Source organism: Lytechinus pictus, chromosome 5 (assembly GCF_037042905.1).
Source record: "Lytechinus pictus isolate F3 Inbred chromosome 5, Lp3.0, whole genome shotgun sequence".
NCBI classification, from domain to species: Eukaryota; Metazoa; Echinodermata; class Echinoidea; order Temnopleuroida; family Toxopneustidae; genus Lytechinus; species Lytechinus pictus.
This window is the reverse complement of record NC_087249.1, coordinates 40,133,428-40,277,606: the sequence shown is the minus strand read 5'-3', so window position 1 is coordinate 40,277,606 and position 144,179 is coordinate 40,133,428. Positions and strand designations below refer to the sequence as shown.

General features: G+C 37.2%; 6 protein-coding genes across 7 annotated transcripts; 2 read left to right on the top strand and 4 right to left on the bottom strand.

Moving 5' to 3' along the window:
• Positions 1-10,135: 10,135 nt before the first annotated feature.
• On the bottom strand, positions 10,136-18,486 carry LOC129261996 (PDZ domain-containing protein 11-like). The gene is made up of 6 exons (XM_064100387.1): positions 18,397-18,486; positions 16,269-16,408; positions 15,409-15,552; positions 14,841-14,939; positions 14,194-14,254; positions 10,136-13,063 (listed from the first exon to the last, which is right to left on the bottom strand). The coding sequence occupies exons 2-6, from the start codon at positions 16,374-16,376 to the stop codon at positions 13,008-13,010; spliced, it is 468 nt and encodes a 155-aa protein (XP_063956457.1). The 5' UTR covers positions 16,377-16,408; positions 18,397-18,486; the 3' UTR covers positions 10,136-13,007.
• Positions 18,487-28,501: 10,015 nt separating this feature from the next.
• On the bottom strand, positions 28,502-40,158 carry LOC129262907 (uncharacterized). Its single transcript, XM_064100385.1, has 3 exons — positions 33,711-40,158; positions 32,170-32,352; positions 28,502-31,093 (listed from the first exon to the last, which is right to left on the bottom strand). The coding sequence occupies exon 1, from the start codon at positions 37,968-37,970 to the stop codon at positions 36,258-36,260; it is 1,713 nt and encodes a 570-aa protein (XP_063956455.1). The 5' UTR covers positions 37,971-40,158; the 3' UTR covers positions 28,502-31,093; positions 32,170-32,352; positions 33,711-36,257.
• A 16,058-nt stretch (positions 40,159-56,216) lies between these two features.
• LOC129261997 (small ribosomal subunit protein eS1-like) lies at positions 56,217-64,789 on the top strand. The gene is made up of 6 exons (XM_054900023.2): positions 56,217-56,401; positions 58,401-58,504; positions 59,595-59,782; positions 62,538-62,746; positions 63,276-63,385; positions 64,471-64,789. Exons 1-6 carry the CDS (start codon positions 56,340-56,342, stop codon positions 64,593-64,595), a joined length of 798 nt encoding a protein of 265 aa, XP_054755998.1. The 5' UTR covers positions 56,217-56,339; the 3' UTR covers positions 64,596-64,789.
• Positions 64,790-69,330: 4,541 nt separating this feature from the next.
• Positions 69,331-99,116, bottom strand: LOC129261998 (kinesin-2b-like). 2 transcript variants are annotated; one of them, XR_010293765.1, is made up of 21 exons: positions 99,000-99,116; positions 93,879-94,034; positions 93,415-93,462; positions 92,758-92,904; positions 87,538-87,609; positions 86,402-86,481; positions 85,579-85,698; positions 84,521-84,612; positions 83,555-83,585; positions 82,848-82,947; positions 82,098-82,235; positions 81,404-81,520; positions 80,606-80,710; positions 79,660-79,752; positions 78,872-78,968; positions 76,521-76,663; positions 75,307-75,468; positions 73,790-73,999; positions 73,167-73,317; positions 71,279-72,341; positions 69,331-70,973 (listed from the first exon to the last, which is right to left on the bottom strand). XR_010293765.1 is itself a non-coding variant. In XM_054900024.2 (20 exons), the coding sequence occupies exons 1-20, from the start codon at positions 99,000-99,002 to the stop codon at positions 72,259-72,261; spliced, it is 2,148 nt and encodes a 715-aa protein (XP_054755999.1). In that variant the 5' UTR covers positions 99,003-99,116; the 3' UTR covers positions 70,334-72,258. The 2 variants fall into 2 exon arrangements, 1 of the variants encoding a protein (XP_054755999.1); XM_054900024.2 differs by having other exon boundaries at positions 70,334-72,341.
• On the top strand, positions 99,095-113,043 carry LOC129261999 (histone PARylation factor 1-like). The gene is made up of 7 exons (XM_064100384.1): positions 99,095-99,653; positions 100,850-101,006; positions 102,069-102,206; positions 103,386-103,572; positions 104,758-104,856; positions 105,746-105,984; positions 107,682-113,043. The coding sequence occupies exons 1-7, from the start codon at positions 99,528-99,530 to the stop codon at positions 107,981-107,983; spliced, it is 1,248 nt and encodes a 415-aa protein (XP_063956454.1). The 5' UTR covers positions 99,095-99,527; the 3' UTR covers positions 107,984-113,043.
• Positions 113,044-113,185: 142 nt separating this feature from the next.
• Positions 113,186-126,860, bottom strand: LOC129261424 (sushi, von Willebrand factor type A, EGF and pentraxin domain-containing protein 1-like). Its single transcript, XM_054899490.2, has 11 exons — positions 126,733-126,860; positions 124,705-124,827; positions 123,470-123,553; positions 122,206-122,316; positions 121,215-121,406; positions 120,118-120,342; positions 118,261-118,397; positions 117,369-117,471; positions 116,323-116,607; positions 114,724-114,897; positions 113,186-114,084 (listed from the first exon to the last, which is right to left on the bottom strand). The coding sequence occupies exons 1-11, from the start codon at positions 126,839-126,841 to the stop codon at positions 114,044-114,046; spliced, it is 1,584 nt and encodes a 527-aa protein (XP_054755465.2). The 5' UTR covers positions 126,842-126,860; the 3' UTR covers positions 113,186-114,043.
• Between the last annotated feature and the right edge of the window lie 17,319 nt (positions 126,861-144,179).

Below are 144,179 nucleotides of genomic sequence, written 5' to 3'. Positions count from 1 at the left end.
GATTTATCCTTCCCAGATATTTAAAAATGTTTTGAGAGTCAAATGAGCTGGTACATTGAACCTCCTTCGTTAGAGACTTATGTCACAACTTGCTGTCCATAGTCAAACCACAGCTTTAGACCACAGAGTTTGAATCAAACGTGACTTCAGAATACAGGCTTGAGAGGGTGTCGCAAGAAAATATTTGCAATCAATTGCAAATAGCAGTAGCAAAATCACAAGTATAGCAAATCAATAAGACTTGCGATTGATTTTTAAGACCTTGAATTTACCAGCCATTCGGTGGTTTCACCATACGGTGCGCCATCTATCGGTTGCAGCGGACAGGCCAATTTCTAACTTCAGGGTTGACATGCGCTCAGCAGGCGAAGGCAGCGCACAGTGCTAGTGTACTGTACGTGACTGTGATGCTTAAAAAATGAAGACCATAATAAGATGAAAGCGGAAGAAGAATTCAACTGAAAACAGTCTAAATTTCGCAAAGAAATATGCAGAAAATGTCTCTCCAGTCACCTCCTGGACCCTGGTAAACAGCATAATTTCATGCAGGCCGGCCGAGCCGTGTCGGCCAGCACAGCATAATCGCATGCATGCACTAGCGCGTGCAGTAGATCTCGACTTTTACCCATGAGGCATTGCGAATTTTTGCCTGTCCGCTGCAACCTATAGATGGCGCACCGTATTGTGAATCCACCGAATCGATTGCAAGTTTCCTGCAGCGTCTGATTGAATCTAAAGTCATATTTAGGACTCTTCCTTCTCAACGAAAAAGCACATTACAAAATAACAGCAGAGTTGGCTTGTCTTGATTAACTCCAGGGGGGTGTGTTTCACTATTTCTAAGTGTTACTTAGACCACTTTCATACTGACAGCCGAAGTGGAGTTACTCCGGAGCGAAGTCCAGAAGGAGTTACTCCACTTAAATGGGCAGTATGAAAAGTCTAGGATTATTTCAATTTGAGAAGAGGGTTACAAACGGATTTAGTTCGCACGGGAAGTGCAGGAACGCCTATCTCGCGCGTCACTTAATTCATTTCCGCATGGGGGAACTGGCTTGGAAACCACTGAAACGACTGTGAATACACCGCTGCGGAGCTTGCCAGTTTGAAAGGCGGTGTCATGTCGGTCCGCAGTACAAGCGTATCAACTCAATCCGGAGTAACTCCACTTCGCCTTCAGTATGAAAACATGCTTGAGTCATGCGTAAAGGTCTAGTCCACCCCCACAGAAAGTTGATTTGAATAAAAAGAGAAAAAAATCGGATGAAAAATAAAAAAGTTATGACATTCTTAAATTTCGCTTAATTTCTCAAGACAGTTATATGCACATCCGGGTTGGTATGCAAATGAGGTGACTGATGACATCGTCCACTCACTATTTCTTTTGTATTTTATGAAATGAAATGTGAAATATTATAATTTTCTCGTCACTGTCATGTAAAAGGAGATTTATTCCTCCCTAAATATTTGGAATTACCATTGTTTTAACATTTTGTGGTTCAGACAATTTTGTTCTTATTGTCAAATTTGCAAAAATTGAAATATTGCATAATTCAAACAATTGAAAAAAAAATAATGTGAGTGAGGGACATCATGAACTATCTAATTTGCATGTCACTGAGTGGCACATATGACTATTTTGTGAAAAATAAGCAAAACTTCAAAATGTCATTATTTTACATCCAATTTTGATGAAATTTTCAGCGTAATGCTTGTTGAATTTTTCTATATAGATTTAAATCAACATTTTTTTAGGGTGGACTTTACCTTTAAACACCAATGTGCACGTAGGTAGTGCGCGTCCCATGCGCTTGATGCGGTGATGCTGTGTATAGTGCAGACAAATGTAAAGTGCCACTCTAAGTCCCATTAAATCTCTGTAAAACACACCCCCCCCCCCTGAATAATATACATGTAGATTCAAAACATACTTGTCTAGCTAATGGGTTCTAGCATTTGTGCACCAGCTTCCCGAGAGAGGAGATATCAAGTTATACATATCTCGAAGAAATGTAACAATGGTGAATATGAAAGAAAAATCAAGTATTTCGTGTGTGAAAAAGATGCACAATTTTATTGCTTGTCATTAACTGTAATATATGTTAATTGCATTAATACTGTTTTTTCAGGAGGGGTTAAAATACATGTATAACTGTCTGAATTGTACATGAATCTGTATTATAAACAAAAGAAGATGATAGATTTTATGTATATGATGTTTGTGTATTCAGAGTCAGTGCTATATAGAGTGAGGAATCAAATTCTTTGTAGAACTTTAAAATTTGAGGACCTAATAATTAAACTGAGTGTTGTGTACTGTTTTGATTTTATTATTATTTTTTGTAGATGAAAAATGTGATGGACTTGTATTTCAAATTGAGGTCTTCCGACCATGTGTTGTTGCATAAAGCCAGTCAAGCTCGGCCGCTGTGTGCCGCTACTTCTACATGTTTGTGTCAGTAAAATGCTTGTTTTGAAGATACCATAGCCCTTCTTTAGGAAATCCTGTCGCACATGTACCATGAAGGTTAAGACTATATTACTGTCGATTCATCAGACTGTTTTGGAAGCTTTCAGTCAGCCTACAAATCTTGGACTGCTATTTTTTCCGGTCTGGCCTCAATTTCTAATAAAAAAAGAGAACTTTGAAAAATCGTTCAAGGCGAGACTCAACCTGCGTCAAAGATCTTGACTGCAGTAAACTCACAGTAGCGCATCGTCTTACCCCCACACCAGTCAAGCTGGTTGGAAATTACGCTATATTCTGTTACCATGAATATTCATGAGGCGTAGTCTGACTAAATAAAACCTATTTGGTACCGAGTCTGCCGAATCGACTCCAATATAGTCTTAACCTGCCGTGAAGGACTGGACAAGGGAGACATGAAAACTCTATTATATTCCTCTTCATTTTTCTCTCTCTTTTAATCCAGAATATTCTCTATTAGTCACACCATTTTATCTCCCCATCCTTGGTTGCATTATTATGCACAGAAATGGGTCAGTGTCACTATTGTGCTATTTTTCAATAGCTCTGATATTTTGAAATAACGTTTTAAAAAAGATATCTTTTCCAGAGAAAATGTGATTTATCCAGGAATTCTATATTAAATTTGATATAGTATTGAGTAAAAGAGAAGGGTTTTAGATTACTTATTTTGCAGAAAAGATTGCAATTCTCTTCAGAAATTCTTTAATATTACCAAGAGTCAAACTTCATTTAAGGTATTAAAATCCATGCCTGTGGTATCCAAATCTTTGTCGTTAAAGATGCTGGTTGTGAAAGCCTTTTTTTTTTGCCAAGTTTGGCTCAATCTAAGTGTTGTACCCCCTTTCCCCTTCCCATACAGGTGCTTGATTTCCATTTTCAGAAAAGGGCGATTTACTACCTCTCGTCTAAATAACCTTGATGCTCGGTGATTGTGGAAATGATCGGTCGTTCACTGAAGTGCAAAGAGAGCACAAGCAAGCTTTATGAGGGGACCAATGGCTTGATATTCTCTCCGAGGGACCTTTTATGGGCATTTCATACATCATATTTATTACGTCAAATGCAAGGGACGGAGGGTACTAGGAACTTCAAAGTTGCGGCTAGGAGCCAACCTTGTCTTTAAAGTCTTTGGGTGCATTTGGGAGTTCAAGCCCCGGCCGTGTTAGAGATAGAGAGATAGAGCAACTTTTATCTCGCACTGCTCGGTGGCTGCTGGGTGCACGATCAATTGGGCAAAATGAATTTTCTGAGGATTTCTCTTTTTTACTTCTTTTTTTAACAAATAATAATAATTGTTCTGGGGTAGAATGAAGCTTTCAATATATGTTTGAAGGTACTTTATGCTGATGATAAAGAGAAAGGTGCTTGGGTTATGGGGTTTGAAAAACCTTTTTGAATCGGGCAATTTTGTGCGATCCGTGACACGGTATTGCAAAATATCTTGTAGCTTAGAATAGATACATGATGTAACCTCCATCTTTTTGTGTCACATAATTGAAGTTGGACGAAAATTCTCCAAGGGTTAGATCCCCTCGTCATAAACGTAATGCATATTGAAGCTGGCAAAATGCACATATCAATATCGAAATAAAATATTTCATAACATTTCCCCAACCTCACATCCTCGATCATAAAACATTTGTACAGGATTCATCCACGCTCCCCTCCCTTGGCCTTGTTGTGGAGCCAGTTTTATTTCAAACTTGTGATTATAGTGTCTGTCCCATCTTAGTAACTACCATGGTAACAGGGTTCAAAATCAGGGTTTTCACGGTAGTTACCATAATAGGACAGCTACAATCGTCAAAAGTTTATGAAACCGGGCCCCACTGTGTTTATTCTCGCTTGTGAAGTGCAGGCGCTTGCGTTTCCTGGTTTCAACACGTGATAGGGCACAATGCTATGTTTGTCTCTTTTTTTTAGTCACGTTGTACATGTATCGTGTTTATGAAGATTACATGTGCTGATAAATTCCATGTTCATCAATTGGAATGAGAAAAAATATATATATTATACATACATAAATGCAGGATTAATGGTTCTTGCAGGAAACTGTGCTGTGTTGTTATAGGATATATACTCGTACTGATGTGTGATAATTGCTCCACTGAAGACATGTTTGGTCCGTTGAAAGCCGAAGGGCATTAGATTTGTTAACATGGAGTTAATCCATGATTTACCACTTGGTCTAATCCCGATTGGGCTAATCTTAATTGGTCTAATCCCACTTGTTCTAATCCTGATTGGTCTAATCCCACTTTGCCTAATCCCACTTGGTTGAATCCCATTTGTGTCTAATCCCACTTGGTTGAATCCTATTTGTTTTAATCCCACCTAGTTAATCCAATTTTGTCTAATCCCACTTGGTTTAATCGATTGTAAAAATGAAGTTTACGATCAATTTCAAATTTTCGTAATGGGGCCCAGTGGGCATTATACCAAGTGGCTATCAACAAGTTCATTACCTTCTGGCTTCAATTAAAGGGATGCTCCAGGCTGAAAATATTTATCTAAATAAGTAGAGTAAAATTCACAGAACAAAATGCTGAAAATTTCATCAAAATCGGATGACAAATAGCGAAGTTACTGAATTTTAAAGTTAAGCAATATTTTGTGAAAACGGTGATATGCACATCGTCATGAATACTGGTAGGTGGGCTGATGATGTCACCTCCCCACCTTCCCTTTTCTTATGTTATTACATGAAATCTTAATTGTTTCATCATTTCATACATGTGTGAATGATATGTCTCCCTTATAATAAAATAAGTTGCTGCAATGAATAGGCCTATCTAATGCACTTAATCAGTTTTCAATCCAATGTTTTAAGATTTTGTAGGAAAAAATTTGAATAAACCTAATATGTAATAAGATACAAAAGAACAAGTGGGGATATGACATCAATTTGCTCATTGAATATTCATGAAGACAAGTCTTGAACTATTTCACCGGAATAATGCAAAACTTTAAATAAAATGTCATAACTTTGTTATTCCTTGTCCGATTTGCATCAAATTTTCAGTGTTTTATTTAGTGTCTGATTTTTCTTTCTGTTCAAATCATATTATTCTCAGCCTGGATTATCCCTTCAATTGTGAATCCCTTCAGTTGTTCATGTCTTTAGCTAAACTGATGTTTCTAGAGAGTACTGCATTTGAATATTTTTGAAGAAAAAAAACCCATTATGAATTGAAGATGACTTGTGTGTACCTGATCACTATGTAAATAAAAATCGAAACCCACCTTGGTTTGCCTCCAGTGCTTTGTATTATGGTTGATGATTTATTGGTTGTTGTTGTTATTTTGAATAGGCAAACTTGTCAGTTTTGACTATTGTTGCCTTGTTAATTTGCTTTCCTTGTTGTTTCCAAGACAGAATAATTTCTTTGTTGAATCTATATCAGTTAGAAAAAGTAAAGGAAAGAGAGGAAAGACAAGTTCTTAGGAAATCGTGCAAGACCACCTCTCTTCATGCCCTGCATAGCATGTTATCTTGAAAAGCCCGCTCAAGATGCATTTCGAGGGCGTCTCAGGAGTACAAAAAATTGTATTCCCTATGTCTCTCAAACAAGCAGGGGGCGCTCTATCCGGTACCTCGTAGAACCTCTATTGGAATTCCGCAAGCGAATTTATGTAAAATCAGATCAATATCAACATTAAAAAAGACAACTATTTATAGTAGAGTAAATACTGACATTCAAGGGCCATATGATAAAGTGAAAGTGGCAAGAAAGGTACACACATTGACTAATAAGGTGAAAACATTGATTACATCATAAACAATTACCCCCCAAAATATGAATGTACACCTTGATCAGAAAAGTGTTATGGTCACTAAGTATAATGATTTGCTACAATTTAGTTCTCTTTAATCTTGATTACACCCTGTTGTAATGGATTATTATTGGCTGTTTGGATTGGATTCTTATTGGGTGTTTATAAGGGGCGGTCTTGTATCGTTCTTTGATCTGTGATCTAATTTGCATGACTTTATGGTTGATTAGATTATGAAGGGCCAGCATTGAACGTCTGATTTATGGTTGCACATAACATGAAGGCAAAAGATATTCATTTAAAGGGGAATCCAACCCAAATAAAAACTTGTTTTTATGAGAAAAAGAAAAATCAGACAAGTTGATAGGTGAAAGTTTGAACAGTATTGGACAAACAACAAGAAAGTTATGAATTTTTAAAAGTTGTAGATATTGGTAATCACTATACTCATGGCGACTTCAAATTGGCCGCATATGGGATGTCATAGTGATGTAAGGCAAGGACTACTCTTCCATGTGCTCCAATACATATTATGGCTAAAATGTCATTTTTCTCAAAAGTTTTATTTCAAATTATATTTTTCTTTCATGAGGACATTAAGCAAAATACTACCTGGGTTATATTTAGATTACTGCCCCAGGGGAATGGGTACTTAGGAGAAAACCACAAATCCCTGATAATAAAGTACATGGCCTATGGAAAAGTTGTCCTTGCCCCTTGTCATAATTTACTTACCCAGTTGCCAATTTGAAATCTACATAATATTAGTGATCTCAATTTTAAAGCCGCTATAACTTTCTTATTGCTTGTCCGATTTCTTTCAAACTTTCACCATCCTGTTTAATTTATTTTTCTCCTTCCCAACACAATATTTTATGGCAAAGGTTGGATTCCCCTTTAAGCCAAGTTAGCCAACCACATTCTCATATTGTGTATTTGACACGTAATCTAGGTGCCACGAGCCTAATTACAACAGGAAGTCAAAATATATTCATTCGACCCAACCCATTCCAATTTTTTTTATATTTGATATAGCTGATCGACAAAAGTGTATGAATATGATTGGCCATCTAACACTGATTCTAGGGAGGGTAACTCTTCCTTTACCCAAATTGGGAATAAATACCGCTTAACTTTCGAACTTTGCTGTTTCAAGTGATGAATCTGATCCTGTCAGATGTCTTCAAAATAATGATTTATTTTTACAATGAGCTAGTCTTGGTACCCTTTTCTGGTCAGATATTGAATGTCAGATATATATATCCTATCCACTGGTAGTAAACATTCGACCCTCTAATATCAAAGTGCCACTTTAACACGCAAGTCTATGGGAAATGTTTAACACTTGTGAAACCTTATTGGATGGTTGTAAGGGTATCTGATCTAATGGGATCAGGGGCTACTTTATTGAGCTTTTTGAGCTGTACTTGATTTTATACATGACTTTATGATTGATTGGAGTATGAAGTGCCAACCTAGAAATTATTTAACTTGTTGAGTGGTTGTAATGGGATCAGGGGCTATTTTATTAAGCTGTTCTTGAATATGCATGACTTTATGATTGATTAGTGTATGAAGTGCCAGCACTGTAAAGCCCAAATTATTTTTTCTTAAAGAGATGGTCCAGGCTAGAGATATTTATATCTCAATAAATTGAGTAAAATCACAAAGCAAAATGCTGAAAATTTGATCAAATCGGATAACAAATAACGAAGTTATTGAATTTTAAAGATTTGCATTATTCCGGTGAAACAGATCTAGGCATGTCTTTATTAATATTCATTAGGTGGGCTGATGATGTCATATCTCCACTTGTTCTTTGTATTTTATTACATGAAATGAGGTTTATTCAAAAAAATTATACTAAGAACTAAAACAATTGGATTGACAACTGATTTAAGTGCATTAGTTATTTACTGTATTTCATCATAATGGAGACATCATTTACACATACATGAAAAATGAAACATTTATGATTTCATGTAGTAACATAAGAAAAAGGAAAGTGGGGATACGACATCATCAGCCCACCTTATGATATTCATGACGATGTGCATATAACTGTTTTCACAAAATATTGATGACATTTAAAATTCAATAACTTCGTTATTTGTTATTCGATTTTGATGAAATTTTCAGCATTTTGCTCTGTGAATTTTACTCTATTTAGATATAGATATTTTTAGCCTGGACCATCCATCCCTTTAATATACTACCAAACTTGACCAAACAATGTACTTTTTGGTAAAGTGTCCATGATGTGAATGATACTGGAGTATCCTAACATTTCCAACTGAGAACATTGAATCTTTCTCAACCATTGAAATTCAAATTTATAATGGCTTCCTTTCTAGTACCCAGTCTTGGTTGTTTATCTTTCTTTAAAGTGACCCTGTGTGCACTAAGACCCCATTCTCATTACGCTTTCTAAAACTAGTTTACTGGAAACCGGTTCAGGAAACCAGTTTGAAAGATCGCTTTGCTAGTGTTCACATTTGATCACCCGAAAGTGGTTTTCAAAATTACTTCACGTAAAGTGATCTTGTTGCTATGGGAACTCTCAGTGGGGCAACACGTTTCGAGCGACATTCAAAACCGCAGCGTAGGTATTCTACACACAGTGTGTGGAGTAGTGCGCTCAAAATGTGAGATCGCTTCTTGAAGAACGGTTGTGTCCTCACGCAAAAACGAGGCAAAGCGATCTTGAAAACTACATCGCGAGGTGGTTTTGTGAACTGGTTTGGAAGATTGCTTCCAAGATCGCTTCGATCGTTCTCATCACACGTTAAACTAGTTTTCAGGAAGGTAGTGAGAACAGTGTCTTACTTTACAAAATTAATAATTGGATATTGGGAAGCTAAAGAAGAAAAAAAACTGAAAATTTTTGGCCATTCTATGCTTGAGAAGGGGTTTTATATTTTTTGAAATGTGTATTTCATTTTTATCAGATGGCCAATAAAAATGAATTCATCTGTTAAAAGATATATTAAATCCTGTTTTAGGGTAATTAAAATAAAATTCAAAGTGCCATCAGTCAGCATCAGCATATTTCATCTTCTCTCAATGCAAATGAAATAGACATCTGGCTAGCCATAAGCCCAATTCAAGTTGTTGGAAAAGTTACGCATTTCATTACAAACAGATTTATACCCCCCCCCCCCCCCCCCCGTTGAAAAAAGATGATGTTCAAGGCGAGAGTGAGAGAGAATGAAATGGAGGGAGTAGAATATGAGAGAGAGAATATAAAATGGAATAGAGGGAGGACAACTAATGTTTTAATGATATTCAGTATGTTTTTTCATAATCAAAAGTAACAAAATATGTTTTTTGTTAAATTTGATTAGCATGCTTCATATGTGTAATTTATCAATTTTTGTACCAAAATATGTTTTTTGCCTTCAAAATATGATTTTAATTATGGATCAGTATATGTGTTTTGGGGTCAACAGAGGTTGGCAGCTCTGTTCATTCCCGACATAAAAATAGGATTTATATAGTAATAGTCAGACGAAACCTCACAAATATTCATAAACTCAAATCATAAAGCTATAAAGCAATTGAAAGTCAAGCAACCCTTCAGAGTGGCTTAATGGGATTATCATTGCACTTACAGTTGCAAGGTTGCAGGTTCAAATCCCAATATAGGCAAGAACTTAATATGAACTATTTATCCTTTTTAAAATAAAAATTGAGGCAAGACTTTGAACTAAATTAATTCAAAGACTCCAAAGCGGCTTATTTGTGGTACAGAAAGATAGAAGTGCCAAAAAGTCGTAGGAAAAAAGGGAGAAGCCTTTTTGACCAAAAACAAACATATCATTTTTGAGAGTCATGAAAGTAGATTCCAGAGAACAAACTCAACAAATAGTATGATTTTTGAATAAATACGAATACATGTACATGCACGTATGCAATTTTATTACTAAATTGGACAGAATACATATTTCCTTGGCTGCAAGTTACATATTGTTCATTTCATTGTTGCACAGTTCAATTTGTATAATATAGTTTTTTAGCTTGAGAATATTGATTGAATTCTCAGAAGTAAAACATGCTGAATAGATCAAGAAAAAGTGGACAGAGTAAACAAAATCTTTTAATCTGCTGATTTCAGCTCTAATGATTGGTTTTCAACATTTTAAATCAGGAAAAACATAGAATTAAAGAAAAATATGAAAATACAGAAGTTCAAAATCCTCTGTGACATGAAAATATATAACTCTGAATAAAAAGGGAACTAGAGTGTATGAGCTTCACAGACAATTATTTCCAAAATACATTCCTAACGAATGAACATATTTAACAATAAATTTCCAATCTATGCATGCACCTTCCAGCTATGAGCACCTTGGAACAAACAATTCTTATCCTCTCTTTTTACAATCGACAGAGCTTGGTTTTTTATAACCAATTTGTACGAATTGAGTGTTGCTATGTCAAGCAATCACTTAGGGTTTCAGATTTTGTTTGAATAAGCTTTATCTGAATATACTCATCAAATTGAATACCGCTACAAATGGGCATATTTAATCCGAGAATTAAGAAAGTGGCCATCTCGGACACCTATTAATATGATAATTTACCAATTGGTCTACACCCAATTTGTCTACTTTCCATTTGGTCTAACTGCCATATAGCCCATTCACTATCTTGTCTAATTTCCAGTTAGGCTATACCCACTTGGACCAATATCCATTTGATCCAACAACACACAGTCTGTATGGTAAGATGAACTTTTTCATGAATCAAATGTTCATTTGACAAAGGGTGCAGCAATCAGTCGACAAAGTGGAAGTTAGATCAGATGAGGGCATTAGACTAAATGAGAATTATATTAAAATGGGTATAAGCCCAAGTATAGTGTAGACCAAATGGCAATTAGACCAAATTGAGTGTAGACTAAATGGGTTCAGCCCCTGTGGTATTAGATTTCCTCAGAAGTAGACCAATTGAATATGATGAAAAACATGGGGATAGAGCGAGAAATATGGATTGTCTTTCTCAAGTGTGTTAGCTTTTGGATGCTTTAGTTACCACAAGTGCTTCATAACTCTTCATAATTGGAAATCACATAAATGAATTGCATACTTCATACTATATAACCTTCGTTCTGAATAATTCATACATATGTGCTGTAAAAAATGTACATACAATTGAAATTAAAATAAGTAGAATTCAATAATTTACACATAAAAAGGACAATACAAAAATATATGAAACATTTACCAAAGCAATGTATTTTTTACATACTCATAAAAATGTTAGGCAGAGGGTATCTCTTTATCATATTACTATAAATAATTCTATTTTAGCAGATATTATTTCATGTCTAAATCAAATGCAAATTTGTTTCTAAACCAAAATTCATAATTATTTTTACTATCACTGATTAAAATCAATTAATTTCATGTGTTTATGATCAGAATACTTCCAACAATCCTCAATAAAAAAATATTTCAAAAATATATCAAAATTTAATAACACCATACAATAAATGAAAAATAATTTTTTATATAATAATTTTTTTAATTGTAAATTTGATAAGGCCACTAGACCTAATATCAAATTGGACCTGTATTTCTTCATTCTGATTTCAGGCTTAAGTTACATGTATGTATAAATAATCAACGTAATCAGTGAACTTTATACAGAATTTTTAAAAAAAGTCAATAATGCAACGGCACAAGTGCTGAGTTCCCGCATGATCACACAGTCGACGGCCCAGGCCCCGAGGGGGTTGTAGTCACCCCGGCCAGCGAGATTGTCACTTATTCTGCATAAATGTGCCATGTTCGAAGTTGATCAATCACATATTTTTTGAGTTAGTTACCACAGAACAGACAAATACGTGAAAACAAATGACCAGTCAACCTAAATACATATTGCCTACTTCAAGCTCCTAGGGTAGGCAGACACAAAGAGATACTCCTGAAAACTATCATTATCGGAGTTATTGTGACAAATATTGGCCATCAATAGGGGGAAGTATGTTAGTAATTATCTAAAGTTGACATACAAAAGCAGTAAACACAGCACCCTGACAGAATTCAAAATATCTATTTATAGAATGGGTCTCCAACAATAACTCTGTCCCAAATATAATGAAGAGATACTTAATCTATAGTACTGTATATAAATAGAAAATTTTGACAGTCTGAACACTAATTCATCTATATATTTGAACAATGGTCATGCCCCCCAAAAAAAAGATAATAAAATAGTAAAATCAAATGAAATAGATAGATAAATAAACAAATGAATAAATAGATGAATAAATATTGATAAATAAATTAATTAAAAAATAATAAAATATAAACAAATAAAATGCAAAAACTAAATAAATAGAATAAAAATGAAAAATGAATAAATAAGTATTAAAAAAAAAAAAAAAAAATGAAATAAATCAAAGAAAATAATGCACTTCAAAATCAATATTGCAGTGATTACATTGTTTGACCATAAACAATCTAGCTGTCATTTATTTACAACCATTCACCTTTTTAGTCCTCAAATGTGAAAAAAATAACTCCCATTAACCTGCTTTTAACTTGTGCCAAAACAAACTTATATCGAATATACGGACTCTGTATAGCAAGTAGACAGTGTCACCTCTACATAAACTATAAAAAAATGCAATGAACACTGAGACAATATCTAAAAGTAATTTCAGTGGTGATAGTCATAAATGGTTTTGTTGTGAGTCACGTTCAACTCGATAAAGTATAAGGCAAGGTGTCGTATATCAATGTTCCTCAATAGGTGGGGCTTCCCCCGTTTTCTCATAAGTCTTGTAATATCCTGAAGATGAAATGAAAAATGAAAAGAAAAAGACACACAAAAGATTTTAAAAAAGATATTAAGGAGGAGGTGATACTAATTGTTTAAAAATTCATTCATTTATTTTAATTCATGGACCCTGAAGCCTATTTTTGAAAGTCCTATTTGAAAGTACATATCACAATTCCAATTCATTACTAGATTATATGAATCTGTATGCCCCCAAACAGTTATGACGTAGAGGATATAACATACAATTTGTGTTCCTCAATAAATTTTATGATTTTACGTGAAATTTATTTTGATCATTTTTGTCATTTTATACAAAACCAAATCTCAATCATGGAATGCTCTTAAAATGTAATATGTATTGTGTCTGTGGTGACATGGCAATTGCTCCAAGCTTTATTTCGTCTAAGATTATAGATATAGGGTTAGGGTTGCAATAGGATTTTGTTAGGTTTAGGATAGGGTATAATGTTAAATCCAGGGTTGAAGTTGGCGATTCCTTTAGTGTGTGGAATTTACAGCAGAGCAAATGCCATGGGACCTTGTCTGTAGGCTTCTGATACTTAATCACTAAATTTGTAGTGCTGAAAGGGTCATTTTTTATTTAACAAGATTAATATCAGCAGAGATGGCACTAGATAACTAATAATCAAATATCAAATTTTTACAAAGAATAATGGTTGGAAAAAAAGATTGATAGCTACTACAAGTTTATAAGTTTGGAAAACTCAACGAAACTTCTAATAAAAATCAATAGTAATATTAACCATAGCTGAATTTGTATAGTATTTTTCCATTTAATACAAAGGCTAAAGCACATATTAATAATAATAATAATATGCAACATTTATATAGCTCTTAATACAATTTTTTAAAGCACTGCATACCATGAACCTATATTTTGCATAGCTACTCTTATCAGGTTCAAGCGCATACAAGGAATTTCTTCCTACCGGGTACCCATTTACTACACCCGGGTGAAGATTGACAAATGTAGATAAACGCATTGCCAAAGGACGCGAGTGTTATATTGGGACTCAAACCCCAGACCTCGTGGTTCAAAGTCTGGCGACATAACCACAGAGCCACAACACCTCTACATCATTATCATGATGACCACTTTGATATATACATCTACTCACCATAAGGACAATATTTCAGTCTTGCCTCTACTTCATCAAGATTCTTCAAGACCTTGATTGCCTATGAATTAAATAATAGTCAAATAATTCATTTTACTTTCATTTCTTGATTTCAATAATATTCAAAGGTACAAAGTATACAATAAAAAACAAAGTAATAGTGGTTGGGGGCCTTGCAGAAGCATGAGCCTTGTAGGTAAAGGCTCCCTCAAAACAAACAGGAATGAATTGATAAATGGCAATGAGTGACAGGGTTTCTGAATAATCAATATTGAGTCCCCTATATCATCTGATAAGTTGTAATTTGTTCCTCTAAACCTTTATTTGCGGCACCAACTGTAGAGAAATAGAAAATTGAAGCATCTCACATTATCTGATCACCAAGTTGGAATTTCTTGAGAAAGACATAAAATATGGCTAAAGGCATTTAAAAGGCCCAATAATGCAAACTGCAACATAAAAAAAATGTTTTTTTCTGATACTAGTACGTTATTATGTTCTTGTTAGTGCCATTTTATTTTCATAGGTAAATTTAGTAAAATTGTGCATGGCCTAGCAGGCAGGACATGGTAGGCATGCACTGTATTTTGGATATTCAGAGGCCGTGAACTAGTTCTTAGTTCAAGCTTTGCAGAGTATTGACCCACCTCATCATATGTTACATTAGAGAAGTCGATGCCGTTGATACTAAGAATGAGATCTCCTGGCTTCATACCAACTCTGTAAGCCACTGAATCTGGGATCACCTAAAAAACATAGAATAAGAACAGAGAAAATGAATCAAAGATGGACGACCTCAACAATTCGGGATCATTTTGAAAACTGTATTAGAAAGTATAATTTCATTTGATATTATGAACCTCACCCCCCCCCCCAAACAAAAAACAAACAAACTGGTATTCAAGTAATAAAGGCTTCTTGAACATTTTGATGCTGATATCACCAGACTGAAAGACGTTCTCCGATGAGCAAAGACATTTAGAGGGCAGCACTATATCATAGAGAACTAATCACAGGAAAATTAATTGGTTCTTGTTTATTAATATTCTACATTCTCCACCATCTTCATCCCCCCCCCCCCTCCCCCCATTTACGAAAATAGCATTTGTAAGGTCTTGGTTTATTATTTATAAACCTAATGAACCACCAAAAATAAAAACTGGGGGGAAAATCATGGATCCTACAAATTAAATTGATAGAAAGAACATAACATACCCCAGATATGTATATCCTGCACCCATAGTCGGCTCCGCCTCGTATACTGAACCCCAACTGTTCGTTGGACTTTGATCTTCGGAATTTAACAGAACGAAGGAGAAACTTGGAGAGGTTGTTGTCGTAGTCTGGGTGCCCAACCCTCTGCACAAAAATAATACACATCACATCATCAAGGCCATTAGGAAGCATTGAGGCCACCGCACACCTTACGATTGGTCTGCGACCCAATTTGGCAATAAAATTTAATAAAATTTGACCTAATATTGAGACATGCAACATCAGACTGTGTAAAGTTCTTAATTGTTGTACAAATACTTGTGTTAAATCTGGGCAGGTTGTACAAATACTAATTAGGCTGTGTTAAAATTGGGCAGGTTGACTGCCTTCAGGAGACTCTCCTGAAGACAGTCAACCTGCCCGAAACGTCGAGTCTACTCTCCTGCTCTTGCTACTACTCTATTTGCCGACTCAAGCCAGCCTTCTCTCACCTACTCAAGCCTGTCTAGTACTCATTGCTGTCTACTCCTTCGGATTTACAGTCCAAGGACTACACTAATTTAGAAAAGAATACTCTACTTTCAATCCTCGACTTTCTCGCCTTTCCAATTCACCTCCATTTCTATCCACTTTCTTATCTAGGTCCCACCAGGACCTTTACACATGGTGTACCGTAAAATTCTTCCGCGATTGCTCATACCACCAAGCAAAACTTCAAACATCATCAAACTTGTTATAACAAATTTGCAAATAACAGTTCAAAGCTACTGAAATCATTCAGTTTGATTGCATGATGGAAACTGTGCATTTGTTATTATAACAATTTTTCATGAAACCAGACCCTGATCATGATGCCTTACTTCTTTTGGAGGAATCCAGGGAGGGGGTCTCTGGTACCTTGGAGGGAGGTTGGATTGATTGTAAGACGCCTCGTTGTGGGGATTCGCAGGGAACGTTTCATAGCTCATCCTGGAAATATATGTCCAGCTGATTGTGACTCCTAAACAGGATAAAAGAGAAACACTTTGGTTTTAATATCACGAGGTAAGTCTTTTGGTAGAAATCATGCTGAGTGGATACTTGCTTCTAATCCTCTTTCAGCACGCTTTAGAACAAATGAGGGCTGTGAAAGACACTGAGCAAAATTCCTCCTACAAGACACTGCTTAAAAATAACTGAAATTCTTCTGTTTTGAGTTTTAAGACATTAACTTTATTTATTTTTTTATTTTTTTCCGGGGGGGGGGGGTTCTCCTACTACACAGATGGCTAGCCATCTCACAAATAGCCGAGACGACTCTGTGATATCTTAATAAATATGACAATAACATTATCATATTTACAAAAATATCATCACAGAGTCCTCTTGGCTATCTCACACACAGTGTGAAGGACATATGAACCTAGGCTCAATGTATTATTCCTTCAAAACTTATGGTTAAGGTTCTTATTGTGTTATAAAATTGTATCAAGGTGGTGTTGAATACCAGATTCTGATTGCTTATAAATCTTCAACCTGTCTTAAACCTATATTTTTTATGAAAAATCATCAATTTTGAGACTGATAGTGATAGAAGCATGAAAAAGGAGTGAAATAGTTGCTGATCACGGGAGTACTTCTTATATGTAGGTTCCTGGTGAGTTCATTTTTTTGGCATCATTTTTCATGACATGAAGTGTACAAGTAGTGAATCAATAGTCCTATTCCTGATGGTTCGTGAAGTGTAGAGTTTATAGTGTAGGGAAGTGCAGGAGAGGCACTGGTCAGAAAATTGGGATCGTCCCAGTTTACAGGGACTGTCTCAGTTTTAAAAGGTTTCTCCACACAAGAAATCTTAGGAAAGTTCATTCTCCTGTCAAGTGCCGACACCAATCAAGTGCGCTAGTCAATGTAAACATATCAGGTTTCATAACAAGATTATTGGAAGACGGCAAGTCGTGAAATATAGACGGTAACTGGGGGGATTTGAGGTCACTGAATCTATTTTTAGCTCTCTCAATCCCAGTAATTGCCGTCTATATACCGCAGTGGTAAGTGAAAAAAAAAAACTGTCCCCATCCATAGGCATAAACAAGGATAATCTCAATTTAAGACATGATTTGTCTTGGTTTATGAGGATATCCTCGTTTTCTGGGACAATCCCAATTTTTGGACCAGCGCCTCTACTGAATTTAAGTGGAGCATACATCTATTGAGCTGAAGTATTTGTTTCAGAGCAAAATTGTCATGCAAAAATATTTGTTTGAACTTTGATGAAACCTGGTTGGTTTCCAAAATATATGGTAAGTTCTAACTCATGACTTAACGACCAAAAACTTTATACACCTGTATACCCAGTTGTTGTGTGTCCGGACGATCAATTTTAGAAAGTCATTTGGAAAAAATTACAAGCGAAGTTTCATCAATTTTTAGTACAAAATGTTAGGAAATATTATAGAGAACAAAATAGAAGGCTTCAAAAATATAAAGTGTCTGGACACCCGACCCCCCCCCCCCCCCATCCTAAATGAGATATTCATTTAAAAAAGTCAAAATGGTGGAAAAATATCAAATTTCAGACATTTCAAGTGACGGCCTCAAATAATAATCATCATCATAAAGTGAATGGGTGCAAAGACATGCCATGCCAAAATGCATGCACTCATCTCGAACTTTGAAATCAATCAATATTCAATTTCAAATTCAAAATGGGCCCAATTCCATTCCAGTTCAACAAAGACCAAACTAAGATTAGAAAGAGACACATCAACTAACTCAACTCAGAGGAGACTCTACTTTCTGCAATGATGATCATGTGGCTTCTATAATAAGTTCTTTTGATTATATTTGTGGTTAAATTATGATATAGCACCCTAATTCTCGGTTTCCCTTTTGCTTTGCCTTAGTTTGGCTTAGGCGTGACACCAATTATAGTTTGTGGGACCGAAACAAAAAACGGTTATGCCTGTATTTATACCCATACTACAGTACGGCCACCCAAACTTACACATAAACGATGCAATGCCTCAATCATAAAAATACCGATGATTTCTTCTCTAACGTGAACGATGGTGTCCTTCTTGTTTTTAATAAAGTCTCATTAGAAACCATGGGCCCGTTTCTCAACACCTGGACAAGTTAGTCATATCTTTATCCACCAACCACGGAGTTAGTTCCAATCTTACTAAACCCGTTTCACGAAGGGCTTCCTAACTAGAATCCCTTGATATCGATACTATCGGTAGAAAGAGCAGACGAGACGTAGCCTTAGTCACAAAATAGCATAACTTTTGAAAAGCAAAAATGTGATAAAACTGCAATTATTGTGATTAATTTGGAAATACATCTAATAAAAATAATAGCAGAGGCAAAATATGAACCATGCATACTTAAACCATGAAGACTTGAGCATCTAATTGCTGAGAAAATCAAATTATGAATATATCATTTCATGACTAAAAAATCACATGGGGACAATGAGATGGGTATCCCCGGGATAGTAAATTTTGATAGTTTACGAAAGTAAACCACAATTGTTATCTTTGTAAAATAATGATAATTATACGTTTATTTATGGTTCCAAACATCATCAAAATATAGTTTAAATTAATTATTTTTTATTTTTTTACATACCGAAACACACGATTTGACAAATTCTTTGCATAAATTAGAGATAGAATTTATCAAAAATGTTGATAAGTGTTTGAAAACGACGAATACGAGTCCAGTTATGGATGACCTGCCGTGGTAGAATCTTTATCGATTCAATTACTTTACTATTTCAAAATGAGTGGTTTTGTTGCGTTTTACCAACAGTTTTGATAGTTTCTGTGCATAACAATTATTATTGAATGATCTATCACACCTGTTTTGCAATGTAATTTCAACTTCTATGAATGATTACGTAAGATTACAATTTTCAAATTTCGAGGCAATTTTGCATGTCATAGTCTACCCACGTGATGTCACTACGTCATTAAGAAAGAAGTTATGACAGGTTCGGAGGTGTCATAAATATTTAGTGAGGTTGTTGTACCCGATCTTGGTAAAGAGGGCTTCGTGAAACGGTTAGCGGACAAGTAGCTCACTATCTCCGATTTAGTCAAGAAGTTAGACTTATGACGGTGTTGAGAAACGGGCCCCATGCAAAGTCAGCTCAGCTCAGTAAGGTCTCAATTCAACAAACTTGGCAAAATATAAAAGGCTTTCACAAACACTGATACCGGTACACGCAATTCTTAAGCACACACAAGTTCTATGAGGCGATCACGATTCTGTGATTTAGTAACTTGAATTGCACAGGAGATAAATCCCCGGGGGAGCGTTTCATGAAAGGTCCCACTTTATCCGACAGTTACCAAAGTAACAGTGCTTCTTAGCCAATCAGAATCAAGGAAAGATGTCAGATCTGACAACTTGTCGGACGGAAATGTTGATGAAACACTCCCCAGGACTTGTGAGAGGGCGTACAGTGTGCAGTCGTGAATTCCCAGTAAGACTCATCGTCCGAATATATTTTTTTCGTAACACTAACAGGTACGCTGCCCAATTCTCGCTCACCCTCACAAGCGCGATGCGCACGCTGCTTATTATGATTGTCATTTTAAATTCGTCCCAAATTCCTTATTGTTTAGTATACTCGCATAATTAAGCACCCAAGAGGAGACCATTACAAGAAAAAACAAAGTGTGGAAAAATAAAATCAATCCCTTAATAAACCATCGTGAAATACTGCTTTAAATGTAGGGTAACCCGATAACTGTTTGAACTTCGATCAACTGTACCGCAACTGCACCAAATTACGTTTTTTTTTCAATCACTTTAAAAACTCCTAAAAACAGTGAAAAATATTATATTCTTATATGATGAATGAAAATGTGAGAGTCGTAGGTGCGGGAGGTCCTGATATGTCGTCACGACAAATTTTTTTAGAATGAATATTTGTTGTGTGAATGAATTAGCGAGGGCATACCTTGAGATAGCAGCCTGCCCTAACTCCGCTCACCCTGATTGTGTATGATAATCATTGTAAGAGTATAGGGCCTAAACGGAATTGTCATCATTTTTCAAGTAGACTTATGTTTTTAAAAAATAACATATTGAGCCTATATATATGGCACATTACCATGTTAATTTAAATGGTCCAATCTATCATTCTTAAGCCTTCCAAATTCAATTTCTAGATATAGGCCTATCAAGTCATCAAAGTATTTGCAAAAGATATCCATTGCCATGGTAACGGTTAATCTTTCCCGCAGAAAAATACAATTGTCTTGATTGCCTGCATGCAGAGACAGGGCGCCGCTTTTTCCGACGGCGCCGCGCAGGCGGCGTCGTAAACATTGAAATCTTAAAACAGGATAAGTTTGTGAAATGTAATCATTATAATTAGTTTGAAATAGGCCTACAGGTTTTTATAGCTATCATGAAACTTAGAAATAAGGGAGTCAGTGAAAATCCTATAGTGAGTTCAGGTCATGCCACGGTCAAATGTAATTTAAGGTCAATGAACTTTGGCCAATGACGTTGGGGGCATTTATTGAATTGCCATCATAAATCAACATTATGGTGGGAAAAGATGAATGGTGGAAAATGACAATGAAAATGCCAAAATCTATATAGGTTTGACCAATTCATTTGAATTGAATATCGAAAACAACAGAGTGTTCTGCATGGATATAAGTTCATTTGAATGCATGGTAATGGTATGTTGCCATGGTAACGCCTGATTATTACTCTACTAATTCAACTCGTGAATTTAATATGAGATCAAAATTAAGTGTAAACAATGTAGGAATGTCTGAATTTATTTCAGGTCATAATTCAGTATAGGCCTACCTCATAAGAAACATCGCTTCAATAAGAATAGTGGTAATATTTGCTTGTATAAATCAGCCTATATATTATTATGCTCATTATGTTAGCTATAGCAGATTATAACTGTAATGCATGAATAATAAAGTAAGTCTTAAAAGAGATCGAAAAGAGATCGAGTGTCATATGAATTCATGAACAAATTTTTTTTGCTTGTCAAATTTTCCAGCCCCTTGCCCCCCCCTACTTTTTAGGAAAGATTTCCGCCCCTGATTCAGAGAAAAAACGAGACATTTTAAGCACTTTTGTAATGATGTTTTATCTTACAAACCGAGAATGACTTGAAAACAAGACATGAATAATGAAACAAACGGGCAATGCGGGCGCGAAGCGCAGGCTGAATAGTTATTTTGTTCTAAATGAAGGGTACAGGTATTTGTCGGTCCCCCAACTCTCATTTTCGTCTTGTCTTCTTCCTTTTATTTTCCTTCCTCTTAATCTTTTTTTTTTTCATTTCATTATTTTCCTATTCCGGCCTTGATTGATACCTCTTCCGTTGTCTTTTTTGCGACGCGGCCATTTTGTCTTCTTTATACTCTTTTACATTTTCCTCTCTCGCTTCTCCTATGATTTCTTCTCTATCTTCCCCTCTCTCTCCCTTTAGCTGAGGGTGGCGGCAAATAGAAGCCCCTCGGTCGTCAACGATTTATCATGGAGCAGGCAGATAAGCTGACGTTTACAGAAATGTTGAAAGATGATCAAAAGAGTTTGTCACTGTTCACCAGAAATATTTCGAGATTTAATTGTAATCATTGTCCCGGCCCAAAGTGTTTGGGAAAAAGTTTTACAAAAATTATCTTGCTCTATAACGAATCGTAGGGTCATCAATGCTAAAAAATGAGACTTCGATGTTTATCACTAAATACCGACGTACAAACAACTTGGAGATATAGGGATAGTTTTTTTTTTTGTTCTGCAGGGGTGAAGCCCCTCCGCCGTTTCCGCGGCCCCTGGCATGTCTTCTAGGCTATTCTCGATCGTAATACTGGTTTTTTTATGTGGCGTATTCATATTTTGATGATTACCAATATTATTTACTCAGAGTATGAAATTTAGGGATAATTCAATTGGAATGAAACAAGGATTTTATACACGTCACCTCAAATAGTTGTGTAATTAGGCCTATATGTGATAACTTATGAGCCTTATGATACATATATTTTATGTTAGGCCCATACGCATTATCTGCATGCCTATCTGATGAATATCTATAAATCTAAATAAAATAAAGAATTTAAATGAATAAATAAGAAAAGATCTCCCACTAATGGGCCTATATAGGCCTTTTGAATTCGGTCAGTAGTTTCCTGATTGATTTGAATAGATGAAACTTTGTCATGTTTCTGGAGATTTCCTTTTTTTAATTGTGTTTTGTTTGAAAACGGAACAGGATTTAAATTGACCAATTTATTTTGAACAAATAGAATTTTCTTGAGTGCCTTTTTCCCTCTCCTATTATTGACGGGAGTTCGAATATGAACTTAAACCAGCGAGGTGATTAAATATTTATTGTTGTTTTTCAAGATGAACTTTTTTTTTTAAATGAAAGTCAATATAAGGGAATCCCCCCAAAAATATTATCGGAGTTCAGGGTTCAAGGTTTATGCACATTAACATTTCACATTTTCAAAAAATCAACAATTCAATACAATCAATAATATTATAAAATACAAGTTTTCATAGATAAGCATAAATAAACATCGTAAAAATATGAAATGTATACATAATATAACAATAGAAAAAAGTATTCTTGTAATTGGTTCTAAAATTATGACAAAGAAAGAAAATGAGAGATGTGGATATGAGGGAGCTAAAAGTAAAAGCAAAGCTTGTTGGATGAAGACTCCAAAGAATATGCAGTGAGAGTCCCATAAAATATCAATACGACAAGAAAAAGTAAAGAGTAAACAAAAAAGTGGGATACACGAATACATACTTGATAAATAATGAGTCAAGACAGTGTAAAAGCAACAAATTTGAATTAGAACCTGAAGGAGGATGCAAATAATTATTTCTAATAAAAAAATAATAATGGAAATCAATGGTCAATGGCATCAGGGGGCGATGAGCGGAAGGGACGACAAAGGGGGGGGGGGGCACTAAAGTTGGATGAGTGGCGAAAATGATTACCTTGAATGGCGAATGTGCTAAAAGAGCTGTATAGCGTTTTATTTATAAGAATGTAAATTCATCAATATTGATATTTTAAGTTAATTAAGTTAACTTAACTATATCAAGCATGTTATTCTATTATATATATTGTTCTTTAAACATTTTTGTTCATGCTGACTCTTTTATCCGCTTCCGATTTTATGTAAGCACCCTCATTATAGCACTGGTTAGGGTCATGGTCTTTATTGACAACAGTAATTTATTTGACCCAGTGAGTGCTCAATCTATACTCTGTTAATGTTGTATTACATTAATTGTTCCAATTTCATATACTTTTAATTTCCGAAATAAATAAATAAATAAATAAATAATATACTCATAAAATTCATGAATGGATTAGAATCATATTCATATTATTAGACAATTGAAATCAGTCAAAAGTTTGTCGGGAAAGGTTTTTTGAAAATATGTATTTTATAAAAAATACGGAATAAAGTTTGGAGGATAAAAAAAAACGATATATAGGCGTAGATCAGTAACAAAAAGTTTGAGGCCCTAAAAATAATTGCACTTGGCAAAAGAAACATTTCATACAGTGTATAGTACTATAAAACTTGTAAACAATACATTTAATCACAACAAAATTACACACTTTCTCACTCAGAAGTGCAAGAAAAAAGGGTAGAAAAAAGAGTTAGTCAGTATCAGGCCTTATAAACTACATGTATGAATGCGCGCGCTAAGTGAGCGGAGTTAGGGCAGTGGTGAGCGGCGAATGGGACAGGCGCAAGGGGTGCCGAAAACGGCGAATTACACAGCGGTGCTTTGAAGACATATAATTATTATCCTATGAAACAATTTTCCAGTATTTTCTCTTTAAGTTGACATATAGAAGTAAGGGTATCATAGCTAATTGAATGAAACATAAAGGAAATTACGTAAACTGAGCGACGATTGGGCAGCGTACGGTACGGTACCCGGTACCGTACCCACTGCAGGCCCAGAGCGGGCCCAGAGCTATAGCTGGCAAATCAACAAAACTTCTGCCCCCCAAAAAATTGCTAGAGTTGGTCTTTTATGCCATAGGTACCTCTGTTAGACTGAGAGATTTATTTTGTTCTTCACAATCTGTCCCGGGAAAAAGTTAAAGGGATGGTCCAGGCTGAAAATATTTATAAATAGAGTAAAATTCACAGAGCAAAATGCTGAAAATTTCATCAAAATCGTACAACAAATATCGAAGTTATTGAATTTTAAAGTTTATCAATATTTTGTGAAAACAGTCATATTCACATCGTCATGAATATTTATTAGGTGGGCTCATGATGTCACATCCCCACTTTCCTTTTCTTTTGTTATTACATGAAATCATAATTCTTTCATTTTTTCATACATGTGTATAAATGATGTGTCTCGATGAAATAATTAAGTTGTGGCAATACTATTGCACTTAATCAGTTGTCAATCCAATTGTTTTAGTTCTTGGTAGAAAGTTTTTGAATAAACCTAATTTTATATATAATTAAAAGAACAAGACATCATCAGCGCACCTATAATGCATATGATGAAGACATGCCTAGAACTGTTTCACCAAAATAATGCAACCCAGAGGGAAAAACCAGTTCCACTGGACCAGTTAGACCAGTAGAATTTTAACTGGTAACTCTGGAAATTGGAACATCGGTTTACTGGTCTAACTGGTCATACTGGTCCAGTTAAAATTTTACTGGTCCAGTTAAAAATTAAACTGGTCTTGAATAACTGGAATTTTATGCTGGTGTTGTTTCTGGTGGTTGTTACTGGTCTCACTGGTCTTCATACTGGTATCCAATTTAAGCTGGTCTTTACTGGTATTTTTTACTGGTCTGACTGGTCCTTGAACTGGTCGAACTGGTCCTCGTACTGGTCTTACTGGATCAATTTAATATGTTGTTGTTTGTTGGAAATTATGGAAAAATGCATTTGCTTTCTTATAAATATACCATGGTCAGTGAAATGTGATGGCCGGAAAAGATGGTTAGTAAATTAATTTTTCTGCTGTTATTTTAAATGTGATATATGAAATTACACATTTTCATTGTGAATTAGTTCACACACTTATTTAGAAAGTTTTTAAACAACAATGAGTGCCATTGCAAGGATATTCCATGCTAAATCCTGATTTTTCTTGTAAAAACAGGAAATATGCAAATGAGGTAAACCACGTGATCAGCATCATCAGAATTACTGGTATTACTGGTCTTGACCAGTTCAATTTCAAACAATGAATTACTTTAGACCAGTTGACTATATCAGAGGAATATAATCTTGCTCTTAATCATAATTAAAGGAAATAATTGTTTTAATGATAATGTTAATACTTGATAATTATGATAATATTAATAATAATAATTACAATATCAATAACAATGATAACAGTAATAAGAATGATAACAATGATCATAATAATCATACAAATAATAATTATGATAATTATAAGAAGAATGATGATAACAATCGATAACGATAACTTTCTCTGAATTGCAAGATTCATTTTCCAAAATTCGTCAAATGATCTGACTTGAAATAAAATCATTATTTATTGGACCAGTAACAGCAGTTTGATGAAAAACAATTAACTGGTATTACTACTTTGCTTCAACTAGAATGCAATTGTTTGAACTGGTCTCCATATTTTTACTGGTCCAGTTAAAAATCAACTGGTCCAGTAAACATCCGGGTAAACATATACTGGAAACCAGTAAAAATCTACTGGAAACCATTTATTGGACCAGTAACACCAGTTTGATGAAAAACAATTTAACTGGTATTACTAATTGCTTCAACTGGAATGCAATTGTTGGAACTGGTCTCCAGTTGATTTTTACTGGTCCAGTTAAAAATCAACTGGCCCAGTAAAAATATACTGGAAACCAGTAAAATTCAACTGGAAACCAGTAAAAATTCTTACTGGTCTTACTGGTTTTTCCTTCTGGGAAATCTTAAAAATTCAATAACTTTTATATCCGATTTTTGAAAAAAAAAATTCAGCTATTTTTCTATGTTGTCAGATTTCAAGAGAGAATTAGTCATTAATTTAAGATTTCTTGAAAAGAGTAATAAGATAAAACTAACAGAAAAACAGTACAACGAAATCAAAAGCCTGTGAAATGTGAAACTAATTGTATATATTGTTTGTGTTTGTTTATTGATTTCAATGTAAAAGAGTAACATGATAAAAATATCAGAAAAACAGTATAATGAAATCAAAAGGTTGTGAAATATGAAACTAATTGTATATATTGTATGTGTTTGATTATTGATTTTAATGTAATAAATACCTCTGATGAGGACAAAAAAAAAAAAAAATATCCGATTTTTGATGAAATTTTCAGCATTTTGCTTTGTGAACTTTACTATATTACCCTGATAGCAGAAACTGGTAAAAATGACGTCATAATTACGTCAGTTTAACGACGAGTGTCACGTCATTTTGACGTCGTAACATGACGTCTTATTGACGGGATCTTGCACCCGCGAATAACGTCATTATGACGTCGTATATTGACGTCATTATGACGTCTCCAAGAGTGACTACGACGTCTTAATGACGTCTTAGCAACATTTTTACAACGTTTTCCTGACCAGTATCAAGGGTCAGATTGACGTCGTGTATTGACGTGATTATGACGTCTTCGAGAGTCAACAACGACGTCTTAATGACATCCGTGCAACGTGTTCCTGACCGGTTTTAGACGTCATATTGATGTAATTATGACGTCTTTAAAAGTCATCTACGACGTCTTAATGACAACTTTGCGACGTATTCCTGACCAGTTTCAGACGTCATATTGATGTAATTATGACGTCTGTATAAGTCAACTACGACGTCTGAATGACGACTTTGCAACATATTGCTGACTAGTAATAGACGTCATATTGACGTCGCATATTGAAATGAATATGACGTCTTTTGGAGTCAACTATGATATCTTAACGTATTCTGACGTGATAATGACCTAAACATTAAATTCTACATGCAATGTACATACACACATCACTTCAAAGACCTTGTCATTGAGGATTATCTATATTTGGTGAATACTGAGGTGGTCTGACAATGTCCAGCATTCCCAGTAATATAATGATCCTCCATGCCAGGGCCTTGCATAACTTGTCTCGGTCTCAAGAACATGACCCCCCCCCCCCGAAAAAGAATATATACAAAAATGGAAAACGAAATCAAATACATGTACGCATTTCAATTACGAAATCGTGGCAAATATTCTATTAATAAATAAAAGTTGCATAACATATTACCAGCAAAAAAAAAATGAATACAAAATGTTGAAAACTCTAAATAGATTGAAAAAAAAAAACACTTTTCTATAAAAATGCAGTATTAGAGTCAAAGGAATGAAATTACAATGTTTGTTATACCATGGACCTATTACGAATGGACATTCAACGAGAGCATTTTATGACCACCACCTGTTTCCAGCTGTCAAAATTGCTGTCTAACCCTTAACTTTCTCTTTACGCGGTTTTTACAACGACCACCCGGGGTGATTGTTTACACAAGCTCCTTTCGCCCGATGATCGTCACCGATCGATCACTGGCCCTCTTTCGACCAAAGACGGTCATGTTGTAGCCCCGATTGCCAATAGGGAAAGTCCTTACATTACCTAGAATGCAATGCGCAATTCATATCCGGTTTTTCAGTACATTATTTTAGGCTCTCTATAATGTGCGATTGTCGTCTGTCCATCAAAAAAAATCCCGTTAAATTTCATCAATCCTGTGGAATTTTATGCCCAAATGAAAATCAACTTCTGACCGAAGGTAAGCGCTACTATCGACATCGATACTGTCCGAAAAAGCTGAGATTTTAACGTTTTTCCGCATATTTTTTCGTCGAATTTCAACTGCTTTTTTGCCGTAGATATACGGATCTGCAAGGTGATGTCAATGCATTTCATTTCCGGTTGTTAGCGATGTACGTAAAAAATACGTTTATGCACGCCTGTTTTCTTGTTTCTGCTATCATTTTCATAGCGCTAACGTTCGCTGCTGTGCGTTGCTTTTGATAAAGTGAACGAACAACATCGCAATGGGTAGGAGCAGCGTACAATTGATTTCCGCTGTCAATCAGTGAGAGCATGTTTTACGACCGGCTTGATGGGTGTCAGCTGCCAGCGCTCTGTTTATAAAAGGATTAGCGGCGACGGTCTCTGTGTCAAAGGAGTGGATTCGTTGAATGTCCATTCGTAATAGGTCCATGGTTATACCAATACATACAATTGTACATGTATAAATACACATTAATACATAACAGAGGCATAATGATCTCCAAGAATAAAGCTTTTCGTTGAAATTGTAATTAAATATACCTTCAACTTTAGACAACTATGTAATGTAGGTAAAAATATACTGTATGTAAAAAAAAAATACCCGAGTTGGAATAGTTTCAGGATTTATGGAAGCTCGCATTTGGGTGAAAGAATCATACATGTACATTAATTCTTATGAAATGTTTGGGTTGTATTACACTATCACTTAGGGCCAGGGGTAAAAGACAGTAGTTGCAGCAAACAATTTTTTCTTCGGAAAGTCTTTTAAATTAAGGTTAATTGTCAAAATATTGTACATAATCTAGATCTGGGCCCTGTCTTACAAAGAGTTACGATTGATCCGATCAATCATAACTCTATGGAAATCCATCAGTGTCATAATTTTTTTCTACAAAAAATTTGCACAATGTCCTTTGTATGCAAAGAGAAACGCAGCGAATTTTTGAGAAAACAATGAATGCATGAACATACATCATACATGTAGCTAGAAAATATTTTGAACAAACATGCTTAATAGATGTTAACGTTGCTGACCGTCCATAGTTGCGATTGATCGCATCAATCATAACTCTTTGTAAGACGGGGCCCTGGTAAATTAATTTTAACTTGTATCTTTGTAAAATCATGAATTTTGATCTTAAAATCAATAATTCTGATGATCACTAACACAGAAAAGCATATGTGGGACAGGACAGTGTATTATGATTGATTTGAAAAATACCCGACATTTGATAGAATTACATGCTTATTTTGCTCATTTCTCAGCAATTACACATTTTCTTCCCGAGCTTTTTGGCACACATCTTTTATATATACATACACTTTGCTGGTAATTCTGTTGGATTCTGTTCCAACTCATTTTAAGATAGTTACTACTAGAGGTGCGCTATTAACTTAAGGCAACTATGTAATGTAGGAAAAAATATACTGTATGTAAAAAAAAAAAATACCTGAGTTGCAAAGTTTTCAGGATTTATGGAAGCTTGCATTTGGGTGAAAGAATCATGCATCAATAAGTCTGATTAAAATAGTTTGTGGAACTGTTGTATTACACTATCACTTAGAAGGAAAAGACAGTAGTTGCAGCAAACAATTATTTCTTGAGAAAATCTATAAAATCAAAGTTAATTGTCAATATATTGTACATAATCTACATCTGCTACATTAATGTAAACTTGTATCTTTGTAAAATCATGAATTTTTAAACTTAAAATCGCTGTAAACACAGAAAAGCATATGTGGGACAGTGTATTATAATCGATTCGAAAAATACCTGACATTTGATAGAATTACATGCTTATTTTGCTCATTTCTCAGCAATTACGCATTTTCTTCCCTACATGTAGCTACGTAGGCTTTTTATGTGAGCTGAGAGATTTCATACCAGATTTCCTTTGCTTGATAAAGTTCTTATGATAGTCTGTGTATCAGCATAGCATGTGTTCAGTGTTTTGAACCTACTGGAGATTGTGCATCATATCTTTATGTATGGAAGTCATTTTGCGTCTGCGGTCTCCATGGTTTTTTCAGGATCTATGTGTTGACTAGACCAGTCCCATATTGATATTTTCGTGCTGTGTCACTTTGGAAGGCCGTCTCTAATTGGTTGACTGGTGAGTTGGCAGATGCACAGCCCATCCCACTTTTCAATTATATCATTACGTAATCTCTAACATGTCTAAGATATCCACCAGATCAAGAGGCCGCTTGCACTCGGCTAACGCATGTACACAATCCTCTGCTTCATCATTAACTGGATCTAAACAAAGCCCAGCATACCTAGATCATATTGATACAGTCGTTCAAAGAGTGGTGGCCGTGGCAATGGAACGCGAGAGACAAAAACTCAATGATGACATGGATAAGCGCGAAAATAAATTGCGTGAAATTCTTGATGAAAAGCTCACTAGTCTACACGTTCTTGAAATATCTATCGATACTAAATTGAAGCAACTCCGTGATTTTGAAAAATCGGTTTCTGATAACATGACTAACACCATAATGCTTTGTCAAATAGGCTTGACCACATCGAGCAGTACTCCTGTCGCAATAATATCCGTATCCGTATAAGATTGTTCGAAATGTAGCAAAGCAGATTGGTATCGATCTTACTCCATGTGACATTGATCGATCCCATCACCTTTGCCGACCAACTAGCAGTCATGATGTTCAACCCAAAGGATCATACCCCGGCGTGGCCCTGTAATGCCAACTTAGCAGCTCCACCAATCAATGTGAAATTCACTTCATACAGGCCGAAACAAACGATGATGAAAAATAGAGGAAAATGAAAATGCTCAGGAACAGATGACTGGGTGCAGGCAGGCAAGGCAGTTCAGGTGGGCTGAAAATTTATTGGCAGGACACCTTCCGTTTCAAATTACAGCATCTGCAAAAATAACAGAAGAGGAGAAACATAAAAACTTTTTCTACATAAACTATTTATTAATCTTCATTAAAAACTAGATGGTTTCAATATTAATTTCCAATTTATTTTAAATGATTAAAAAACGATGTGGGGTTTGTTACATATTTTATACTTCAAATATTAACATGTTAAGTCAAGTCGGGGGGGGGGGCATGATGCCCTCAAGACCTTTAACCATCTCTGTATAAGGAAGGAAATTTTAGAATCAATTTATTTGACACATAAAACATATTATTTTTTTATAATTACAATTTTAATTCATGCCTTTTTTATGTGTTTTAAATGGTTATGGGGTAACCAGGACTGTCAGGACCAAGAATTCAAACTTCGAGGCTGAAATACAGCCATTCCCTATGCCTGATTTGGCTTAAATTCAGGTCAAGGATCAATTCAATATATATTTTGCAAAAAAAATCTGACAAATTTTGAGGTGGAATTAGTTTTCTGGCATCGCGAGATCGACCAATGCAAAATTTTATTAGCGCCAATTTACCATCTAAACTTGTCATTGAAATTAGAACGTCCAAACCGATCTAGTACCAGTACTAGCACAATGAATCAATCAGCTATGCATGTGCACCAATTCTGTATTTCTTGCATACGTACGTCACTCGAGTTAAAGTTCATGTCATTGCGTTATATAGCGTGGGAATTGTAAGAAAGTGATCCTTCAAAATTTTTACCTTCCAACAATTAACATTTTTTAAGCCTTTGTATGCATTTAGAGTACAAAAGCTTACAAATTGGACAAATTAAATGTTTGCCCCAAAATTATTGTGGGAAGGGTGGATTTTCTAGGGAAATCCATCTTAGTGTACAAAGTTCTACAGGCAACAGAGACTTGTCTAGGCTCCATGAATGAAAATACAATGAAAAAATATCACAGAGTCCTCGAAGTACAGTCAGGACCATTAACAGATTATAAGGTGCCCCGAGTTTGTGCACACCCAAATCTGTGTGATTCTGATAATAGAGATTCCCAATGATCCCCCCCCCCAAAAAAAAGGCTTTACATCTGAAATAGCCTTCTAACTTACCTACTGCCCGATGCCTCCTATCATGTAGGGCAGCAACGAAGGATCTCCACTCCTGGCATCCAGCGATTCTGGGCCTTCTTCTGGAAACTCCCCCAGGCCAGGTCATATTCACTGACTTCATCTCCTCCTCAACTCCTCATGTGTGACACCGAGACAGGTGGTTTGTGTCTCCCTCTCTTTCTCCTGAAATGTCAAACAGATCTATTCATTAAAAATCTTACTCAAAATGGTGCTTTTGGTAGAAAAATAATGAATATAGGGCATTTCATGTGACGGCCTTAACCCTTATTAAACTGGGGGGGGGGGGTCAATTTGACCCCCCCCCCTCAACAAATTTCATCACTACGCTGTCGCGCAAAAAAATTTGATCGCGCCGCTCACTGACTTTTTACTTTCAAGTCTCGCGCAAATTTTGAGACCAAATTTGTGACGCCCGGGTACGCGGTTACGACATTACGCAACATTATGTAAGTGCATGTCAGACCCAAAATTGCTCATAAACATGATTTCATGTACAAATCCAATGCAAATTGTGTATTTAGCCAAAATTCATAAATTTATCATTATTTCTACTTTTACTGATTAAACTTAATTAATTTTGCCTTGTTTATGATTAGAATTAAGTCTAGAACGATTTCCATCGAAAATACAATAAAAAACAAAATGTAAAAAAACAAAGAAATAGGCTACATGATTTAAAAAAAAAAAAAATACATAAGAAATCGGTCTTGGTACCAGATTTGTTTTCATTCACAATTGTTAGGAATGCTATAAAGAATATTTTCACCCCAAAAATAGCATTCTAGGAGCTTTATTTAGTGAATCAGAGCAAAAAGTATGATTTCATGAATAAATTAGCATAATTAATTCATATAAAATAAAAAAATATGAATTCAGTGAAATTTACCAATGCAACTACGTAGATTACGTCATTCTCTACCATCATGCAAATTTTCGTTGTGATCGTGCAATCCACGGCCGAGATCTTATAAGGGGGGGGGGGCAATAATACCCCCCCCCCCCCCCCGGGAATGACAAGAATCAAAATACCCCGGTAGATTTAGGATTTAAAAAATTGTCAGTACGGTATGTCATCGAGGATCTACATAGAGTCATAGTACATGTAGATCTGGTACAGTTACATAAACTGAACTTTGTGAAATCTTGAAATCTACACTGAAAAATGTTCAAACTGAAGATCACCAACACAGATAAGAGCACGTGGGACAGTTATTATTGCTCTGATTAATGTCGGCCCGACGCTTGCCTTGGCTCGAGTTGACCCGAAATCCGAATCCTGTGCTTTTTTTGCTTATTTCGCAGCAATTGCACAATTTCTTCCAGAATCCTTTGGCACATACGGTATATTATTTATAAATATAGACAGACACTTTGGTGGTCATTTCATTGGATTCTGTACGAACTCATTTTGATATCGTTACCACAACTGGCATTTACCTTAAAGTGTTGTAGCGGTCGCGCCCCCAGCTTGACCACTAGGTTGATACCTGAAGCTAGAATATAAGGAATAAGTCACTAACCAGTATTTTCCTGGAGTGATGTCCTAGTTCCTGTCTATTCCGTGTGAGTTCAGCTTCAAATACAATGATCCAAGGGATCCAACGTCCTCCAGCGTCTAAAAGGGGTCCAGCGCCATCTCCCGGTGGAAGACCTATATGGGGGGTGGGGTGACTTACTACAACAGTCCCCCCCGTTCTATAAAACTCGGTCCCTCGAGTTTCCAACCCAAATGGACGCTATCCAAACCAGACAAAGGGAGGAAAAAATTTTCCACTCCCTAGGCTCCCCAACCAGGAGACCTTATCCCCCAGCTGGGCATGAGTAAATACAAGCCCATTTCAAAATTCCCTTTGGTCTTTTATGTACACAATGCTCCTTAAAATTTGGCAAAAAGTACTTATGCAGCATTGTGTTGTCCCAAGTCTGCATTCCCAAAAATTAATTATAATTTAATACCCGTAATCAGCCATAAACAAGTCCTGTGTCTTATATAAATAAAAACTCCAAAACTATCCAAAACACTTGGCACAACTGTGCTAAAAACTTGTTCAACACTTTAAACTTTAAAAACCCGTAACATGAAAACGGTAAAAACCCGTAATAACACCTAAAAACCTAAAGTTTTGAGGTTCCTTAAAAAACCCATACAAAACATATAGAACAATGGTATATATATAAAAAATATAAAACCCATACAAAAACCCATATCCCAGGAGGGTCCCCCCTTCCCAGAAAGCTCCACTTTCCCATAGCAGTGGGCTGCCGCTGGCCCTCCCCTGTCTTGGCACCCTCATACCCGGGCTGTGCAATACATAGCATTCCCGTTCGGTTGAGAAACTGGAGCACCAGTACCCAACCTAGGTCCCCCAGGTGCAGGAAGGGGGCGTCAGCGCTGCCATTATGCGAAAAGGGCCATTTAAAACACTCCCCTCCAAAGCGGACCATGAAGCATTTCCTACATGGCCTAAATATACAAAAAAGAGATAGACGAAAACAGACAACGAACACAAAAGACACAAAGAGGAGGCGACCCAGCTGGTCTCCTCCTGTACAGAAAACATGTAGGGTCCTAAACGCGCTAACCTAACCCCAAAAACTGCAAAGGGAATCAGAATCCCTTCGTAAAAAATGGAGGACAAAGTTCCTCCATTCCCCTTTCCTACCCTCACTACACCCCATAGAGCGCCAGATGATTAATCCGAGCACGCTCCATGAGGGTGAGGAAACCTATGCGCCTAGCTGAGGCGACAAGTTCTCCCACCTCCCCGATGTATGCAGGGGTCATACATCTGACCCCCCCTACGGGAAGATATGGAGAATCAGTCTCCAGCAATAACTTGGAGAGAGGAACCTTCCTCAATGCATCCAGCTGCTCCCCGGTGAAATGCTTCACCTTGCAGCCGAAGCTAAAGTAGGTATTGGGGAAAGTTTCTCCCCAAGCCTCGACCTCTAGAGGCCCAAGAGTACAACAGTGGATATGAACCCGCTGATGTCTGTTGGCCCTCGTCCTGGTCGCTTCTCTTACAATCCTAGAGGGGACATCGGAAGTTTTTCCGTCTTCTCCCCGCAGATGCAGTATCAGGACTTTGCCAGTAGCCCCGATAGTACGGCTGCTTGCCTGTAATCTGGTAGAGGAAACGCGATCCAGGTGAACCCATTTTTCAACAGGGAGCGATCCCGTCTCCCTTCCCTTCAATTTTTTCAGTTTCCCCCAGCACCTCAGAGCAGGTTACCTTAAGGTACCTATCAGATAGGTTCCGTTTTCCCAGCCCTGTAAACCGAACCGGGAACTAGGAGCAGTAAGCCATCCTAAGGGTTAAACATGAAATCCCCTAAACGTTGGTCTATAATGCCGGTGATCCGCTTGACTGCATTCGGAGGAACAATTACTCGCTTGTGCAAATGAACCCGGGCGATCTGCCGCCCAGGGTCATCACTATACCAAAGCGGAATTCTCTGACCTCCCAACTGCATATGCGGATCTTGGAGATGAATCGCAGCCTTGCGCTTGCTGAGGAAATCTAACCCCAGGAGCATATGATCAGCTATAGGAGCTACATATACTTCCTCCGAGAACGTCTGGTTCCCAAACTCTATGGGAAGGGGACCGACAATTGTCCCCCTCATCTTCATATCCCGTCCCGCTGCATGTAGGATCACTTCTCTCAGTTTAGGGGGCTGGGGGTCCAGTGACTGCAGGAGCCTATCCGAGATGATGGACACCTCGGCTGCGGTATCGACAACTGCGCTTACTGGCTGCCCCCCTATAACAACTGAGACCTTGAGAGTAGAGCGCGACTGCAACCTACATACCACTACCTCTTTAATCTCGCTTGCACACCCAAGCCCTGGGAGAGCATCTGGAACTGATTCCAGAATGGCTTCACCCAGGTCTGATATTCGGGTGTTCAAGGGACCAACTGGATCCCCCGCCGCAGCCTCTACATAAGTAGCTATTCCGGTTACATTATTCCCTGGGACTATCAGGCGCTCCGACACGCCCTCTGTTATTCCTTCAGATGAGCCTACGGATGGCCCCTCTGAGCTGCTTGCTAGCTTGGAACCCTCTATTTGGCCTCTGGCGGTGGGGGCCGGGGGCTGGCCAGCTCCTCCGACCCGCTGGAGTTTTCCTCCTCCTGGTCCCCTACAAAGGAAACTTGTACCTTGGCCCTGTTTTCCTGGACCGAAGGACAATTGTTCCTGTAGTGGCCAATCCCGCCGCACTCATAGCACCGGTCCCGACCGGGTGACCTCCCGCGTTCACGCGCTAGTTGGGGCCTAGTCTGGATAGCCTCCAGGACCTTCTTGAGGTCCCGTTCCAAACCACCCAGACGCTGCAGATCCCGCTCGATGTGGCCCAAGCGTTCATCGGTCTTGCGTTCTAGGTTCACCAACCTTTGCTCAAGGGCTGCATTGTTCCCTTGGGGTAGTTCCACCTTACGGACCTCCCCTTCACTAGCCTTAGACACTGCCTTGGGACGCCCGTACATTGCGCGGTGCACGTGTTGGTGCCACTCAATATACTTAAGCGCCTCATTCACGGTAGATGGATTCCGCGTAAGCGCGTGGCACCCCGCCTCTCGGTTGAGGGCGCCCTGGCACAGGCGAAGGACCGCCTGTCTATTCGGGTAGGACCCATTGACCCCTGGAAAAGCACGCGCTGCTAGCTGGAGCACCCGGTCTGCCCAGTCTGGCAGGGATTCAGTGGGTCCCTGCTTGGCTGCCACAAACTCCAGCTGAGCAGATTCAGAGAGCCCTTCCTCCCCGAACCTGTGCTGCAGCCGGGCCACTAGACCTGCATATGGCATATTTGGCTCTTGGTCCAAGACCATTAGCAAATAATCTTCAGCCTTCCCTTTCAGGCCCCAGTATAGCTGGCTTACGCGCTCCATTGCAGTCCAATTATGGTGATCAGCAAAGGCGGAGAACTTTCTGAAGAAAGCCCTCCAGTTACCCTTGCCGTCGAAAGTGAGGGACTTTGGCAGCGTGTAATAAGGTAACCCACCGCCGGTCCCCCTTCCCGAGGAAGCACTAGAGTTCGCAGGTGACGCAGCCGGGCTACTAGGCGGCGAAGACGAACTGTGCTGGGCTGGGCGTGTCATACCCGCCCGCACATTCCTTGCGCTGTAGTCTGGGGTAGGGGGTGGGGCTGAGGAGCCCCTCCCATCTCCTACCCTGGTCCTTATACTTATCCCCTGCCTCCCCCCCAGGGAGGGATGCCTAGCGGGGAAGTCATCACCCCCGGACCACTCGCTCGAGTCACCACTTACCTGCCCGCATCTATTCGCATAGGCCTCATTAGCCTCTTCACCTATTAGATGCCTGGGTCTGACCCTCGGCTCTACACCACCCCCCATGCCTGCCCCTCGGGTGCTTGGGGGCTGGGGCCCCCTCTCTCCCCGGAGGTGCGAAGGGCTGGCGCCCCAGGACCCACTAGACTGGCTTGCCGCAGGAGGTGGATAATGATCATATGGGTAAGCACCCCCTGGCCCCGCCCCATTCTGGTCGGGTTCCCTGCGAGGGGTGCTCATGGTGGGGCGCCCCCTGGGAGTAATGAAAATACTAGATTCTCCCCCCTGGGTGCCCCCCGAAAAGTCCACTCGTGCGGCTAGTTCTCGATTGTTACACAGCACTGGACTGCTCTCAAAAAGCTCAGGGGTTATCTCCCCATGGTCCAGTCTGACCCCCTGAATTATCCCGGCTAGGGCTGAGCTTAGCCCTAGCGACCTAAACTCCTCAAAGGAGCACACATTAATGGGGATTTTCTCTTCCCCGTCCATGTTGTGTTTACCCTAATTGGTGTTATCCTAGCAAGGTTCAGTTAGGCCCAATACTGAGCCCAACCAAACCCCTGTTGAAATTATCCAAAAGCTATTCTAAAACTAGGTCTCAATCTAACCCAATCTTATTAAATTCTTTCTTTTATTTCCCTTTGGCAACTAAATTACAAAAAAGGTCCAAAAATATACCCCAATCAGTTTATGGTTAGGCACAATAAGCCCGACCAAAAACCTACTTAAATTTATCCCAAAGTGGTCCCAATAAATTAGGTCCAAATGCAGACCCAATTTATTTTATAACAATTCTTTTAATTTTAGCAACTAAAATTATAAACCCGGTATAAGTCCAAAAATATACCTTTAACAGTTAATGGTTAGGCACAGTAATTAGCCCGACCAAAACCTGCTAAAGTTATCCAAAAAAGCTATCCCAAAAAATTAGGTCCAAATGCAGACCCAATTTATTTTATAACAATTCTTTTATTTTTAGCAACTAAAATTATAAAACCGGTATAAGTCCAAAAATATACCTTTAACAGTTAATGGTTAGGCACAGTAATTAGCCCGACCAAAAAACCTGCTAAAGTTATCCAAAAAGCTATCCCAAAAAATTAGGTCCAAAAGCGAACCCAATTTATGGTATAAAAGTCTAGCTTTTATTATTAATTAGATTAGTTTAGTCCGGCTGTTGTTAATAGTTTGCGCTAGCACTGCCAAAAAGAATGATTTTAGTTCTAAAAATATTTATATTAAACTCTAAGCCTAACTTGTCTTTTATTAATTTACCTATTTATTTTAGTAATCCTCGAAGCTGGTTCTATCAGTGATATCACACTGAAGTCCAAGTTCAGCACACAAAATATTTCATGCACACCGAGTCACCCCACACTCTCTCTCAAATAATCTTTCTTTTTCTTTCTTTGATTTTTTTTTTTTTTTTTTCTGAACTCCCCACTACAGTGAGTGGGTGGGTTCACACACTACGCCACCTACGTCGCAAACACCCAACACCGTATATCCACACACACACTTCCTACCCCACTCGAAAGTGAACGAGTGGGGCTGCCCGTGTTCTAGATCTAATCTAGATATGCCTAACAATAAACCCAACTTCGAGGAGCAAAACAACACGCTAAAACAACCACTACACCACAAATATACTAATCGGAAAATAGTATGATTAAAATCCTACCTATTTCTGTACTTTCCACACCTTCCTCTGCTCAAATTGGTTCTCAAATCAATTTTTTCGTCCGTAAAAATGAATTGGTCGACGATTGCTCAACGATGGAGGACAAGATGGCGTCTGTGCCAGCAGTGAGGTCGGAACGTATCCCTCCGCGGCAGCCCCGCTACGTGGATCCCGCTCCGTGCCGTCTTCCGGCCCAGCCGTACCACCCTTACCCTTCCGCACCCTGCACCCTAACACAAATAGTGCAATCACAAATCACTCACAAAACGACACCAAAATCACCAAAACAACCAAAAACACACGTAAAAATTACAATCACACTGACTTAAAACACACAGCCACAACAAGAAACAGAAATAAATAGCAAACAACGACAACAAACACACAACTCCACGACATGTGCTCTCCTTCTCCTTTGTGGAAATTTCCGTCACGGTACCGGAACTACCATCAGTCCCCGCGACGGAAACCTCCAAAAAAGAGAGGCGACGACTATCGAAAAAATGTCCCAAGTCAAACTTACCTAGTCTAACTCGGGACACACATACACACCACCTTCCCCGATATTCACAGAATATATATATAAATCGACAGGACCCTAATAACTGGACCCTATCTACCAAAATCACCCCAATTTCCTCCCTGATTTTACCCTCTCCAGCGGCGACCGTTTCCCCCCACGCAGCGGGGCATAGGGAAATGCACGTCCGATGCGAATACGGGGGGCCTTGCTCACCGCGAGACAATCAATCAATATCCCAATTTTAATTTTCAGAAATTGGCCTAAAATGCCCACAAAAGCAGGCACAGTCAGGCTCGCAGCGCCACTGTAGCGGTCGCGCCCCCAGCTTGACCACTAGGTTGATACCTGAAGCTAGAATATAAGGAATAAGTCACTAACCAGTATTTTCCTGGAGTGATGTCCTAGTTCCTGTCTATTCCGTGTGAGTTCAGCTTCAAATACAATGATCCAAGGGATCCAACGTCCTCCAGCGTCTAAAAGGCAAGGCCCTATAGCTATATAAACAAGGTTGCGACACCGGAAGTAGCCGTCATTTGCTCATGGAGGTTTTGAATAGTTCCAAATTCACCGAAGTTTGTGTACAAAGTCAATGGGGGAGATTTTTCGACAGCAAATTTCAGGTAATAACAATTGTTATTAAGAAAAACAAAATGATAGTTTTTAAAGAGAATTTTATGTGCTTCATTTTGATATGATTGGTTTGCAATAATTTTGAATTTTAACATGCTTTTTTACTAATTTTTAATAGTTCCAAGGCGTAAACATGACAGTAAAGATACGGTATGGGACTGGCAACTGTAGCCGGCAGTGCGGCTGGCTCAGTAGCCCGATATACGCTGTGGTTGTGTTTCCTGACGGGTTGGGTCCGGACTCACGACATCTCCTTTAATTTTGAAAAGTTTACAAAAAATACAAGCAATGTCTTTGATTTTTTTTTAGCTCAGAATGTAAGAAAATATTATAAAGAACAAATAATGATGGTGATAAGCATTATCCAAGCTATATTTTTTGCTTTATTTTGCTGAGAAGTGAGATAAAATAAAAAAAAAATTAAAAAAAGTAAGTGAGATAAACAACAGCAAGCCTAAACTTCTACAAATACAAGGCTTCATTTTTCAGTGTCCGGACACCAAACCCCTCATCGATGTTCCACAGATCCAAATAGACTAGACCCATTCTAGAAAAAGAGGCCTATATAAACTGTAAGAAGCATTTTGGGGTAAAATTTGGAAACCGGACTATTTCACACAATTCAAATATGCTGAATCTGATAAGATCGGTTCCCAAGCTAATTTCTCATGTTTTGACCACCTAATTTGCATAAACAAAATGGCTGCCAAATTGACAATTCAGAATATTATTTCGACAATGTTCTTTAATTATATTCGCTTTCACAAACATGAATACTGCAAAATCCTGCATACATACGTGTACCTTTCGGGAAAACTTGTTATTTTTGTTTACGGTATATTAATTATGCAAATTTATGCATATTTTGGTTCATTATGCTATAATTTGATAATTTCAGCTCAAATGTTTATTTTTTGGGTACAAATAGCATTTACATCATTATGAATCATTGTACGGCCCTTAAAATATAATATCACAGTGAATAATAATGTATTTTATTGTTTTTGAATTTCTTATGTATTTCTTTGTATTTTGTACCTTTTGTTTTTTACATGTTTTGTTATGGGATCTGTCAAATTATTGATTATCAATGGCAGAAAATAATTACCATCAATGATTTAATTATGTAATCACTTATTTATTCGCATATATATCCATGGGCATAAACAGATTCACCCACTCCCACACCCACATCTGCATACAAAGGTAAACTCCTGCACGGAGGGCCTTCCCATTTAAAAGCACACTGGTGGAGATCCAACGAATTTCATGAACCTATCTGCCTTCAAGCGAATGTCACTATTAATTGCTTATATTTTTGTTATAAAATGGTATCTTGAATTATAATATCAATCAATTCATTCATATTTACAATTTTAGATGATGAATTATTAAATTTGAATCATAACAGTACTGTAATTCTCAACTCCTAATAGTCAATCAGTTGCTTTTAATATCCTTTGGAGTAGTTATTTTCCCGACCAACAGAATCTGATCACACATACATGTATATATATTTAGTGTGTTTTTCTTCAGCAAAATGAAGTGAAAACAGTCTGCTGAAAATGAGATGTCCTGTGTTTTTCTCCATTACGCTTGTCAAATAGTCCCAATTTTGAAAAAAATTCTCAGAACTGAACCCACATATAATCCATCTAATTTCTCATTTTGCCTATCAATTAGACAGTTTTCCGTGTTTTAAAAGCCAGACTGTGATGTTCTAAAGTTCCACAACGAATAAGTCACTGCATATCCTTTTAATATTTTTTTTATCATTGGACTTCATTAACGGATTACATGTGCATCTCCATAATATATCTTTTTCAATGCAGTACTGCACCTGTCCTATCATGGATTGCTGCTTCATCCAACTTAGAGGCATCCAGCTTCCCCCAGCTTGATATACACCTTTACCTTCGGGGTGTTGAAAGATCGATGTCAGTTAACATCGATTTGGTGTTCCATTGGATGGCTTGATTGACAGGGCAGCCTCATATTATAAAAGTCATCTCTAATTGTTGAAATCAAACCAATTTAGTACAAGTATTCTGCGGAGGCAGTTCGTATCGAAGTCATCGTGTTTGTGTTCTTGAGATTTGTCCGACTCTCGTGTCACAGATCCATAGTCTTGAGAGAGAATCTGCTGTCTAACCATATTTTGTTTCAGGTGTTAAAATGCTCGCAGTGCACCTTTTCAATACCGCAGTGAATTGTGTAATGTCTTCTAGGCCATTTATCGAACTTCTATATTCACACATCTTCATATCTTCATAAGATAGACTATTTCAAATTGATAACGAAGATATCTTTCAGAGGATGGTGGGTTCCTGGCATGTTTGGCGTTCCTGTATGTGATTATTAATCCAAAACCAACAGCATCCAATAGCTTACCCAGCTGTGATAGGCTGCATGCGAGTCTGAGATATCACCATCAGAGTCTAGGTCGAGAATTTCTTCGATTGTAGAGCCAGGATTTCTCTTTCTATGAGGAAAGCAGTTGCCTAAGTTATGTTTGACTTGTCAACAGGTTTTGATACCAGTGAACATGTCATCCTTCTTGGGAGACTGACAGTCTGTTTTGGAATTGATGATTCTGCACTCCAATGGCAGGTTTCCTCTTACCTTGCCAACAGAGCTGTATGAAGCTGTATTCATCACTGGCATGCAGTCTCCTGTGACTACCCTTTGATATGGAGTTCCTTGGGAGTCTGTCCTTGTCCCTTGTTCTTCAAACTGTACATCACTCCTCTTGGCTCTGTATTGTGGCAACATGGTCTTGGTATACACTTCTATGCTGATGACATCCAGCTGTATACCTCACTTTTGATCCAAAAGGTAAAGATACAGAGGTTCGTGCAGCTGCTGTCGCTGGTGCTGCCATCGAGGATTCGATGTTGGATGAAGGTCAACTTCCTGGAGCTTAACAATAAAAAGCGAAGTATCTTGTTCTGTCATCTCCATATATGCGTAATTATTATGACTACAACTCAAGTCTTAATAGGTGAGCAAGGTATATATCTCCAGTATGCAAGGCTAGATCTCTTGGCGTAGTCTTTGATAGAACAATGAGCATGAAGAAACACACATTACATGTCTGCCAATCTGCATATTACCTGTTCCACATAATTGCTGAGATCAGACATTGTCTTACATGAGGTGGTGCAGAAAATATCATCCATGACCGGATAACCTCTAGACTGGACTTCTGCAACTGTCTCCATGCTGGTTTATCTTCAACAGGCATCTCTAGCACTTTTTAACCATATAGGACACACTGTGAAAATTTGTTCTGCATTGGGCAGTGACTGGGTTGGAAACCTTCTTGTTTTGCCCATGTTTTAACAATGGAGCTAATCTGTGTTTAGCCCCATGTTTTTATAATTTCCTGTATTTTCTGTATTCAGTATCGTTCGTCAAAGAATCTTCCAAGGCAAGGATTGGATAAAAGCTGTGGTTTTCAGTTATTACTTTGATGGTTGTATCGTTGCCAAATAAATGAATAAATCGGTAATGACCAAAAAAACTAGTAAGTGATCCAGTAATACAGACCCTTTGCATTTATATTACAAATTGTTCTTTGGTTAACTGCCATGATTGCAGTTCTGATGGAGCTGAATCAAAGATATAATTTCGCTACAAGGATAATAACAATGTACTGATACTTATATCCGATTGATAAACTACACTGCGTAAATCATACGTTTAATTGATTATTTGATCTGTTATAAAACATTTTAATATATATACATGTATTTCAAGAAATTTAAGTTCAGCATGATTACAGGTTTTCCAACTTCTAAACTTTTCTTTTCTTACGGGTTCATTGAATTTGGTAATTGTCATGATTATAGGATCAGCATCAATGTTTTTATATTGGGCATGTCTACTATACCTTGCAAGTATATTACTTTCTATATATAGGTGTGGGTGTGGAAGCATGTGTGTATATTTGTTTCTGAGTACAATTAACAGTTGTGGCAAAAGAAGTTTATTAAATGATTCAATAATTGAAGCTTAATATTTGTCTGCCATTGATATTAGTTTTTTAAAGATCTCATATCAAACATATACAAAGCAAATGGCAGAAAATACAAGAACACAAAAGAAATATCAAAGAACAATAAAATACATATAAAAATTGACTTGAGTATTATATTTAAGGGCCAAACAATTATCATAATGATAGAAATGCTATTTGTACCCAAAATAATAAACATTTTAGGTGTAATTATCAAATTATAGCATAGTATTGCAAAATATGCATAAATTTGCATAATTAATTAGCCGCAAACAGAAATAACAAATTTTCCCGAATGGTACATGTTAAGTATGCAGGATTTTGCAGTATCCATATCGGTGAAAGCGAATATTAAAAAAGAATATTGTAGAAATAAGATTATAAATTGTCAATTTGACAGCCATTTTGTTTATGCAAATTAGGTGGTCAAAACATGAAAAATTGGCTTGGGAACCGGTCTTATCAGATTCAGCACATTCATATTAGGTGAAATAGACCGGTTCCCAACTTTTACCCCAAAATGCTCCTTGAACTCAAGTTCGCCCCATATTGGTCTTGTCTAAAAACAAATTTCCTGAAAATGAATCCCAAATTTTCTGAAATTCATAGACAATTAATTCCTGGAATTTTCCATTTTGATTTTTCAAATCTGGCAATAATAATTAATACAGTGAGCCTAAATTTGGTCCAAGAAGTGACCAAAATCAAGAAATAAAACATTTTTGTTCGTCATGTCCTCTTGAAAAATAGGAACAAAATTACGAAATGACGAGGGCAGAAAATTTTGAGCTCCGACGACGGAGCCTATGTCTGGATCCGGAGGAAGATCTAATGTTAGATCTAAATCTTTGTAAAATATTACATGAATATTTGAAAGTTGCTACGGTAAATTGTCATTTAATTGTAATCATGGGCGGATCCAGGATTCTCCAAAAGGGGAGGCACATTTTCCTGAGGAAAAAATTGACATGCAAAAATAAAAGGGACTTCACGTTCAAAGGGGGGGGGGGGCACACTTCTGCATTTCTACATTACAATTTTAAATTTTGCTTCTCAAGGGGCCCCCCTTGTAATTTTTGGATTTCCCTGAATTTCCTGGAATTTTTTTCATTTCTGGAACCTTTCCTGGAAAAAGTAAAAGTTTCTTGAATTGCGGGAAGAGTGGAAGCACCCCATCCTCTTGCACTCTCCAACCACTCTTTCTGTCTACGCAACATTCATGTACAATGCACACTCAAAAAGACAGATCCATTCAGTTATTTGTTTTCATTCTAGACTTAGAAATCTTTTTTTTTATTCACAAGAGCGCTCAAAAACTTTTAATTTTGAGCATATTTTTGTGAGGCCCTCTGTGACTGATGCAGATCTTCATCTCCACAGACTCTCTTTTTAATCTCTTTTTAATTAGAAAAAAATTATAAATTTCAAGAATTCAATTTAGTTTTGTGCCAAGGCATTTTTTTATGATGATGAATTCACTGTATGGTCAAAATTGACTGTTCCAAAATATCAAGTATTCATCCAGTCTAGATCAAGAGAAAATTGACAATCTTGTTGACAATCTTGTTCACCACACAGGTTACTAACTGTGGACAAGGTTATCACAACCTTGTGATAAAAGTGGTGTTAGCTTAGCACTGCATTTTTTAAAAGTGGTTTAAGACCACATGGATGTTATCACAACCTTGTAGTATTGGACAAGTGCCCCTATCATACCACTAGTTGCATGTCCGGACAGGTTGGGTATCTAGACCAAAAATTTCTTCGACTAGGCCAAGTAATTTGAAATGGTTTGGAATTAAAATCAATTCTTTGTAGTTTTTCAAAGAAACTTTTAAGGCCTAATTTAGCATACATGCACATGTAGACCTCTACTCTGTTGATATGTATGGTTTGATAACTAAGTAATTACAAAAGCCAATGATAATACGTGCTTAGTTGACAAGATAATCATTGATGCACCAAACTTATCTAAGTTAGATCTAAATGTAGATTTTTTTTTTCAATTTGATTGTGGAAAATAAAATAGGCCCTACATGTAATTGCTGCCGATTGATCTGTTTTGGATGAGAGGAACTAATGGATAAGCCAGTAAGCTGTGTAAGTATGATTGTTTGATTTTCATCATGATTGTAATAAGATGTGATTATATTACATACATGTAGGGCTACATTGTGCAGTCAATCTTTCTTATTTCCTTGAAATGTTCTCCTTTAAATCTTTCATCATGTATCATTACGCCTGTCTTCTGACCGCATTTTGTGCAATGTTGGATGAGTTCGACTCTCATTAAGTTCCAAATTTAAATTAAGAACTTTCATTGGTGGCAACAGCATAAAATGAGGGTCAATCTCTCACTCTCTACCTATTGTTTCTTTTATTTCATATTTAGTGTACATGTAATGATAATATAGTTGGATCATGCGTTAATTTAGATAGTTGTAAAGAGGTTGTTTTATTAAGCAAATACATTTTAATGCCAATATGAACTTTATATGGCATTGGATGGGTGAGGAGGTGCCATGGCCACATTAGTTTAGTCTGCAGGCACAGACCGAATGAAACTTGTTCTAAGTGTGGCTCCACGTAAGGACTAGCACATACAATACTTGCTGTCTGAGCGAGAGGGCTTTCAGTACACAAGGCATGAGTAGGACGACAAGAACACACTTGTCGCAACGTCAAGATTGGGTGGTCCTTTTCAGGACCAACATTTGCCCAAGAAAGATACATGATGACCATGAAACCTACTACACTATCTCAGATGTTTTTTGCTACACTATTCTTTTTTGCCATGGAAACTTCCAGAACAACATCTGAGATGGTACAGAGATTGAAGATTTTTGGTCTAGAAAATGTGCAAAGTATTGGCAGTGCAGAAATGAAAGTAATATTTAAAAAAAAAAAGGGAAGCTACATGCAAACCAACTGGATTACTAAACTCATTTGTCCATGTACTGACACCATGAAAGCATTTAGGGTTATCATAGACTTGGTGGTCAATGATGTTCGAATATGCCTCGTGAGAATTGAACTCACCCAGTACACAACAAAGAGTTTATAGCCAAATTGGTACTAAGCTAGACAGGAATAACCATTTCTAGGGATTTATTTAACAATTTCTTACATTTTACTAAGTGAGAGAAGCCAACACAGTTCAGCAAAACAACCAAATACAGATACTAAAGCTTTTGGTCTAGTACTGTACTAGGCCTACTTGGGTATTTCACTTTCCTTCGGAATAGTTTTACATCACGGTGGCAACTATAAGGATAACCCTGGCCTGTATCATATATGAAAATAAAATAAAGCATGTTGATCTCGAGAGCAACGAGGTACATGTATGTAAGGCATTGAAATGGTATAAAATCCAAAGAACACCATGGTATGTTTTTACAGGGCATAAAGGGTAGAAATATTAAGAACGCTATGAAAAATTCTGTAGCGATAGGAATATAAGGGGAAACTAGCACTAGCCTTATTCTGGTGACAACTGACAAGACCACTTATCCAATGTAAAATTTTATGATATAAGTAACCTAACGTTATCCTCATTTAGTAAATCTTGTGCTGTGTGGTGATTGAAATGAATAAATATTTATTTACTTTCTTTTTTTTTATGTTCTTTTGATCTAAACTGGATAAAGCACTTCACTATTTGGTACAGTCCTGGTTGTAAATTCACTTTATGCATTGGCCCCAAGCCCCCAAAATAAATTGAATTCTTGAAATTAATTTTGTTCTTAATAAAAATAAGGTTAGTAGAATTGAATATCTGCATTCTGCACAGCACTTATCTCTCTTTCCATCAATTAATAGGCAATATATGTTTCATCTTCAAAATCTAAATTCACAGGATTGATTCGAATTGTCATAGTTGATTTTAATATTAAATGAACATAATTCCCAATTAAGGATACCAATCATCTTTCCTATAACATGTTCGCATACATTTTTTGCCTACATTTTGTCATGTTTATTTTAACTCACTGCAGCTGCATGTACTGTAGATCTAACGTTAGATCTATTTGGTATTATTAATAGATCTAGTAACACTTTTTGCTGTACTTTTTTGTTAATAGGGCCACATGGAAAACCACCAAGTTGATGATATGTGCCGCCCTGTGGCCTATTTAAATATCAGAAATCAAAAATAAATAAATAATTAGGCCTAATTAATGATTAAGGGGCCCACTCAGTCAAACTCAAACTAAAGACAGGCACAAAGATATGCTCAAATCATTCATGTTTTTGAGTGCTCTGGTAAAAAAAAATCAAATTCAGCTAAATTTACTACGGCAAAAAATCTACAATAAGAATTTAGGACATGAAACTAGTATTTATGGCACCACATGACATTCCGGTACATACTCACCTCTCGCTCTCCAAACGACCCGTGGGGGCCAGCAGAACCTTACATCCAGCCCGACAGTTCCGGGGAAAATTAGTGCAGCGTCCCGCTCGCTACCAGCAGCAGTGAGCATTTGCGGCTTGCGACGAACTCGGTTGCCATTTTTCAAATCAACGATATTTCACGATTTTTGTTATAAGATTGTACAAATTTGATAAATTTAGGTGGCCGCTAATATATTGATATGGATGTGCAGTGTGAAAATAAATTCTTAACGTCGATTTCCGATATAATTATAAAAAATTATTCAAAATTTTACACGCATTTCCAATGGTAGCAGTCGACAAAAAGGCCCGGTTGGAACTATTCGAGATCCTTCAAATTTGACCTTTGACCCCTGTTATCGCAACCTTGTTTATATAGGGCCTTGCTAAAAGGGGTCCAGCGCCATCTCCCGGTGGAAGACCTACCGTATAACCGCCAGAACTCGTACACCTTTTCAATAAAGGTCGCATAAAATGTATTTACGGTGTTTCTGGCTTACATTCTTGGGCTTGCGATGTAGCCGAAATTCTAAGCTTTCCGTAGGTGCCGTCCGATTTGGATTTTCTGGGGAAAGTTTCGGGTGGCGCGGCGATCGCCGAAGGCTTCGAGCCTGCCAGAATTCGTACACCACATGCCAGAATTCGAACACCAGATGGCGCAATACAATTTGCCTGTTGATGATCGCGCGATCATATCCCCCTCGCTCTGTGATAATTAAATGATTGGTTTGTTGTTAATTCATTGTTTATTGACTTAATTCACCTCTTTATCTATTTCCATGTAGTTATTTTTTAATTTCTTCAACTATTTATACATTAAATCATAAATTTCATTGTTTGAATGAGTTTCTGCTACATTTAATTTATATTTCAATTTTAGAATAATTTCAGTCATATCACTTACTTTTATTTTGAGTTTTGTGCATATAGATTTTCTAATTTGTTTATTTAGAAAAATGAGAATGGATACATTTATTTGCAATAGCTTTTTTATGTATTCCTCTCAATTACTATTCTTCTATGACTTATAAAATTATTAATATTGTTATTGATTTATTATATTTTTATATCTATTGTCATTTTCATAATTGTCATTAATCAATGTTATCAATATCATCACCATCATTGGCATCTTCTTTCATATGGGCCTATATCATTTGTGTTATTATTACTTATTATCACATTGGTATAATTTCTCTCTGCCAGTATATGAACTTATTTCATGGAGTAATTCATGTAGGGAATATATTTTGGAGGATATAACCACAATGCATGTCTGTTGTCTCGCTACTTTTATTGAGGCAAGTAGGAGTATTTCAGGTTTTTTTTTTTTATATTCATATTGAGATTTAACATTATTGATTTATTGATTTCCATATATCACTTACCGGTACTTGATTTCTGTGTTTTATTGCAGGTTTCTTGGTTCATCTAAAGAAGTGCGAAATAGAAGTTTACCACTTACCTTAGCACACTCTGCATGGGCGCTCAATTCCGATTGCATAATAAAATATAACTTACTGATGATATATATATCGATCACTCTTGCCTTATTATCGATTCCTTTATCTCCAAAAACATAACAGAAACTATACAATAAATACAATAACTAAATAAAAAATACATGTAATAGTAAATAAAAAAATGAATAAATAAATACACAAAATTGAAAAAGATCATAAGTAATTTTTATTTGTTTTATCAACTTAAATAAATAAATAAATAAAAATAAAAATGAATAAATGAATTATAAATATAAAAAAATCATAAAATATATTCATAAAGCACTTTTAATGGTTTCATCAACTTCAATAAATTACTTATGAGCATTAATGCATTAATTATAATATAATAACACAAAGACATTTATCATGTCCCAAAATGAGATTTAAAAATTGTTTTTAGTGATCATAGACTGTCAATCATTTTTTTTAAAGAAAGAAAGATGAGACAACCAAATAAAAGTAATTGTTATATCATGCAGGGAATAATTTTGCTTACATATTCGAATAGCATTTTGGTCATAATTTAGCTCTCAACTAAGTAATGTACAGTCCTATATGTAAAAATATGCTTTACGAAAGAATTTATGCGTAGCAGTCTTTAAAAAGTGTGGAGCAAATTGCGATGCGATACCAGGAAAATTATTGCCTGTCATGCATCATTTCAGTAGACATTTTTTTTCCTTGATCACTGCAGCCCTTATTTTTATTCTTGATCCATTCTGTATCTTATACTTATTAATTAAGCAGAATAAATATTTCTACAATGATGAAATGCTGTAATCATAAATGAAACATATTTATTTTGAGACCAATCATTTATGGATTAGCAAAATCAAAATCATAATTGTATCGCTTATATACTATGCAATAAAAAGCACAATGAGTATGAATGATGTAGTCTTTTTCAATTCAAAATCTTTTGCGTTCATCTTTCAATCAGTCTCAGTTGTGAAACAGTGAAAGCATTATTAATCATATGATCACTGTGAAACTGTTCATTAAAAACAAATAAACTTTCCATATTAACAGTAAAAGCATCTTTTTCTACATTTCAAAGTATATGTATAACCGCATAGAACATTGATGGCTAGGTATAGCCTATCCACAGAAGACATCTTTATGGACTTGGTAGGCCTACAGATCTTCTTGTAAATATGACAATAAATCCACCTCTATAGTATAGGAGAGAAAGAGAGAATATCATGTTATAAAAGTGCAGGAAAGTATACAACGGGGGGGGGGGGGGGGGTTCAATGAGTCGTGGCTGTGAAAATAACAATTACCCCCTGATAGAATAAAGGGATAAAATGAGGAAAAAAAGGGAAATAAGAAAAGGAGCTTAAGAGAACATGTATTAGTTGAGTTATTAGTCCTGTAATTTTTAGAAATAGTTAATATTAAAATCTTCATTCCATCAAAATAGGGCATTGTCCATGGCATACAAATTAAAAGTGGTTGCAAGGGGGGTGGCATTATGGGGCATTCCCCAGTTGTCCCCTGATAATTTAAAATAAATAAACCTGGAAAAACGTGTTTAGTAAATTGTAATGTGCTTTTGCCAAACTTGGCCCCAAATATATCTTTGAAACCAACCCCCCCCCCCCCACTTGCCTCCTAGTCAAAATCTTGGTGCTGCCGTTGCATACAAACCTGGATATACTGTTCATACATAGCCTGCATGCCCACAGTGAGCAAAATACCCAGCCTAGAATGTAGAGAAAGAAAAAAATGGATTCGGTCCTGGCCATACCATCACAGAAAAAGGTAAGAATGTTCGAGATAATGATTATAATTTTAATATATAGTAATGACAAAAGTAATGTCACAATGATAATGATGACAACAATAGCAACATGTAGATGAAATTATATATCAATCATAGTCAAGGTCTCAAGGATCCGTGGGGTGGTTCTCGATATATGACCAAAATTAGATATTGGATCAAAATAATTTAATATTAGGGAGAATCGCCCAATAAAGAAATATTAAAAATGAAAAATAGGGGTATTCTGACCAAAAAGGTCTGTATATGAAGGATAAAAAATCACCCGATCTATACAAAAATAAATAAAAGGAAACGGTTGAAAAATTATAATAAAAAGGAAACCCTCCCACGGGCGTAAATCTGTCCCCAAAGGTAGGGGGACCTGACCCCCCCCAAAAAAAAAAAAATTAACAACCCCCCCAAAAAAAAATCACCCAAAATATAATGTAAGGTCATTAAAAAAAATGACAAGCAAAGAAAAAAAAGGTTATCACCCAAAATGTAAGGTCTTTTTAACCCCCCCAACAAAAAATTTAACAACCCCCCCCCCAACAAAAAATTTAACAACCCCCCCCCCCAAAAAAAAAAAGGTTATCACCAAAAGTATAATGTAAGGTCATTTTAAAAAAAATGGCAAGCAAAAAAAAAAAAAAGATCACTCAAAATGTAATTAAGGTACTTTTAACAGAAAGATTTGACATGGGCGTAAATCTGTCCCCAAAGGTAGGGGGACCTGACCCCCCCCCCAAAAAAAAGGTTATCACCCAAAATGTTAGGTCTTTTTAACCCCCCAAAAATTAACAACCCCCCCCCCAAAAAAAAAAAAAAATCCCCCAAAATATAATGTAAGGTCATTAAAAAAATGACAAGCAAAGAAAAAAAAAGGTTATCACCCTAAATGTAAGGCCTTTTTAACCCCCCCCCAAAAAAAAATTAACAACCCCCCCCCCAAAAAAAAAGGTCATCACCAAAAGTATAATGTAAGGTCATTTAAAAAAAAATGGCAAGCAAAAAAAAAAAGTGTTATCACCCAAAATGTAATGTTATTTTAACAGAAAAATTTTACAAGCAAAAAAAAAGGGGGGGTTCACCCAAAATGTAAGGTCATTTTAAATCCTTAGTATTTGCCACCCCCCCCCCAAAAAAAAAAAGACTAAATAAATAATAAAATATGTGTATTATAATGGGCAAATTAACACACAAGAAAAAAGCATTTGGTCAAAAAATAAAAGAAAACAAATTGATATCAAAAGAAAAGAGATCATAATTAATGCTTGATAAAGACTAGTCTACCATTAATTAATTACGTGTTGAAGTGCAAATATCAATAAATCGGGGTGTTCGAGTTCTGGCATGAAAAAATTGTCATGTTGGTGTCATCTTTTTCCCCTTCTGAAACGAAAATTATCCGTAATTACGAGATGCCCTGAAGAACACCGAGCCGACGTAAGAAGCACTTTCGGAATATTGTATATTTTTTGGTCAACTTCTTCCAATTTTATTAAAAAGGTGAAATTTCCGTAAAAATACTGATTACGGGCACCCCGTAGAAAATCGTGAATAAGATCAACCGCTACTCAAATTGTGAAGTAAAAAGACTAGTTTTTGCCAAGTTTAATTATCGTTTTCGATGCTTATCGCGCATGTTTGCAAAGGCACGATCGTGGCCTACCCGGCAGTAGCCCCGTTGCGTATTGTCATTCCCCGATACGCGTTTGCGCTGGCAATGAAAGGCGCACTGACGCAGCCGCTGGCAGTTGAGCCAGGTGTTCGAGTTCTGGTCGGTATACGGTATATGGGGGCCGGGTGGGGTGACTTACTACAACAGTGTGCACTGTGTCTGTGCAGACTGTACTTGGGCCCTGAGCCCACCAGCGCAGCCTGTCCAATTCAGCATGCCGGCGGTCGGGGCAGCCACCCCGGCCGGGCAGTGTCAGTGCACGAAATCTAAAGCCAAAGGCAAGCCGCGCTCCGAAAAGAAAATCTTAGAAGATGGTTATCTAACTTACTGTTTGGTCTCCTGCGAATGCCTTCGAAGTCGTTATCCAAACCGTGAACCGTGTTCTTAAAGTAGTAGAACTATTATTAACGGCCATCTTCGTCGCACTTAATTCTCGATCCAAAATTAGGGCTGCAACATTTAACGGCGAAAAACGGGCGCATTCCTTTTTCAAATTAAACGTTGCGACTGCGCCAGTTGCATGCAGTGCAGCGCGCATGCGCAGGCTCGACGCCCGGCGGCGAATTAATTCTGCGGATCATGAATTTTTTATAGGGGGTGAGCCCGGGGGGCGTGCATGGGGGAGGGGGGGTGTGAGCTAACTAGATAGGGGGTTTGCATGACACCGGGGCATGACACCACTTGCGAAAAAAAAGTTTTAAAATAGATACAAACTTCTTTGACATATAAAGCTTCCTCTTGTTTGGTTTGGTTTGGTTGATTATTTTTGCCACTGCTTTTGAAACTTTTTTTCTTTGAAGAATTATATACTTAATTACCTAAAATAAAAAAAATTCTGTACTATTTTTTTTTAGTTTTACTTTTCCTTTTATAAGTAGAAATAGCCTTGCTAACATGGCAAGGTTGACAAAATGGCAAAATAGTATGTGGCTTTGAAATTAAACTTGTAAATTTCCTCGTCGTTGATTGGTAAAATTTGATGTCATAATCACGTCGTAATGTGGTCATATGAAAACGCAAATTTCTTTGTCGTTGTTTGGTAAATAAATGATGTCATAATCACGTCATAATGTGGTCATATAAAAATGCAAATTCATTTGTTGCAGATTGGTCGATAAATGACGTCGTAATCACGTAATAATCTGGTCATATAAGAAAGCAAATTTACTTGTCGTAAATTGGTCAGTAAATGACGTCGTAATCACATCATAATCTGGTCATATAAGCGAGCAAATTTACTTGTCGTAAATTGGTCAGTAAATGACGTCGAAATCACGTCATAATCTGGTCAAATAAAAATGCAAATGAAAGTTGCCATTCTAAGTCGTCAAAATAACGTCGTAAGAACGTCATAAATACGACGACATGACGAGTATTACCACTTTACGATCAGTTAATGACGTCATTACGACCGTGTCTGCTATCAGGGTAGATATCAATATTTTCAGCCCGGCCAATCCCTTTAAGCCGGCCGGAGCTAGACTATACATTTTTAAAAGCCCGGCGGCCTCTTTTTTAAAATTTTCTTTCTTACGGTTCTTCCTTATCTCTCTTTAATTGAGCCTCTCGATCTTAATTTCTTTCATTTTTTTTCACCCGAAATAAATTGATATTGTACTTTCGATCTAGTTATATAAAGGGCCTTGATTGCATTGTCTCAGGCTTGACACCCGTCCGATTTTCTTTCCTATTTTGTCATTTTTACCCGGGCATTTTCATTCTTTCCCGTCACTGTTTTCATTCTTTTTCTTAAAATCCAAGCTCCTAATGCTAAAATACTCCAGTTTGTGTCTCTTTTTTTCTTTGTTGATAGGCCCCATGCAGGGGCCGTGGAACGGTTTTCAAAGTGGGGGGGCTGACCATGCTAAAAATCACAATCATATGGTAATTTTTTACGTTTTTGTACACGGTTTTGGAAAAAAGTGGGGGGGCTGAAGCCCCCCCCCCCCGGTTCCGCAGCCCCTGCCATGCAGGTCTTATATTTTTCTTTTCGTTTATTTATCTATTTCGATAATAAATATATTTTTTTATCCATGTCAATCTATTCATTTGAAGTTTGTGACTATGATATTTGCAAAGATAAAATTTTCATTTGAAAATAAATAATAAAGTATTTTTCTTTATTTCTTTCATTCTTTCTTTTTTCTTTTTTCTCTTTCTTTTCTCTCGATTCTGTCTAAATATCTATCTTTCTCAGTATTTCTTTTTTCTTTCTTTCTTTCTTTCTTTCTTCCTTCCTTTTTAATTATTTATTTATCTATCTATTTTTATCTATCTATAGCTATATCTATCAATCTATCTATCTTTCTTTCTTTCTTTCTTTCTTCCCTTCTTTCTTTCTTTCTTTCAAGAAAAATATGTTGCAATTAATATGCGTCGTCTGCTTGATACATTTCATTATATTTCATGTCCTCCTGGCCAGTGGTAAATTGCGTAGAATGAAGATGAATTGTATAATTTATTAAGTTGTATATTTCTATTTAAAAAAGAAAGCAATCTGAACTTATTCAATAAATCTATTAATGTTTTGCATACAGAAAGCCTAGTCCTGAGATGGGGAACGGAATTTGTCACATTCCCGATTTTGAACGAACAGCATTAAAAGCCATATCCCAATATGCATTTCGCAGGCTACTTCCTCTTTGATAAGCTCCCTAACTATGGCGGTGGGCAAGAATAAACGCCTCTCGAAAGGAGGCAAAAAAGGTTCCAAGAAAAAAGTGTAAGAATATATCATCATTTTGGAAACAATACCCATATATTTATCTTTAAGAATTATATACTTTATTTTAAAGAAATTGACGGATTGTGTAGATTTTTGTGGATTTTGTAGGCAGTGCCCGACAGGTTTGCGGGGCACAGCTGTGGCTGTGGAATACGTGTGTCGTCAATGCATATATCGCACGCGAGTGACTGTGACACGCTCGCACGGTGTCTAAATTTTCCTAGAACAAAACTGCCCGCATCATGGTCTTTGCGTGAGAAGTGCAGAGCGAAATTGATGTATTTGTCTAAGCGTGAAACAGTGTACATGGTGTAACGTAAGGAAGAAATATAAGTGAAATGTGAGTCGGTTTGTGTGAATCTTGAAAGGGTTTTTTGTCTGCATTTTTGCAGTGCAGTGAAAGTAATGTCCTGACGTTGGGGGCGCACTTCATAAATTAAATTGTCCCAACATTCCCAATAAGGTATAGGCCTAGACTATTGCTAATCAGAACCGCAATGCATCGCTAAAGGGCAGTTAGCTAGTTCTGCAGACTGTCCGCCAATCGCTATAACCTTGTCGTTAGACCTTATCGCAAATAGCGTTTGTCGCGTTAGCCGTTAGTGCGTATGTCACCTCAAAGGATCAAGGGAATGAAAAGGGAGCAAACGCGGAATCGGCTTTCGGGAAGCCATACAACTCCATATGTTACTTTTGTGTAGTGTCACTCAAAATCCAGGCTTTTTCAATTTGAAAAGTCTGATTTCTTCGTATTGAAATTATTTTGTATACGGTACTTGAATGTGTATTTATAGAACAATCTTTGTGTCATGATTGCACAGTAGGGTGTCTGGACGATCAAACTATAGCCTCAGTGATAGCTGCGGGAGCTCTCTGGCCATAATACACGCATGTCATTGCGTGTCGTGTACTGAAGCGAAAATGGCACACACTTTTTGAATACAAGGTCCCCTTTGAAAGCTCTGAAAATTGTGATCTGATCATTTTTTTTAAATAAAAATGATAATGATATGGTTCGAAAGGGAATTAAATTTCCTATAATATGCTTTTAAGGACAAGTTCTCTTTTATATTATGAAATAAAGATAATACGAAATTGCTGCTTACCCTTGCGACAGCACAGCGATCGAGGGTGCTACAAACTTGTCCAGCTGGACTGAAGTATTTCTGGGGTCGCTGATTTCGATGGTGCACTCAGTTTTGGGCTGATTACACAAGATCACAATGCAAAATCAATTTGGAAATACCTTTGTGCAGACAAGCGAAATCTAGAGGCATGGCGTACGCGTCTATTTTCTTGACAACGAAGCCATACGTAGAGCGCGTAAATCCCAAATTAATTTGCATCATATGCAAATTCGCGGCAAGCCGTCCACGTGAGCACAAGCGGGGAGTTTTAAAACACATGAGTGAATGGGAGCCCGCATGACTTCGACTTGGTGTGTGAATGTCTGTGTGTAGAGGTGGAACATGTACGTTGGCTATGATGAGAATTTATGAACAATGGCGGTTGGCGGTGAATGGTCAAGACTGTTTTCTCTTCACACAAGAGTATAGTTCCTTTGTGAAATGGTTTGGAATGGGACGACTGTGGGGTGTGTTCTCTGATGTGGAGTTGTGTGTCTAGACGCTTTCTTGCACAGGGGGTTCGTAGCTTTGCAAAATATAGATCTGCTCTCTGTTTTAGTAACCAACAAATAGTTATATTGAATATTTTGATATATGTTTCTTGGTTCTTGAACGTTCAACAATGAAGAAGTTTAGTTAGCTCACTAATGAGAAATTAATGTTTATTTGAATAAACCGCACCCGACTTTTCAAGATGATAAAGAGGGGGAGAAAATGTGGTTTATTTACTGGAAAAAACTGTACTTGGGCAGTAGGTGATTTGGTGGTGGTGATTTTTTATTTTAAGGTTGTAAAAGTTAGCCCCCGAAAATATAATTTTGCCTGGTAAGTGAATGTATTTTTTTTCAATTACTTTCTTTTGTGCACAGTCTGGATCCATTCACCAAGAAGGAATGGTATGATGTGAAAGCTCCGGCCATGTTCAACATCCGTAACATCGGCAAGACCCTTGTCACCAGGACCCAGGGAACAAGTAAGTAAATGTCAGCCATTGTTATACTCACTGTAGGCTCAAACATGATAGATGGCGCTGTTTGTATTGAGGCCTAGCGCTAGCTAGCGAGACGTGTTTTTTTTTCCCCCGGGGGGGGGGGGGGGAGAGAACGTGATGAAATGTGTGCGCTGCGCCCTGATTTACTGGAAAACTATCCTGTCTAAGTTCTTTCGGTGATTTAGATGAGATTTTTTCATGAAAAATAATGTGGTTGTAGGTAGACTATATTGGAAAATATATGTAATCAAAGTGAGTTTGCGTAGGATTTAGTTTTAGATTGAAATCTCATTTCCCCATGTACTAGATTGAATTGAAAAAGTTGAAAGTGTGCGCCAGATAATGGAGAGATCCGGATAAGAGAGGTCGGACTTTACATGGATGTGTTTTACAAGCACACTACACGAATTCCACTTGGTCAAAATGAACAAAATGTTGACACAGGCTAGCTTCAATAATCTTTACTAAGCACAAGAGATTGGTTTAATAACAGGCTGTAGCCCCTCAAATCAATTGGTTCCGGAAGCCAAAGTCACAAAATGGCAAAAGAAAGACCAATGTAAATGAGATGGGATTAAACCAAATGGTCATTCTTTGCTTGACTGCTATTGGGTCCATTCTAAGATGCATATATGCTTCTTTGACCTTGATCAATAGGTGTGTTTGAAATGCTAATTTTAACTTCCTGTAACTTGTTCGTTATGGAGGCAATCAATTAAACATGTTGATGATCATGCTGTGAATTTTGATAAATTGATAAGTTATGTTTAATCCCATCTCATTAGTTTCATTAAGTTTTCTTTCTGTGTAGGACGAAAGAAGAGCTATTTTTATTAGTCTATAAACAAATGATTTTGATGTGTTGTTTATTAGCATTATAATGATTCTTTTGTTTTCCAAGCAATTCAGGAGCTCTTCTAGCACAGGAGAATATGTGCACATAGTTTTTAATGTAATATGTATATAAATCAGTATATTAGAAAAAAAATTATATTCGTGATACTTGTGAAATCCTATTTAATTTTTCATTGCTTACTGTTAACCAAAGTTTTATTATCTGTCACTTTACTAGAAATCGCCTCTGATGGTCTGAAGGGACGCGTGTTTGAGGTCTCCCTTGCTGATCTGCAGAATGACGAGGTTGCTTTCCGCAAGTTTAGGCTGATGGTGGAAGACGTACGCGGGCGCAACTGCCTTACCAACTTCCATGGAATGAACCTGACAAGGGACAAGTACTGCTCCATGGTCAAGAAGTGGCAGGTTTGTAAAAAAAAAGAAATTGCATTCCCCTTGTCAAGAGATGACTGAAGTGATTTGATTTTGTGTTAGAGGCAAGCTGTGTAGAAAGGCTCTCCCTCTGTTCTCAGTTCAGACTGTAGACCTGCCAACTGTCCTGGTTTCTGAAATTTCATGTGAGGAAAAAAATCTCAGAGAAATTGCCATAGACCCATTCATGCCCCCCAGTCCTCAATGCATCTCAAATAGCCCAGTCCTTATAGGGATAAAGTTGCTAAAATCCAGGAGCTCCAGTGGGCACTGCTTTCTTGGCCCCCACATGGCACTTTGTACCTGGACCCCTAGCCATTGGTTGTCAATATTTTTCATCACTAAATGTTGGCAGGTATGACTATTCGATGTGATACAAAATAAAGAGATATATTTGTAAATCATCACTCTTTTCACAAAATGTTAAAGAGGCTAAACTTGATGAAAATCAAAAGATTGTCATATCCTTAATATTTGAACTAGACTGTTGAATGACTATATTCTCACAAATTCAGTCCACAGCAGGAATATTACATCCATACACATACTTTCCCAGTCTTACAAATTTTCAAGTTCTACTCATCCGGTGCTGCCTCTTTTTTTTGCTGTACTGCCCAGTGTCCAACCATAGAGCTATTACAGAAGGAGGTCTGACTCTCTCGAACGCTTTGCCCCATGCGCGGCACCGCTCATCCCCTCACAGCAGGGTGGTCTATCACGGCACTTACAGGCGCAGACCACTCGTAAATCAGCCCTTAATCAGATAGGGAAAGTTGATCGAATGCAATTTAAAACGCTGATATTGGGACCCAATGGATAATATTAATATGAATAAATTTTACAGATCATAACAAAATATCGTAAAAGTTTGGTCTGGAGCTCTCAATAATGCACTGGTTAAACTCCAGAATTGTATATCAGATATAAGACAGTGGATGATAGTGAATAAGCTAAAATTAAATGACAAAAAAACTGAATTTTTTGTTGCGGCCTCTACTTATAACTTGCGCAATCTTCCAAATGTTCAACTTGATGTTGATGGTACACTTTTTAGACCATCAGAAAAAATAAGAAACCTTGGTGTCATATTTGATTCCCGCATGTTAATGTCGTACCATATCTCTCATATCTGTAGCACAGTCACTTTTTATTTAAGGAACATTTCTAGAATCAGAAGGTTCATTGACCAGTCTGCATGTCACAATGCTGTTCGTTCATTGGTTCTGTCTCGTATTGATTATTGCAATGGGCTCCTTTCTACAATTCCCTCTAATCAATTAATTCGTATTCAACGACTAAAAAATTGGGCAGCACGATTAATTTTACAGGTTTCCCGAGATCATCCTTCCCAACCACTCTTTAATTCTCTTCACTGGCTTCCTTTTAAACAGAGAATTACGTTCAAATTACTCTTGTTTGTCTACAAAACACTGAATAAACAGGCTCCACAGTATTTAAGTAACTGCTTGAATCTGTATACACCAACTAGAGCACTTAGGTCGGCCAGTGATCACCTTCGCCTCACATATTCATTAACTCGTACATTAGCTGGTGACAGAACTTTTACAGTGTCGGCTTCAAAATCCTGGAACGACCTGCCACTAATAATTAGACAGTCTCCAACATTAGCAATTTTCAAAAAGTCATTAAAAACTCATCTCTTTCGTACTTTGTAGTTTTTAAAATATTACATTTAATTAATTCATTGTAAGCGCTTTGGGCCTAATGGGAAAAGCGCAGTACAAATAATAAGTAATAATAATAATAATAATAGATGTATCTCTTCAAATGCGTTAATTCTAATATTTTTCCGAAACGGTCCGGAGCTGAGGCATGTACAGTGTGAATGAGCTGAGCGCGCGAGCTCGGAGCTCTGGCATGTACTCACCTTCAACTTACACAAATAGGAGTACGTGGGGCACTGGAGGATACTCGACGATGCAACAATCGCTGTAGAAATGCCCCGTAGATTCGTCATATTTTCAAGGCGAACGCGACCGAACAAATGATCTTAGCATTGAAATCAAGTTTGAAGTATGTTTTTTCCCGTCATTGTAATTTCTAAGACGGGAGCGTACAGGAAAAGGTTTTAATTAAGCAAGAAAGACAGACATACATAAATGACTAAGATCCAATTTTCTATGTACGTACTGTGGCTGGGTTGAATCAGATAGTAACGTATTTGGTATGTATGCAAAGGGGATCATCTCAGAAGTTCAACCATACATCAAAGACGTACATCAGGAATCCGTACAAAGAGATATGGATGTTGGAAGAACAGCAAATCGTGTTTCGATTTTGAAAAAAAACAGAGCTGAAGGGAAGTTATGTGGAAGAACGTTGTTTATGGCGGTGCCTCGCAGGGACCTTCAAAAAATCACTGACCTCAGATTTTACGAGCGGGCTTATCGCGTTACGTAAGCGGGCTCTTACTTTCGCCTGGCGGCTCACCAATTGATGTTAGATATCGTTCCTTCGCCAGAAGGAAGCGATAACAAAGGATTAACAGAGGACTTGGAAAAAGGGTCTCCTGTGTTTTATAATTCCATGGTCCAACAGTGGGATTCAACCGGGCAGGGAGTGTGCTGTTGTCGGTGTGGAGAGAAGGTGCTTTGTAGTGATCTTGATTTCTGGTGGAGGATGTGAGGGAATTCCAGCCTTTCATATATGTAAGTTAATGGATGAACGTGTTACCTTTGTAGTAACTACTTGAGTAATATTAAATTTCTGTTTCGTCATTTTCCAACAGACTCTGATTGATGCCAATGTGGATGTGCGTACCACAGACGGCTACCTCCTCCGTCTCTTCTGCATCGGGTTCACCAAGCGCAGGCAGAACCAGATCAAGAAGACCTCATATGCCCAGAGCACCCAGGTGCGTGCTATCCGCAGGAAGATGGTTGAGATCATGGCCCGTGAGTGCACAGCCAACGACCTCAAGGAAGTCGTCAACAAACTGTAAGTCGATATTCTTTTTAGTATTGTAAGTGAAATTAAGTTCTTGGACCTCTTTGGTAGAAAAAATACATTCTTGGTAGCTTTGCCATTATAGAAACTACCAGGTGAGATGAATGGGTACCCGGTAGGAAGAAATTCCTTGAATGCTTTGAGCGCCTAGGCAGCCCAGCTAAAGCCGGGGTAATAATAATAGCAGGGCCCGCTGGGAGAACAGTTTTCGGAACTGAAGCGGCTTCCCTGGGTAAATATACCTGTATTATTATTATTATTATTATTATGGTATCAGAAACAATGAAAATCAGGGTTTCCATGTTAGTTAATGGGAAAGTTGCCATAATCACAAGGGAACAGGGGAAGGCCTATTGACGAATCACTGGTACCCGTGCCCCAGGCATGCAAGAAATCAGTAGGTATGAAAGTATGAGGATGGCATGTAATAAAAGGCTAAATGGCACCCAACAAGTTCACAAAATCCATTTCAAGAATAGATTTGTCCAGTGAGTGACCATTGTCCTATATCTATTTTTAGGATCCCAGACAGCATTGCTAGGGACATTGAGAAGGCCTGTCACCGAATCTACCCTCTCCATGATGTCCACATCCGCAAGGTCAAGGTTCTCAGGAAGCCCAAGTTTGACGGTAAGACCCTTGCTTTCCTTCCGTTCTCTTCATTTTCAATAGAAAATTGCAAGCTAGGTCCCATACGTTTGTTTTGGTGTTGAAGGGTCAGAAATACTGGCAGATTAAAGGGGAATCCAACCCAAATAAAAACTTGTTTTTATAAGGAAAAGAAAAATCAGACAAGTTGATAGGTGAAAGTTTGAACAATATTGGACAAACAACAAGAGAGTTATGAATTTTTAAAAGTTGTAAATATTGGTAATCACTATACCCATGGAGACTTCAAATTGGCCGCATATGGGATGTCATAGTGATGTAAGGCAAGGACTACTCTTCCATGTACTCCAATACACATTATGGCTAAAATGTAATTTTTTCCAAAAGTTTTATTTCAAATTATATTTTTCTTTCATGAGGACATAAAACAATATACTACCTGGGTTGTAGTTAGATTACTGCCCCAGGGGAATGGGTACTTGGGAGAAAACCACAAATCCCTGATAATAAAGTACATGGCCTAGGGGAAAGTTGTCCTTGCCCCTTGTCATAATTTATTTACTCAGTTGCCAATTTGAAATCTACGTAGTATTAGTGATCTCAATTTTAAAGCAGCTATAACTTTCTTCTCGCTTGTCCGATTTCTTTCAAACTTTCACCATTCTGTTTAATTTATTTTTCTTCTTCCCAACACAACATTTTATGGCCAAGGCTGGATTCCCCTTTAACCAACTTCAAGTGTTTATATAAAATAATTGTGGAAAATGGTGTGTATCCCCCCCCCCCCCTTGCCACTCCCTTTGCCCTTGGATAATTTTGTGCCCTTTTTAATTTTTCCAATTTGTGGTTATAATATATAAAACTGTGCCTTGCCCCAATTAACAGAATTTAAGACCTGGGTCCCGTAACACAAAGGTTAGCGATTAATCGTACTCTTGATTTTCATGATCGATCCTACATTGTAGTCAATGCAATCAATCGTGGAAAAAATGTTATACAATCATTGCTAAGCTTTGTGTTACAGGCCCCTGGTAAGATTGACTACATATATTTGTTGTGTACTCCAGCTTAATCAAAATGTTTGTATTTATTTTAAATGATTACAGTATCCCGTCTTATGGAGCTCCACGGTGAGGGATCAGGTACCGGAAAGACCACCACAACTGACGACACAGGCGCCCAGGTCGACAGGCCGGACGGCTACGAACCCCCTGTACAAGAAAGCGTCTAGACACACAACTCAACATCAGAGAACACACCCCACAGTCGTCCCATTCCAAACCATTTCTGAGAAAAGAGTCTTGACCATTCACCGCCAACCGCCATTGTTCACAGAAACTTGTCCAATTACCGTTTGCCATACATCGGTGAGCGAGCTATGTCACTTTGCAAGAACCGTGCAAAATAAAAAATGTAAAAAATCAAGATTATATGTGTTCCTGTCTTATTTTTATGTGTTGCCCCAGTGTGATTGGTGTGGAAGCATGATACTTGTATGCTGTGCGTTTCTCCCGTTTTTTACCCGTGTGTGAGGTTGACATTTTTACCATGTACATGTGTATGAAAGGCAGCTTTGGGCTGTCAATAAATGTTGGGAGTCGAGCAAGATCTTTGGAGCCTTTCATGAAAGGACTGGACTACGTTTTATCAGACAGTTACCGTAGTAACACTGCTTCTCAGCCAATCAAAATCAGGGACAGATGTCAGACGAAAATGTTGAAGAAATGATCCCCAGGCTAGGACATGGGCAAGTCCGGGGGATTTTTTTCCGAGCCGATAGCCAAGGCAGGAAAGATGGGACATTATAGACTATAAGAACCACTGCCACTTTACCTCCATAAGTGAAAAGAAAAGGAATCATAATTGTCTCCTTATAACCTGTCGACTCTTTGGTCAATATTGACCATCCATTTCAAATGTAGATGGAATGATGTTTTCAGGCATGGCTTGTCGGAGACGAGATCACATCCGATTGACTATGCACATGGTGTTGATTTTGAGACATCTCGCCCATACCCCACTCGCCATGTAACTTTCTGCGCTTGTGCAGCGAGACTGAGAAACCTTGCTATGAGAAGGATGCAGAGGTGCAAACCCTTTCCCCCCCTATTTTAAACCGTTGCCTAATAATAACTGCAGGTTTTATAACATTAATTTTTTGTTCCCAATACACACAATGTCTCTTTAGACTCTTGCAGTTAATTTACTCTATTTCTACCCCAATACTTTTTCATCCCTCTAAATACTGAAATTTGTACCTGTGGATGTATAATTTTAAGTGAAGAAAAAATGTAGTTTCAGAAATATCGCGTGAAGCGTTGAGGGGGGGCCATCATGGCCCCCCAGTCCTTTTAGGGTTAAATGGATTTATTTTATGCCGTTAATGATTGCAAAAGGGTCTCAAAAAAGTTAATAAAAATGGGTTTGAAAAACTAAGAATTTATGAAATACATCAGAATTAAAACAAAGTACATCGGAAATTAATTATATTTTGGCAATTTTTTTGTAAATATTTGATGGAAATGTAAGAATTTATATTTTCACCCCCAAAAATCTACTTGCTATGTAAAATGAGTTAAGGCAAAAACATCTAGGGCAAATTTCATATGCTTATTTGCATAATTAATATATAAATAAAATATAAACAATTTTGTTGGCTCATCCAGCCCGGAGGGCCAGATGAGCTTATGCCGTGGCGTGGTGTACATCTGTCATCCGTCCACAATTCCAAGATGCTTCTTCGTGATTTCAAGTCCGATTTCAATTCTGTTTGCTTTAAATGATAGCACTTGGTGGGGGATTCAAAACTTCTACACAGAATTCTGAAACTCATTAAATATGCTAATTTATGCGCACTTTTTTTTTCAATATTCACGAAAAAATGCTACTTTATTTGATGACTGATTTTGATTTTTTTGCTTCCATCTGGTACAGCTTCATGGGGTTCATCAAACTTAACAGAATTTTGAAATTTTGACCAGAAAAATGTTTATGCTGATTGTTGCGTTTTCAAAATTCACATAAAATGCTGCTTCTTGATATGTACTTTGACCGATATTGATTTTTTTTCTTCCATCTGATAGAGCTTCATGAGGTTCACAAGTTTTGAAATTTTGAGTAGAAAGTGATTTCTGCTAATTTTTGCAAAATTTATTCATAAATCACAGAAAATGTCTCTTTTATTTGTTGACCGATCATTTTGATATTTTTTACTTCCATGTGGTAGAGCCGCATGAGGTTCACTAAACTTGTACACAAAATTTTGACATTTTTACTAGAAAATTAGTTACACTAATTTATGCGAAAATTTATTCATAATCACAAATAAATGCTTATTTATTTGTTGACTGATTTTGGATTTTTTTGTTCCATCTGAGAGATACATGAGGTTCATCAAGTTTCTACACAGAATTTAGAAAGTTGGATTAGGAAATGATTAATGCTTATTTATACAAAATTTATTCATAAATCACAAAAAATGCTTCTCTGACATTTCTTCATCAATATCAATTCTGTTTCCTCAATTTATGTCACCAATATAATTCACTACAGTGTCAACTGGGCTGAAATTATTATTATTATTGTAAAGTCTTGTTTATCCAGGGTAGCCTCATCAGTGACTTACACTGTTCTCCCAGAGGGCCCTGCTACATTTAAACACAAAAGAAAAAAAGCAAAGGACAACAAAATTAGAACGATACAAACAGAATAAAATTTAACGAGTTGTGTCTTAAAACCTGGGTTAAGATCTACGGTTTCTCCAATAGGATGAAGTAAATGATTGCAAGGTTGCAGCCCTTCTTACTGCAGATGGAGTATTATTCCACAGAATTGAACCGTGTACTGAAATCCTTTTCTTTCCCTTCTCTGTTTTACACTTTTATATTATGATCCCATAACTATCAGCATTTCTGGTACGGTCGCATGACCAAAATAACGCGTTTAAAGGGGTGTTTTTTTTCAATTTTGGCCACGGGCCGCGCATGCACTCGTTATAGTTTTGAAAGAACGGTCAATGCTCAATCGCAGGGTCAAACATATTTAGGGTATGTTTTTTTCCAAAGCTTTTTATTTCAAGACTAGCCAAACGTGTTTAGGGTATGTTTTTTCTTTCCCAAGCTTTTTCCCCGCGATCATTATCTGGCGACAACTTGTTTAGGGGCCAAAATATGTAAATAAAGCCTGCGAAAAACTTATTTAGGGGGTTATTTTGCACACACAGAAAGTCATTAAGGGGGTGTTTGGAAATAATTTGGCCACGCGTGTGTACAGCAATACATTTAACTGCCCCCCCCCCCCCCTGGGGTATGAGTGGGTGTTTTATAATTGAATGAACAAATCTGAAATATATTGTGGGCAACTACCATTTAGGGCATTGTAAACAAGCTTGATTATTTGGAATTTCCATCTCTCCTCTAATGAAACCCATCCTAACTTCTGCAGCACTTCTACAGTTGGGGTCCTATAGTATCAGCTTGTAAGATAATTCGAGCCATTCTTTTTTGTTGTTTGACAATTGTGTCTTTTCCATTCAAATTACAATTGGATCAAGTCGGACTACAGTAATCAAAATGTGGCATAATTAGGCATTAGCAAGTACTTTGGAGCATGTAAGAAAGAAAAGGCCTAAGCCTACTGAGAAGTGATATTTTAGATCCTATCTTGTTAATGTAATCAAAATGATTATTTCATACTAGGAATTGATCTAGGAATACACCAAGATATTTATAGGAGGTTACTCTTTCCAGTATAGTGTTTTCTACAATAAGTTCAAAAGATTTGTGAACATTACCCAACTTCTGAGGTGTTCCCATTATCATATATTTAGTTTTAGCTGTGTTCAAAACAAGGCTAGTCTCTGTCAACCAGAGATTTACGTGATACAAGTCTTCATTGAGGCATGCTCGGAGTTCCGTTGCTGATGAACCACTGTAAAGAATCATTGTATCATCAGCATACATCATTACTTTCCCATTCTTTATTGAACTTGGTAAGGTATTCACATAGAGTGAGAACAATTGGGGCTCAAGGATTGATCCCTGTTGTATTCCTAATCAGATATTTCTTGGCTGTGACAATGTAGGTAATCAATGAACCATTCCCTTTCCATATCTCTGATTCCATAGCTGGACAGTTTATCTATCAATTGGTCATGATCTACGGTATCAAAAGCTTTCTTTAGATCAAGGACCACTCCAGTCAAATTTCCATTATCCATTTCTTTGTATATGAGATCACTGATGTAACATAATACAGAGTTTGTTGAATGTGCTTTTCGAAAACCTGATCGTTCTTTAGTGAGAATGTCATTATCCGTGAGATATTCAAGTAGTTGATTGTTAACTGCTTTTTCAAGCATTTTCATTATTATTGGAGTAATTGGAGTTAATTGGAGTATTTGAAATTGGTCTATAATTAAAAATTATGTTATATTTATTTGCGAGATGCCGGATGAGCTCCACATGATTGATGTGCTAGTTGAAAATTTCACTATACAGTCTTGTAGTATACAATCAACTCTGCAAATGTTCGTGGCGATCGCGGAATCAGCTGCCAAGATCTGAAGGGGGGGTCAAATTAACCCCCCCCCCCCAGTATAACCTGGTTTGAAATAGCCCATATACATGCAACAATTTGAGAGGAAATGCACTTGTTTTGCTACTTGGTAACATACGTGTAATTGTGGTATGGGTGTATTGAGTAGTGAATTATTGTATTGTCATTCAAGTGGGCCTATATGCTCAGAATGTTGTATTATGAGTAAAGAACCTGGCCAGACTTAAGGTGGTGTCAGTGAGGTTGCTGGTTTATGTCTGCTTTTAATTCTGTAATGAATTGGAACAGTGACATACACTTTTGGGGATTTACCCAAACTAAATATAGGCTTTATGATTAAGAAGATACACTGCAAATAGCATTTTGATATTCAAGAATTGTCAATAAATGACACAGCAACACACCAAGAATGATATTAAATAAATTTAATATAAAAAGACAATAGAACTACATACATATACTCTAAGAAATTACATTTGATATTATGTTTCTAACCATGATTACTGTAAGACAAACAAAATATATGTCAATTATTCATCATGTTGTTTATCAATTATTCATCATGTTGCTCATCTAATCATTCTTCAAAGATTGATACAGTGGGGAGGGGTGACAAATAATGGTATTACTCTTCTCCACAATACATAAAGTGAGAAAAAAATCTTGATATACTTGAGTTGGTCAATTAGGTCATAATTACTTTACAGTAATGCATCAACTAGAAAATGAAATCTATTTGACATACCAGTTTAAATTTTTACATCAATCAATGAAATATGATTTGCCTACAAGTATATAACAAAATATTTTTTTTAAATCACTCTTACAAATATACAGATAATAAATATTCAATTCAAGATTGATTTTTTTTTTGTAAAAAAGAAACTCACAGCAAATAGAGCAAAATTTAAGAAAATATTTACATATTTCTATTTCCAGAAAATATATGATAACAATATTCATAAAAATAGCAGCGCATAATTCAAGTTTTGTACAATCATAAATAGGACGGAATTGCGATGAGATATTAGGATTTGCTGATCAAGGTGGTGGTATTAATTCTTGCATAAATCATTGAACGTTAATATCACTTGGTGAATTCTCAGAATATTTGGAGCACACTCACAATTCTGTCAATATAGCCTTTCTTGATAAGTGCAATAAATAAAATCACATCTAGAAAGGCTGAATCTGTATTAATAATCCATATAAATCTATCTGATATATCCCTCTCAAAATACATTCACTATAAAATCGAACAATATTCTATGAAGTGTATGTGTACGTGAAAAAGTCTGCAACTTGTCAAATGCTTGAAAAACCTTTTTTTTCCATGAACAAAATTGCTCCACAGAGAAAACAGTGAAATAATACTTGCATTATAAGATTTTGCAGAAATGCAAAGTAGATATCATTCATAAACATTTGCAACTGTGGACATAAGCAATAATCAACTCACTTTTGGGAGTGAAGGGTACCCGGTAGGAAGGAATTCCTTGAATTCTCGATGCAGTGCTTCAAGACATTTTGTATTACGACTATATAAATGCCCCATATTATTTATGCCTCGGTCACATTTGCTCTACGGCGAATCGAAAACAGCTGTGTTAACATTTTTGTACCAGCTACATATAGGTGGTTTGAATAAAAATGGATAAAACGGCTAATTTCGACTCGCCGTACGGCCGCCGTAGAGCAAATGTGACCGAGGTATTATTGTCTGATCTTCATACTGTTTGAGCGTAAATATTTTTGGTGGTTTAATCTTCCGGCCTTTGTTACTCCACTGGTGAAATGATTCCCACATCAGTTTGTTGTTATAAGGCAAGTTCAAGTTCATGGTGGATGCTTCTCTGGCTAAGTGAAATCCCAATAGATTTGACTTAGGCAGAGTTACCTGTACTTAAAGGAGAATGAAACTCTTGGAGCAAGTTAGCTTTTGTGAAAGCAGAAAAATCAAAAAATAAGATCAACAAAAGTTTGAGTAAAATAGGACTAGCAATAAAAGAGTTATGAGCATTTGAATGTCGAGATCACTAATGCTATGGAGATCCTCCCATTGGCAATGCGACCAAGATCTGTGATGTCACACACGTACAACTCTCCCATTTGGACACTGAAAATATACCCCAAAACATTTCTTTTTGCTCATTCTAATCATATGACAAACGATTCATCAATGATATAATGTTGTGAAACCTCTGTACTTGTCATCTCATAAAGAGAACACCTCACCTTGTGATAGACTCTATAAAAGTGAGAATATAAGTGAAATAAGTACTAAAGTAATGAGGGAGTTGTACGTGTGTGATATCACAGATCTTGGTCGCATTGCCGATGGGAGGATCTACATGGCACTAGTGATCTCAATATTCAAATGCTCATAACTTTCTTATTATTCATTCAATCTTCCTCAAACTTTCAACAATGTGTTCCTTTGATTTTTCTCTTTGATATGGATTCAGCTGGTTTCAAGGATTTCATTCTCCTTTAATTCAGTGTGAAAAACTTCAGAGAGAGAAGTTAAAAGAACTAGGAGCAAATAGGGGCTTAATTCCGAGTTTCATTTAAATGTGAGGCTGCATTACTATGCAGGTGTTGAAAGAATATATTTTTATGATAGGTCAATTTTTAAAGGACAAGTCCACCCCAACAAAAAGTTGATTCGAATAAAAAGAGAAAAATCCAACAAGCATTACACAGAAAATTTCATCAAAATCAGATGTAATATAAGAAAGTTATGACATTTTAAAGTTTTGCTTATTTTTTCACAAAACAGTGATTTGAGACAGTCGATGATGTCCCTCACTTTTTCTTTTGTTTTTTATTGTTTGAATTATACGATATTTCATTTTTTATAGATTTGAAAAAAAGGACCAACTTGACTGAATCATATAGTATTAAACGATGCTAATTTCACATGTTCAGGGAGGAATTAATCGTTGTTTCACTTGACAATGAGAAGAAAAATAGAATATTTCCCATTTCATATAATAAAATACAAAAGAAATAGTGAGTGGATGATGTCATCAGTCTCCTCATTTGCATACCAACCAGGATGTGCATATAACTGTTGTGTGAAATTAAGCAAAAACTTTAAAATGTCATAACTTTCTTATTTTACATCCGATTTTGATGAAATTTTCAGAGTTCTGCTTGTTGGATTTGTTCTTTTTATTCAAATCAACTTTTTGTTGGGGTGGACTTGTCCTTTAAGGGCTCTTTTGAGCATTTCATGGCGGGAATCACTCCGAGCCCCCGAAAATTTTGTTCCCCGTCTCTTTCCATTTTCTGCCCTCTGTGTTTGTGGACGTTGGTCGCTCCCATGGAATGGGGATCTAGCGTAAGCTTGCTGCTGACGACGGCCTGCTTCTTGAACTTCCTCCCAGCATGGACACCTTGTCTTTCAACTCGGCAACATCTGTCAAAGTCATTAAGAATATACATTTAATGTAAATCATAAACATACACTAGACTCTGCAAAGTCAATCTTCTGCAAGTCACATCATTGCCTAACTCAAATCATCATTTCCAATTTTTCAAAGGATTACAACACTACAAACTGTTTTCCATACTTAAATTGTTACCTTCTTATTTCTGAATATTTTCCTGGCCTCATCCAAGGACCTACTCCAAAGCCAAAGCAAAGGGCTAAGAACTTAAGACCCTTTATGCCAAAGCAAATGATCATAGAGTATTTCCGAGGCCACGGACCAGTTCCACAGCCAAGAACAAGTCCACAGCCTCATAATTATCCTTGAGGATGACAACACTACATATGATATTCCTTAAAACAATAGATTTACTGACTCAGTGTTAGATCCACACTTCTGAATAATTTCCTGGGAGGAGCGTTTCATAAAAGGACTTGTCGAATGTTTCATCCACCAAGTCCTGTTTTACCTGGCAGTTACCATAGTAACTGTGCTTCTTAGCCAATAAAGAGCAAGGAAAGTTGTCAGATCTGATACTATTCCAGACACCAAATGTTGATGACATGCTCCCCTGGCCTCATCCAAGGACCTACCCTGAGACCACATTGGACCCAAGGTCAAGGACTTCAGCTCGACCTCTGGCCAACTTTGGCTAGGCAAGGGCCTAGACTTAGAAGGCACAGATCTCGGCCAACTAACCGTCCTTGAGGTCACACAGTCTCAAGAAGCACTTGTTTCATGAAATGACCTCAATGTCCTTAAGGCGAACCTTGAGGAGCCAGTTACTGCTGTTTGTGGCTTACAATACTTGCCTTGTTTGATAGCTTGATTCTCTTGCTCCAGTTCAGAGTTCCTTGCGGAGAGAAAGACAGCATCCTGGATGGCATCCTCTAACAGGGTCCGGTATCGCTGCTCTAGAGCCATCTTCTGCTCCTCAAAGGCCTCCCGGTAGTTACGAAATGTCTGAGTGAATGAGAAATAACAATATCAAAGTTTAAAAAAAAATCCTATGGATGACTTTTTTTTGGCTGTGAAAGTATGGGAAGGATTGCAAGTGTCCACTGAAAAAGACTTTCTATCAGTCAAATTTTAGTAACGTATTGGTTAGAGTTTAGATAGAAGAATCACAAGGGTACAAATTTGTTTCTTTATTTTCTCTCCCACCCATTCTCAAATACGATGTCCATATTGAATGAAGACATTGTGCTATATTCTTTCAAATAATAACCAAATACTTATTCCTACTACTACTACTAGTTAAGTCCTTATATTTCCACATAAAACAATGACACATTCCCTATTTACTAAGAAACTCATTCCAAAGAGCTGTTTCCTTTTGTCATACCAGTATAAATTTTGTCAAAATGGCCACTTAAGACAGGTTTCAGGACAGGTGGCCACCAAGTCATATAACTATAATGTATTTTTGTTATACCTGGAAATGCTGAAGCTGTTGAATCTCCATCTCCTCCTTGTGTTTGAGATAAGCCTCGTCGAGTTCTGCGATGAGGAGGGCCTTCTCCGCGTCCATGGCCTGGAGCTGCATGGTCACCACCCGACGCTCCTCTCTCTCCTTCACCAGACTCATCTCTATCTGCATGGCCTGTTCCTGGCTGTACCCTGTTCCTCCGTTGGCTGATCTTAACTGTGGTGTTTTACAAGCAAAGCACAACAGTTTTACCTATTAATAATATAGGATTTGTATTGCGCACGTATCCACCTTGCTAGGTGCTCAAGGCGCTCCTATATTACCCCCACTAAGCTAGTCTACCGATTCTGGTGCGCACAGCTTTTTGAGGAATTACTTCCTGCCAGTACCCATTTGCCTCACCTGGGTTGAGTGCAGCACAATGTGGATAAATTTATTGCTGAAAGAATCGAACCTACGTCCTTCAGATTGAAAGACGGGAGTCTTAACCACTAGACCATGACGCCCCTACAATATTAGATAGGGTCTTAGAAATGTAAAATTGCCTTTGGGTCTACACCTGTTATGTCTACCTTGTGCATACCTGTTAAGTGTTCCTATTACATTGAAATATTTCTTATTTTGGAGAAAATAAAATTACCATTTTAACCTGTGCATTCCTATTATTGTGGAAATTTTCCTATAGTATTAATAATAATATGCAACATTTATATAGCACTTAAAACAAATGTTTCTAAGCGCTGCATACTATTACCCCGGCTTTAGCACGGTTACCCTGATCGGGCGCATCGAGCCTTCAAGGAATTCCTTCCTACTGGGTACCCATTTACTACACCTGGGTCGAGAGTGGCAAATGTAGATAAACGCCTTGACAAGGGACGCTAGTGCTGCGGTGGGATTTGAACCCCGGACCTTGTGGTTCAAAGGCCAAAGACTTATCCACTGAGCCACAACACCTCTAGTATTGAAAAGGAATTTTATGAATATTCTTATTTCTGAAAATTTCTAAGTACTTTGTTCCAATATCTTGGCTGTCGGAGTTGGTAGATACGTCTCCATTGGGTTTACCCTACATGGTCAAACGGTACCCTAGTTCTTCTATAACCAGTTTGTCTACTAAGCACTTAGTTTTAACATATTGACAGTAGTGAATGCTGTGATTCTCACATGGTTTGAACAGAGACCAACCTGTTCCTGTATGCAATGGGTTAACTTGTTGACTCACGAATTCTGTAATCCCCATAGGCTTAGGAACAGGGAATACCTGGTCCCAACGGGAGATGGGTTAACCCTTTTGGCGACAATTTTTGTGTGTTTCCCATAGGCTTTGCACAGGAAACATCCACTTCTAGAAAGCAATGGGTTAACCCTTTGAATACAGAATTTTGTCATTCCCATAGGCAATCAGAGATCACCCAGTCTTACCAGAAACAGGTTAACCTGTTGTCTCCTAATTTCTGTGAATCCCATAGGCTCTGTACAGGGACCAAATGGTTCCAGGAGACAATTATGGGCTATATTACCTGAATCTCAGCCTTCTGGTGATCGACCTCCATGCGCATTCTCTCAAGTTCTTCCTCCAGCGAGAGGGCATGTTCCGCCTCCATCCGCTTGCGCTCCTCAGCCCGGGCCAGGCGACGCAGCTCTGAGTTGTGGTGGAGATCAGCATGCTGGCTTCTCATATCCTGAGATACAGTGATAACAGAGATTGAAGGAATGTGTATTCTCACCCTGTTCGCATATAAGTTACTATATAGTACTTTTTGCCATTCAGTGGTATACAAATAATAAATTTTTATGAGTGCAATGGACAGAATACTTCATGAGGTGAAAGATGAAATGATCGATTCAACGAGGCATAGCCAAGTTGAATGGATCATTCATTTCATCTTTCACCGAATAAATTATTCTGTCCATTGCACGAATGGAAAGAACATTTATTATTTGGTTTGTATGACATCTAAAATAGATTCTTTTTCATAATGAAATTTGTGAATTTTGATGCAAAATATGCTCATGCAGTGCGAGCTCGGTCTGTTGATTATTGCGTACATCCAACATGCGCGCTGCACTAATGGTGTCTGTAGTCTGGGTGCGCGTGTGCAATGGACAAAATCGTATGGATCCAAAATTGCACGATGAATGGATCTAAAATTGCATGGTTGATGACGTCATTGTAAAATGGGCTGACTGACCGATTTTGACCAATCAAATGACAAGGATCTATCTCAGTGTCATATAATAACTACCGTGTAACATGGTTACAATACTCAACAGCCAATCAGAATCAAGGATTTTAGTGAAGTTACCATTGGTTGGCAATAATAATAGTCAGTATCATGCAACAGGCTCTAGGATCAAGAAAATTAACCAATTATTTATCAAATATTCAGTAACATAATACTGTAGTATTACCACTGTGTATTTCCATTGCTGAGTTTGAAAAAGAAGTATTTTAAATGCTTTTATCAATGGTATCATTGTTATTTAATAAAATTGATTAAACCTCCAGTTTTGAGAGGTCAAATTAGAATGTCGATGCTAACATCAGATCAAATAAAAAAAAAAATCATTTAATCAAGACCCCATATTTTACTCTTTGAAGTCATCATAAGACCCCAATTTCAAGGTTTCGTGAGGCACATAAAAATATAATTTGAGTGCCTACCCGGATCCCCCTCCCTCCTGGAATGCATCCTTATATTCACAAAGATAGAACCGCCTTTTTTTCCCTCACCTCTTTCTCCCTCTTCTGTCTTTCTTGAAGTTCTTTGAGTCTATGTTTGACGTCTTTCAGATTCTCGCTTTCTTTCTTGATCATTTCTTTCACCTCGTGGATGGCATTCACCCTTGCCTTTGTCTCTGACTCACTTCCCTTACCTGTCAAAGAGTAACAAAAATGCAAACGTCATGGTTAATATTCCACTTCTCAGTTAGTCTACTACTGTATGGAAATAATAATTGGGTTATTTATATTGCACTTAAGACATACTGTACTATCTCATGCATTAACCTTTGAACCCTGAATTGTTTGGGACGGTCGTGAAGTGACCCTCAACCTGAATTATTGCAGATATCAAGCTTGTCGCCAAAACGAAGAAATATATGACATTTGAAATATGAATAATCTATTAATTCTCATGGTCCCAGCCATGCCAAAGTCACCTTACTCCGCTTGGACAAGGCCTGGCCCGGCTGATGTTCTGTACCTTCCCGTACCAACAATAATCTCAAAGTTTGTACCAAAATCACTGCTTTGACGGAAGTAAAATTCACCAATAGCTTAGCACTGTCTGTATACGACTCGCCGTGTATAATCGCACAAGACTCCTTGGAAGGATAGTAAAGTTTTGTCATTTTTTTAATGCTAAAGCCTTGCAAATGAAAACCATTTATCGATGAAATTATCAACTGAAGTTATCGACTGAATATCTCCAAGATGACGTCATTTTTAAAAGGTCACCTAGCTGACATCTAAACCCTTGCTTTTCAAGTCACATGACTCGAAGCTGGTATTCCGGCTTTTTGGGTGTATGCGCGTTCATGATGGTGAAGCCGGTATTGGGTTCAAAGGGTTAACAGATTTATTATTACCCCGAACATTTGGATTTAATTGATCATTCCTACACACAATGCACATGCTTCACTCCCTGGGGAGTATTCCAGCCACTCGCCATTGAGTCGCACACAGTACTGGGCAAGCTACAATGACTTTCATATCCTATCAGGTACTTATATATTTAGTAGCAAAGTGTGTTTTGCCAAAGGATGCTAGGCTATGGTGGGAATGGAACACACGATCCTCTGATTACAAGGTGGGAGTCTGAACCACTACACCAGGGGTTCTCAAACTACGGCCCGCGGGCCGGATCCGGCCCGTGGAGCTTCTCAATCCGGCCCGCGAGACTCTGCTGGTTTTTTTTTAAATCACTTTTAATTCACAATATGAAACATAGCTCAATATGATTACATTGTGTATCCATGTAGACCTAATCGTAATAAAAGTACTCATGGCAGTCAAATTAATTTGACTTTTAAACAAAGTTTAGTGGAGCCTTTTCGGTCTGTTCGATCTACTTTCTTATTAGATGACCAGCACTGTTCTCATCATGTTTAGATCTACATACAGGTGCGAAAGCATTTTCCACAATGAACATTTTAAAGAACTAACTCATACCGAAGTACCTTGACAGGGGTCGTGGAACGGTTTTCAAAGTGGGGGGGGGGGGGGGGCTGGCCATGCAAAAAATCACAATCATATTGCCATTTTTACGTTTTGTACATGGTTTGGAACCCCCCCCCCGCTTCCGCGACTCCATAGCACCAGTGCCTTCTGGCAATTACACCTTTTGTGCCAAGGTTCAAGCAACTTGTTGCTGACAGACTGTCACGTTTCCCATATTGAAATTGATTAGGAGACTGACACCCTTGTTAGAGTATACAACAGACATGCTTTATTATTCATTCTACTTTGACTACAAAAAATTTTGATACTTCAAATCATTATCTAACTCCCCAATACCAGGTATGTATAGGTACAATCTAGATTCCTTTTAACAAAGTACTACAATTTTGTTATCATTAATATTGCTCTCGCTGTATTTTGAAATCTTTTCTAATTTTGCCTGCGTTCCATGTGAAACTGTTATAAATTTGTTAGATTAAATGCTCCCAAAGTAAGGGCCAGATTGCACAAGAGAACATCTAGGACCCCAACCGCAAGGGTCTTTGCGCTTCGCACACATTTTTTTCTTCTAAGTATCCACTTCACCCTGGCCCTTTCAGGTTTACTTGGAGTCTCATCTGGCCCTTCAAGGAAAAAGTTTGAGAACCCCTGCACTACACCATGGCTCTTCCACGATAATGGATGACCAAAGAAGACTAGGAGTTAGAGGAGTCGGAGTGCCGGTTAGGATGTGTGGAAAGTAGAGCAAGGGGTTAAGGGCTACTGCCGCAATTCCGAGGTAAAGTTTTGGACTTGAAACTTTGGACTACTGATTTGCTGACCGACTTCTCAACAATCAATTTTCTCTCCATCAAGTTTCAATTTAAACTATGACAAGTCATTCAATGAACAAGCTCTCTTACCACTTTCGGCCATATTGGTGTAATCTACAATCTTAGCTTGGAGATCCTCTTTCAGCCTATCCACTAATGATCGTTTGTCCTTGTATTCATGTTGCAACTGAAAAGATAAGAATCATTTGTATCAAGGTACATATTTACTGAAAGTAGGAGAAGCTTTTCCGCTTCAGACTACAACACAGATGCAGGAATTAAGAGAGCGAAAGACAAGATTTAAGTGTATGAAGATGCTGTTCAGTAAAAGTACAAGAATTTAGGGCAATTTTTCTTTAGGTTTCAGTGTAGAGATGTACAGGAATGGAGATAGGATTGTGTGATTTGTCCCTCTGTATATCATTCTCAATTCAAATGTCTTTCTTTACTTATGTATCTCCGTCAGTTGCATTGTGTATGTCTCAGTCCATCTTCTCTCTGTATCTTATTTGTCTGGGTTTATTTTCACTGTCTGAGTGGTTTTCTCTCTATTTTTGATGCAGAGCTGTTTGGCCCTCTGTTTCTCCATTCTATTCCCTTGTCTCTTATGTTCATTTGTCAACCTGCTTGTATTACTATCTATCTGTCTCTCTCTCTCTCACTCATTTTGTATCTCTATTTCATATTAAGTTTGTATTTCAGTTTGTATATTGGAATTACAATGGGAATGTTGTTTGCATATTGGACATGGATTATGTTTATTTGCATGACCCTACAAAAAAAAAACAGTCCTACCACAGCTGAGGTAGCTACTCAGTGCCTAGATACACAAATGAAATCAGATCTGTCTCTCCCTACCTCACTCCTTCATTATTTACCTGATCTTTTTCTTTCTGCATGAGTAAGATCCTTTCCTGCATCTCTCTGTTGTCTCTATGAACGCTCTCCGCCATTACCCACTGCAGAATACCCTGTAAAAGAATATATAATTTCATCAAGTAACTTTTTTTCATAATTAAAATGGCAATTTATATCTAACTATTCCAATTTATTTCACATATTGACATCTCTTTCATGTACCGTCCCAACCAAAAGAGTTCATTATTAGCTGACAGAATCAATTTTATTTTAAAGCAAGACGTTTTGTGGCTTCTTTAAAAAGTTTAAATTTTGTGATCAGATGCAATTTTCCAAACCATAATATCTAAAGAAATGAGTGGAATGAGAATGTTAAAAGACTATTATTCCATGAAATGACATACTCCTAGGAGGTCGTGGGTTAAGACACTAAAAAAAAATCTTTAGTCATCATGAACAGTTAAAAAATGGCTACCTATGGATATTTCTATTACATGACAAATAGGATAGCTGCTCACTTGTGACATGGCAAAGTCCAAATTCCCAAAGTTCATGACTTTGATATTCATTGTTGGATTTTAATTAAATTTCTTTTCATATATTTCTCTCATTTTTTTGCATTTTTTGAAATATACTTGTGTCATGATACTTGTCTCATGAATGGGAGGTCGTGGGTTCATTCCCCGGCCGAGTCATACCAAAGACTTTTATAAAAAATTGGACTTTCTGCCTTCTCTCAATGTATTAGAATGGAGAAGGGTAATACTAGCATTACGATATGCAGGGCCAGCTGAGAGAACAGTTCATTAGAGCTGAAGTGGCTACCCTGAGTAAATAAGAAATATTATTATATATTATTATTCTTAGCAAGGTTTTCTCCTCTTTATACTGAGCGGATGGGAAGGGGAAGGTTGTAGGCCAAATTATAAGATATTGTTGAATAACAAAAAAGTTGATAAATCTTACCTTCTTAGCGAGGTTCTCTCTCCTCTCCTCTTCATACTGAGTTGATTGTCTCTCCTTCTCCTCCCATCCTTGACGCTTTGCAATCTGAAGATCCTTTATCAAATCCTGATCGGTAGAAATAAATTTGGTTTATGATAGCCTTAGTAAATGAGGTGGCCCTTTGTGTTGTTTTATTTTTTCTTCTTATTTGCTTGAAATTGTTTGTCTATTTTTATTTTTTTTTGCTTTTTATGTTTTATGTTTTTATGTTTTAAATGTTTGTAATAATTGTATTTATGTTTTAGGGCCTCGAGTTACAACAGTATACAGGTTATTGATGGAGCAACCCTACTAAAAGAAGACAAATGAATGAATGGATGGATGAATGGTTAAATAAATAAATGAATGAACAAATGAATGAATAAATAAATAAATAAATGAATAAATGATAAATATCTGATCAATTAAAATCTGCAAAAAATAATTAATATAACGATATGAAACATTTATCGCTTGATTCAATGGTTATAAGCATAGCATACTACAACCACGGCACCAGCATAGCTACCCTGATCAGATGCTCATGCATGCATTCAAGGAAAGTGTTCCTACCAAATACCCATTTACTTTACCTGGGTGGTAGAGTGGCAAATTGTAAATCAGATTAAGGCTGGAGGTGCTGTGACGGGATTGGAATCCATGACCACGTGGTGCAAAGTCCCAAGACTTAACCACTGATCCACAACAACTCTACAATGACACACATTTTAAAAGATAATTTTTAACTTTTGATTCGTATAACATTTGACCTGTACTGACCTGCAGTTTGGCCACATCTTCTTTGCTTCCCGCTTCGGTCAGTGAAGTACCGGTCAGCTTTTCCCGCAGACGAGAAATCTCCTCGCGAAGTTGATTGGTCAGTCGTTCACTATCATCCTGGGGAGAAAACGTGTCAAAAATTCACTTGGTCAAACAAAATTTTTAAAATGTCAAGAAATCTCTTGGTCAAACAAAATTTTCTAAATGTCAAATATTCTCTTGGTCAAACAATTAAGGGACTCTGAAGTCACCTAATAGAATGTATTTCACATTCTTTCAATTCTACTCAAATGAAATGAATGAATGTACAAAAAGGAATGGTGGTGGTGATATTTTACTTGATTGCTCAGAAAGCGAGAATGCTTGTAAGCAAGCAATCAGAGAACCAAAAGCTTAAGGTCCTCTCTGAGGGACCTAGTAACGAGGAAATGCCTTATCAAAGGGCTCTAGAACTGAACCAGGGCACTGAATGAATTATCAAGCCTCCTCTACTCAAATTCGAGTTTATTAAAAAGAAAACGAAACATCCAGCCTCAAAACTCTATTATTTTGTATTTCGATTTCTATTTGATTTTGCTTCAACGATATCTACAATTCAGTGAATTTCCTTGGCCCTCACATCAATTATCATGTAGGCTCATAACAGTGTGTAACTTTAGAACATTGTGTTGACAAGAGCAAGAAGAGTACATACCACATTTATTGCTGGGTGATTGATGATGTTCTTGCAGTACTGCCCGTACTGTAGGGTGGTCAGGGTCTCGTTGTAGCACGTATCGGACGGGGAGATGGTCGTGAACATCAGCGTGTGGGCATTCCCACCAAGGGCGTCCTGGGATTCATGGGAATACATTATCATTATTCTACACGATCAAAAAACATATGAAGAACATAGACAAACAATAGGATAAGGATGGATGATGGGACAGGAGAAAGATTAACTAAATAACTTTAATCCAAAGGTCTCCCTTTCCAATTCATTTGACGTTTACCTAAACTTCATGGTGAATGATAAAACAAATTTTCAATAGTTAATGATCATAGAAGAATGGAATCAAATAAAATTGAAAAAAAAAGAAATTGTCATCTTGAGTAAATGAACAAATACAGGAAATGAGGACCAATATTCAATTTTGCTCAATATGAGTAAAATACAACAAAGAAAAAGAGAGGACCCAAAACGTTCATTTGAACTGTGTTAATACAAAGGTAAAGATGGCACCACAGAAAACACTGAAAAATAAACTAGAAAGATTGACTGTACATAAAAGAATTTCAGTAGCTTATAACATACTAGGTAGTGAAAAATTTAGAAACGCCTTGAAAGAAACTTTGTATCATTAACTTCAAGCTATGAAGGTCTTCAAAGCGAACTATTCAAAAGAAATCTTTATTTAATGGAGCCGGGCGGGCTGGGCAAAAAAATACAAAGCTATTACAATACCTGCAGTAAACGTGTAACCTTTGAATCCCTGTAAGGAACATGGCCCCCTTTCTTCCGAGGATCGCCGAGGGCGCTGATCACATCCCCCAAGGCACCAAGTCTGTGAGATGGGGAGAGAAAAGATGTATGATACAATGCAGTCAACAAAATGCTCCCTAGCTGGCATAGCATATTCTCAAGACGAATGAAGAATACAAGATAGATGACACAATTTTTTCAATGACATGAGCTGATAAAGTGAACCTGCACTGATAGAGATTTGTGTCAGAACTGGGCAATGCCATAAAATGATTAGACCTTTTTTGTACTTCAAACCCCCATTTTTCTCACGTCTTCCTTCACTTCATAAACTAACCAAGTCATGGTCCTTTGAGAACATTACAGACTGTCAAAAGAACAAGAAATCAGAGACAGAAAATTTAATAAAGGTCCCACATACAGGGGGTCAGAAAAACATTTTTTTTTTTAATTGCCCAACTGGCTATCCATAGTTGATTTACAACTGTAGACCAGAGTTTAGATTAAACCCGAGTTCCGATTATGAGCCATTGCCTTTTTTGTATGGCAGAGATCCTCATGAAGTCCAATATTATTCTACATTTTGCAAAAAAAGATATATTATATAGTGTTTTTTCAGTGTTAGATAAATGCTATGACAGAACACAATTTTTTTATTTAAAAAGAGATAAGTGGTTATATATACTTACCCTTTGTCTTTACTCTGAACGCTTTCTGAACCTGAAAAAAAAGGAGAAAATTATAGTGAATGAAATAAATCACAGTAAAATGAAACAAACAGAAACAAAGATATAAGATTTTGAAGAGTAGATCTTTTTTGTTTAATGTCATCAGAAGCAGTAAATAAGGACTTTCATTGGTATGTGTCCTTAACTCATTGAATATAAATAAGACCAGAATTAAAGGAAGATATACGAAACACTGTAATTACCTTACAATCAATAAACAGTTGATTTAACACCTGTTTATAAATCAATCATAAGCCTCACAACTGATTCAAGTTGATAGCCAGTTCCTTGCAACAAAAAGTTTAAGAGAAAATACCTTTTATGAATTTGCTATAGCCAAAATTGACCAATAAATATTAACATCATTAATTTTGCTGACCTAAAATTGATCTATCAATTGTAAATATGCATTTTATTGAAAGAAAGTTCTGTATGTTCAACAGCCCAACATCAAAATTTACCTACCATAAACAACCATATGTCTAAAAAGACAACCTATCTATAATGCTTATGAGAAATTTACAAGATTTTGGTACTTCCAATATGCTTTCAAACTGCACTGGCAAATCATGAAAATATGTGTTTTTAATGCTTTATTAAAATAAAACATGAATAGTAAGAGAAGGGAATGTTTTAAAAAGTTTTTTTCTTGTCCCTGTTGAGAGTCTTCATATGAGGGTATGCAGAATTTTTTCCGAAGTGGGGTGGGGGGCAAGATGCGAAATTTTGTAAAAACCCAGATCTACGGAGTGAAGCGACTGAGCTTGTCATAGGGGTGTGCTTTTGATTATTCTAAAGTGATATAGAAGGATTGCCGTATACACACTTGGGGTGAATCTGGTGAGAATTTTCAGTAAAAAATGTTTTCAGGGGAGGGGGAACTGCCCCCCCCCCCTGCAATGTACGGCTGGGTTTCAATTTACTTACCAGCCAGATCAGCTAGGACGATCTTACTCCTAAGACCACGACCACCATCTGCATCTTTCTGCTCGATACCGATCGAGAAAATACCATGAGCCCTAGATTGTAAACAGAGCAAATGAAAGTGTCAATCCGTTGCGGCGCCTCAGCAATCTATGATTAAAACAACATTCTCCTCCACCTTGTCATCATCCCTCCTGCCATCTCATCATTATCCTCCCTCCCCGATCCTCTTCATCATTATCATCATCATCCTGCATAGTTCCCCCATTCTCAATCTTCCCCTTCTTCTCCTTCATCTTCTCCTCAATTCCTTCTCCCTATCCTCCTCCTTTTCCTGCTCCCTCTTCTATTCCTCCAACTCCTCCTACTCTTTCTTTTTTTTTTTCCTCCTCCTCCTCATTTTGTCACTTTTCGTCCTCCTCCTCCTTCTTTTTCTTCATCCTCTCCTCCTCCTTCTTCTTCATCTTCTTCTTCTATTTCTTCTCCTCCTTCTTCTACTACTCCTTCTCCTCTTCATGGACACTTTACAGATATTATTATATCACTAAACTAAAATAGGACATAGAGTGCTATGAAAGGTAGAAAAGGAATAGAGAGAAGGAAAAGTATAAATGAGAGGATGAAGCGAGAGAAGAAGAATCAAGACTTGTTCTTGCCTTGCTCTGTGTGCCTTGATATCTCATCATCATCTCTCCTTCCATCTCATCATCATCCTCCCTCTCCAATCCTTCTCCTTCATCTTCTCCTCAATTCCTTCTCCCTATCCTTCTCCTTTTCCTACTTCTTCTTCTATTCCTCCAACTCCTCCTCCTACTCTTTCTCTTTCTTTTTTTTTCTCCTCCTCCTCATTTTGTCATTTTCGTCCTCCTCCTCCTCCTTCTTCTATTTCTTCTTCTCCTCCTCCTTCTTCTACTTCTCCTCCTCTTCATTGACACTTAACAGATATTATTATATCACTAAACTAAAATATGACATAGAGTGCAATGAAAGGTAGAAAAGGAATAGAAGGAAAAGTATAAATGAGAGGATGAAGCGAGAGAAGAATCAAGACTTGTTCTTACCTTGCTCTGTGCGCCTTGATATCAGCAGCGCCCATCTTCCTAGCTCTGCTTCCCTGGTCATAGTACCTGGACAAGTCTTCACCGCTCTTCACTACAAGCTCCGATAGACCATCAACAAATCTGAAAAGGCAAAATAATTGTCTCAATTCAAAATTGAATTTCATTTTGCATTCTGTACCACTGCATCTGACGTATATCATATTCAAGTCGAGTGTATTCATGTTTTCTTTAATACCCACTTTTTATTTTGCCATTTTGAATATTTTATTCATAAGCAAACACAAGACAAAAATCCATTAAAAAAGCAATTTGAGTTGAATTTCTTAAAAGTCATGACAATACTCTGTCTGTACATTTGACATGATACATCGAAGTTTGTTGGATTAAAGTAAGTAAATTAAGTATCAGTACTTTCTCTAAGCCACTCAAAGTCAAATCTAAAACCACGGTGATAATATTTGTGATTTGTATCCTCTGGGAAAAGCTCTACATAAATCAAGCTATTATTATCATTGTCATTACTTTTTTATGGGATAGCTTTACAACAACTTATGATCTCAAGAATAATGCTTATGAAAGACACACACACACAAATTTTTTTTTTTCATATTCAGGAGTAACTTTTCACAACCTAATGCCTAAGTCAGGAAAATTGGATAAGCTTTAACATTGCTGTGAATTGGAATTTTCCATGGCTCCTTTGATTTTTTCTAGGGCTCTTTTGAGCATTTTTTTTGGGGGGGAAATCGGCCCGAGCCCCCCCCCCCCCCCCTGAGTAATTTAGTAATTTTTTCCCCCTCTTATGGTATAAAAGACTATTTACATTCCAATCTGAGGGTGTTGTCTGATCTGCATGTCGTCGGTGTGGGGGTTGAGTAAATCAGTCATACTTTCATCCATCACCTGGATAGAGAAAAAGAAATGGAATAGAAAGAATGAAAACAATAGTTTGTTGATTGAAAATGAGAGAAAATAATAAAAACCTTGTTCACATAATACACCACTGATTTTTAATATGAGGGACAATTTTGAAAGGAAAAGCCTAAAGTGTTAGTTTTATAATACTTGCAAATATTTTAAGTTTCATGAATGTGTACTCGTCTAACTTTGCTAAGGGCATAGAGAGACTTTTGTCTATGTTTTTCATCAATCATTATTATCATGATTGTGGGACTCAGAATCAAATGATAAACATAAACACACCACACTGTTTTGAATGTTTTTATTTTTCTTTTGTTTATTTGCTTGCTAGTATTTTATAAATTCCAACAACTTTTACCTATCAGCACCAACAATTATACTGCAAACACAAAAAAGGTTTCAAAAAGAGTACCCATTCTACACCTATAGCATTTTCTCATCTGGGGGCCGTTTCATAAAGCTGTTCGTAAGTTAAGAGTGACTTTAAGAACGACTGGTGATCCTTTCTTGTGGTGAATGATATTCACCATTAAATGTTCATTGGCGATAAGTGCATAAAAAGGATCACCAGTCGTTCTTAATAACTTACGAACAGCTTTCTGAAACACCCACCAGGTATAGCACTAGTCTCAATTTTAGTCACCTTGGTACAAGTTATAAACCACAAAACTTCTTTTGTTTATTCTACAGACATATGTTTTACTTTTTTTGAATAGTTCACTTTGAGAAACTTCACAGCACAAAGTTTATTTTACAAAGTTTACTTCAAGGCATTTCTATTTTCTTTACTATTTGTTACAAGCAACTGAAATCCTTGCATCTGATTGGCACAAAGCAAATCTTCCGATGAAATTCATTGGCAAGATGCTCCATGAAACACTGTCCAGGGGCCCGTAACACAAAGATTACTGATTAATCGTAAGCTTGATTTTCACGATTGATTGTACATTGTAGTCAATGCAATCAATCGTAGAAAAATGTTCTACGATCATTGCTAAGCTTTGTGTTACGGGCCCCAGATATGCATCTGGCTCTTACCTCCAGAAATGATGCTGTCACAAGGAACTGCTTCTTTGAGGTTTTGATCTGCTTGAAGAGACTTCGGTTGATCTGGAATAACAAATAGTATCATTATCGTCAAGAAGGGTTGGAATAAAAGGAGGAATATTCAGAATTTAAAAAAATCTTAGTCATTTCAATAATCATCAATTCTGTACCTAAACCTCAGTGAATGGCACAAACAGTAGTTAAGGTAGAAATATTAGTGATTTAATAAAAACAGATATAAGTGGTCTGGGGCCCAGTAACTCAAAGAGATTGATCATACAATTTATTTACGATTGATTACACGTGATTATCAATGCAACCAATTTTGAAAATTGATCAGAGATTCAATTAAAATTTTGTGTTACATACGCCATGAAAAAAGACTCTCACTACATCCTACAATTAATCAGGGGCATCGTGGTCGAGTGATTAAGACTGTTGTCTTTTTCTGTCCTTTGTCTTTTAGTTAACTTATACTTTAGGCAATGATTATAAAATATATTCATGTTTCTGTAACTTAGCTATTGATACAACTATTCATTTTCATGTAGATATATTCTTTTCAATGAATGGATTTGATAGTAGGTTTTATAGCCTGAATGCCCAACTGGTTGCACAATTTTACTTTTTTTATTTGTTTGTTGATTGAAGAAGACAATCAATGATATATTCTATTCCATTTTTCTTTTCGCCAGTGTGTTGTTTTGTGTTGTATTATACTGATGATTCGATGTTGCAATCACAAAGTGTAAGCGCGCCACCTTGTGTTGGTCTCTTGGCCATGGTTATTAAAGACAGTTACACGTAACCTCAAAGTTGCTTAGTTTATTTACTTCTTTTATATTAAGTTGTGCCTTATTAACCCATGGCGTGGTGGCAGCTGGATTGTATCCACCCATCGAGTATAAATAAGCCTTCCCAAGTTAATTTAACCCTATAAATTGGGGCTAGGCACGCCGTGTTCTATCGGTGGTAGACGAGAGGTTGGGTTTCTTCCCGAATATAAATTTGTGTAGTCCCACATATACCATGGCCAGGGCCGCGTTGACCGCCGCGGCAGCCGTTCACGATGCGTCGAGCTGGCGTTCGGCTAGCAGGTCGTCGCAACCAAGGTTGCGCCAGTTTTCTGCTTGCAGGCAGATATTGAATAAACCTTGTTTTTGTGCCCGCACAATAGATAATTCGCGGATTAATGTTGAATTAAAGAGCGGATCACAGCTCAATTTAATCACTGAATCTGTAGCAGATGATATTGGTGTCGAGATTCTTGTTGATGATTTTGGTTTTGATGATTATTTTGTTGATGGTGTGTCCATTGTTAGTCTAGTTGATCAGACCCTGGTGGTCGGTTTGACTCAGTTCACATTATTGTATGAGGATTGTGAGCTTTGGTTTGATGGTGTGGTAGTCCATGATGACTACTTGCGTGGTTCTCGCAGTATTGTTGCTGGGGCTCCATTCATGGAGCAGAACGATATTTCAGTTCGCCCCTCCAAGCAGTTGATCAGGTTTGGAGACGGTACTGCTTTCTGCTATGGTTTGTCATCTCGAGCAGCTCCGCCATGTTTTCGTGATGTTGATCTCGCTGGCATACATTCAATTACAAATCACATTCTCATTGATCGGGAGCATGAGATGAATGAGAGTGAAATGGATGATAGTCGTGAGATTGATAATCATGTTACATTAGGGACCACAGTCACACCAGTAAACACTAACATACACAAAGGAGATGATGGATATGAGACAAGTGATAGCGAGTTGAATGAATCTCAATGTAATGATTGTAAATCTTGTAATGAAGATCGAAGAGATGAGACTAGTAATGGTGAGGTGCTTGAAATTGACAAAGGTGAAATGAAACCATGCAATGTAGATGGATACAAGAGTAGTGATGGTGGAGGTCATGACTCTAACATAGTTGATGTGAAACAATGTAATGCAGATGATGGATACGTGACTAGTGATGATGAGGTGAATGCAACAAACAGTGCTGACATGAAAGAATGGAATGAGGAGGTTGAGTATGCAGCTTGTGATGGTTTGGATCATGAAAGTGACCAATGTGATGTGAAACAATGGAATGAAGAAATTGGATATGAAGCTAATGTTGATGTGGTTGATAAAGCTAATGGAGATGATGTGCTTATTGGTCACATGAGAGATGTAAAAGAAACAAGGAAAGATAATGTAGGGTCTATTGATAGTGATGTAATTGGTCAGGATACCGATGCCAATGTGCCTTCATTGTTCCAAGAGTGTACAGTTACAGACACTTATGAAAGCAGTTCATGCTCTCCTCCAGTTTTACGTTTGAGTGATTTCAGAACTTCTTCACTCCATTGCATTGATTGTTGGCATGGTAATATTGCCTTTACTACTCTGAGTGGATTGAGTTGCTCTCCACTTTCTGCCGATGAGTTTCAGCCTTTGGTAATTTGGGATTGTTGCCAATCCAATGTGACCTGCAGTTTTACAGAGTCCCTTGATTTGGATCCTAGTCAGAACCATGGTCCTTGCTTTTTGTCAGATGTGACAATTTCACCTAACATGACTTTGCCTGATGTAACAGTTTTGCCTAACTTGTCTTTGCCTGATGTGACAGTTTCGCCTACCTTGACGTTGCCGGATGTGACAATTTTCCCTAACATGACTTTGCCTGATGAGACAGTTTTGCCTAACATATCACTCGATATGCTACTGGATCGCTGCATAGGTAGCAACCTTGTCGTTGACCGTGGAGGTACCGTACTGCCTCTTGATCACATGTTTGACACTTCTAGTAGTGTTGATACTGTGTCCGTTACACCATCGGCCGATTCGGTGTTACCCTTCAACGCGAGTAACCGCCACAGAGCAAACACCGGGGTAACCGCTATGCCTCCGTGCCAGGCTAACGTCAGCAGCAGTAGCTCTACTACGCAAGTTATCCGTCCGGCGCGGGTACAATGTTTCGTGAACGGGTTGATCCCGCAGAGCTGTAAGTCGTTCATCCCGCCAGCATCGTATCCTACCGAATGTAAGCACTCACCTAGCATCCCAGTCTCTAATAGCCATGTTCATTCAATCCGGACTGGTGTCGCTCCTCGTACTCGCCCTCCAAATCAGCCCCTTGCTACCCTAGAGCTTGGTCCTGCTGATCTGTCTGTCCTTGAAGGTGTTCATCATTGTCGTCCTCCAGATCAGCCCCATGCTATACCAGGGCATTGTCCTGCTGATCTGTCCAACCCTCAAGGATGTCTTCACACTCGTCCGCCAGACCGGCCCCATGCTACTCCAGGGTATGGTCCTGCTGGTCTGTCTATCCCAGTGGTAAAGTTTCATAGACCGTATGATGTTGGTCCCTACCTAGGACTTTTCTTCATGATTCTCGCCTATCAACGCTCCAGAGACATTTATTGTTTGATACAGTGTTCGCTCGCCTTGCTTTCAAGACCTATGATTACGTAGACATACCTTCTTTCCATGGACAGTGATTACTCTACATCTTTCGTGAGCTTGGACACTGTGCTTTTATAATTGGACTGGCCATATTATGTGATTATTAAGAACATTCTATCAGGACTTTTATACATTTCATCACTTGATGTTGTTAGCCGATATGGACAGCATGCTTACTTGGTTTTATATGTACTTTTGTGTTATGTTTATTTGCAGGTATATTTCTGTTCAATCAGGAAGGTTAGGAGTGCCATGTAAATTTTATGACTTGTAATTTTCTGTCAGGATATTTTATTATAATTATTTGCAGGTATTTTGGGGTTCAATGATTTTTTGTATACAGTATAGTATGTTATTTTGATTGATCACAATAAACAGTTTCATGATGTAATTTGTGATGTGCTTTGGGTGAGTGATTCTGCCAGTTATTAGTGTTGTTGATTTTGTGGATGTGTATTTTTATGACGTTATACTGGACAGGTGATGATTTGCTGATTCTTTAATGTGTGCCTACAGTGATATTTGAGAAGATGATTTGTGTTGTTTTGATATTAGTTAGTATACTTTTGTTCTGAATAATGATTTATATGCCTTGTTTTCAGACGTTGTATAACTTGTGTGTATCATGCATTATACCTAGTAATGTTACTCAGTTCCTTGTGTCAGTTTTATGTAGTTAAACAGTCATACGTTGTGGGTAAGTGGCTGTTTCCTCTATTTGATCCATTTCCGTTTTTGCAAGTATTTTCTTATCTCATTGAGATGGTATGAGACTGCTCATAATTCAGTAATTTTTGTCCTGTTTTTTTGTGCCATCCTTTTTTATCATACACAGATGTTTTTGCTATTTAGGGTGACACCGTTCAACTGTGCATTTAATCTATTTGCTATGTGGAAACTTTGCACTGAGGTCATTGTATTGCTTTTTGTTTTATTTGCCAATATGCATGTTTTCCTTTTTAATGCAGGTTTATGCTTGTTTAATTTGTGTCGAGAATTGGCTATTAGTGCACAGCCTTAATTGAGCCTTGTGTTTTGGCGTAGTTTTGGGTCCAATTTTTGCAATCCGCTGTCTAGACGGGGATAATGATTTGCTGTCAATCCGTTTGTAAGCCCACCTATGTTTTTCGTCAATTTATATGATGGAGAGAGATGAGAAGTGGTGCTGCCATTTGATGTTTTTTTTTAAATTGTGACCTTTGTTGTGGTATGCCTGTTTAGTATTCAACTTGTTATGATACATTGGTGACTAGATTTATCAGAGTCTTACACCAGTGAAGGTCTAACCCTTTTTATGTAATAGTGATTTAATTACGGATCATCATGATTTTGTCATACAGTTTTTATTGTAAAAAGATGGGAAAAGTAAAAGGCAGTCACGCCAGTGTGTTGTTATCGTATTATACTGATGATTCGATGTTGCAATCACAAAGTGTAAGCGCGCCACCTTGTGTTGGTCTCTTGGCCATGGTTATTAAAGACAGTTACACGTAACCTCAAAGTTGCTTAGTTTATTTACTTCTTTTATATTAAGTTGTGCCTTATTAACCCATGGCGTTTCTTCTATTTTTTTTTTATATGATATGATCAAGATGCTTTTTGTTTTGTCAGGAATCACAAAAGAAAGTATTGTACTTTAAAGTGTTAACATAACAAAAATGGTAAATTTCAAGTAGACTGAAAAAAGACAGCTGAAAAACTGTTTTGGTTTCATTTTTCTGGGACACACTGTAGATGCAAGTAGATTGGAAAAATAAAGACTGTTCTTACCATTGGAACAAGACCTGGATCCTCCATAGGCCCAGACATGAGATGGGTCTTGCCGCTGTTTGTAGGTCCAAACGCAATGATAGTGACGTTATAGCCCTCCATTGCTCTCTTCAATAAGGGTTCACATTGCTCTTTGTATACCAAACTCTGCAGCAAACAATAATAACAATAATAATAATAATAATGATAACAATAATAATAACAATAATAATAATTATAATAATATAGTCAATATTAATAATAATAATAGTAATAATAATGATAATAATAATAATAATGATTTTTTTTTTAATGTAAAAAGTAATGAGTGTGGAATAGCAAGGAAAAAAATAGCTCCAGTATTCCAAAAATGGCATTTTTGCGACCTATAAACAGCTTAAATAAGACCCCACAAACTTTAGCAACCAAAGATTGTCTATAAAGACCACACCCTATGACTATTTTCTCTTATGATACATCTGTCATCATTTTTCTTAACAAATAAATGAGTCTTTCCTCGTTTCTAAAGGAATGCATACTGTATATTTCCTATAAGAATCATTACACTGATGGATTTCCATAGTTTGATTGGATCAATTGCAACTCTTTGAGTAATGGAGCCCTGGTTGATGTATGTACAAAGCAAATGAGAAAGAATTTTATGAAATAAATACTTACTGTTCTTGTATCCCAGAAGTAGCTGGCATCAAAAGCAAATACAGCTTCCTAAATATAGTAATAATGAACAGAAAAAACACAAAATTAATAAATAGTGTGTTATATCATTCTACATTAGTGTCATCACTAAAATATCAAACTAAGGGAGGATGCATGGTAAATATACACATTACAATCTTTCATCTGTTGAAATCTTAGTCAAGTAAAGGATATGACACAATACAATGAAAAACATGATGAAATTTAAATTCATGATATATATCAGTTTGGTGCAATTATAAGGTTTTTAAAGGTGTACATCAAAATTTTGTTTAACAAATGGGTAAAAACAAGAAATTATAGAAAGTTCCTTGTCCCCCTTATATAAACATCTTGCTACAAAAGAAAAACAATTGAATATACACTTATTGCAATGGAAGATAGAAAATGACAAATTCATCACTTGAATAATAGACTGAACAAACCTTTCCAGTGCCGCCCTGTTGTGGATTCTGCAATGTAGTCTTGTCTCCAGACATCTTGACAATTCTTGAAGCACCTTTCTCTTTCTCGATATCTGTGAAAGGTCGACATCGTGCCACCACTTTCACCGCTACCTTCTCTGCAGCCTTTGAGTCAGGCTAAAATTAAAGCATTGCAAAGCAGTTAAAAATTGTCAAGTTTGGATCTTAATCTTCCCACTCTTCTTAAAAACAACAAGGGAAGAGAAGTTAAAAGGTTTGGCAAAGTGAGCATCTGACTGCAGATAATCACTCAATATACGAATAATAAACCTGTTTACTAAATATTGCTTGCCAACTCCCAAAACTATAATACATGTTACAACTTACAAGTGATATTCATGCTTAAAATACTTAATTAGAAAAAAGAAGAAAATAGTTACATATATACAGTGATTACTAAGTAAACCTTTTAATTCATTTCAATAGAACAAATTAGAAGTGAAAACATATCAAAACCACTAACAATTCCCTGAAATCTCAAGCTACTAAATAATTAACAATAACATTTCGAGTTTTCATTAAAACAACTTAACTGCAGATTTAATGTCAATTAATCATCAGAAGTCCATCTGAATACTGTTCACAACTTTATAAGTTATGTTATTTTTCTGAATCAGATGATGATGATGATGGTGGTGGTGGTTTTCATATTTCATTTAATATCTTGCTCCATATAGCTACATTTCTAAATTTTTCTATCAATCTTCTTACATTAATACAAACTTTCATTCTTTGTGGACTCTAAATTGAATTAATTATAAGGTAATATTTGAATTAGAGATGCTCGGCAGGTCGCGCAGCCGAGCACATGTATCCCCCGAACCCACCGCTTCATCCGTATTTGCGATATATAGAGCTCACACAGAAATTTGACAAATAAATACAATGGTCATGGCGACAATGACCCTGCCCATATTCACTGTGAATCTCAATTTTTCTAATCATGCCATTGATGTCAATTGTTCTACAAATATTTTTGGAGTACTTGCAAAGTAAGCTTCTCAGAAAGACAGGTGACAGAGTAAAGTAATTATTATAGTTTTTTAATCTAATTTTTTAATGCAATGATGTAAAGTGGTTTTACTTGTATTGCACATTGAATCATTCTGATTTACTTTCTATAATCAGAAATTTATTTCACAATCAAAAGAAATGGAATGTAATTGCAATTAAAATCAACATTTGTTATGATTTTCATTTAATGAATTCAAAGCATTGATCAACTCAGAAGATTTCCTTACTTTAATATCCTTCTTTCTCCTTCTTTACAATCATATCATCCCTACCCCCCAACTTCCATCTTCTTTTCTTCTTACAAATAATTATACTTTTCTTATTTCTTTTTAATAACCCGATTCATTTCTTCTTCTCAATATTTCTCCTTTAAATTTTGTTTTCTTTCTCTTCAACTGTCTTTTTTCCCCTTCCTTTCCTTCCCCAGCCTGCTTTAGAACTTACAATGATACAATTTATATATTCTAGTCACCAAATTACAACACAGTCAATTATTTTTTATATCTTGACCTGAAAAAATATTGAAAAAGTCAGAGGGATACCATGATCATGAATACACATCTACAGACATCTATTATGAGCATGGTGACAGTAATGGGCCAAATCGTGGTTTCAGGAACCACTTGTCGATTTATATACGCATGCGCGCCTGTGAATGGAGGTGAAAATAGGGAACCGTGCGTGTGAATGAATAAAGCGCTACTGTACAAAGTGAACGGTGGTTCCCAATTTCACGATAATGACCAGTTATGACAATCATGGAAGTTGTCTTATGGAAATTGTCCCAAGCAGGGCCTCGGATCGTACTTGACAAGACCCCCCCCCCCAAAAGAAGGCCTTGAACATGTTGAAGTTTACTAAAGGTAAAGGGGGTAGGCCTACTATACTATAGTATAATGTTGTAAATCGGATCAAAAATCAGATCGAAAATCGGATCGGCAGTTAAGCTTCTAAAATCGAAATCGAATCGAAAATCGAATCGGCGATGTTTAAAAACAAAGGAATACATCAAAATGTGTTTCGCGGTCGCGCGCATCTTCCTGACAAAGTCACAAAGACGAATGCATTGGAATGGAAGTCGCCAACATGCGCGATCGTTTGGAACATGTTTTAAAGCCAGGGGTTTTGAGGTGTTATTGCTTTAAAATAAACCGAGTGATTGTTATTAGAAAGATAAACGAAAGACGCATCTTCCGAGCAAAGGCGCAAAGGAAAATAAAATGAAAATATTTCTCATAGATCACAGGTTAATGAACGATCGGCGGGACATCTTTTAGAAGTATTTTTAGGTGCTAGCGATTTAGAATTATTGGAATGATCTCTTACGACGCATCATCTTAAAGTCGCAAGTGCAATTAAAATGAAGTAAAAGACGCAAGCACGCACGATGATTTGAAATATGTTATTAAAATGTTTTGGGTAGCTAGCGTTTTCAAATCAATTTGAAGTTCACGGCGGGGTCCGCTATCACCACGAGGTTGAAGAGAAGATGTCTATCATCATAAAGGGGGTAAGAGAGTAGCGCAGTGAGCTCCGTCGGTAATACGACCTTTCAAAGTTCACGGCGGCATCCGCTATCACCACGAGGTTGAAAATAAAATGTATATCATCATAAACGATGTAAGAGAGTAACTCAATAAGCTCCGTCAATAGTACAGTCTTTAAAAGTTTATGGCGGGGTCCGCTATCACCACGAGGTTGAAGAGAATATTTATATCATTATAAAGGGGGTAAGAGAGTAGCGCAGTGAGCTCCGTCGGTAATACGACCTTTCAAAGTTCACGGCGGCTTCCGCTATCACCACGAGGTTGAAAATAAAATGAATATCATCATAAACGATGTAAGAGAGCAACGCAATAAGCTCCGTCAATAGTACAGTCTTTAAAAGTTTATGGCGGGGTCCGCTATCACCACGAGGTTGAAGAGAATATCTATATCATTATAAAGGGGGTAAGAGAGTAGCGCAGTGAGCTCCGTCGGTAATACGACCTTTCAAAGTTCACGGTGGCTTCCGCTATCACCACGAGGTTGAAAATAAAATGAATATCATCATAAACGATGTAAGAGAGCAACGCAATAAGCTCCGTCAATAGTACAGTCTTTAAAAGTTTATGGCGGGGTCCGCTATCACCACGAGGTTGAAGAGAAGATTTATATCATTATAAAGGGGGTAAGAGAGTAGCGCAGTGAGCTCCGTCGGTAATACGACCTTTCAAAGTTCACGGCGGCTTCCGCTATCACCACGAGGTTGAAAATAAAATGAATATCATCATAAACGATGTAAGAGAGTAACACAATGAGCTCCGTCGGTAATACGACCTTTCAAAGTTCACGGCAGCATCCGCTATCACCACGAGGTTGAAAATAAAATGTATATCATCATAAACGATGTAAGAGAGTAACTCAATAAGCTCCGTCAATAGTACAGTCTTTAAAAGTTTATGGCGGGGTCCGCTATCACCACGAGGTTGAAGAGAATATTTATATCATTATAAAGGGGGTATGAGAGTAGCGCAGTGAGCTCCGTCGGTAATACGACCTTTCAAAGTTCACGGCGGCATCCGCTATCACCACGAGGTTGAAAATAAAATGTATATAATCATAAACGATGTAAGAGAGTAACGCAGTGAGCTCCGTCGGTAATACGACCTTTCAAAGTTCACGGCGGCATCCGCTATCACCATGAGTTGGAAGAGAAGATATCTATCCTCTTAAACATCGCCATAGATAATACCGCGTCTTTCTCCCTGAATAATGCGACCTCTAAATAGCTAGCACCTCAAAAACAATCTTGAAATATGTTCTGAGCGATCACGCACTGTAACCAGATCTACGCCGATTTTTTATTTTCGATTTTTTTCCTTCAAGGGGCATGATCGAAGATCGGCAAGTGATTGCCGATTGTGGTGAAATCGAATGGAATCGGTTGCCGATTGCAAAATCGGTTACAAGCTTACTATAGTAATACCATGGCATGGCATTATTGGTAGGGTGTCTGAAGCCACACTGAAAAGTGTCAGCATAAAACAGGCTAATTTAGGGGAAAATATGGCATATTTTTTCGGGGAAGTTCAGGCTACTAGAAAAATGTGATCTGAATTGATTATTAACTTGTGTTTGGCATGTATGGAAAGAGAAAATTCAGGGGCTTCTTTTGACAGTAAGGACAAGTTTATATGATCATTTTAAATAAGGATTTAGAGATAAATTGCAAACCCTTATTTTTGTGTGTGTTGAGATTGCCATTTCTCCATGCGTTTTCTATGGGAAAATGAAATTTCTGTTTTGCACAATTTTTTTCATTTTGTCGCAATTTTTCATTGTGATCTGGTTTCCAAATCTTTATAAAAATCATACCATCAGATAGAGCATAAAAAATCCTATTGGACTCTTTATGGACAAGTTTTTGGCATTAATAATAAATTTATAACAGCTCTCGGAAGCTAAAAATTTGGATTTGTGTGTGTCCATTTCTTAACTACACAGTCTATGGCAGAGAAATGCTGAAAATTTACCTAATTTCATTCTTCTTTTTTGCAGCCAATAATTGGATTTTTTTCAAAAATTTTACATTTCTGTCAGTCTGAAGGTCATTTCTCTTCAAATTCACAAAGAAAACGTGATATTTTCTTGAAATAAGAAAAATAATTTTTTTCTCCAGACACCCTATTATTGGCTAAGTAAAACACTCTCTGATTCTGAAATTCTTCTCTTTTTTCTCTGAGAGTAAGTCTCTTTTCTTCTTTCTCTCTCTTTGACATTGTCATTTGTTGCAATTTTGACTTTTGTGATCACCCCCCCCCCCCCCCATCCGCGCCTGGTCAACCCCTCCTCTCTCACTCAGCATTATTCACACTCGGCTCTCTGCATGCAATGCCAGGCCACGGTATAATGCCAATTAATTAAGTTCACATCGCATCGCGATGCAATTCGGCAATGCAATGCCAATGCCATGGCCGATATGCACGTTAAAAAAATCAGAACAAGCAGTAGTCCTACTTTCATTACTATCACAATCCTAAATCTACTAACGTGTAAAATTCACATGAAACCAATTAAAATACGAACCATGTTGCGTGACTATACAAGAATTTGATGAAGATTTACTCCTTTTTTCCGGATCCTCGATAAACTGTTGTCAGAAACCAAGCAACTCTGACGTCATTCGATCTGGGATTTGATCAGGTGACCATAAAGATCTTGCGACCTTTTCCAAGACTTTGTGATATGTTTTTGCACGTCCTTTGGTAGTATTCTTCATTTGTATTTATATATTTTTAACAAAAAGACATTTCGATTGTAATATTATAGTATTCGAAATATCCAGTAATTATTTTTTTGTGGTTGAAATCAATAAATAATGAACAGTGTAAAATTAGATTACTACGTAATCCTTCAAACGTTCCTATAGTATGAATATTGCGCGCGCCGCACACTTGTAAACAACGTGAAATCAACCAAATGCAATGCAAATGCAAAATGTTAGAAGGAAATTAGACTCAATTGTCTTTAGCCTCTGATACTATCTAGATTTATCTAGGTTCTATGTAGACCTAAAACGAAATCGAAGACGAGTTTACAGCTTATCTTTAGAACATGGCGTCGAATCATGACTGCAAATATGGGACAAAATGCTACAGGAAGAGTGAGGAACATCTCAAGAAATTTAATCATCCAGGAAGGAAAACAAATGCAAATGACACGAATGAAGATGATGAATCGGTAAGAAAGATAACATTTGATTTCGATTAAGATTAAAAATTAAGATGAACATCAATAAGTTACATATTGGTAAGAGACTAAGAGTTCCATATGCACCCCCCACTAAAAATTGAAAATAAAAACATGGAGAAGGTTCAGAATAATATATCTAGCCCTGGCCTAATATCGAACATATATGATGGGGAAGTGGAAATACATATATGGCTTTATTCCGTCAAATATTCATCATTGAATATTTATATATTTTTTTAAATTGGTTTCAGGTTTGCTTAAAATGTCAGGACAGGTCTGCACAGTGTGGATAGTCTGATGATGGTGTACCTCGGGCGAAGTTTGTGCAAGCTCCACTTCACTACCGCCACACTACGCTCCACCTACCCGAACTTCGGGACGGTGAACTCAATCGGATATTCCAAGTGACAAAGGTGGGATCAAAAACTGGTTTATTGTAAAAATTAAAGAAAAAAAATATAACGAGAAAGAAAAAGAGCTTAATTTCTTACTCTTCACCCTTATTTCACTCCGTGTCCATCCTCCGGTTATCCTCAAAATTGGTGATTCTGGGCCATAATCAAATTCCTCACATGTATTATTCACGGCCGATTTCAAAACATTGTATGCGCGTATCGAGTGGACCTTCCTAATAGCAACACTGATGTGTGTTTCTGGCTTTTCTGCCCTCTACGTTCGTTGCATGCAATGTTTTGAAATCGGCCGTGAATAATACGTGTGAGGAATTTGATACTGGCCCAAAATCACAAATTTTGAGGATAACCGGAGGATGGACACGGAGTGAAATAAGGGTAAAGAGTAAGAAATTAAGCTATTTTTCTTTCTATTTTTTTTTTTTTTTCTTTAATTTTTACAATAAACCAGTTTTTGATCCCACCTTCGTCACTCGGAATATCCGATCGAGTTCACCGTCCCAAAGTTCGGGTAGGTGGAGCGTAGTGTAGCGGTAGTGAAGTGGAGTGGAGCCTGCACGAACTTCGCCCGAGGTAATGATGGTGTAGTGATGTCGAGTTTATAAAATTTGCCTTTGAGCTAATTTTCTTACGTCACCAGGTGTACGTCACTATGCCTATGATGCTAATTCACTGTCCAAATTCTTGTCATTTGCAATTTTGCTTGCTCTATTGTGAATCAAATGATAAATCATGACAAATCTTGTATTCTTTTCAATTTTAATGTTACAGGATCAGGATTTGGCAAGTCAACCCTCCAAACGTCAAAAGTTGACAGGTTCTGAAAAGCAGGATCAGGATCAAAATTCTAGCGAAACTGAAGTACAAGATCTCGAAACTGAAGAAATTCAAGAAGATTTACAAGAAACATGTCCTCTTGAAAATGAAGGTAACTGCATCACTATAGGATGGGGGCAAGGATCCTGGATAGGCAGGCCAGGAGGCTCCTATAGACTAGAGAGTAAAAATCATTCACTAACGATAGTTTACTCTTACGTTTATTAAGTGAATGATTTTTACTCTCTATGAGCCTCCTGGCTAGGTGGGGAAGGGGCTGCAGGGCGCAGGTATTTCTCCAAGAGGTATGTTTTGAAACAAATATGAAATGAATTTAGAATTAATTAGAAGAATCTTCATGAAGATTAGCTGTAAAATAGACAAGGGGATAGGTATCACATATATCACTTTCAGGTAGCTACTCATGAAAAAGTTTAATATTGGCCTTGTATTCAATTACAGTCTCATAATGCATGCTTATGATTTCTTGAGAATCAAGTTACATTTTATTGCAAATTGTTTTGCAATTAAGACCCTGATAAACAAAGAAACAGCATCAGAGGTTGTATCCCTTGTTTTTCTTTCTTTACTGGGCTGGAACTTCTAAGATCCAACAGATCTTTAATGCCAGTCCACACTCAAAGCCTGTTTCGTACACTATTTACTGTATTATCATTTTTTGTTACTTTGTTTTGTTCTTGTCATGTATTTCTTATTTACCTGTATATATGTTATTTTTATCGAGTGAAATAAATGAATTGAATTGAATTGAATTAATTTCATCAAATGATAATGAGATCTACTACATGTACATGTATATTTGTCTTATTAAGAAAATGGACAAGAAGTTGGTCATTCATAAACTAGGAGGGGTGCAGAATTAAACCAATTGTTTATTTCTTATTCAGTATGGTATATAGCTCCATTAAACAACTTATATTTTTTTTAATGAATGATATTAAGTGTCATTATAGGTTTGATTGGTGTGCATTTAGATACAAGATGTGTAAGATGTCTGAACTGATTGATATTTTTTGTCATTTCACATTCCCTGTAGAGTATTATTAAGCAATCAACATACAAAAAAGAGAGATAAATTGCATGTAGGCCTAGAAAAAAGAATATTGTAATATCACTTTTTTTTAATTTGATGCAACTTTCATTCATTTCTTAGATGCTGATGAAATACCTAGTACTCCTCCAAATATTGACATCAAAGAGGAACTGAGGTTAAAGTTCAAAGTTGAGATGCCACCAGATTTCTTTGATTTCTGGGATTACTGTAAGAGCATCAATAATGCTAAACCTTCTGGTAAGTTGATCATAAAAATCATATCTTATATTTGAATATGAACAAACTCTACACAACATCAAAAGTAAGTTTCCCCCAAAAGAACCCCATCAAATCTTCCAGTATAACTAATTTGAAATTAAGCCTGGGATATATAGCCAGGGTTGTTAGAGAGCAGATTCTCAAAAAGTGAGTGACATCAGTGAGTTAATGGCTGTGAGAGCACAACATGAACACAAATTATGGGGGTTTTTATATTGGAGGATTTGATGGGTTCTTTAGGGGTTAGGGGTGACTTTCTTTTGATGTTGTGTTTATTTCTTATTATTATTATCAAGTCAGGGGAATTTTACTTCTCAAATTTGATCAGCAGTGAGGGAAATATTTCAACAATATTCTGTACCGGCCGATGTGATAACCTGCTTTTATAATGACCACCTGTATATATTTGAAAATTGTTCACTTAAACTTCAAGAGTTCATGTACCCTCACTGGCCTTATCTATTGTCACAATACACAAATCATTGATTTTTTTGGTAAATTGATTTTAGTCGTTTTTTTCTGAATCATTCAAGTGTGGCATTAATTTTGTAATAAAAGGAATTATTCTTAACATGCTAATGAAATGTACCAGATGAAAAGATCTCAAGTCATGTACCATAAAGTCAGTAAAAACTATTTTCTTCACTTATACCATAATTGTGTAATTATTTGTTAAATGGCAATAGAGATGATACACAAGAAAGTCTCATACTTATCTTTGAAGATAAACAAACAAACCATTTTTTCTTTCATTTTTCTGATATCCAATCACTAAATTTGGAAAATTGCTGCTCGAAAGGCCCTTCAAACAATAAAACATTGTGAAGAAAGAGCACTGGATATTTAAAAAGAAATCACATGTAAAGTTTAACAAAGAATCATTGGCTTAAAAGAGTTCTGATCGCCACTAAAATTGATTTGAATATTAGATGATGTATGATTGAACCTTTACCAAAGTTTTAGTCAGGTTTAAATGTATAAAACAACTAATTATATGACTGTGCTATGCCGAATGTAATTGATTCCTGCCCCTGTTTGGTGATCTTTTGAATTTAGTCTTCAGTTATAACCACTCATAAAAATTAGTAATTATATATATTTTTGTGATGTTTGCCTCAGCCTGACCATCTAAAAACATTTAAAAATTTTATCTTACAGAGGCATTGAAGGAAGACGTTGGCTTGGTTCTTGGTGGTCCGTATGATGTCATGGCTGGCAGGCTGAAATGTGTCAAAGGTCAAAGACCCAATTATTTATTACACCATAGATTCTTCTATGATCCACCCGAGTTTCAGACAGTCTTGGTCGGTGATGAGAAGAAACAACACCACATTGGATACTATAGGTAATTTAGTCATTATCGGGGAGGGGGGGCACTTGTATTTGGAAAGGGTATAATTGTGCGGCCCCAAACCATAGTACCATACCATTAAGAACTACCGGTATGTGTAAAGTTGTTATGAAATGAGGGGCTTAAGAACTAAATGGCCCTCTGCAAATGGGGGTGCTTGGGAACTGCAATGGGATTTAATGTTAGGTTTTGTCCCGGAGGGGCCACTTCCATTGGCGAGTGGATACCATGCGCGACCATGGGGTCTCGAAAAGCACCCTAAACACGTATTTTTCATATTATGAAAATGCACCCCTTAACAAGTATTGGCGTGTGAAACCCTACCCTTAACAAGTATTGGAAACAAAACGATACTCTTGGCAAGTATTCCCTGAATTGAACCCCTAAACAAGTATATATAGCGATATTTAAATTGTTATGCCACGGACGACGTCGGTTTTACCTTTACCTATACATCATTGGGCTTACTACAGCCTGGCCACCTCCCCACACCTCGTGCAAACCTACTCTAAACACGTAGTGTTGACACTTGGGGCAAAAAGTACATCCTATATAAAACATTTTAGTCTTAATTTTTTATACCCTCGCAAATTTGACCCTAAACACGTTGTTTTCCTATCGAAAATAGATACCCTTTTTTCATTATTTTAGTGTTTTTGACACCCTTATTACGTTATGTACGTAACATGCCCTATCTTGAAAAAGACATCCTTTTTACGTGTTTTTTTGGTCGCGCATGGTATCCACTCGTCAATGTATGTGGCCCCCCCCCCCCCCCGGGGGGGGGGGGGCTTTGTAGGGTAGGGTCAAGTGTTAAATCCAGGGTTGAAGTTAGTCATTCTGTTAGTGTGTGAAATTCATAGCGGAGAAATTGTTGCCGGATCGATTGTCATGGAATCGTCTGTCACATCTGCGTTATTATATTACTTGAGGGAAAATGAAAGAATTTTGTAATTAATACTTTTCAAAGTTCTTATCTTATCTTCTTATTATGAAAATTTGTGTTGATACCATTTTTTTTAATGTGTTTTTTAAAGGGTTGTCTAATCCTCTGATAGAAATTAGACTAGCATCTTACTGCATTTTAAGTTCAAGAAATGCATTTTGAATTAATCTATTAAAGGTATTTTTGCTCTCTGTTTCAGCTGTTAATATCAATTGATTATTCTTTTTATTCAGAGATGAACCTCAGAAAGCTCCTGTTTTTATGGCTTCGAACTCGGCAAAGGAAAACAGTACCATCACACCTCAGGGAGAAAATATTTTTGCTGCTGTGAAGTGAGTACTACCAGTATAGTAATTAAAGTCATTCATCTAGGTTTTAAACTACTGGGGTGACCGGATTCACCTCGCACTCGAAGAAATCACTCTCACCCCTTCCCTCTACTTTACTCTATCCGATGCATTCTCCTCCCTAAGCCCAACCCTCCTACTCTCCTCCACCACTTGCTTCTTTCATGTCTTCTTTCGCAGCGCACAACACTGGCACTGGTCCAACGGTCCCAGATCGGTAAAAATTGCTGTTGGGCCAGTGACTTTTCAGAAATAGCCAGATTTACTGGTCCGAATGACCAGTAAAAATTATATCTCCACTTCACTCTATTCGATGCATCCCCCCTCATCCCAACCCTCCTACTCTCCTCCACTTGCTTCTTCCATGTCGTCTTTGGTCCCCCCACCCCCTTCCCCTCTGACCAGCCCACCTCAAACTCAAGTGCCCTTCTTAATTCATGATTTTTATCCCTCTGTTTGTGTTAAATAAACTCCAATATTAACCTTTTGTGATTATTCAATGTTTGGTCTTATGCAGTAACTTTTTATTTGGACTGACCCAGTCAATGGATCTTTCCAAGTCAGCATTTCTCATTATCTTGGTAGTTTATATTCAAGTAAAAATACTTTCAAGTAAATAGGGACAAGGGGGGGGGGGGCTTGTGTGTGTGTAATTCAAAAATATATCACTCAGACATTATTTCGAGTGTAAAAATAGTGTGGAAAATGATCATCATCAGTGTCATCATAAATATGTGTTTGCAAAATGGTTCCATTGTGCTTGTTTGTAAATGTTTTGCAGACATTCCCCAAGGCTGAATGATATGAATTTTAGTGAAAGTCACATATTTCAAAGTCATGTGATAAAAATAGTCTTAATCTTACTCTTTTCCAGGTTACACATCGATAAGCTCACCAAACAGACCAAAGAGAAGAAGAAGTTAGGAGACCTGAAGAAAGTAGACAAATCCTTGACGGACTGGGCCAAGAAATGCAAGCACTCTCTCGAAGCTCGGACGAAGAGGATGAAAGATCGCGACAAGAAAGTGGTCACCAAGACATTCCACAAGGCAGGCATCGTTGTACCTTTAGACAGTACAGGGGTTGGTTACAGAGAGCTTCCAGAAACGGATGGTATGTATTCTCAGTAAATTGCCAATTGGTCTACACCTGGGCCCCCTCTTACAAAGACTTAAGATTGATCCAATCAATTGCAGTTGTTTGGAAATCCATCCATACCATAATTTTCTCTACAGGAAATTTGCATTATCTCCTTAGTAAACATAGCGAATCACACTGAATGTATGAATATACATCACATCTAGAAAATATTTTGAACAAATTTGCATTTAAGATGCTGGGGTTGCTGGCCGTCCATAGTTGCCAACTCTTTGTGAGATGGGACCTAGGCTTTGTCTACTTTCTGCATGGTCTCATCCCACCTGGGCCCCGTCTTACAAAGAGGTTCGATTGATTCAATCAACCACAACTATGGAAAGCCAGCAACATCATCATCTAAAAAGCATGTTTGTTCAACACATTTTCTAGATATTATGATGTATATTCATTCATCCATAGTTTTCTTGATAATGCGGTGTGCTTCTCTTTGTTTACAAAAGACATTGTGCAAATTTCCTGTAGGAAATAAAATTATGACAATGATGGATTCCATTGAGTCGAGGTTGATTGGATCAATCTTAAATCTTTGTAAGAAGGGGACCAGGGCCCCGTCTTACAAAGAGTTATGATTGATCCAATCAATTATAACTCTATGGAAATCCATCAGTGTCATAATTTTTTCTACAGGAAATTTGTAAAATGTCCTTTGTAAACAAAGGAGAACACACCAAATTGTCAAGAAATCAATGAATTTATGGATATACGTTCATATCTAGAAATTTTTTGAACAAACATGCTTTTTACATGTTGACTTTGCTGGCTTTCTATAGTCGCGATTGATCGGATCAATCGCAACTCTTTGTAAGACGGGGCCCAGGTTTGAATTGTACTTTGTCTACTAACTGTTTATTTCCATCTAGCTCTCCTAATGTTTCTTCAATTTCTAGTAATGGGCTATACCCAATTTGTCTAATCTCCACTTGGTCTAACACAATAGTCTTTATGGTTAGATGAACTGTTTATGAACCAAATTTTCATTTGACAAAGTGGAAATTAGACCAAACAGCCATTAGACTAAATAGGTATTAGCCCAAGTGTTGTGTAGACCAAATGGCAGTTGGACCAAATTGATACTAGACCAAATGGGTTTAGCCCATGTGGTATAAGACTAACTGCTTGTAGACCAATTGAATATACTTTCATTTTTCTACTGCAGTAATCTAGGACTAAATGGTTTGTGGTTTGGCCCCCAAAACATATAAAATACATCAGAAGAAGAATTTGATATCCTACGCATACAGTGTATATTTTTTCTTGCATCAGTAATTATAGGTAAGCACTAAAATCTTTAAATAGAGGGTTCTCACAAATAAACAAGGAACTGAAGGAATAACCAACAAGTAGGGGTAAAGTGATTTACAAAAAAAAATTGTCAATAAAAAAAAAAGGTGATCACCATAGAAGAGAAATTAATTCCCCAAAAAGGAGAAAATTAGAAAATAGGTCAGGGGGAGGGGGGCTGGGTAATCAAGGTCATTTTCTTATGGTATTTCTTTGCTTTTCTTCTTTCATATTTGACCATACATTAGGTAGCTTGGAGGTCTTCAAGAAGTTTCTTAACAGTGATCCTACTGAGTGCAAATAATCATCAGTATCTTTTAATTGTATCTCTTTTTTCCCCTTCTTCTTTCATCTTTGACCATACCATCTAGGTGACTTGAAGAAGATCCTCAAGAAGATTGTTGAAAGTGAGACCGAGGCAGAGAAAGCGCGATACTCAGACGCCCTCCAGGAGATCATCACCCTGGTCCAGTTTGCCAACGACGAATGCGACTACGGCCAGGGGTACGAGCTCGGCCTGGACCTCTTCTGCTACGGACACGAACGCTTCCATTCCATGATCGGGATGCTGCTGTCCGTCGCCTACCAACTCCTCGGGAGGGAAGTCTTTGGCGAAATCTTAGATGCTCACTTGAAAGAGCGGAAGAAAGATCAGGTCAGTCAGATCTCATAGCCCTAGGTGTTCTTTCTACGGCCATGTTGAATGGTGTCAGAGGTGACTGATTGCTCTGGAGATGTGATGCCTTGTCTTTTATTTTCCTTCATTTTGTTTAGATGAGAAATAAAGGCTTGTTAAGCTAGTGTCAATGTGCATAATGGATGGGAGGAGTGGTGGTTAGTTGTTGTTTCCAGGCCTTGTATTTTTTTAAAGTGTTGGACCGATATGTGAGGTATCGAGAAAATGTAATCAAATAAGTTTGACTGCTTGTATGCAACTTGCCTTGCATAGGATATGGAGTGAAAGTCATATAGTGTTGAATTCTAAGCCATTCAAAAATAAAAAAATGTCTGCACAAACATTGTGTTCTAAGGCCGCGTTTATGCGACCTCATAAGCGAGAATCAGGAAAATGAATCACGAGTCAAAATACAAACATATATCACGGTAGCTGCAAAATTAGGGTTTGACATGCAGTCTTGAAAAGTGAAGCACAGCAGCTAGTATGTATTCCAACTGTGAAACAGAACTTTCATAAACTTGTCCATTGATAAGTTGACAGTGTAGGAGTGTTATGAACTATGCCTATAAAGGAACAGGGTATACCCCAGCCAACATAGTGTTTATGCTGATCTTGTAGATGAGCACATTATATTTTTATCATGCAAGGGCACAGTAATTGCCGTCTGACTCTCAAATGATTTATATGAATTATAGTAATTTTCTTCCATGACAAATTCATATCTTTTTTATTGTTTTTATCCCTTCAACCAGTAGTGGCAATTAAAGTGGGATATATTGATCTTTAACTTTTTATATGTTTGGTACAATATCCTTCATTAAACCTCTCTTAAGGTTTTGTAAATCCTCCCCAACAAAGTATGCCACAGTTCCAGTTCGTTATTGCATTGTCTGAATGTTTGTTTGAAAAAGAAATTGATATAAATAATATGAAATATAAACATGCTTTAGTGATGTGTTTTGCAATTTTACCTGACAAATTATTTTGGTCTGGATTCTCAGCCATCAATAATATGAACTGCATAGTTTTTGTCTTCATTTTCTTGTCCAAAGTTGTTGATGTTTTAGAAATTTTTCCTTTTAAAGGAAGCCATCATAATGCAATATTTGTCACCTCAAGAGGGCGCTTTTCAATCTCAAAGTCACATCACTGTCAACTGTATGGAGATTGCTTGTACCGTTTGCTTTTCCATGAAATATGCAACCTTTTTGTGCGTCCGACCGCCATTTTTCTAAAATCTTACTTCACTTCATAAACTGACCAAATCATGGTCATTTGAGAGCATTACAGACTGTCATGAGAACGAGAAATAAGGGACAGATAATTTCATGAAGGTCCCACATACATGGGGTCGACATACATATTTTATGGAATTGCCCATGTTTGCTTAAAAAAGGTATGCAATGATTGGCGATGTTTTCTTTGGAGGCATCAGAGACTTTTATGAATTTGAGCAAGAAAAAAATGAAGAAATTTGACAACTAATCCCACATCTATAGATTGATTCATTGTTTGTTTAAGGTTTAAATTTTAATTTCATATTATGAGAAAGCAAAAAAAAAAAGTATACCAAACAGACAAATCAAAGGTTTTAAAAACCAATACAAGTTTGGAAAGAAACTAGATTGCGTTCACATTTGATGTACATGTATTCCAGCTTTCCAAAATAGCTTATACAGGCTTTAGGTACACAATAGATGAGATTATTAGGAATAAAACTGTCCCACTAAAAAAAAAATCAAGAAAAAAAGTGTGTAGTTTATATACCTTGGCACTTCATATTCTGGTTGTGCTTAATTTTAAAATGCATGACTCTACAACAGCATTATGAAACACTTCTATACACAACAAAAAAAGTAAGTCCCCCTAAATCAAATTGCTGTAACTTTTGAACGGAATTATTTTGAGATATGATTTTTCGTAGGTGGTTTTCTACACTCATTAAGCAACTCCTGGGGGAAAATGAGATTGATCGGTTGAGTAATGCATGAGTAATTAAAGATTGAATTAAAATGACCATTTTTTAAAGTCACAAGAGTCGTTCTTCAGTTTGTGCAAATACAAAATTGGGCAAAAGTTGTTTTTAGGTGAATTTTATAGTGTTATGCTGTTTTACTATCCATCATTAAGCCACTCCACACACAATTTTGATATCGTATGTTCATGGTTGACTGAGCACAATGTATTGCAGGGGCTGCGGAAGCGGGGGAGGGGGTGGCTTCAGCCCCCCCCCACTTTTTTCCAAAAGCATGTAGTATTGTACAAAGATGTAAAAATGACCATACGATTGTGATATTTTGCATAGTCAGCCCCCCCCCCCACTTTTGGCTCAGTCCCCCCCCCCCCCACTTAAAAAAACGTTCCGCGGCCCCTGTATTGTGACGTATCATCATAGGGGTTTATGGTAGTATCCTCTACAACTTAATGTTAAAATTTGAAAATGTTGGTGGCTCCCCCGATTATAGGCCCCTCCCCCATTTTAAATTTCTGGATCCACTACTGATTTGTCCATAAATTAAACTGATCATGAGAAATTGTTAGGAAAATAATACATTTATGCAGTATAAAGAGTATTCATTCCTATGTTTTCGAATGTGCTCGCTCAACCATGAAAATGTTTAAAGTTCGGAAAGTGTGTGGTGATAGAAATGATGGATGATAAAAACAACAGCAATTTAAGTCACATTTGAAACCAAATTTGCCCCCAATATTCACTTTATTACCCTTTAAAGGTCAAGTCCACCCCAGAAAAATGCTGGCTTGAATAAATAGAGAAAGATCAAACTAGCATAGTGCTGAAAATTTCATCAAAATTTGATGTAAAATAAGGAAGTTATGACATTTTAAATTTTCGCTTATTTTTCACAAGACAGTGATATGCACAACTAGGTGAGTCAGTCGATGATGTCCATTACTCACTATTTCTTTTGTTTTTTATTGTTTGAATTATACAATATTTCATTTTTTATAGATTTGACAATAAGAATCAACTTGACTGAACCATATACATGTAGTATTAAACAATGCTAATTCCACATGTTCAGGGAGGAATTAATCGTATCAATTGACAATGAGGAGAAAATTAGAATATTTCACATATATAATAAAATACAAAAGAAATAGTGAGTGGATGATGTCATAGTCTCCTCATTTGCATACCAGCCAGGATGTGCATATAACTGTTTTGTGAAATTAAGCAAAACTTTAAAATGTCATGACTTTCTTATTTTACATCCGATTTTGATGAAATTTTCAGTGTTATGCTTGTTGGATTTTTCTCTTTTTATTCAAATCAATTTTTGTTTGGGTGGACTTGTCCTTTAAAATGAGTCTGTGACATTGAAAATACAAATTTTCCCACTTTGATGCGTGCTCACTCATCCATAAATAAACAAATCAATTTCATTTTTGCACAGAATTCTGCCCATAAGGTTGATAAACATTACTGCCAAATGACATTGCTAAAGACAGCCTTGAAAACAAGTTCCACCATATTGAATAAGGGGTTACTTATTCTTAAACATATGCACCCATAATGTACACAAGTCTATGAGAGAGGAAGTCAAAATTTTAACAAATATGAAATGAGGGTTTGTTTCATGGACAGTTTTTGTTACTTCTGCCAACAGTTATTTCATGAAACTTCGCACATGGCTTCAGAGCAACACTATCCAAAAGGCGCGCACACCAAAACAACCATTCAATACGGCAAAGAGTGGGGCCAAGGCCTCGAACTTTCTTCTTATTTGCATAATTTTCTAATATTGTGTGCTCACTGATGCATTAAACATCGGGATTTTCATAAAAATCAAATCAAATGAACTATGCAAGGAGGTTTGTGACAGATATCCATAGTTACAAATTGCATTTTTTCCAATAATGTAAAAAAGAGCTAATCACATTCCACATGTTCATTCAAGCACGAATGTTTGATTAAACGCCTTTGAATCATTGAAGCATGTTAATTGGTCATGAACATAACGAAAAAGTTGAGAAAATATCATTTTCAGTTACCAAAATGAAACAATACTTGCCTATATTTGAAAATCGTATTTTTTGTTTTCAATAAATGTTCATTGAACCGTGAAATGATGAATATTGTTAAAGATACTCTTCCCAAAAATAACTGTCATCATATTCTATCATTTTTAATGATAGAAATGTGTAAAAAATCCAATTATAGCAAATTTGGACTTGTTTTTATTCAACCGTGAAATTAAGCCAAAAAAGTTGTATCGTCTTTTAGAAAGTACCTTTTACAAGCCTTCTGACTATTTTTCATGAGAATGTGGAATTAGTTCCAATAAAATGGAATCAAAATCATGATATTTGGCTCGTGACTTTTGAAAAGTTACATTTTTACCTTCTGATGGTGCTCACTGAAGCATGACGTAATATACGTCCATAACGTTTACTCAGAGGGTAGCTTATAAAATTACCTACACGCTCATGTAAAAATATATTGAAAACTCGCATTGGTTCGGAAATTATTGATGTTTGTTTAAGGGGGGACTTACTTTTTTTGTTGTGTATAGATGGGACAAGTGTTTTTATCTTTCTGGTTTTAATATATAAAGAAATATACACTACATTTGGGATTTACGTTTACTGTCCATAGTGCTGCACTGCTGCTGCTTGCCCCATCTGGGAGCAAATTAAACTCACATCTCTCAGAGTGGAGTATATTTCTTTATAAAAAACAGCTAGATAAGAAATTCAGACTGGTATCATACATGTGATATTGACTGCTAGGCATTATATAATTGAAAAATATGTACCAATTTGGAAGACTTTGTTTCTATGTGCCCAATGGGATCGTAACTCTTGCTAGACCTATGATGCATATGTTATAGAAATATTTCTTTAATTACAATATTTTGATATCCATATGTTACAAGAGAAATGACATTGAAGGCTCGAGATGAATAAGGAAGCAGGTATGAATGCAAAATGTTCTTTGTAATTTTAATTCATCTATGCATGTTTTGAAATTATGATTGCATGTGATTTTATGTAAAATGGACCAAATAAAATTTGGAGTAATTTTGATAGAATATGGAGTTCAAGATTTGTCATTCATTAAGGCTCTCTAGTAGAATAAACTATTATGATCTAGCACCTGTCTGACTCTCAAACACCTTACTGCTATGTATCAGTATTGAGTCTGAGACATTCAAAGACGCATTTTCATTCGTGTTCAGGGCAAAAAGAGCATTTATTCAAATTCATATCAGATTCAAATGGAGATTGAACTCAATGGTGTACTTGAGAGATAAGTGTTGCAATAATCACTTGTGAACTTAAATAATAATAATAATATTCAGTTCTTTAATTGCGCATAACACATTAACGCATGTCCCTATGCACTTGGATGAAATTAAGGAAAGAAATTAGAAAGTAAGTAAAGAGTGTTGGGCACTGAATTCATTACAAGTTAAACATACTTTTTTAGGGAAGTCTTAAACTTTTCTAAATCATTTATATTTCTCATATAATTAGGAAGTGCATTCCATAAGACGGAAGAGGCATGTGCAAATGAGTGCTCACCATATGTTTGGGAGATAAGAGTCAGTTTAATCCGGGTGAGTTGTAGGTGACTACCCGAAGGTTCCAGGTGCCGCAGAACTCCATTGAGTCAATTGCAAGTGCTTGTTAGAAGAGGCCCTGATATTGGATATGCACATGTACAGACACTTACCTTTATCATTATGGAAGGAAATCAATCAAGAATGTATTTTTTTCAAAACCTTTTTTTTAAGTAACTTTTTGGCCTACTTTACATTCTCATGCTTTGGTTCACCGAGTATGGTATTCAATCACATCCCAAAGTCTGGTCAAACCAATTATACAATACACCCATACCAATAGTTTAGCCTAGCATCTATCAATTTTTACCAATCATTAATGTTTTGATGAACAAGAAACAGAAAATGTTATAACTTCATGAATGCATGATAATGCCAAATTTACGGATAAATTCAGAATTGTTCTCTAATCTGAACGAAAATAACTCCTGTTGGCAACTGGTGATTTCCTGTACAGTGTACTTTACGATCAAGGCTGAGGTTCGGTTCCAGTGCCTTCTGCTGTAAGACCTGCATTGATGAGAAAATTGATGAAATTATTCTTCAATCAAACTTATTTATCAATTGCATTCATTCATCAAGTAAATTCATTCATCAGTTTATCTAATTTATCAATTGATTTATCAATTTAATACCTTTATCAGTTAAATTCATTTATCAATAAATCAATTTGATATTAATTAGACCTCTAATGACTTATCATTTTTTTACTAAATTCATTAATCAATTAATTCATGTATTAATTGAATTAATTTATCAGTTAGGCCTATTTTCATTCATCAATGAAATTCATTCATTAATCAAATTCGTCAATGGAATTCATTAATTAAATTCATTGATAAATCAGGCCTATATTCATTTATCAATGAAATTTATTCCTTTATTTAATGCTTTTATTAATAAGTTCATTTCATCAATCAAATCCATTCATCAATCGAATTCATCAACCAAAGACTCGGAAGGAGTCAGAATATGGGACCTGGGTGTTTCATTAAGCTGATCGCAAAGTTACGCACGACTGGAACATGATCTTAGGTCCTAACTCAATTACATAGGGATATCACTTGGCATGAGAAAGGGTTACCAGTCGTGCGTAAAGTCATTCGTATCTTACGAACAGCTTTATGAAACACCCACCGGTATTCTTACTTGTGCATTGCCCAACGTTGATGGTTCCTGTGGAGGTGGTCGTCGTCTCAGTGGGGCATGCAAGGCAGGAGATTTGGCCTTGCCTGTCCTGATAGAGACCCTGAGGACATGGCTTGCAGATGGGCTGGGTGGCTGGTCCTAGGTCAGATGAGTACATCCCTCGAGGGCAATCCACTGTCAAATTTACAAATAGCTTAGGTTCATGCTATGTTCAAGCTGTGAAACAAGCCAATCATGAGGCTAAACCAACTTGTCCGACTATCAATTTGGTCTAATTACCATTTGGTCCAACCATCACTTGGTCCAACTGTCATTTAGTCTGATGCCCAGATGGTCTAATATTCGCTTTGTCGACTTATCATTTTGCAGTTTGTCATTGAAAATTAGATTTAAAGCAGTTCCTTTAACCTTACAGACTAAGTAGGGTTAGACGAAGTATGTATGAGACAAAGTGGGTATAAAGCCCATCTCACACTGTGCGATACGATATGATGTTATTTTTTTAAGAATCACATTTTGCATTAAATATGAAATTTCCAAAAAGAAAAATTACTTTATTTGAAGTTCGGCATAATGTTAGGAATAATGAAATCATAATTTTGCTTTGATGCAAGCCCTGTTCTCAGAGTAAAGTCCAAATTGGCTTCTTGTCGCAGCCGATGATGACGTCATTACGATTTAGAATTGAATTTGCTTTTATTCCTACATTGAGCCTAGAACTACATTGAATTTTGATTTCAGTAGTCCTACTGACCTCTATCGCTAAGAATTTATTGGTTGGAATGTTCATGTCAAATGTTACGATTTCTTTGAAAATTGGATCGCAACAAATCGCATAGTGTGAGCCGGGCTAACTGTAATGAGAAAAAATATAAATGAACATAAATAGCAATAAGACCAATTGGTTACTAGATGAACTGGTTGTAGAGAAACTAGGATCGGACCATGTGGATGTAGAGCAAGTGGCAATTTAATATGGGTTGAGATAAGGGGAATCATTATCTCCATGCAGGACAGAAAGATGAGAGATTCCAAGGAAAACAGATGACAAGATGAACAAAGACAGTCACTGTGTATTTTCCTAGGAATCTCTCATTTCCCAAGGAAAGTTGATGACAAGATGGACAAAGACCAGAGTAGCTTTCGATTTTTCCTTGGAATCTCTCATCTTTCTGTATTGTACATGAATATTAATTCCCTCACCTCACCCACATTTTATTGACACTTGGTCTAAGATATACAGGAAACAAGATGGACATAGACTGTGTAGGAGGGACATAGGTGTGTCATGTAACTTGTAGTTGCTAGTTTAACATCTACCTAAGATAGCTATAAAAAAGAAATTATTTTAATGTTAGGAGGTCTCTGTTTTTTTTTTTTTTTTGGGGGGGGGGGGGAAATATTTTGAGTTGTTCCATAGGACCAAAACACACTGTGTATTAAATAATATATGCTTTATATTCACCAGTAGGGTCAGTATTACAGAGAGAAAGAAGAAAAGTAGTGTACTGAAATTTAGATATTGATTTTTTATATTAGATTCATTGAGAAATTATCTATTGACATGCAATTGGAAATAACTCTGGGATTAAACCTTACTGCATGCCACTCCTCCCAGTGCTGGGTAATCCTTCATCTCTTTCCCGGGTGCACACGGCACTGACGAGTTTCTAACAAGCGAATATGCTGTGCAGTCTGGCGCTTTTTTCGCTGGGTCCCAACGTCCATCCCGTCCGCATATGTATGTGGGCGAAGTCAGAGGACCATCAAAGAAAGAAAACCCCGATAAGCAGGTCGGTTGGCATATCTGGCCGTTGAGCCAGGCTGTGCAGAAGTGGTTGCCGTTTAGAGGACCGTTAAGGATCCCGCAATCTTCAGAAAGAGCTGCAGGTCAAACGTCAAACAATGTAACATTTTATTCCCTCAATTAGTGGGAAAACCTTGATGAGCATTTTGTAATGGAGCGTTCTTGGATGATGCAGCAGTGAAGGACACAACATTGGGAAATTAACTGTGCATCAGACCATCAAAATTATAATCCGTCACGTTTTTATGGACAAATGTTCATTGTTTGCCCTTCAACATATCTGCTTCTGGGGGGACTCTATTATGTTAGTTCCAATTACCAAGTGCTTAGGGACAGGCACTACCAAGTATGCATCAATGAATGTTACATAATACATCCACGTTACAACTTAAACATGACTTTAACGCGAAGTTGCAAGAAAGTTATGTCCCGTTGCAATTGAAGCCGAAGCCCCCAAATCACAAATACTGGCATGTTTTTAGAAAGTTGAGTTGCAATTGAATGCAAATCAACTACAAATTTTCATTTTATCAAATGACTTGTGCTTGATTTGTGGACTTATGATTGATTTGGAATCAAACGCAACTTTCGTTCAATGCCCCACAAGTCACACTCAAGTGGGTGTTTCTTAAACTGTTTGTAAATTATGAGTGACTTTACAAATGACCAGTGATCCTTTCTGAGGAGCTAAATCAACATCAGTGAAAATTTGGTGTGCATAATACTAGTATACCTCAATAAAGGAACACCAGTCATTCATAAAGTCACTCGTAACTTACAAACAGCTTTATGAAACACCCACCAGGACAACTAAATGTACAGCAAAGACACCACCTACCTTGGACAGTCGCAGACGTGGTGCAGGAAGCCGTGTTCCCACTGCTATCCGATGCAAAATATTGTACCTCGTAAGTCCCCCATGTAATACGACCTGAAGGCTCCTTAGCATACAATTAAAAAAAAAATATTGTTTTTAAAGAAGAACAGAATATTACCAATAATGAAATGAAAGATACTTTCATACAGATATTGAAATGTGTGGTTTGGTTGAATAACCTTTGAGGATACAGAGCCTGGAAATTGAACAAGATGCATGGAAATTATAAATTCTAGTTTTCTACAAAAAACCCCATATGTTGGAAAAAAGTGGAAAGTCATAGCAACGGCCGAATGGATTTCCTGCTAAAAAAAAACCAACACAGCTTATTGAAGGTGCACAAAAGGGAGGGATATGTTAATTTAATGTTGTGGTGGCAGCGGTGGGATACAATTCAACACCATCAAAATGAAGGGTGTTTAAATCATTGTGTATGGTGTCTGTTCATTTAATGGTGTGGTGGCAGCAGTGGGCTATGAATCAACACCATCATAATAAAGGGTGTTTAAATCATTGTCTGTTTTCTGTTCATCTAATGGTGTGGCAGCAGTGGGATATGAACCAACACCATCTAAATAAAGGGTGTTCAAACATTGTGTCTGGAGTCTGTTCATTTCATGGTGTGGTGGCAGCGGTGGGATAAAACCAACACCATCAAAAGAAAGGGTGTTTAAATCAATGTGTCTGGTGTCTGTTCATTTCATGGTGTGGTGGCAGAAATAGGATATGAACCAACACCATCAAAATGACACTCATAACCATATTCTATGAATCCTAATGAAGTATTTGCAGTCACATCCTGGGGCACCACCCCCGCCTAAATCTACCTTTTGTGAAACCCCTCATAACTTACGATAATCCTTGTAATGTTCACGACACCAACGTTGTCACTGAAAATAGGTTCAGGCACTTCTAGTGACGTCATGTATTGTTCTTCTGTCTTTATCGTATGTGACCGGGGACAATCCACTACTCTTGGTTTTTCTTTGTCTGAAAAGGTTTGGAAAGAAAAGACAAATTTATGAATTTTAATTCTATATATGCAAATGGGAGAATAAATCAGTTGGTTTCCATTTTTGTCTCACCTGCATAGCAGAGTGAGACTATAGGCGCCGCTTTTCCGACGGCGACGGCGGCGGCGACGGCGACGTCAACACCAAATCTTAACCTGAGGTTAAGTTTTTGAAATGACAGCATAACTTAGAAAGTATATGGACCTAGTTCATGAAACTTGGCCATAAGGTTAATCAAGTATTACTGAACATCCTGCCTGAGTTTCATGTCACATGACCAAGGTCAAAGGTCATTTAGGGTCAATGAACTTAGACCATGTTGGGGGAATCAACATCAAAATCTTAACCTAAGGTTAAGTTTTTGAAATGTCATCATAACTTAGAAAATATATGGACCTAGTTCATGAAACTTATACATAAGGTTAATCAAGTATCACTGAACATCCTGCATGAGTTTCACATCACATGACAAAGGTCAAAGGTCATTTAGGGTCAATGAACTTTGGCCGAATTGGGGGTATCTGTTGAATTACCATCATAACTTTGAAAGTTTATGGATCTGATTCATGAAACTTGGACATAATAGTAATCAAGTAATACTAAACATCCTGTGCAAGTTTCAGGTCACATGATCAAGGTCAAAGGTCATTTAGGGTCAATGAACTTTGGCCAAATTGGGGTATTTGTTGAATTACAGCCATAAATTTGAAAGTGTGTTGGTCTAGTTCATAAAACTTGGACATAATAGTAATCAAGTATCACTGAACATCCTGTGCGAGTTTCAGGTCACATGATCAAGGTCAAAGGTCATGTAAGGTCAAAGAACTTTGGCCACGTTGGGGGTATTTGTTGAATTGCCATCATATCTCTATAAGTGTATTGGTCTAGTTCATAAAACGTGGAAATAAGAGTAACCAAGTATCACTGAACATCTTGTGCGAGTTATAGTAGTTTTCAAAATCAGCACTGCTGCTATATTGAATCGCGTGATGCAGGTGAGACGGCCAGAGGCATTCCACTTGTTATATTTTCTCTTGATTGGTAAGGCAGATTTCATATTTAAAAAAATCATAAAAATAGAATATTTCAGGCATTATTTAGGGTGGGGGAACATAAAATACTTGTTTAGGTTCCTCTTTGAGATCGGAGCAAGATGTCCTCCTTGTAAATGACAGTACCCCCCCCCATACTTATATTCCTTTTTATTACTTGCCAGCTTGAAAACATGCAGTGACGCTCGATCCTGAAGAGGTACTATGGCAAAGTGGTCTAAGGGCTTGGTTACGACATCTTGGCTAAGGCATCAGGGGCGGATCCAGGATTTTCCAAAGGGGGAGGGTGGGGGCATTTTGTAAAGCAACAAAAAAAAGGTCTTCAGTACTAAAACTTTGTCATTTTTCTAGGAAAAATTTGACAAGCAAAAAAAAAGGTTTTCACTTGCCTATGTATGATATATTCTTGATATAATATTTCCCCTAAAAACATTTTTGATCCTCACAAAGAGGTGGGGGGCACTTGCCGGATGTGCCCCTACCTGGATCCGCCTATGGACGCCTCTTATATCATTCAAGAGATGAATGAAAATGCTTTCAGCAATATTTGTATCAATGTATGCACGTCTTGTTTAAAAATATAGAATAAATTGGGAAAAAATGAAACAATCATTCACGGTACAGATATGTTAGAAAACACTTTACCTATGACAGTCACCATCATTGTGCAAGATGCCCGAGTTAGATGGTCAATCGAGTAGGCTGTAAAAGTGACCGTGGTTTGACCAACCCCAAACAGCTGACCAGTCACTGAATGGGTGGCATTGATCATGTCCAAAAGATGGTCAGGTTCTGGAAGGTCAATGGTCATCTCAGAGTCACCGCGGGGTAAGCGAGCCGTGACGTCATCGGGGCATCGTATTAGAGCATCTTTTTGGAGATGAGAAAATATAGATTTATTTATACTTATAATAATAATGATAATAATAATAAAGTGATACTTTCATTGTAAAAATATTTATTATTTTATAATATTTATTATTGTTATTTGATATCTTTTATTTACCCACAGTAACTCTTAGCTGGAAGCTATTCTTCCGGCGGGCCCTGCATAACATGTTATTGTTATTATTACCCCTCTCCATTTTCATGCGTCGAGTGCCTGACAAAAAGGCAGAAGGTCCCATTTTTATAAGTCTTTGGTATGACTCTGCCGGGGTCGAACCCATGACCTACGTTCATGAGGCGGACGCTCTACCACTGAGCCACCATGTCCGGTCCCAATAGCACATGTATAGCAGCACGTAAGCAATTAAAACTTCTCTATGCGCCGTACACTTACATACAGCAAAATTAGACATTGTGATTGATATACTGGACACCGTGTGAACAATAAAAAAGTTATCAAGTTGATTACCCCTTTCTAGGGTTACAACTTGAAGATATTGTAAGTGGATAAAAGTTGAGAGGAAAAAACTTTACTAACGTTGTTGTCGTCATTTATATTCTTCCTTTTTTTTTTTCATTTATCGTCCCTCCAGTTCATTCTCAATCTATCAATGAGAGGCACATTGACAACAGAAATGTATTTTTTGTTATTTAGGTTACCAATTGAATCAGTTGTTACCAGTTGAAACCAATTTATCTTTCCATTAAACAAAAAATAAACTTTTAAGTTGCTGAATATCAATCGGTTGAAACCTGTTAGAACCAGATATAAAAATTCAAACTTTTTGTTTACTGAACAAAAGAAAACATAGTTTAAGAAAGAGATAAATGAATTCATTCTACTTTCTACTTACCTCTTGAGCAGAGGGGGGCCCTGTTCGACCACACCCCTTTTTTATTGCACCTCAGATTACCCCGTCCTAGCAAGTTGAATCCGCTACTACACGAAAAGCGGCAAACAGATCCCGACGAACTGGGGCCCAGACGGCAACCCTCCGGGGTAACTTGACCATTCTCAGGCACTGGGAGCGTTGAGCACTGTATTCCTTTAAAATGAAAATTTAATTTTTCATAGTAAAAATGCTCCATACAACCAAAGGTCTGTTTCACAAAGACGTACAACTATTGTAACTTTGCCATCATTTTAACTACATGTACTATGATCCTTGATTTTGATTGGCCATAGAGATGAGGTCAAAAAATGATCATCCCTCTTCTAATAACAAATGCTTCCAGTATTCTTGGCTTCAAATATTCCCTTAAAACATACCTCTCCTTCAATAATTCATTTTTCTATTTTAATATAATTATTTTCATTCTTTGTACGTGTTATTTTACTTGTTGTTTCTAGCGCCTTAAAAATCTAATTGAACTGACTTCTTTTTTTTTCTTCTTCTCTTTACCTTCTTTTTCTTCTTCTCGATCTTCTTCTCCTTCTTCATCATCTTATTCTTCTTTTTATACTTCCTAATCATCATCATCATATTATTATTATTATTCTCCGTCTTTTTCTTCTTCTTCCTCTCCTTCTTATTCTTTTTTTTTCTACGTCCTCTGTTTCTTCTTCTTCTTCTCCTTCTTTACCATCTTATTCTTCTCTTTATAGTTCTTCATCATCATCATCATATTATTATTATTCTCCTTTTTCTTCTTCCTCTTTTCCTGCTTCTTTTTCTTGTTCTTTTTTCTACGTCTTCTGTTAATTCTTCTTTTTCTTCTTCTTCTTCTTGGTCTTCTTCATCATCTTCTTCTTTTTAATATTATTACCATTATAATATTTATAATACTAGTAATTATTATTATCATTTGATTGTAATCCAGTTTAGAAATTAAAATCAATCTTACGGACACACATGGGTGAAACGCCTGACCACTGTCCACCCGAGAGACACGACAGCTCCGTCTCCCCTTTCAATCCAAATCCAGCATCACACTCGTAAGCACACGTCGATCCAACTTTATTTCGAGAGAGGATATAAAATTAATATGATTTTATCCATAATCCGTGACACTGCGAAGTAGAACACTGGACAAAAATATAGAGAAACTGTTGCAAATTTGTATTCCTATGTAACCAGTGGCGCACCAAGGAATTTGAAATTAAGGCCGGGGTGCGGAGATAGCTCATTTGAAAATAAAGGGGGCGCAAATTACAATTTTATTTGATGGTGTGTGTCCTGTGCGTCTGCTTGGATCCGCCACTGATAACCGAGCCCAATCCATTGAGGTGGATCGACACCCTATTAAGGGTTTTTGCTGATAAGAGGAAAGGGTAGTGGAAGGGGGTGGGGGGCAACAGTTCCTCCAGACTATTGAGAGCATTGGACTTGAATGTTATACTCCAATGGGGCATACTTATTCCAAGTCGTAACCGAATTTTAATTCAAATTGTTTTCAATCAAACTATTTTCTGGCTATCCTTTCTTTTCATCAAAATTGATATTTTCCAATAAAATTATTTTATTTTCCTTTAAAGGACAAGTCCACCCCAACAAAAAATGGATTTGAATAAAAAGAGAAAAATCCAACTAGCATAACGCTGAAAATTTCATCAAAATCGGATGTAAAATAAGTTATGATATTTTTAAGTTTCGCTTAATTTCACAAAACAGTTATATTCACATCCTTGTCGGTATGCAAATGAGGAGACTGATGACATCACTCACTATTTCTTTTGTATTTCATTACATGAAATATGAAATATTCTAATTTTTTCCGCATTGTCCTGTGGAACAAAGTTTTATTTCTCCCTGAACACGTGGAATTACCATTGTTTAACATTTTTATGGTTCAGTCAAGTTGGTCCTTATCGTCAAATCTGTAAAAATTGAAATATTGTATAATTCAAACAATAAAAAACAAAAGAAATTGTGAGTGAGTGACATCATCGATTCTCTCATTTGCATGTGACTAAATTGCGCATGTAACTATTTTGTGAAAAATAAGCGAAACTTTAAAATGTCATAACTTTCTTATTTTACATCCGATTTTAATGAAATTTTCAGCATTATGCTTGTCAGATTTTTCTCCATCAATTCAAATCAACATTTTTCTGAGGTGGACTTGACCTTTAAATATGAACCTGTGAAAAATCTTTTGCTGTACATACCAAGTATACTATTTGCACCAACGACACTACACGATACATTGACTCGACCATTAACTGGAGATATCAACGGCGGGCAAACATCAGCTGCAAGCAAAAGATTAAACATCGAAACGGATAATAAAAGACATTGTATATGAATGATTACTACAATTAATATTTACCCACAGAGTACCCACTTCAGCTAACTCAGTAAAGACATTATTTAAAAGATTTATACAACACTGTCTACTATATGAATCTTACAGTCGTTGATTAAACAGTTTAATTGAGTGTTAAAATCTCCGGGTAAAATCTTAAACAGCAAATTTTGATTTTCAATATTTAATTCTCAATAAATTAAGCATGATAGTTTAAACTGTTAAACAACTAAGTGTAAGGTTCACATAGTCTACAGCGTACTTGTATACAATTGCAAACAGTGTTTGACTGTGTTATGAACTGTTCTCCCAGCGGGTCCTACATTAAAATTATTAACAGTTATTATTCTTACCCTTTTCCGTCGTAATGAGCGCCTGTCAAGAAGGGAGTAGGACACATTTTATAAGTAATATTGGTAGGGGATCGAACCCACAACTTCTCGTTCAAGAGTCAAGCGTTTTACTTGACATTTTTTTAAACAAAAACACATGCCAGAAATATCATAACACGGAAAATATACAGTACGTAGTAAGGATACATTTAACAGAAATGACACTCAACTTTACATGTACTTGAAAAGCAAGCTTATGTTTTCATCACATTGATGGAGGTTGATTCTAAAGAACGGTAGGGAGTATTCGCAAACATCGCGATGCAGAACGCTTTCGGGAACACAAAAATGTATTGTCAAAGGCCCTTCATGACAATGATGTCGTTGCCGAGGAGTGGTGAATCGAAGCAGCAGTTAGGTCTTGGACTTTGGGCAAACGACATATTTCTAATATTTCGTCAGCACCGAAACATTGGACGAAACTTCTGTTCTGGTTCATCAATTTTCGACAAAGACCTCACAGCTTTCCATTGTGATTTGTTCTATAATAGTATAGGAAGCGTTCTGCTTCGCGGTGCGAGATAGCCATATCATTATGTGTCATAATATAACATGTGTGTATTCAAATTTGTGTTTGTATACGTATATTTTTTGTATTTTATATTTTTTGTGTAATCATATGTTTGATGTGTTGTATTTTGTGTGTGTTATACTCTGTGTGTATTCGAGGGTGTGTGTGTGTGATATGTCTCTAAACTTGGTTCACCTGTGCACGTTCTTCCGTCGCCATTGAGTGTGTATCCAGAGTTACATTCGCAGTAGAATCCTCCTTCTGTGTTGATACACAGGTGCTCACACCTGGAGCTATCGAACGAGCATTCATCCACGTCTAGAAGAAAGAAAGGAACATTAGGATTGTAAAAACGAGTAACTTGGACTTATGTTCATTGCATGTAACTTTCCCTTTGTTTTATATTGAATAAAGGTGATATACAATAAAGGCAACTTTGAATAAATCCTTGGTTTTAAAGAAAACATCAGTGGCGTAATGAGCCCCCCCCCCCATAAAAAAATCGAGGGGGCAGCTGGCGAATTGGGAATTTTTTTTAAAGCCGCCGCTGAGCGAAGAGAGGAGTAAAATCTTAGACCTTAATACTATTTTAAATAATTTTGGATTTGGAAAAAATACTCAGAAAAAGAATAATATCATATTTCACTTTTTCTTTTTTTTCTTGGCTGTGAAATTTTTAAGGAGTTCCCCATGCCCCCATGTACAATGCAAATCAGTTGGGGGGAGCATTTAGGATTATTATGGAGCTATATCAAACGAATTAATTAATCTATAATAAAGAAGGGCACATGCTGGGATTGATACTGAGAAAGTACTTTTAGAAATGTAATTGGTTTATAAGGAAGATATCGAGATATTTTTACGATTTTAAGCTCCATATTTATATTGCACATCGCACAATTATGTTCGCGCTCACCTCACGATTGGCCTACCAAATTTTGAAGCGTTATAACACTTTATGAGAACTTAATGATAAAAAAAACAAGAGACCAAGTTCTGAATCATAAAATGAATTAGAATTAATGGATAATTCATTCCTCTTCATAACTATAAAAACGAAGTCAATTCAGAATCTTAATAAGGTATTAACAATCGTACGTTTAGCTACGATTGTTAGACAATTCGGTCATTACTGCGAACTAAAGAGGTGCAATTATTTAGAATTTTGACGAAAGTATTCTGATAATCATCCAGAACCTCATATCAGATTGTTTTATTTTTTTTTATTTACTAGAGAATATTTAGAATACTGTTCACCCCAAACGGGGTCGTAGACGATTCGGAAGGTGTGCAATGACCTGATTCTCTCTTGTAAGTGTATAGTCATATTATTGCTTTGAGTGGAGTGTTGTGGCCCAGTGGATTAGTCTCCGGACGGAAGATATTGGCTTTATGATTATATTCTTGCAATTTCTAAAAGTAAATCATTGCTTTGAGCGGGAAATGAGCCGGAATCCACAGTATTTTGCCAATATATACACTGTAAAAATTGTGGTTTCAAAACTGACGCCAGTTGGTGTTAATAGAGGACCACACCCTGAGGTTTTAAAATAACATCCTAGAGATTGAACATAACACCAAAGAGTGTAACTGTAAGAACCAAAGGTGTTGTAATAACACCTATAGGTGTTAAACTAACACTGTCAATTTAACACCGGTGTAAAATAACTGGAGTGGTCCTCTATGTAAACCGGTTAACACCACAGTTTTTTCTGTGTATAATTTTATGCTAACATTCCCCACCCTTCTAAAAGGTAAAATAATGGAGATTAGGACTAGCATGTGATAAGTCCAAGTAAGTCTTCATAATAAAATGTCCTGAAAATTGTTCATACATATATCCATCAAGGTGGCGGATACAGGGCCCATTTGCATAATTAAAAGCTACTACTAATGGTAACTTTTCCATCCAATGGTAACTACCTTGGCAACGATATAATCAACAGCCAATCAAAATCAAGGATTCCATTAAAGTTACCATTGGATGGCGAAGTTAACATAATAGCAACCTTCATGCAGCGGGGTCCTGGATTATAAATAAAAGGGGCGCAGATGCAAATTTTCTCAAATCTACGTACTTTACATGTTTAATGGCTAATCCCTCCCCCCCCCCTTCCGCTTCGATCCGCCATTTGATCATAAAGGATAAGATAATCGTTTCGCAGCTAAAAAATAGATTTTTAAAAAGTCCTAAGAGTAAAAGGAATGGGGATATAGTTTTACCTGTGCATCTGTATCGATCATAAGGGTCCACTGCGTAACCTTCCATACAAGTACAGGAATAACTTCCGGGTGAGTTTCTGCATTCATGCTGGCATCCCCCATTGTTCATCAAGGCACACTCGTCTATCTCTTTATAATTGGAGTCAGACAATAAATCATATTATACTGAGTGACGGAAATTTCCTAATGAGACAGAAAATGGCGAAGACGAACTACATACAAATTCTCACTCTAGAACTCTCATCAAACTTTAAGGATGCGAAAGTTATTGTTTATTGCCATTATGAGGCTGCGATGAGTGCAAGGAATGTTCCCCGGGGAGTGGAAATTGTGCACTTTTCGTGCGGGATTGAAATGAATCCAATGACTGGGGTAATAATATGCTGTGAAGCACTTTGAGCCGTTCTGGGAAAAGCGCTATATAAAAACTAGCTATTATTATTATTATTGTTATTATTGTTATTATTATTATTATTATAGTATTATAATTATTATCATTATTATTATCCTCCCGTTTCTTCTTCGGCTTGTTGTCGTTTGTATTTATTGGTATTTGATGAAGTTTAGACTGTTTAGTTGAAATTCGTAAGACAAGAGAAACATTTCCAACATTCGTTCATATTGCGTGTGCAATAAAAAAACACATGAAGGCAATCTTGATTCACATCAGTAACGAATATTATTACAATCGTTGTATGAAAAATGTTGTCATATCCTTCAAATTTGCACATTCCATGGATGGCAGACTGGCAGTAAAAGGAGAAGGGGCCACTGCCCCGCCCTTACGGCTGGACAGAACACCGTGTAACACAGTACGTGTGATCACAGTGTGTTCACATAGTGGACTATGTGAAAATATTATTCACACTGCTAAAATGGCTCCAATTCAACAGTGTGAAGATATTTTAACAGTGTGATCACAGTGTGCGTACAGAGTGGACTATGTGAAAACATTATTCACACTATATTAAAATGGCTCAAATTCAACAGTGTGAAGATATTTTAACACTGTGAACACAGTGTGATCACAGTGAGCGTACAGAGTGGACTATGTGAAAATATTATTCACACTTTATTAAAATGGCTCCAATTCAACAGTGTGAAGATATTTTAACACTGTGAACACAGTGTGATCACAGTGAGCGTACAGAGTGGACTATGTGAAAATATTATTAACACTTTATTAAAATGGCTCAAATTCAACAGTGTGAAGATATTTTAACACTGTGAACACAGTGTGATCACAGTGAGCGTACAGAGTGGACTATGTGAAAACATTATTCACACTATATTAAAATGGCTCCAATTCAACAGTGTGAAGATATTTTAACACTGTGAACACAGTGTGATCACAGTGAGCGTACAGAGTGGACTATGTGAAAATATTATTCACACTTTATTAAAATGGCTCCAATTCAACAGTGTGAAGATATTTTAACACTGTGAACACAGTGTGATCACAGTGAGCGTACAGAGTGGACTATGTGAAAATATTATTAACACTTTATTAAAATGGCTCAAATTCAACAGTGTGAAGATATTTTAACACTGTGAACACAGTGTGATCACAGTGAGCGTACAGAGTGGACTATGTGAAAACATTATTCACACTATATTAAAATGGCTCAAATTCAACAGTGTGAAGATATTTTAACAGTGTGATCACAATGAGCGTACAGAGTGGACTATGTGAAAACATTATTCACACTATATTAAAATGGCTCAAATTCAACAGTGTGAAGATATTTTAACACTGTGAACACAGTGTGATCACAGTGAGCGTACAGAGTGGACTATGTGAAAATATTATTAACACTTTATTAAAATGGCTCCAATTCAACAGTGTGAAGATATTTTAACACTGTGAACACAGTGTGATCACAGTGAGCGTACAGAGTGGACTATGTGAAAATATTATTAACACTTTATTAAAATGGCTCCAATTCAACAGTGTGAAGATATTTTAACACTGTGAACACAGTGTGATCACAGTGAGCGTACAGAGTGGACTATGTGAAAATATTATTAACACTTTATTATTAAAATGGCTCCAATTCAACAGTGTGAAGATATTATTTTAACAGTGTGATCACAGTGAGCGTACAGAGTGGACTATGTGAAAATATTATTCACACTTTATTAAAATGGCTCAAATTCAACAGTGTGAAGATATTTTAACACTGTGAACACAGTGTGATCACAGTGAGCGTACAGAGTGGACTATGTGAAAATATTATTCACACTTTATTAAAATGGCTCCAATTCAACAGTGTGAAGATATTTTAACACTGTGAACACAGTGTGATCACAGTGAGCGTACAGAGTGGACTATGTGAAAATATTATTAACACTTTATTAAAATGGCTCAAATTCAACAGTGTGAAGATATTTTAACACTGTGAACACAGTGTGATCACAGTGAGCGTACAGAGTGGACTATGTGAAAACATTATTCACACTATATTAAAATGGCTCCAATTCAACAGTGTGAAGATATTTTAACACTGTGAACACAGTGTGATCACAGTGAGCGTACAGAGTGGACTATGTGAAAATATTATTAACACTTTATTAAAATGGCTCAAATTCAACAGTGTGAAGATATTTTAACAGTGTGATCACAGTGAGCGTACAGAGTGGACTATGTGAAAACATTATTCACACTATATTAAAATGGCTCAAATTCAACAGTGTGAAGATATTTTAACACTGTGAACACAGTGTGATCACAGTGAGCGTACAGAGTGGACTATGTGAAAATATTATTAACACTTTATTAAAATGGCTCCAATTCAACAGTGTGAAGATATTTTAACACTGTGAACACAGTGTGATCACAGTGAGCGTACAGAGTGGACTATGTGAAAATATTATTAACACTTTATTAAAATGGCTCAAATTCAACAGTGTGAAGATATTTTAACAGTGTGATCACAGTGAGCGTACAGAGTGGACTATGTGAAAATATTATTAACACTTTATTAAAATGCTCAAATTCAACAGTGTGAAGATATTTTAACACTGTGGACACAGTGTGTGTACAGAGTGGAATATGTAAAATATATTATTCACACTACAGTGCGTATCAAAAAAAAGTTTACACTTAGAAAAAATCCTGTAAAATTATACATTTGAAATATCCTGAAGATTTTTCCACATTTTAACATTGGTACAGATCCATTTAAGCAAATGACGATATAACTGTCGAAAAACATTTCCGCTTGAGTGAACACCACTTAGTTAGTGAAAAATGATTTGCGCAGAACTTTGAAATAGTTATGCGAATAAAAGTAGACCTTAATCATGAAGAACACGTGGAATTGAACTAGTAAAATTGATTTGATGATATCTTTTACCTTTTTAACTTGTTTCCTTGCCCAAAACACTTTGAAGATTGCATTGCGCCCCACCCCACTCCCCCACCCAGAGGCCATCGTGACGATATTTGCTTAGGCTTGATTTTCATTTTGTTAATCATTGTCAAGCTTGGGAAAAGTGTGGAGAAACAAGTATTAAATGAAAAATGAAATTAAAACCCATTTTGAATGATAAAAACTTTGTGAAAAAATGCTGGAGATGTCTGATATAAACTTTTGTTCAGATCCAGCTGGAACAAAAGAGGGTAAAAGATGTGATTACTAAGTGTTTAAATTTCAATTTGGGTGGCAAAATCGTTGCAAAATGCTTGAATGTATTCGTTTTATTTCGATTGATTAAAAGTGCAAGGGAAATGTATGAGAAATGTTTCGCAGGGTAAGTCTGATTTTGCCCTTTCCCCTTGACACAACGTGAAAACAAGCATTTCTGCGCAAACAGATTTCTGCGAGCTTTACAAAAATGGACAGTGCTCACTCAAGTGTAACATGCTGTCAAAACTTTTACTTTCATTGGACAGATGAGACCCAAACCAAAGATTATATGTGAAAAAAATTACCCACATGTTGTATATTTTTTTATTCCCAGGGCTTTTTCAAAGTGTAAACTTTTTTTGATACGCACTGTATATCAAAATGGCTCAAATTCAACAATGTGAAGATATTTTCACACTGTGGACACCTCGACGGTGCGGTGAAAGTCACAATGACTGTTCACAGCGTGTTCACATTGTCGACTATGTGAATACGTGATTTGACACAGTTGAAATGCTCTAGCAATGTGAAGGTGATTTCACATTGTGTTCCAGATTGTGAACATTGTGGCACACACTAATCCAGTCATTTTAACTTTTCACTTGGAACAAATTGCAACAGAATTTATTCCAATGCAAAACATTTCTTTAAGTCCATAGAAGACCATACTAAAAGTCCCAGAAAATCCGAATAGGGGAAAGTGTTCTAATTTGCATACACATAATGGTTAGTTTTGGTCATATTCGCTCATTTAGTTTACGTAGCAGACGACGCCAGTGTATACTATGTACTCAGACCCGATTGCAAATCATATCAATTCCGGACTCGTACTACTACAAACATTGGCCTCCTCAAACTATAGCTATATCATAAATATCAGTAAGCAAAGAATTATACTACAGGAACACTGTTACTATTAATTATTGAATGCATAAATTCGATTATGTTTGGACTGTATTAATTGTTTAACATGAAATGTCTAGGCACGGAAACTATCATATGCTAGTCACATAACGTTGTACACCAAATAATGACATTTTCTGCCTGCTCGATCTCAGAGTTCAAAAGAAAAATGAAATGAAGCTATTAGACCTGCCACATCCTATTATACTACTATTATACTACCGAAGTCACTTGCCCCTTTTTCCGTATTTTACCAATTCGTAGGAAAATCTGTCAATTTGGAGCCCCTGAAGAGGGAAGGGGTCGATGCGCTGAGAGACGAAACCTATTCATCTTTAAGTGGTTTCAAATAATAGAAGTGACTTTACCATATAGCAGAAATGCCTTTTGCCTTAATGGGGGGGGGTCAAAAACTGCGATTTTGTTTCAATAAAGAGGGAAAATAGGCAAAAAGGGTGGGGAGACTTCGGGAACCCCTGAGGGGTTAGGCTTTGCTGAGCAAGCACTTCTTCATATGTAGCTGATAGAGGAAAATCTACTTTTTTATATCCAAGTGGTTAAGAAACAATGAAAGAGGTTTGCTATCAGAAAAACATTTTTGCATCAATGAGGGCTCCGAATTGGTAGATTTTTCCATAAATAAGCAAAATATGGAAAAGGGGTGGGTGACTTCGGCCAACCCCTTAGAGTTAGGGTTTGCTGTGCAAGCACTTCTTTGTATGTAGCTGATAGAGGAAAATCTAATTTTGTTTTCTCCGAGTGATTAAAAACAATAGAAGTGGTCTACTGCAAAGGGGGAATGCCTTTTACCTCAATGGGACTCCAAAATGACAATTTTTTCCAACAAATTGGCAAAATACGCAAAAGGGGTGGGGTGAATTCGGCAGCAGCTTGAAGGATGAAGGCTTTGATATGCCAGCACTTTTTTATACGATAGAGGAAAGGCTACTCTTTCGTTTCCAAGTGGTTTTAAAAAAATAAAAGTGGCTTACACTTTAGCAGAAACATCTTTTTGCCTCAATGAGGGCTCTGGATTTATAGATTTTTCCATAAATTGGCAAAATATGGAAAAGGGTTGAGTAAGTTTGGCAAACCCCGTAGGGGATGCTTTGCTGTGCCAGCACTTCTTTATATTTAGCTGATTGAGGAAAATCAATTTTTCATCCCCAAGAGCTACACAAAACAATAAAAGTGGTTTATTGCAAAGGGGAAACGCCTTTTGCCTCAATGTGGCTAAAAATGGCGAATTTTCCAAGAAAATTATGGGCAAAGTACAAAAAGGGGTTGGTGACTTCGGCATACCGCTGAGGGGGTAGGATTTGCTGTGCCATCACTTCTTTATATGTAATTGATAGAAAAAAGCCTACTCTTTTGCCTCTAAGTGATTTCAATACAATAAAAGTTGTTTTTCTCCGTAGCAAAACACCACTTTGTCACATTAGGGGCTCCAATATTTTACGGATAAGGGGAGTACATTCGACAGGCTATTGCGGGACTATATTTTAATGTTCTTGAACGTAATTGCATGCAGCATGCAGAGCAATGCATCCTCTAACTTTTCCAAGATATTTCATAAACATAAAAGTTGCTTTGATTTTTAGAAAAAGCCCTTTGCCCATATATCAATTTAAGTAATATAACCTTTCTATCGCTATACGCATACTTATGCGTGTTAGTCACACCAACAAAGGCGAGGCAAGACCGATTTAATCTATTGTTATCTCTTTAAAGGCATGCCAGCGATCGCGTTGTAGTCGATATCAAAAGTGTGACTAAGGGAGCGTTTATCCGCCACTTTTTTACCCTAGAATCATGATCTGAATCAAATCATGATTCTGCAGATTAGAATCACAAACATGAAACACGAAAAAAGGGGCGTTTGGATAGACGTTTCTGCAGAATCACGTACGAAAATGTTCGAATAAACGATATCGTGATTACAATCATGATTCTATGACCTCACTGTTGTGTCGGGCTACTTTCGGTTTGACTCTTGCCAAGCTCAAGGCGCCCTATATATTGTTTGTACATGATTATGTACTACGCATGCATTTCTTGTCATGTTCAAGTTCTGTGTTGGTCATCGCATCGTCCACTACTTTTCATTGTTTGGTCATGTCTTCAACTTCAAGTTCTAGTAAATTAACTGGGGCCCGTTGCAGAAAGAGTTGCAATCAATCGCTCTAAAAATCACGCGCAACTTGATATTCAACCAATCAACAGCGCGCATTTGGGACTTGCGATTGATTTTTTGGCTTGCGTTTAAACGCAACTCTTTCTGCAACGGGCCCCAGCAGACAATGATCTCAGTTGTTGTTGAGTATACAGTATCAATATTAAATTGGATCTACGCTGAAATTCACTTCCGAACACCATTTTGGATAAATTAACAAGATGAATAGAAGCATATGAACCCTATATGATAGAAGTAAACAAAATGAGGTATAGACTAAATTCTGGAAGCAAAATATTTTTCGAGAGCCGAAACACGTGCGAAAAACTTCGTCTGTCAAACTGCGCACTAGTGATGCGCACTGGATTGGCCCGAATCTGAGGAGAAACAGCATTGGAATGAAGGTCGTCTAAACGCTGATTCTGTGATATTGTGATTCATGTTTGTGTTTTGAATCATGATTCAAATCATGATTCTGGCTTGAGGTCGCATAAACGCAGCCTAAGACACGGATGTTGGTTTTTGGTGTCACTTTATTGCAATATCGAGTAATACATTCGGATGTATTTGCCCTCAATCTAAGCAAGTTAAGACATTAATATCGTTATGAAGCATATCAATTTTCTCGATGATATATCCCCTTTCTTGTCGAATGCTGATATTATGCATTAATTGTTTATGCTAATAATAAAACAGAAAGATATCAACGCACATGCAAATTTTTGACAGAAAACATGGAAATTTTGGCATAAATTTTCACATTTTTCGAAAAATATTAACCGGAGAGTCCAGAAAACGATTGCAATCGATATATAATATCTTAATCATCGTGAATTGCATATTCATTTCAAGATTTTCACATTATCTGTGCAAAAAATATTAAGGATAAGGCATATCAATTAATTTTGGCAGCCATCTTGGATTTATGCAAATTAGATGCCTTTACCCTATTCAGATAGTTTGGGACTTTTAGTATGTTGTACTAGGGACCTTACAGAAATGCATTGTGGTGAAAAAAATTATGTTGCAATTTGTTCCAAGTTTGGTCAAAATTTGGGCTAGAATGACTGGACTACACTGTGGGACACTGAGTGCGTTCTTTCCAGTAGGGCTCCACTCTAATATTTCAAGTCGTCAAGAAAGCGAGAGGGAGGGATTAAAATGGGGAGGGACAGGGAAGAGATAATATTAAAAAGCTATAGAGAAGCCTTAGTCGTGTTAATCATTTAACACCACTGCAAATACTAAATTGATTTAAAAAAAAATTATTTGAATTTGAATTGAGTTGACATGACAATCTTGTTTCATGGTACATACAATGATAACACGAAATAATGATAACAGTTTATCATTTATGCAACAGTATCAATTGATTTTAATCACTAAATACAATTTTCAATGATTTTCTTTAGCTCGTTTTGCTCCTTATATAAATTTATAACTAATTAAAATACTCAAGGGCCGCCATTAAAATTCTGTCTCTTGATTTTCATCGTGTCGGATTAACACTGTCATTGACCACAAGGGAATATGCTTAGGCTTCGAAATTTGATCGAAAATTAAGTCTAATTGTGCTGGTTTTCAGGAATACCATTGTCTGATTTTAATTGAGTCCGTGGAGTCCCTGAGTAACATGGCTACTTCAGCATAGAGTTTATTTAGATGTCTATTATTATAGCCACTCATTATCTGCTCTGTTATACCCGAACTCGAACAGCCATCTATACATACTCCCTTCACTACCAATTAGTCTAAACATTAGTTTACTTATATGATTGTTATTATTTCAAGGAAATTAAATCATATATACATGTATTTACGTAAATAGGAAAAAGACTAAACCATTTCAGGGGCGGATCCAGCTTTCGCCAATAAAATATATTTAATCCCATAAGCCATATTTAAATATTGCGAGCGCAAAGCGCGAGCTTTTTTTAATAATCAAATGTATTTTGTTCAGGAAAATGAACATTCTGGGCAATGTTTGTGATCCTCAACAAGATGCGTATTTAACTAGATGATTACTACGAGAATTTCTGTTTCTGAATTCTTGAACAGTAAAATATTTATTATTATTATTATCACCACCATCATCATATCAGTATATAACCATCAGTACTACATGTCTGGATCAGTTTTCTTCATGTAGATTTTTAACAAAATGACAGATTTATTACAGCCTCTCAACAGAAAATGATTGTTCCGGGTGGTTATTATTCCACCAAAGCCCCGGGGGCCACTTACATTGACGAGTGGATACCATGCGCGACCAAAAAAAACACGTAAAAAGGATGTCTTTTTCAAGATAGGGTACGTTACGTACGTAACGTAATAAGGGTGTCATAAACACTAAAATAATGAAAAAAGGGTATCTATTTTTGATAGGAAAGCTACTTGTTAAGGGTCCATTTTGCGAGGGTATAAAAAATTCAGACTAAAATGTTTTATAAAGGATGTACTTTTTGCCCCAGAGTCATCACTACGTGTTAAGAGTACGATTTGTACGAGGTGTGGGGAGGTGGTCGGGCTGTACTAAACCCAATGATGTATAGGTAAAGGTCCGTGGCATAGGGGTTCAATTCAGGGAATACTTGCCAAGAGTGTCGTTTTGTTTCCAATACTTGTTAAGGGTATGGTTTCACACGCCAATACTTGTTAAGGGGTGCATTTTCAGAATATGGAAAATACGTGTTTAGGGTGCTTTTCGAGACCCCATGGTCGCCCATGGTATCCACTCGTCAATGGAAGTGCCCCCCCCGGACCAAAGCCCACTTCAAATCTGTAATTGCAGAATATTCAAACATGTAGAAGCTAGCTAGCTGGTTTGTGTATGATGGCCTGCCTGAGCGCATATGGTAATCCTCCTATGCAGATCTACTCGGCCGTTGATGGCGTGCAGGAAACCAATGTGCAGGATAATGTTTTTGATGGGCGCGCAGGTGCGGTATGTTTGCGTACATGTAAACCAACAGAATACGGTGCCACTGCGAGTAGGCCTATGGGGGTCGGGCCGGCCGTTACGAGGCCGTAAATTAAACATGGGTATTATATATACCTCCAATCTTACTTTTTTTTCCTTTCTGCTTTTGAGCGTTTCTTTCAAGTTAAAAACATCTGCAGGTTGCCCCCAAATAGGGGGTCGGCCCGGCCTCACACCCCCCTCCCCCCACTGGATTCGTGCCTGCATTTGTAGACTTGAGGGAAAGATTTGTTATGTCATCTCTATGATTTTTTATGTGTTTTAATCTCGGCCTTCCTTAATCGAGGATTGGGTGGTGTCAATCTTTTTCACTTTTTGCCACACCTTCCACATTAGAGCTAACAACCGATCAATTAGCTTGATTAGAACACGAGAAGTTCAATCTATCTTGTCACTAAATCCACAATAACCCCTAGTTCACCATTCACTGTCAAAATCGAAACTATTACTCGATGAAAAATAATGAACCATTATTTGAGTTCTCTTTTCTTCACTCTTCCGTGACAAAGGATGACTGGGGAAGATTGGCCATTCTTAAAAGCATCTTTACTTCGCACTCTTCGCTTCAACGAGCTAATGAGCATACACATAGTTGTTATAACAAATCAGAGCGCATTGTACGTAGGTGTATCATTGCACAACCTTCTGAACACTTGGACTTCAGAAGAAATGCATTTGCCTCTCTCCTAAGTATTCGCCGACGATATCGCCTTTATTCAATCAATTTATTTCAGCATGATTGGTATTCTTCAAAGTTATTGTAACTATATATGGTCCATAATTTTACCAAATGAATAAAATTACTGGGTTTCCGCGTAAAAGAGACGAGGAATATCTGGTCGGAATAATCTTTTGAATGTGTATGGGAAACAATGAGTGCATCGGGCCTGCTGCAGCTAGCTTTTACGCCAACGTATACATGGTATATCTTGAGGGGAAAAAGCGTCATAACCTGATTGTTTTACGATGGAGGATCCAATTCCCCTTCTCGGACCGATGCATATGTCTACTCCTAGCAATATGTCGCACACACCCATCGATCCATCTCCATCGTCACTTATACTAAATTGTTTCCCAGGCCTCCATGGCATCCTATCACTGTTGGGGAACTTGATGATCATGAAAGTTGTACCGAAGATCTCCTCGACGGACATGGCAGATTCTAGTAAGGTCTGTTTGATTGCGCAGGCCGTCGTCGATGCAGCGTTCTCAGCAATATGCCTCGTTGGACTACTCGCTGAAATAACGGGAGAACTCACCCGATGGGAGGACGGAAGGATGACTTTCTGCAGAGTGACAGGATTCTTGGCCACTTCTCTGATCGGTGTCAGTGTTCTCCACGTCGCACTCTTGAACACGGACCGGTACATGTTCATTGTAAAACCGATGCTCCATTCCCGGATAGCCACTCACAATCGCCTCGTCTTTGCATCTGTCCTCCTCACCACTCTCCACTTCGCCATGATGATTCTTTTCATCTTCACCAAACCCGACTCGGTCCAGGTCATCAGGGCAGTTTCACCGGAGTTGAAAATTTGCGCTATCGACTTTACCGTGGAAGCGTTTGCAACGTATTCTTTCAGTATATTTGGGATGGCGTGGTTGGTTATGGGTTTCCTTCTGTTTCAGTACGTCCACATCGTCAAAATATCCATGAGACATTTGAATAGAATCCGAGTACATAGATTCAGAAACGATCATTTGGAGGTAGGAACCACCGGCAATGGCATCTCCCCTCATCCATTGGCACGGGTAGATTCAGATGGTGGACAAGTGGGAAATGGCATCAGGAGTATCAGCGCAGAAGTGCATGTTCATGGATTACACAACGGTCGTTCCCATCAGGGTTCATCAACCCAGAGGCAAGAGCCACACTCGTCGAATCCGGTCGGGGCATCCGTGTTGCGCAAGAACCTACGAATTCTTCGTACACCTCTTATCGTTACATGCCTTTTTTTCTTCTCCTATCTTCCGATATTCTTCCTGACTCTTTACGTCACTGTAACTGGTCGTAGTGTGAGCCCTCATGTAGTAACATTGTCTAACGCGCTTGTATCTTTCAATGGAGGAGTTAACATCATCGTGTATTACTTCACAATTCAACCTTTCAAACAAATTTTAAAGAACACACTGAAACGCCGTCGCTGAAATTACATCGCCGATGTTTTATGATGAGATATTGTGGTATGAAATCGAGGATACAGTTGCTGTAGCTGATTCGTTTTTCTTGATCGAAGATCATTACTCCTGCAGTATCTCTGTGTAAGAGCGTTTCCTAGCTTGGCCCCCGGCCAGGGGTGACGTGCTTCAGCTAGGGCCCAGAGAACCATCTTCACGCGAGAATCGTCTGCCTTGTTGCTATGGTAACAGCGCTCAACAGCCAATGAAAATCAAGGAATCCATGGAATTAACATTTAAATGTCAAAGAAACTTACATATTTCACAATATCTATCTGATTGATCTCTGACAAGATGCGTTTGATCCTTCTTCAAAGGGGATCGAACTAACCAACCCTCTAGTCTTTCACGGACTGTGTGTAATAAATTGCTTGTCTTTAAATATACCTTTTGAGATAAAATAATCTTAGTCATACAGCAAATATATTAGCCTATGATTTTATTTTTGCAGAGAAACTAAAATGCCTTTGAGAGGAAAAGTGCCTGTTTTAGTTGCTACATGTACTTGGTAACAATATTATTGCAATAGAAATGTTTTGAGTAGTGAATTAGTATGTCATCACTCAAGTGGGTCAATATTACCATGGTTACAAGACTGCATTGCTCAGACTGTTGCAGTTTGGGTCAGGAACCAATAGGCCAGACAAGAGTAACTTAAGGCTGTTCGTTAGTACCCAGGTAACAAGCCAACGTTGGCTCCACGTTGGAAACTTGAAAGTCGTTGGACGTTGGAAAAACTTGATGGATTAACGTTGAATCGACGTTGGAAACTAGTTTGATGGAAAGATGATGGACAATCAACAATGACACGACGTTGGCAACGTTGGAAACTTGTTAGTTGGAGAGTTGTTGGACAGTCGACAATGTCACAACATTGGAAACACGTTTGATTGGATAGTTGTTGAACAGCCAGCAAAGGCACAACGTTGGCAACGTTGGAAACTAGTTCGCTGGAAAGTTGTTGAACAACCGACAATGGCACAACGTTGACAAAGTTGGAAACTAGTTTGTTGGAGATTTTTTGGACGGTCGACAATGTCACAACGTTGGAGACACGTTTGATTGGATAGTTGTTGACAGTCAGCAAAGGCACAACGTTGGCAACGTTGGAAACTAGTTCGCTGGAAAGTTGTTGAACAATCAACAATGACACGACGTTGGAAACGTTGGAAACTTGTTAGTTGGAGAGTTGTTGGACAGTCGATAATGGCACAACGATGGAAGCTAGTAGGTTGGAGATAAGTCGGATAGTCGACGATGACACAAGGTTGGCAACGTTGGAAACTAGTTCGATGGAAAGTTGTTGAACAACCAACTATGGCACAACGTTGTCAAAGCTAGAAACTAGTTCGATGGAGATTTGTTGGATAGTCGACGATGGCACAACGTTGGAAACTGGTAGATTGGAGATTAGTTAGATATATAGTATACAATGACACAACGTTGATAAAGCTGGAAACTAGTTAGATGGGAGGTTGTTGAACAACTGACACTGGCACAACGTTGGAAACTGGTAGATTGGAGATCAGTAGGATAGTCGACGATGACACAACGGTGGCAACGTTGGAAAGTTGTTGAACAACAGACAATGGCACAACATTGGAAACTAGTGTGTTGGAGATTTGTTGGACAGCCAACAACGTCACAACGTTGGAAACGCGTGTTTGATTGGATAGGTGTTGAACAGCCAACAAAGGCACAGCGTTGACTACGTCGGAAACTAGTTCGATGGAGAGTTGCTGAACAACCGACAAAGGAACAACGTTGGAAACTATTTTCTTGGAGATTTGTTGGACAGTCGACAATGGCACAACGTTGACAAAGTTGGAAACTAGTTTGATGGAGAGTTGTTGAACAACGGACAATGGCACAACGTGGACAGCTTAATTGGAATAGTTTATTGGAGAGTTGTTGACAGTTAACATTGACACAATGTTGGAAACTATAGTTTGTTGGATATTTGTTTGACAGTCATCATAATATCCCGGCATAATATACACAGTGTTGAGAACGTTAGAAACTGGTTCATTGGAGAATTGATAATTGATAAAGTTGGCGGAGTACAGCAAGTCTACATATGCCGACTTAACCCAAGACAAGACAAGACTACTCGCATAATTTCCAATGGGGCCAAGGGGGGGGGGTCGATCAAGTAAGTTTGCTTGTCTATCCATGTCACCCTTGGTATCCCCCAGCAATAAGGGGAAAATAAATCGAGAGAGAAGGAAAATAATGGGAAGGGAAAGAGGAACTAAAACTAAGTCTAAGGGGAAAACAAAAATAAAGATGGGTAAAATAGAGAGGCTGCATGCACCGGGGGATGCAAATGTGTCGATTAATATAGAAAATAAAGGTGAAAAACAAGAAAGAAAATGTAGTTCAAGACCAGAATTTCCAGAAACGCCCTCGTCCTTTGCAGCTGGCTAGGCCTTTCACAGTAAGTACGAGATATGTCATAGGCCTACCGTCACATAACTAGAAGAAATTGAAGAAGGAAATACAAGCATCAAATGTGACTATTTAAAAATACCATACTATTCTGATGCGCAGCATTAGTCGCGACGTCGGACTCCTTCTTTCATGTCTGTGTAGTCTGCTTCCTTCAATTTTGAACTTGAAGAATCTGGCAGAATTTGGACTGGATATTAAATTCCAGAATATCTAGTGATCTGGAACAGTACTTATAAGCTGCATATTTATGACCTACAATCTACAGTGGAATTTTCTTTGCGCTTGCAGATAATCGGTAACTGCAACCATTGATCCCCTCCGAAAGATCCCGGAGTCAGCTTCTGTGCGCGTACAGTCCGACGCTAGTATATTCGTGTACTGTAAGTAGTAGTAAAGTAGTACTTAACACCAGTCACTGCACAGTATAATATACTAACTAACCACGTAATTAGCTTGTGTGAGTGACTAATACGAACCTCGCAATACGTGTGAGTGGGAACGAGTATGCGATACAAATGGCAAGGCAACAGTCATTGGATGATTTTCAAGTACAGTGTTGAAATCTGGTGTTGGTGTAACCCAGGGAGTTCCGGCCTGCGCAGCGGGCCGGAGCCCAGGGGCTTACCGTGTTATTCACCATACCCACGGTAGTAGCGTGAAGTATGGTCTAAATAATTATCCGAATAAATAGTTAAAACAGAAATTAAGCACTTACCACGATTATATGGATGAAGGTCTAACGAGTGGCAGCTTCCTGACATCGAGGCACAGACTGGAACCTCAAAAAACGAAAAGTTCTGTTGCGGTAGCTCTCCTCTTTCAGAATTCAAAACAAAATGGCCGATTGAGACCGAGGCTAATAGCACTAGCGCATATAGACTTTGTCAAATTCGCGCATGCGACCTACACCCTCGGTACCGGTCTCGAACGGCCATTTTGCTATGAATTCTGAAAGAAGGAGAGCTACCGCGACAGAACTTTTCGTTTTTTGAGGTTCCAGTCTGTGCCTCGATGTCAGGAAGCTGCCACTCGTTAGACCTTCATCCATATAATCGTGGTAAGTGCTTAATTTCTGTTTTATCTATTTATTCGGATAATTATTCAGACCATACTTCACGCTACTACCGTGGGTATGGTGAATAACACGGTAAGCCCCTGGGCTCCGGCCCGCTGAGCGGGCCGGAGGTCACTGGGTTAGTGTTGGTGTTGTGACAACACCGTACTTGAATCAGGCTGGTGTTGAGATTGACCTCGGAAAATATGGTGTATTTCCGGCAGTTTGTGTTGAAGGCTGGTGTTGATTGTCATCTGCTGAACCCAACACTGCACTGTGGCTGCATGGTGTTGATGATCTACAAGCAATTTCCCTATTCAGCAACACCGACCCCCAGGGATTGGGAGAATCGTGATTTAAAGTTCAGTGTTGGTGTTGATGAACTGTAGCTCACGAACAGGGGGCGAACACGACGAACCATCTTCGTAAAATTATCTTTTACATTTAAGATGAGAGCAAATCATTAGAGTTTTAATACATTTCAATGAAAAATAATATTACGCTTGGTGTTGGAGCTCAGTTCAGCAGCCCTTTCACGCTCTCAACACCGTACACCGTACTTGAAATCACCCAATGACTTGCTACCTGGCATTCCTGCCTTATTTATTATACGCTGCCTTGAATTGACTTGGTCGGTCCTGCCTGGCCTAGCCTGGACCGAGTGTTTTCCAACTGCAGTCAAACCTGTAGTTGCTATGTGAGGCATGCTACACTTGACGCTGAAATATCATTTAATAGTTATGGCACGAGCGAGACTATGCCATGGCCATGCATATTGAGATATCAGTTGACTTCTATCTTAATCAAAAAGAGGCACTCTTTAGTTACAGTAGGCAGTAGCTACGTTACTCTGAGTGAGGCCAAGTTACGCGACCTCCTTTTTAGATTTTGTAAATCCTGAGAGACTGCAATTACACATGTGAGTTTTTGTGATGATTACTGACGTTGCAATTGGCATTGCATACCGAGTCATTAAACAATTGTAGACAGAAACAGAGATTGCAACTCGCAAGAAAATGTAATACATCTTAATTCTTATTACAAATGCATATGTTTTTTTTGGTGTTAGTCTTGTTTGAGAAAAAGAGGATGTCAAAAAAGTTTGAATGCTACAAAGGCCTCAATAAATATCACACGTAATTCTCTTGATTCCTCTTAATTATGTGAAGAGACTTGTAACAGAAAGAATGAAAAGAAATGAATAGCTGTAATAATAGTTGTAATGTTTTTTGATAGAATCATGAACAGGTTACAGATGATGATGGCACAGTGTTGAAAACTGTTTGATGGAGATGGCGCATCGTTGGATTTGTTTAAAATAAGACCAACAAAGAATCAACGTTACAACAACATTTAACCGATATTAGAGAAACATTGAATCAACGTTTACGCCAACGTTGGACTAACATTGGACTAAAGTTGAATCAACTTTCCATCAACATTGGACCAACATTATACCAACGTTGGATCAACGTCACCCAACGTTGGACCAACATTGGACCAACGCTGCCATACCTGCCTCATCTGGACAATGAATATGCACTCATGAATATTCATTACATCAGTAAATGACAAAAATTTTAGGTAATATTGCTATAATAATTAGAGTATTTATGTTTATTCAATATTTCCACCATGAAAAGTTTCAGAAAAGTATGTGGCTCCATTACCATATCATTTATAATCAAAACATATTATTCTAAGTGAAATATTCAAGGTTAAGTGTGGAAAATGATATTAACTGTATTCTGCCAAGTATAGCAAAGTTGCTCTATATATAGGAGTCAATGACAGGATACAGTGGATAGGTGTAGGATGATAGGAATAGGATATAGGATTAGGATGTAGGATTTTAGGATAGGATAAGACATGATGATAAAGATTAGAGTGTAGAGTTGTAATGGTGGACTTCACCTTGAAACCAATTAATATTTTGTTAATTACTGCCATACGTTGGAATAACGTTGGAGCAATGTTGGAGCAACGTTGTAACAATGTTGGAGCAATGTTGTCAGACAACGTTGGAGCATTGTTGCTGGACAGCGTTGAACCAACGTTGTAAACATAGTTGGACTGACG

What these genes read in the sequence shown, in the direction of transcription:
- LOC129261998 (XM_054900024.2), bottom strand. An exon ending in AGGTTACACGTTTACTGCAG is followed by an intron (nt 82,236 to 82,847) that starts GTATTGTAATAG and finishes CATGAATCCCAG; the next exon opens with GACGCCCTTGGTGGGAATGC. An exon ending in ACCAGAAGGCTGAGATTCAG is followed by an intron (nt 74,000 to 75,306) that starts GTAATATAGCCC and finishes AAAACACCACAG; the next exon opens with TTAAGATCAGCCAACGGAGG.
- LOC129261997 (XM_054900023.2), top strand. Translation starts at nt 56,340, where the DNA reads ATGGCGGTGGGCAAGAATAAACGCCTCTCGAAAGGAGGCAAAAAAGGT. An exon ending in CCATGGTCAAGAAGTGGCAG is followed by an intron (nt 59,783 to 62,537) that starts GTTTGTAAAAAA and finishes ATTTTCCAACAG; the next exon opens with ACTCTGATTGATGCCAATGT. An exon ending in CAGGAAGCCCAAGTTTGACG is followed by an intron (nt 63,386 to 64,470) that starts GTAAGACCCTTG and finishes AAATGATTACAG; the next exon opens with TATCCCGTCTTATGGAGCTC.
- LOC129261996 (XM_064100387.1), bottom strand. Translation starts at nt 16,376, where the DNA reads ATGAGCTATGAAACGTTCCCTGCGAATCCCCACAACGAGGCGTCTTAC. An exon ending in CCTGGATTCCTCCAAAAGAA is followed by an intron (nt 15,553 to 16,268) that starts GTAAGGCATCAT and finishes ATTTTTGTGCAG; the next exon opens with AGGGTTGGGCACCCAGACTA. An exon ending in ACTGAAATATTGTCCTTATG is followed by an intron (nt 13,064 to 14,193) that starts GTGAGTAGATGT and finishes TTTCATCTTCAG; the next exon opens with GATATTACAAGACTTATGAG.
- LOC129261999 (XM_064100384.1), top strand. Translation starts at nt 99,528, where the DNA reads ATGGCGTCGAATCATGACTGCAAATATGGGACAAAATGCTACAGGAAG. An exon ending in AATATTTTTGCTGCTGTGAA is followed by an intron (nt 104,857 to 105,745) that starts GTGAGTACTACC and finishes ACTCTTTTCCAG; the next exon opens with GTTACACATCGATAAGCTCA. An exon ending in AGAGCTTCCAGAAACGGATG is followed by an intron (nt 105,985 to 107,681) that starts GTATGTATTCTC and finishes CATACCATCTAG; the next exon opens with GTGACTTGAAGAAGATCCTC.
- LOC129262907 (XM_064100385.1), bottom strand. Translation starts at nt 37,970, where the DNA reads ATGGACGGGGAAGAGAAAATCCCCATTAATGTGTGCTCCTTTGAGGAG.
- LOC129261424 (XM_054899490.2), bottom strand. Translation starts at nt 126,841, where the DNA reads ATGAACAATGGGGGATGCCAGCATGAATGCAGAAACTCACCCGGAAGT. An exon ending in TGATCGATACAGATGCACAG is followed by an intron (nt 124,828 to 126,732) that starts GTAAAACTATAT and finishes TCTTTCTTCTAG; the next exon opens with ACGTGGATGAATGCTCGTTC. An exon ending in CACGTCTGCGACTGTCCAAG is followed by an intron (nt 116,608 to 117,368) that starts GTAGGTGGTGTC and finishes TTTGACCTGCAG; the next exon opens with CTCTTTCTGAAGATTGCGGG.